At 43.8% G+C, this 144,179-nt stretch overlaps 1 long non-coding RNA gene and 1 pseudogene across 1 annotated transcript; one reads left to right on the top strand and one right to left on the bottom strand.

Annotated features, from left to right (window-relative positions):
* The first annotated feature begins 48,554 nt into the window (after window positions 1-48,554).
* LOC127666876 (uncharacterized) lies at window positions 48,555-50,615 on the top strand. Its single transcript, XR_007973732.1, has 3 exons — window positions 48,555-48,735; window positions 49,241-49,341; window positions 50,205-50,615. It is a non-coding gene; the product is annotated as an uncharacterized LOC127666876 (long non-coding RNA).
* A 3,061-nt stretch (window positions 50,616-53,676) lies between these two features.
* LOC127667095 (WD repeat-containing protein 75-like) lies at window positions 53,677-131,711 on the bottom strand (annotated as a pseudogene).
* Window positions 131,712-144,179: the final 12,468 nt, after the last annotated feature.

The following is a 144,179-nucleotide window of genomic DNA, read 5'->3' as shown; positions in this document are numbered from 1 at the left end:
GTTTCTAGAACCGGGCAAGATTTCCCTGCCACTGAGCAGGATTTAAGTCAAATTAGGCAGCTGCTGGTTACTATCGTGTGCTGGCTGGCTTTGTGTTAATTTGACACAAGCTCGAGTTATCAGAGAGGACAGAGCCTCAGTTGAGGAAATGCCTCTGTAAGATCCAGCTGTATGGCATTTTCTCAATTAGTGATTAATAGTGGGAGGGCCCAGCCCATTATGGGTGGTGCCTGGGTTGGTGGTCCTGGGTTCTATAAGAAAGCAGGCCAGTAAGCAGCGCCCCTCCATGGCCTCAGCATCAGCTTCTGCCTCCAGTTTCCTGGCCCGTGTAAGTTCCTGTCCTGACTTTCTTTGATGATGAACAGTGATGTGGAAGTGTAAACCAAATAAACCCTTTCTTCCCTAACTTGCTTTTTGGTTATGGTGTTTCATTATAGAAAAGAAAATCTGAAGACAAATGGGTACCAGTGTAGTGTGGGGTATTTCTGTGACAGACCTGACCACGTTTTGGAGAGGATGGGGAAAAGACTTTGGAACTTTGGTCTAGAAAAGCCATTGAGTGCTGAGAGCTCACTGGAATGTTCTGTAGGGGCATTCTTACCTCAAGATAAGAATGTTGAGAGCAGGGCAGAAGATGGAGGCCTGGCTAGTGGCTTTTCAGAGTGGAGCAAAGATGCTATTGGCCTTTTCTGTGAAGAACCTATGGTGTCAAATCAGCTGGGGCTGAAGAATCGGCTGTGATTAACAAGTTACCAGAACTACTAAATCGAAGCCATTGCTTTGCTGGGATACTCAGTGCTGGTTGGCTGGAGCTTAGAGTTTACTGGTGGTTAAGAAGAGTTCAGCATTGTTGATGTGAAGTCTTCTGGGAAGTGTTTCCTGAGAGCACACAAAAAGCTGTTTCAGAGCTAACCAAAGTTATACCTAACACTGCCAGCCAAACTTGGTTGTGTAAGAGTCACCCAGGTGGTGCTGGTTTTTAAGGCATGAAGTTATCATGGAAAGAAGCTCAGGCTTGAGGCTTTGAGAGGCTAGGAGAATGCATACCATGTATGTTCTTTTGTGACTGGGTCACCTCACTCAGGATATTTTCAAGTTCCATCCATTTGCCTAAGAATTTCATGAAGTCATTGTTTTTAATAGCTAAGGAGTACTCCATTGTGTAAATGTACCACATTTTCTGTATCCATTTCTCTGTAGAAGGACATCTGAGTTCTTTCCAGCTTTTGGCTATTATAAATAAGGTTGCTATGAACATAGTGGAGCATGTGTCCTTATTACATCTTCTGGGTATATTCCCAGGAGTAGTATAACTGGGTCCTCAGGTAGTGCTATGTGGATATTAGCCCAAAAGCTTATAATACCCAAGATATAATTCACAGACTACATGAAGCTCAATAAGAAGGAAGACCAAAGTGTGGATACTTTGATTTTTATTGGAAAATGGATCAAAATACCCATGGCTCACAGCCAACCAATAGAATGAACATAGTGTCCCCAATGGAGGAGCTAGAGAAAGGATCCAAGGAGCTGAAGAAGTTTGCAGCTCTGCAGAAGGAACAATAATATGTACCAACCAGTACCCCTAGAGCTCCTAGGGACTAACCCACTAACTAAAGAGTACACATGGAGGGACCCATGGCTCCAGCTACATATGTGGCAGAGGATGACCATTTCAGACATCAATGAGAGGAGAGGTCATTGGTGCTGTGAAGGCTCAATTCCCTAGAATAGGGGAATGCAAGTCAGGAAATTGGGGCGGGGTATGAGCAGGGGGAAAAGATGGGATAGGGGATTTTTGGAGGGGTAACATGGAAAGAGGATACCATTTGAAATGTAAATAAAGCAAATATCTAATTAAAAAAAAAAGAGAGGTTAGGAGAGGCCATTAGTGAAGGTGTAGCCTCAGTGGAAGTGAGGCTTGGTACCATGAAGAGATCCTGTTGGCAAAAGTGTAGCTCAGTTGCAGCAGAAGACACCAGCAGTTTTGGAAATGCCAGTACCATGAATGACCACAAAGTACAGCATCAGCAGTGGAGTGGAGCCAGCCGGAGCCCTGAAGACAAGCTGCGTGCTCCTGAGGGCAGAGCTGGGGAAGTGAGCCAAGCCCTTAGGAGGAGTCCAGATCGTGAGTTGATCCCAGACATTGGATGATTGGAGTTTGCTTTTGCTTTGCTTTGCTTGTGCCCTGAATTTTCTCTCTCAATGTATGAAAGTGTTTTACTGGAGCCCACAGTTGAGAGAGTTTAAATTTTAAAAGACTGTGGATTTTAAAAGAGATTGGCAATTTTAAAGGGACTGAAATTTTAATGTGTTTGAATTTGTAAAGACTGTGGGTCTTTTAAACTTTTGTTTTTAATGAGAGATCTTGGGGATGAATAAGAAAAGAAGGTTTGTGGCTTAAGAGGGATATATTTGTGTATTAAGTTGACAGGTGGTCAGTTGTACTGGCTGGTTTTGTGTCAACTTGACACAATCTAGAGTCATCAGAGACAAAGGAGCCTCAGTTGAGGAAATATCTCCATGATCCAGGTGTAAGGTATTTTCTCAGTTAGTGGTCAATGGCGGGAGAGCCCAGCCCATTGTGGGTTTGTACCATTCCTGGGCTGGTAATCCCGGGTTCTGTAAGAAAGCTGGGTGAGCGAGCCAGGGGAAGCAAGCCAGTAAGCAGCACTCCTCCATGGCCTCTGCATCGGCTCCTGCCTCCAGTTCCCTGCCGTGTGAGTTCCTGTTCGGACTTCTTTCAATGATGAAAAGCAATGTGGAAGTGTAAGCCTAATAAACCCTTTCCTCCACAACCTGCTTTTTGGTCATGGTGTTTTGTTGCTGTAATAGGAACCCTGAGTAAGACACACCAACACATGAGTGCCACTATTGTGCCTTTAGGGATATTTTTTGATGCTGGCCATTGTTGTGGTTCACAGGCAGAATGAAGGAAGGAACAGTGTCCAGGCTTGGGAGATGGACTGTGTGGCGGTACACTGTGGTTGGTGACATGCTGACATTTAAAGAGGAATTGCCCCCACTGAGCTGTAGGGGCTCAGAACTTGTTCTTGACTTCACGTTCTAGAGAGTGTGGCCCTGTTGCCAACAATTTTTAGCAAAACTCTAGCCCCACTGCTTAAACACATTGCTGTAATTCCACTCTCCATAAAGTGATCTTTAAATTGTATTTCGAGGCTGGGAAGTGCACATCAGTGACATGCTTAACTGTCTAGCCTCCGCTAAACAGGGATCTAGACCTATCTGTATGCAAATACAATGCTTCAAGTTCATTATTGTTATTAGGAAATGGAAATACAGGCAGAGCAGAAATCACACTGCATTTCCTTTTGCCTAGTCTGTGCTTTCATCAGTGGCGCCTCTGAAGGACTTTGTGCGTTTAGTAACCCATTACAATGAATGATTTTATATCCTAATGTAAAATTAAAGAAATTCAAGGATCTGCCTAGAAGATAACACTTGCTTAAACCCACACCAGTGCCTCTGCTGGCTAGTCTAGCTATGTTAGTGGAAGATTATTGGAAAAGAAAATGTTCAGGCTATGTGAACAATCTAACTTTCAGTGTTTTTATTCTTTCTGAGCAGGTACTGAGCAGAATTTCTTGCCTTTTGTATGATATACAAGGCACAAAGGCACCAGGAAAAACTACTCTTAGAGGTGAAACTCAATCAATGCCTTGTTTTAAAACTATCTCTTTTCTCTTTCCCCCTTTCCTCTCTGATGAGCATTCCTGGCTTCTGGCTTTTGTGTTTGTCTCAGCTTGGGGTTCTATTTCTGTGAAGAGATACCATGACCACAGCAACTCTTGTAAAGGAGCGTTTAGTTGGGGCTCCGTTACAGTTCAGAGCTTGAGTTCATTGTCGCCATGACAGCAAGTAAGCAGACATGGTGCTGGAGATGTAGCTGAGAGAGTTCTGCATCAAGATCAACAGGCAGCAGGAAGAGAGAGCGGCATTGGGTTTGACTTGAGAACTTGAAAGCTCAAAGCCTGCCCCTAGTGACTAACTTCTTCCTACAAGGCCACGCCTACTCAACAAGGTCACACCACCTAATAGTGCCACTCTCTGAGTCTATGGAGGCATTTTTTCCCCTTAGAGACAGTGTAGTCCTGGCAGTCCTGGAACTCACTCTGTAGACCAGGCTGGCCTCGAACTTGGAAATCTGCCTGCCTCTGCCCCCTAAGTGCTGGGATTAAAGGCGTGCGCCACCACTGCCTGGCAGCCATTTTCATTCAAACCATCACCGTGTCTATTAGTTTCTTTCCCACAGCCTCATCAGGCAGGATTTACTGTACCCACCAGGACATCCCCAGGCTGTGTGGCATCCTATGCAAATATTCTTTCATGTGGACTCTTGTCCATGTGTACAATTCAACTACAAAAGGTATTACCAAGGGAGTGAAGTGTGATATTTGGATCTCATCCTCATGGGTGTTCAAACTCAGAAAATACAGATATTTATTTAAAAATTTTATTATTTTATTTAAATAATATTTTATGTAATATTCACACACGCAGTGTGTGTATCAAATCCACCATCTATTCCTTCACCTCTCAGCCCTCCCATATGCCACCACTACTTTTCCCTCGCAATGTCCTGTTCTCTCTATTGCGTTCTCTCTAAAACTCTAGAGTCTAAACACATTGTGCTGCTTGTATGTAAGTGCATGGGTGCAGATCCATGCACTGGAGCATGAGTCGCCTCTTAAGACCCTCATCAAGAGGACACATCACTCTCTCAAACTGTCTTCCATTAAGAAAAAAATCCTTTCTCAGACCACGAGGTTTGTAAACAAGACCTGTCTGTCCCCTCAAAGCTGGAGTAAGCCTGTATTGCTGCCTTACTCCGACTTTTCTCCATCATGAGGTATATGTTGAAGCCCCCTCCTTTGTTGGAACCTGATTTGTCTCTGCCGCTCAATGCGTCTTACCGTCAGCTCTCAGAGCTGTTCTGTACAGACTTCTATGTTTGCAGAAATGGCACCAGTTCCAGGTACCAGCCTGTGGGAACTACTCCCATCAGACACTGCAGCATTGTGTGTTTAACTTTTCCAGTAGGTGGCAATAAACAGACTTGTTCCAGCTAAGGTCTGGCTTAAGCTATAGGAATGTCTTGGATAAAACATGCATGTCTTTAATAACTTTCAGGAAAGAATTATATGGGTTAGTGAGGTCTTGGACTGCCCCCGACCACCAGGAACTTAATGCTGTAGTGTCTGAGTTGTTCAGTTTGAGAGACACCACCATTTGTTCCTAAATGGCCTCATCTATTCTTTCAAAAGCGTTTTGAACACTGGCTACGTGATGATGCTCTGAGAAATTTGAGGGTCTCATAAAATAGTTTCACTCATATGAGAGGTTCTCTACTTAAAACGTCTGGAACTCTTCCCACCCTGCATGGCGTCCCAATCCCTTTGTATTTTTGCTCCAGGAAACAGTATGAAGAGGAAGTCCACTGTTATCTTCATGATGAGCACCAAGTCCCACTGATTCTCCCAGGAGCCACTGGGACTCCCTTAGCCCAGATCGGAAGGGATATATTTGTAGAGACTTAATGGCGGTTTCTCTGTAGCCAATGAGCCTTCTCTGCTGCTCAGTTTGGGGATTGGCCTGATAGAGAGTAGTCTTCAGTAGTGTGGTAGATGTAAGCAGTACTTGCCTTCAGATGGACCTGAGTTCAAGCTTCAGTGTGGTCCCTTATTAGCTAAGTGACCATTGTCTTCAACCTGACAGCTCAACATCCTGTTCTGTAGAGCACACCATCAGTTATGGCCACATTGGAATGAGGCGGAGAACATCTGCAGAGGGAGAGAGCCGTTGCTGACACACACACGGTACTTTGTGAGCCTTGCATCATGTCCAGGACTCTGTGGCTACTCAGGACACAGCCATGGTCTGGAAAGTAGGCTGACCCCATCTCTGTGAACTGTGTGATCCTCTGTCCAGTATGAACTTTTTTTGTGGACTGGTTTACTCATTTGTTACATGGGGACAACAGCCTCTTCCTCATGGGCATGTTGTGAGGATGACATTAAAGAATGAGATCTGCAGAATAGACACTCAGTGCAGGGGTCAAATGGTAGCCTCCAGAAAGATGTCAGTGCTCTCAGTGCTGGAACTTGAGAAGGTGGCCTTGTGTGGGAAAAGGGTCTTTGCAGCTATAACTAGGCTAACCACATTGAGATGATGCCATCTTGGATTTTTTCAGCTGAATTCTCACTCCAGGGAGGTATCCTTACAATGGAGGACAGAATATGTGCAGACAGCACAGACCTGGAGTGATGCAAACAGAAGGTGAGAAATGCCAGGACACCCAAATGCTTCAAGAGACAAGGGAAGAGACCTCAGAGCCTCTGGAGGGTCGCAGCCCTGCCTGGTGCTTGATCTAGGCTTTTAGTCTCAGGAACTGATAGAGAATGTGTATCCGCTCTTTACTTTTTTTTTTATTAATTATTGTATTCATTTACATCCCAAATGCTGCCCCTCCCCGTTCCTCCTTGCTGAGTTCTTCCCCCATTACCGCACCTTTGCTTCTGAGAGGGTGTCTCCCCAAGTATTTCCTCACCCTAGGGCATCAGAGCCACTGTTTGCTGTGGTTTGTTATCGTATTTGAGGGAACTGCTATGTTAGCTGTTATTGACATCATTTTTACTGTTACTGGGGCAGCATGTAGGTAGACATACTCATGAGGGGATAGAAAACTTAGGATAAAGGGGTAAGGTGCCCTAAATGGCCTGGGGTAGGTTGATAACATTTCTGTAAAGTTCAGTAAGCTAATTATTTTCTTTTCTTTTTGGTTTTTGAGATAGATTATATTATATAGCTCAGGCTGTCCTCAAACTCACAACATAGCAAGATAATCTTCCAGCCTCTATCTCCCACAGGCTGACATTATAGGCATTAGCCACCATACCTGGCTTGCTAATGAGTCTCTAACCATTTCACAGTTTTCTTCCACAAGAGACACCAGTGGGACAATGGATTTGGTCTGACTGGGAGGAGTCAGACTTTTGCCCTAGGTGGTTTTTACTGAGTGTGGCTATGAACTAGGTCAGTCCCAGAGTAACCTCTGTATGTCACTTTATGCCATGTAGTGTTTACAGAATGGAGACTGATTAGAACCCTCAGGTGGGGTGATTTTACATCCGTTGAGGCTCGAGCTAAAATGTGCAGACAGGTGTCTATTTCGCCTGACTTTCCCTCTTTTACTACTCTGGTGACTTTTGATTTTTAAATTTTCACAAATGTATCAGTCTGTGAGAGATTAGAAGTAAAGTCCTGGTCTTCACTCCCAGGTAGTTTGAGAAGATTTGAGATGGCTCATCCTCACAGGAGAAGGTTGCTATGGAAACAAGTTCAGCTCCTATGTTTCTCTTGTGAGCCTGCCCTCACCTGAACACTGGCCACATCAGTATCACACTCTGGGTTGTCCCAGTCTCTGCAATAGTGGGGCAAAGCAAACCACTCTGTAAGTTACTCACCACGTGGCATTTTCTTACAATCACATGAAGTAGATGAAGACACACAGCTCTGGGGGCCCCACAGGAAGATGGTTGAGGCTATGCTGGATCCCGAAGGCTGACCCAGGCATGGGGCACATGTGTGGAGCAATCCTGGTCTTGTGACTTCTCACTTTAGTCAAGGAGAAGGTGGACTGACCAGAGCTCCCTTCGGACCTGGAAGATGAATCACTGTAGTACAGTCACACAGAATGAAGTTGGACAGGTCCCTTTAATGGAAACTGGACACCTTTTCTATATGATCTTCTAATGTATGTGATTAGATTCTTGGGGCTTACCTATGGCTTATGAACCAAATAAAACCTTGTGTGTCAGGGTCTTGACTCTATAAAAGTTCACTTCTGGTCCAAGTAACAACTGCATACATTGGTAACTTAGGGGCCCAGGCTCCTTCCTCAGGGAAGGGGGTGCACCTATGCATTCTCACTTAGGCCATGGCGAGTGTGAGGAGGTGACTTCTTAACCCCATTATTTGTATTCCCACATGGCTGGAGAGAACCAGACCCCTTGCATTTCACTACTTTCACCAGAGCCATTGAGGGGCCACAGGGACTCAGTAATGGTGTCTATTTTATCAAGACCTAGTCTGCATCTGGGGTGAAGTTGGGGGCTTAGCGGTTTCTTAGGAGGAGGCCAGATTCTCTTAGGGAGAAGCTTCGATGCTCAGCTCAAAGACATATGTCTAGCACAGGCCAGGACAGAAGGGTTCTCATGGAGAGTGGGGTTTTAAGTCCAGGTATGAGCCCACAGTGACATTTCCCGGGAGTCAGGGCCAGCGAGGACTTGGTGCATCCAAGGGGCATACACAGGGATAGATATGAGGACAGGCTCATCTCCCCTGGAAGCTTAGGGGTGTGCTGGCAGTACTGTGGGGAGCACCCTCCCAGCGTGGAACCTAGCATCCAGAAGCCTGCTCTCCTATGACGACAGACACCAGTGGGCTCTTGCCCAGCTCTTGTGCCACTTGCTGAGAGTGTTTGGGGCCTTAAGGACAGTCCCCTTTGAGAGATACCTGACCCACTTTTCCAGTGAGGATAATGGACGCCCCAGCTGTGTCCCACACGGACCCTGAGAACGAGCCAGGATGATAGGTGGGGGTAGGAGCTCACTCGTGTCCTTCAGGGAAACTTCCTTTTTGTCTTGTCTCTTAGTCATCTTCTGCATCACAGACTTCAGAGGTCTCCACAGAGAGGGTCCCCCAGCTAGGGGATGCTGTGTTCTTCTTACCCATCCCCTCTACACTCAGTGTGGACAACTGCCAACAGATTCTCCCTCTCAACACCTCTGAATTTTCCCTCTCAACAGCACTATCACCCGCACATGAGTGTGGAAACTGAGGCATAGAATGACATAATCATCAAATTGGGGTAAGTTCCAGAGCGTTGCAGGGCCAGGAGTCTCCATTCTGGGTTATGTCTTCCTCTGGAATGGACTGCCTCTGCCCTTGGCCTTGCTGAGGCTTTCCAATGGTGCTCATTTATATCTTTATTTATATCACTATAATGACAGAGCCCCTCCTCCCACCCAGACACAGGCCAGAGGAAGCCAGGCCTGGAGTCTGTGTGAGCGGATTTCTGCTTGTCTTTTGCAGTGGTGGTAAGCAAATCCTCCTGCAAATAAATAGTTTGGTTCCCAGTGAAATTGCCTATGCTGGGATTTGTGCCTTTAGAAGAAACATGAATAATGACTGGGACAGAGCATTCTTTTATTCGAACCCAGATAACTTTAACTGCGATTGTAGCGATGTGGGAAAGGACCAGCTAAGTATATTCTCTAGGTCATAAATTCCTTTGCTCCCTAGTGTTCCAGCGTTATCTGAAGACTCTTGGCTGTGGACCCTCCTTTGACTTCCGTCTTCCTTATTCACTGAGCGCCTTTCTCCGATTTGACTTGCTCAGCAGTTGCGGCCGAGCAGCACGCAGGCTGGGACTGCCTCGCTTTACCTCCGTGGCCCGGTCTCTCTCAGCACGCTGGTCCCCTTATGTAACTCTGGTGCTTTCAGAGCCAACTTGGCCACAGCTGGGTTGAACAGAAAGTCCGTGGACAACAATTCCAGATGACAGGGCTCCAGCTGGCTCCCGGTTCAGCGCCTTTTAAACGGAGTACCTTGCACGGCTTTTACCCTAGCATGTCCTTTGGCTGTGTCTGCGGAATACTTCAAGCCGTACTATGATGATTTTAACAAAGGAACAGTGTGGCCAGATGCATTTAAACACAGCGAGTTTACTGGCTCTATCTGCTCTGGGCAAGGGAGTTTTGCCGTTGGGGCAGTGAGGCATGGTGGGACTGTAGGCTAGCCTCAGATCTCACGCTTAAAAGGCAGGGCATCTATGTGCCAGCTGGGGATGGCGACTGCTTTCTTCACATAACTAAACCTACCCTGGAAGTTTCGATTGAGCTTGAAGATACCCGAGGCTGCAGCCAAACCTGTGCGGAGGAATAAATAGAAGGCAGGCCCAGGGAAGACAGAGGACATGCAGAGCAGGGTAAAGAAAAAAAGAAACGCCATGATGGTAGGAGAAAGTCTGAATACATCATCATGACATCATAAAAGTGGCTACCAGCCTGAAGCAGAATGTGCATAAAGTTGAACATTCCGTAAAAGAATGCAGCTATATGCATACATTGGGATGCATTATAACTCAAGGTGAAACGTCTTCATGGCGAGATGGAAAGTTCATGCTGATGAGTGAAGCTGCGCCCAGGAGGTAGAGCAGGCTCCACATCGTGTCACCTCCTACCAGACAGGGAGCATGGCAGACTCGGAGGGGCTTGGACCTACGCCTTTCAGTGGGATGATTAGTGACCATGAACATATATCCACATCTTCATCCCTAGGATCTCCACATACAATCATATTTTGGGAAAAGGCTGTTGCAAATGTGACTAAGAATTCTGAGATTACCTAGGAGGGATTTCTCTGCCATTTCCAGGACCCCTGTAGGAGTGGATCCCAAGGAAAGTGGGTCCATGAAAGGGGAGTCCAGGCTATATGAAGATGGAAGTAGGGAGGAGGAGTAGCCACAAGCCAAAGAGTGCCAAGGAAGGCGGGCAGCCACCTAGAGCCAGAGAGGTCATAGGACAAATTCTTCCAGAGTCTCTCACGGGCACGCCCAACTTGTGAAGGATACCTATAAATGTGACCCACAATTAAATTGCAAAGTTACTAAAAAGTGTCTTTTTCCCCCTGCGATTTGTCTTTGTGGGCCAGCTGTGTGGTTCTTGAGATAGACTATTGCAGATGGCAATGGTAAGTCACGATGTTAAAGGGATGGACCAGCTTGAGAGCGTCTAGTCTGACTGACACGTTGGTTTGGATCTCTGGCCTCCAGCTTGGTAAGTGAAGAGCTGTCTGTTGATTTAAGTCACAGAGTTTGTGGTCATTTGTCATGGTAGGCAAGGCAAAGGAAACTTATAAGAAACTGACTTATGGGGGCTGGAGCAATGGCGCGACAGTTGAGAGCACTCACTGGTCTTCCAGAGGACGGAAGTTGGTTCTCAGCACTAACACCGAGCAGCTCCCTGTAGCTCCTGCTCCAGGGCACTTGAGCCCTCATCTGCCTTCCTCGGCTACCTGCGCATGCAGAGACACACGGAAAAACAGATTTTGCGAATGTCATCTCACAACTGGTGTAGTTTACTTTTTTTTTTTTTTTTTAAATATGTGAGTACACTGTCTTAGAGTTTTACTGCTGTGAGCATACACCATGACCAAGGTATCTCTTATAAGGACAAAATTCAATTGGGGCTGGCTTACAGAGTTCCGAGGTTCAGGCCATTATCATCAAGGCAGGAGCATGGCAGTGCCCAGGCAGGCATGGGGCTGGAGGAGCTGAGAGTTCCACCTCTTGTTCTGAAGGCAGCTAGGAGAAGACTGGCTTCCTGGGTGCTAGGATGAGGGTCTTAGCCCACACCCACAGTGATACACCTACTCTAACAAAAGCCACACCTACTCCAACAAGGCTACACTTCCTAATAGTGCCATTCCCTGGGCCAAGCATATTCAGCCCCCCACATTTATTTATTAAAAAAATTAACCATGCAAGCACTTGTCAGTGAAGACAATCCTGAGTGTTTTCAAGTCTTCGTTCTAACAGAGGCAAAACAAAACAAAACAAAACAAAACAAAACAAAACAAAACAAAAAGCAACCAATAGCAGGTAACAGAGCATCCCATTTACACTTAGAAATTAAAAAAAAAAACCTTCTAAATAATGAATGTCTTAGACTAAAAGTACGAGTCACACTATTTAAAACCAATGGACCATAGAAGGTTGACACAAAATTACAGGATAAGGTACTGATGGAGGAAAGAAGAGCTGGAAATACATTTATTAGAAAACAGAAGCTAGGAAAAGAAGTAAAGCTTTTAACTAGAAATCAGAGAAAAGAACAAAACAAGCCCAAAGAAAGTAGAATAAAGAGAAAAAAATTAAAGTAGAAATTAGTAAAATAGCCTGGAAGTCTAGGGGAATTAATAAACACTCTGAAATCATTAATACAATGGCCAAGTTTTTGGCAGCTATAATTGATAAAAATAAATATTTTGAGGAAACATGAAAAGGTCTGTAGATATGGATTTAATCAACCATTCAAAATTTATCAAAGAATTGAGTCAGTATCCATTTATCCATCTACTTATCCATTTATCATAAATCTATCTATCTATCTATCTATCTATCTATCTATCTATCTATCTATGCTGGGGATTCAACCCAGGCTGTGAGCATGCTTGTCACACACTGTACCATTGAGCTATACACCCAGCCCTAAGAGTTAAATATATTTTTTATTGTATGCTAGTAATAGCTGATACTGTTTCCTCAGATAACACACATGATCACAATTTGCCAAGGTCCAGAAACCTCAATAGCAGTAAGATAAATGAAAACAAGAGGCCAAGAACAAGAACCAGAGACACTAAACAGAGAGTGTTTAATGAGTACCAGAAGCTATCCAGGCCGATAACTCAGATATGGAGGAACTGTGTAGACTCCAGAAGACAGAAGGCTAACCAAGTCATTCATAAAACGAATGAAAACTCATTTCCCAAGCCAAACTGAGAAGCACGAGAAAATTCCAAAGCCTTCTCCAAAATGGTAAGGGAAACATTAATAGGTTGAATCCAATAGTTTCAGTGATAATGTGTTTTGAAGCAGTATAGTTGATTCAACAAGGAGTATCTATCTGTTTATCAACTACTCTACTTAATCAGATGGAGAGGCTACATGATTTTAATAGTAAATGTTGCCTTTCGAGTCCTTTCCCAGTGAGCATTCGTTCACAACAGAACCACCTAGAAAACTGAGGAAAAGGACATTCCTTGAATTGATAAATAGGAAAAACTATGGAATACATCAGAGCTAATTGTGCAACAAAATTAATGTCAAGTAAATTCTCTAAAATTATGTCATAAGTAAAATTCAATATCAGAAATAAGAATTGGAAAGGATTAAACACAATTATTATTTCCGTTGCTATAATCGTTCAGTTTGAAAAATTCAAAGTCTCATTGGCAAATGATTAGAATCAATAAGCTACTGTAGCAAGAGTGTGGAATGAGTCGACTGGGTAAAGATCAGGGATTTTTCTTCTGTTAGAAGAGAAGGTAGGAGCTGCAGCAGGAAGAACATTCTGGCTCCTAGCAGTAACAGAATCACTTGTTGGGTATCTGAAATAGACCTATGTCCGTCAAGCCAGAGACCTAGCCGCTTCCTCTGTGTTCTCCTGAAAGCCATCACATTAGGATGACTGCCCACTTCTCTAGAAGCACATGTTCCACCAGCATCCTCTGCAGCTACTGTGGGTCACGTTACAGAGGCTGTGAATATGGGAGAGCTCCTTCGAGAAGGCGTTTCTCAGCGGAGGTCAAGATGTGCCTCCAAGAAGGTGGCTCTGGCTCCTTTGTCTTCTTGTCAGGATAACAGACATTAGAAATTATTCTTATTGTCACATTGTTAAAACTCTGTGCAGAAGATGGTGGAAGACAAGACCAAGGATTCCCCATTCCTAGTGATTGCCTAAAACAAGTCATTGGCCCTGGATACTTTAGCTCAGACATCTTGTTGAGAGGCCAGAAAACAAACAAACAAACAAACAAACAAACAAACAAGCAAAAAAGGAGGGAGGAGAAGCCTTAGTCATTGAAGCCACTGATAATTAGTTTCTCTCACAAGTGAATATAACCCTGGAATAAGGAAAAAACTTCCAAAAAAGTGTGAAAACCAATGATAGCCACTCATGTCCCCAGTCCAGAGCATGGTGCCAAACGCTGCCAAGGGTGTGGAACAACAGAAACGCTTTTCCATTGCTGGTGGGAAGGTGAGTGGTTCAAACACCTGGGCAGAGGCAGTTGGCAGAGTCCTTGTCTTACCAGATGCCCACCAGCTTTGCTCCTTGGTGTTTACCCACTAGGTGAAAAATGTCGTGCCAGGGAAAAGTTAGTGATCCCAAAACACACGCAGGAGCCGATCTGATGCAACTCACATCAGGGTCTTCATGTAAACTAGCTCGTCCCCTGCCCCTCAACGCGCCTCCGTCATGCAGGATAGTTTTGGTGGTGGTGGAGCCCCGAATGTCTATCGGGGCAAGGCTTTATAGTAAGCAGCAAATAGGGAATACATGTGCAAGCATCTAATTGGAAACGTCCTGTGGCCTTTAACATGATCGGCTAGTACTGGGAGTCATGTCATAAACTTGACTTCTGCTCCCTTCTGCATTGGTGGTCGTTAGGCAGGAGATGGGCTTGTAGCCTGGGGGGTGCAGGTCTGTTGGGGGAATAATCTGGAGACATTGGTCTTGTCCAGGATGTTACCTGGAAACGTTGGATTTGTTGGGGATTAGCCTAGAGACTGGAGCTACGCTCAGGTTTTGTTGGGGGGCAACCTGGAAACTAATGCTAGTTAAGGTAGCCTGTTAGTCTTCCTGTGTTCAAACTTCGGTCAGGTTCTCTAAAATGGAGTCTGAATTTAAAAGTGTTGGCATCTCAAAACATGTCCACACAAAACCCTCATGAGTGAATATCTACATCAGCTTTAATTACTTTCATGACATCCTTCAGTGAGTGAATGGATAAACAAACTGTCGCACCCTCACATCTCTATTCAGTGTTAACACTGAGCTAGTCATAGAAAAGGAGATAATCGTAAATGTTTGCTACTTAGTGAAGGAAGCTGAACTTTCTGATCTTGCTCTGCATCGTATGGCTTCAGGCACATGAGGTGTCAAGTGATGTCGCACGGAGGGGGCCTGTGATCGTCAGAGGCTTCAGGAAGGAGGAGCCGTTCTGCTGGAATCCTTGCTTGCCCCTCCGCAAGCTGGGAAACCCCATCTGCCTTCCGTCCCCCAACCCAGCCATCATTGGGAAAACCGAACAATGGACTGGTGCCAAAGCCCAGTTGTGCAGTTCCGGCCGCAGTTGCAACACGCCTTTCTGACATGGCCAACTGCCCAATTGCCCACCCAGGGGTTTAGCTTTTGACCATACCTGGCCACAGTCCCAGCTCCGGGCTGACATGTCATCACCCTTACCTAACTAAGGTCTATAAAATCTCCCTCCCTTAGTCCAGGGCTGTGACTTCCCTGGCCTGGTCCCGCTGGTCCTGTTCTTCGGAACCTGTGAACTCGCGCGCGCGCGCGTGTGTGTGTGTGTGTGTGTGTGTGTGTGTGTGAGAGAGAGAGAGAGAGAGAGAGAGAGAGACCTAATAAGAGCGACAGCAGAACATGCAGCTCGTGGGGCTCTGAAGCTCTGATACTGTAGCAGTCGGTGCTTCTCATTACAGCTCTGTTCAGCCCACGGTGTGTGTGTAGACACCTGTACATAACTCCAGTGAGGATGTGGGCATGAGTGATGCTGACCAATGAGGACTCAGAGTCTGACAGATACTCCACCCTGGTGTGGAGTGCTGGGGATGGGCAGCCTGCGCATGGAAGGACAGGATGTGTGGGAAGTCTGGCCTCCCTCTCAGTTTGCTGTGAAACCTGGGGCGGGCGTCAGGATGGCTCAGTGGGTGAAGGACCCTGCCACTGAGCCTGACGGTGTTCGATTCCCAGGACCCCATGGCGGAAGGAGAGAACTGACTCCTGAAAGTTAAGTTGTCCTCTGATCTCAACTCTCTCTCTCTCTCTCTCTCTCTCTCTCTCTCACACACACACACACACACACACACTTATGCAAAATAAATAAGTAAAACTATAATGAGAGAACACTGACTGGAGAAAATTGGTAATGTTTCATTTTATTTGTTTTATATATGTGAGCACACTGTAGCTGTCTTCAGACACACCAGAAGAGGGCATCGGATCCCATTACAGACAGTAGTGAGCCACCATGTGGTTGCTGGGAATTGAACTCAGGTTCTCAGGTAGAGCAGTCAGTGCTCTTAACTGCTGAGCCATCTCTCCAGCAAAGCATAGATTTTAAAAGATTTATTTATTTATGATATGTAAGTACACGGTAGCTGTCTTCAGACACCAGAAGAGGCATCAGATCACAGTAATGTTTCACAGGACATAAAAGGTAAGGTGCATGGAGAAGCACGCTGTGTCTGCAGCTGGGAAGAGCCCCCTGCTACAAAGCTTTCATTTTCTCAGACTAAGAGTCAGCGCATTTCTGAGGAAAATCTCTTTGAAGTGATTCCTGGACATTGACAAATTACCTTCGGAATTCATATGAAAGAGGGGCATAAAATGGCTGGAACTGGAAAATATCATCCTAAGTGAGGTAACCCAATTACAAAAGAATACACATGGAATGCAGTCACTGATAAGTGGATATTAGCCCAGAAGCTCTGAATACTCAAGACACAATTAACATATCAAATGATTCCTAGAAAGGCTTGAGCCAGCATTGTAGGGGAGTACCAGGACAGAGAAATGGGAGGGGGTTGATTGGGGAATGGGTGGAGGGAAGAGGCTATGGGACTTATGGGGAGGGGGGAACCGGGAAAGGGGAAAGCATTTGGAATGTAAACAATGAATATAGAAAATTAAAAAAAAAATCATCAAAAAAAAAAAAAAGGAAAGAAAGAAAGAAAGAAAGGACTAGGGGCACAGAAGGAGGCGGAGCCTACCAGAACCCAGGAAAGGGTGATGGAGGTCTCAGGTTAGGATGAGCAGTGAGCTGACATGGCTCCACAGGGGAGAGCACCCCGCGTGACTGTGACTGTCTGTGGGTGAGTATTGGTGACAAGGGGGAAGGGCAGCCTGCGGGACGCAGCATGTTTCCTGACAACATCTAACTACAGAGGACATCATGGTCAGAGCCCTTCAACCACTGTGGACGCCACACCTGTCTGGGAGAGGTAGATTCCTCTCCTCTCTCTTTTTTTTTTTTTTGTTTTACTTAATTAAACAGAAAGGGTGATAAGTAGCAGGATTTTCCCTGTCCAATTACATTAGCGCAGGGGAGGCCTGTGATTGGACAGGGAAAGGAGGCAGAGCTAAGTGTTGGGAAGACAGAGAGGAGAATGGAGACCATCTTGGTGTTATCAAAAGGTTAGAAAAATTGGGTTAAAGCTTTATCATTATCAATTGGCTTTGAAATTAGTTATTGGCATCTTGTAAATTGTGATTTTATTGATACATAAATCTAATTGGTTAACTATTACGAGTCTTGATTCCACTGGGTAATTAGGTGTTGAGATGGCTGACCGTGGGGTGTGGGGGGTGTTGAGTGGCCCGGCGGGAGCCCTGTGGCCCCATAGGGCTAGAGAGTTGGCAGAGAGACTGCTCAAGTGAGATCATCCGGTGGGAGCCATGTTGCCCATCGGTTGCGGGCACTAGGGTGGGAATGTGCCGCACTGGTTTTTAATATTTCCCGCAACAGGTCTCACAGCCTTCCTTGCTCCCTATCCATGTTTTCAAAGGTGTTTCTCCCAATAAAAGCCTCCGTAATAAACCATAATCATCATACCTGGGAAGCTACTGCTCCCAGATTCTGGATAAACACAGGGGAGAAAAATCCCTTAAATTCAGTTCTCAAAGATGGAAACAAATTCTACAGGAATTAAAGACTTAAGCATGAGGCCAAATCTTTAATATCGCTTGGAAAGAAAGAGAACTCTTTCCACCCCGTGGGTCACGTTAATTTCAATTTCCCTGACTGCACACTCTCATTGGCCTCGAACAAGCTGTGTAAATGCAGGTGGAAGTGTGGAATCCTGGGGCGGCAGCCCTGCTCGCTCTGAGGCTCTGGAGAGAAGAAGGGCCGTGTGTCAGGCTTCTGGGACTTCTGTGAACCAGCATCACTCCCTGTCCTGAGGCCACATCTGTTTCATCACAGTCTCTGTCTCCTGCGGACTTCTCTGTGTGAGGCTAATATCCCCTGCCTTGCTTTGCTCCATCATAAGTCTGCTGTGGTGGTGCTAAGATCCATCAAGGGAATTCAGGATGATTATGTGCCAAGATCGTGAACTTTATCCCACTAACAGGGAACCCCCTTCTCTCTCTCATAATTGTACAAGACAACAGGCTCCATTGTGACATTTTTGTAAACATACTTAATAAGTTCCCATCACCCTCTCTTGTGTGCATATCCCTTCTCTTCATGGAGGGTTCTCAGGTCCCCACACAAAATCTAGGTTCTGTGAATTAAAAAACCATGTAAAAAAGATCCCCTTTCAGATCAAGAAACAGGTTCTAAAGATTCAAAGATGATTTCATATTTTGGCATTCATTACGAACTTATGGCAAGCAGATGAAGTCTTAAAGCGCAAAATATAAAAGTATTGGTAAATTTGGCTATGTAATAATTCAAACTATGGTGCAATGAAAACTATGATGCATGATCCAAGAACCAAATATATTGCTGGATGTTCAATGTTATTAAAGACTGACGTGAGGCAGGAGGATTGACGTGAGACAGAGGCTCCAAGTTTGCTGCCTCATGTCTGTAAATTAAAGGCAGACTCCCGTGGGAGTATTCGAAGTGGAAGAAGGCTTTAATGGGAATTAGTTTTAAAAAATAAGGTTGAGAGGAACACAAAAGAAGTTCCAGGGAGATGGAGAGGTTCCCAAGAGAGGAAAAGCCATTAAATCTCTTTTCATAGGGGTTTCTATAGGGTCATGGAGGACCCTGGACAAAGGCTGAGGTAATTTCTACTGAGACCGGTTAAACCTCTGGGATATCAAGGGTAGTCAATGGGGAGAGATGCACACGGTCTATGACTGTTCCCTGTCTCCTGTCCCCAGCAGGAAGCTGGGGTTCAGTTAGGGGTGACTGAAGTCTCTCTCTGCCCATCTGACTCTAGTTTTGATCTTGACCGTCAGCTAGCTGCTGGTCACATTCAGCCGCTGTTGCTACCTTCCAGTCGTGTTGCAGGCACCTCAAGGGAAGTCACTTATACCAAGGCCTTGGTGTATTCATTGTCATGATCTGCTTGTAGCTTAACCATGCAGAGTTTGAGCTCTCCCAGACACCACGATTCAGCTCAGTCTTTCTTGATTACCTCAAAGTTAGCTCCACGTCTAAGGGTGGGTGTGCTGGTCTCCTTGGCAGAAGCTTCTTGTTAGAAACCATCACAGCTTGAAGTTCAGTCTGCTATGATTGGCTGTGTTAGAAGCAAGAATATTTGAAAAGTTAATAGTGTCTGAAACATATGTCCCTCAAGAGCTTTGGATATGGGTAGAACATCTGGCTGCCATCTCTGGCTGAGAGACCTGGCCCTCCTCTTAGCAGTCTATCATGGTTATCTTGTACCCAACCCCTTCAGCCCACTTATTCATTTCCCCTGGTGTTCCAGACCTTGGCGTGTTAATATTCACCTTTACTTTTAGCCCTGGACTCTGTTCTCACTGTAATGTAATTGAGCAATTTGCACATTTCACCCTGGGTCCTGTTCCCTGACTGTCTACAGGGAGCAGATTCTGAAGCAATTCCATGCAAACATGGGTAGAAGAATGCTTATGGAAAGATGAAAATAAGAACCCTTCACCAATAATTAAATAGTGTTGTGTGAATTCATACACCAAAACACCACATAGCAGCCTAAGATGGCGATAGAGCTTATGACAATGGCATTGATGGTTTTGGGAATCTTGATGAATACAGAGGACAGGTTAAAGAATGACATATGAGGTCGCACTGCACTTGTGCAGTAAAGAGCACTTTGTTTCTTCAGCAGAAGACTAGGTATCCTAATTAGGGTCACACTGTTGCTGTGAGGAAACACTGTCACCAAATAACAACTTGGGGGAGGAAAGGGTTCATTCGGTTTACACTTCCATATCACTGTTCATCATTGAAGAAAGTCAGGACAGAAATTCAATTAGGAACTTAGAGGCAGGAGCTGAGGCAGAAGCCTTAGAGGGATGCTGCTCACTGGCTTGTTCTATGTGGCCTGCCCAGAGTGCTCTTTTATAGAACACAGGACTACCAGTTCAGGGATGGCACTACCTACAGTGGGCTGGGCTCTACCCTAACTATCATTAATTAAGAAAATGCCTTACAGACATGCCTATGGAGTTTTTTCCCCCTCAACTGATGTTCCCTTCTCTCAGATAACTTTAACTTGTGTTAAGTTGGCATAAAACTATCCGGCACACCAAGGTAACCATGAATTTCCTATGTAGTCCAGGATGTCCTAGAATTCAATATCTACCTGCCTCAATTCCCCCAAGTGCTGTCAGTACAGTTGTGTACCTGAAGTGGAAATTTCTGGTTCTGTCATGTGATGGAGACTCACATGGTATTTTGCTGAGGCAAGACCCGTGGAAGCATATGTGATGTTTGGAAAGACTATAAATAGGATTAAATGGACAGTGACTGTGCCCTTGCATAGCTAGCCAGGCAATGATTCATTGGTCTCAAGCCTTTCCTGATTTTTGTTTCATTGAAAGAGGCATAGCAGAGAACTTCTCCTGGCATTCCTATCTGGGTCTGGTCATTCCTGTCGATTCACGCCAATTCTGCAGGGGCCTGGCTATTTCTGCTGGATCCTGCCACCACTGCTGATAGGTGTTGGGTATCTTGACACTACTAAGCTAGACTGACACTGGAGATTGGAATTGCCCTAAAGAACCACTTCTAAACAGGTCCACATCCCCTTGCCCTATTTACCATCTTTTCTCCCCTATCTTTGGTTGGTGGGCTAGAAGGGACTTGAAGCCTTTGAGAACCCTTATTAAAGTAGCTTTTGAAAAAATCTAAGCCCACATGTACCACCACACCTGGCTAGCACTGGATAATTACATACTTGCTTGTAAAAGTATACAAAAGGTCTGCAGGGCTGTGTGCCAGTTTCTTTCAACCATTTCTGGGAAAACCAGGGGGAAAATGCCATGAGATTGCTCAGTTTTTTTTTTTTTTTAAGCAGGTAAATATTACTTTCTAGGGCTCGTTTTTTCCTGTGTAGTGTAGTCCTCTGTATCTGATCCTGGTTCTACACTGACACTCTTTTTCTGTCTTATTATGTCCCTGAGCTGTGGGAACTCTGGGGTCTGCAAGTCTTCCTGTGTTCTCTGAGTTACAGTGTGATATTCCTATCCTAGTGTTTTGGTGGTCCAAGTAGGATCCTCTGGAGAAAATAGCTAAATTACAACAGTAACAGAATCCTCCCTGCCAGGCGTCCCCTAGAAGCCCAGGGCGGGGTGGGGTGGTCAGGGCTCAGGTGCTGTTGGGAGGAAGGTACAACACTGAGTTCAGAAACTACTACTGCAGATCAGCTTCATACCTGGATCTCCCCTGCGCTGGTCACATGGGCTGCCCAGCAGGACAGTGGCTTGGGCTTGGTGGCTACCACAGGTTCCCTGTGATGGTTGTCAGTCTTCGTCACAAGGCCTTTCATACAGAGGAAGTATCTCTACTGACCTGCCGCCCCGTTCTTTGCCTCAGGCTTACCCTTCCAGGTGTGGATGTGTCTCTTATCTAGACACTGCTTAAATCTCCTCCTCAGATAGAGAATGCCCAACAGTCACTAGCTAGACTAAACTAATTTGAAGCCACATCATTCCCGGTCCTGTCTCATAATCACATGGTCATCTTCATGCCTGTCTAGATTCTACCCTCCCCTTTTGTGCTGAGTCAGAGTCTTAGCCCAGGCTGGCCTCTAGCTCTTGCTCAGCCTGCCTCCACCTCCCAAGTGCTAGGATTATAGATGTGTACCTCCATGCTGGTACTAGTCTATTGCTCTTGACAATAGCGGTCAAAGTGGGCTGGAAGACACAAATGACTTCATCGGAACTCGGTGATCATCACATATAAAGACTCTTTCCCAAATAAGATCCTGTTGGCAGAATGGGCATTAGGACTTTTTTTTTTCTTCTTTTGAGTATATGTATAGGGGGTATGAACACACATTCACAGCAGTGTCTTTAGAAGGAAGGTTACTTTTCTGGTTTTAGTGAATTGGACGGTCCATGTGCTCCGCCTGTTGGTTGTTGCTCTGCTAGCCTAGGGGCTCTGTGCCTCCCTTTCCTTTAGAGTGAATGACGGCTCCATTCTGAGTTACAGGCCAAGGGGTTTACTCCCAACTGCACAAGGACAATTCCAAATTAGGTTTGGAATACAGTGACATCGACTGCCAGCCCCATTCTCTGACACAGTGAGGTTCTACTGCTGCTGAGGACTTACGTACATGATGGAGGGTGGGGAGGACTCACTTGGTTTGAGTAAAGGTAAAAGATTCCTATTTCCTGATATGTGTGTATGTGCTTTGTGTGATTGAAGGAAGACTTACTTTGAGTAATATTAAAAGATTTCATTTTCTTTTATTTTCTTTTATTTTTTTTTCCAAGACAGGGTTTCTCTGTGTAGCTCTGGCTGTCCTGGAACTCACTCTGTAGACCAGGCTGACCTCAAACTCAGAAATCCACCTGCCTCTGCCTCCCAGAGTGTTGGGATTACAGGCGTGTGCTACCTCTGCCCGGCCATTTTTTTTTTTTTTAAGATTTCTATTTTCTTGTGTGTGTGTGTGTGTGTGTAGATGTAGCTGTCTGTTCACACACATGGACAGAATCTGTGTGACACAACTTTGGCTCTCATGCCTCAGGTGCCATGATCATACTCTTTTGAAGCAGGGTCACCCACTCCCTGAACCAAGGCCAGACTGCTTGGCCATTGAGCCCCCAAAGACCTGCCTGTTTTTGTCTGTCTACCTGCATCGGCCTCCCCTCGGATAGTGAATATTTGCTGCCACACGTGGTTTTTATTAAATGTGGGTTCTGGGAAATCAAACTGAGGTCCTCCTGCGTGTAAGGCAAGCACTTAACCAGCTGAGCTCTCACCGCAGGCCAGGATTCCTGTTGTTTACGAACTGCTGGGACCAGGCCCATGATACACAGCAGATTTGCTTCAAAAGGTAACTGTCAATTTATCTAACAGGGAGTTTTGAAAGTTTTTTAAAAATCACTCCAATCAGAGTGCAGCATTTGGGTATGTGTGGGGATGCGATTGGAGGTGAAAAAGTTATCCCTTTGACAGAACAAAGAGAAGATGGTAGATGAAGTGCGGCAGGCAAGCCCCCAGCAGAGCATTCTGCCCAGGCCTCAGCCTCCTTAATACCAGGAAAGCCCCAGGCAGCAGGTCCTTGTGGGCCCATTAGAGGGAAGGCAGACTACAGAAGACTGGAAAACTAAAATACATTTCATTTTGACAGCGCACCAGGGGCTTGAGAGTGTGCACCAGGCCTAGCTGTGGGCTGCAGGTGGAGCGTCTGGGTTGCCGCAGCAGCTGATCAATGAGGCTGGAGGTTCTGGCAGAGGGTGAAACGGGAGGCCGGTTAGGGAAACTGTTCTCCTGGCTTTTTCTGTGGTTTTCATGAGCCATTTTGTGATTTGCTCACTGTGGGAATGTGGTGCTGGTAAGACATGGTCCTCATCATCTAGAGAGTTAATTCATTTGAGTTTTAGGACTGATACACTTCAGGGCAGCACATAGGACCGAGGGCGCTACAGAATTGCTGACCCAGAGCATGGTCTGGGAAACTTCCCAAACCTGGGAGCATCTCCATAGGGTTTTAAGGAGAGTGGAGAGAGGCCGTGGGAGGGGAGGTCTCTCCAGATTCCAGTGGTGCTTTGAAGAGTAATGGACAGCAAGATGCCCAACATTTCCCACTGTGAGGTCTCTTGTTTGGGACAGCAAGGGCACACAATGAGAATTACTGTCTGTTTCGGGAACAGCCTACCTTTCTTTCCTGTATTAATTGAGATGCTTTTACTTTTAGAAGACAGATGGAGTGGGTCTATTTTCTTCCAAAAATATTTCTACAATAGTTGAATAGTTCTCTTTTAAAAGTTAAACCAATTTGGAACATGTGCTTTTTAAGTGAAAACAGAATGTATTAAAGGGTTGGCGTAACAGTAATAAGAAGTTTGCCTCGGCCGGCATGTCTCTGTGAGGTGGCAGACAGTGTCTGTGGTTCCTTGTTTCATGTCATAGTGTCATTTTGAAAGAATTTAATCTATACTTCCGCCTAACTGGGCAGATGAAACTCATGATTTGCCCCTGACCCCAAGGAGAGGACAAAACTCCAAATGAGATATCAGCACACAGTTCTTTCCGTGGCCCCTGCCCAGTGTTTCAGGTGACCACAGAACTGTTCACACCTCTCTGTGGTTGGGATCCACACTCGTTTGCATTTGAGACGTTGCCTGTGGAGCCATCAGGTAGTAGTTCTTCATTCTTTGGGATTGGCTTCTGTGGAAGCGAGGATGCTCTCCCGACTGCGTGGCCAGAAGGAACGAGGGGTAAGTGGGCAGCAAGCACACCAGTGACGTGCCACGTGCCACGTGCCGGTCCTCCGCTCCTGTGTAGGCAGGAGGACATGGCAAGTCCAGTCCAAGGCAGCGAGAGGACAGGAGTGGAGAGGGCAGGTGTGGTAGCCACTTGGTAGGAGGAGGGGCTTTGGTTCTTGGAGGATGTTGCCTGGAGGAGATTCCTACAGTGAGGGTTGATACAAAGGATGCGTCTTGAAGAGTGACAACTTCCTTGCAGCAGAGTCAAAGGCAGTGAGGGGATGAATTCTGGTGGACACCACAGGCTTCCTCTCAGCAATGGGGAGAATGCCTTGAACATGGAAGGGTGGCTGGCTGAGAGAGGGTCTGCTTCTCAGCAGAGATCAGAACACACAGGGGTCCTAGCCAATCCTTCTTCTTTCCTTCTGTGATATCCTTGGGCCGCAGACACTTTGGCAACCTCAGTTCTTTTATGCCCACAAGTAAGGAAGTAATTGACTTTCCTCCCTTCTCTCTTCTAGGGCTGACCTATTTGGCTGGTCTATTTTGTCTACAGCAGCTTAGCAGTCTTCGTGACTTAGAAAGGGATACTGAATGATGGTCTTTAAATTATTAATGATTTCAGCCTTTTGTAATTAAAATGCTCATTTTCTCCATGAATTTCAAGCATTCATATATCACAAATACAGATAGGATGTATTTTAATGAATAGCATTAAAACACTCAATTCCAAATAATTAGGTTATCTCCACATCTTAGCTGATAGTTCATATCTGAGTCATTCACTTATTTATCCATTCTCTCACTAAATAGTTTTTGCCCCCTACCATGGGTAAAGTATTAATATAGCTTTGCAGATGTAGCTTCAATAAACTCTAGTGAAACACATCTTGTATGCCTGGATAGCTCATAATTGGTTCGTCTAGACATTTCATGATAATTTTCAGATTTCAGCACCTGAAAACTACTCCAGTGGGAGGGACGACAGAGCCAAGGTTGTGGGCAGGAGGACAAAGGGGGCACCGAGTTGAGTTGTGTAATTAGGTAAGCTGGGTATTAAGTAGGCTGAGAGACTGAGGAGGAATGAGAGGAAAGGTGGCGGGCATTGTAGCGCTCATAGCACGACGCCCAGTTATGGCTTCCATCCAGCAAACTCTTCTATCAATATTTGAAGTCTGTGTTCTCTTTTCCCAGACTCTGAGTAAGCGGTTTTGGTCTGTGGAGTCCAGCAGAAGTGTCACCGTGTGACTTTTAAGGCCTTGCAATAGTGCTATGTACTTCTATAGTCTCTCATGATCCTTGGAAGTCATGGCCATGTTATGAGGAAGCCCTAGCGAGCCCAGGTGAAAGGTCTCAGACTGTTTGTGTGTAGCAGGTGTGGTCTCCTCACACTCCTCCAGGGATGTGCTGGCTAGTTTTATGTCAATTCGACACAATTTGATGCTCAAGTCATTTGGGAAGCAGAAACTTTAACTGAGAAAATGTCCCCCACCATATTGGCCTGTGAGCACGGCAATGGAATATTTTCTTGATGATGGATGTGGGGGCCCAGCCCACAGGATGATGGTTCTGGGTACTTTAAGAAAGCAGGTTGAGCAAGCCCTGGGAACAAGCCAGTTACCAGCAGCACTCCTCCATAACTGCTTCAGCTCCTGCCTTCAGGTTCCTACCCTGAGTTCATGTTCTGATTTCCTTGAGTGTGGCCTGAGAGTTGTGAGCTGAAATAAACCTTTTCCTTTCCAAGTTACTTTTGGTCATGGTGTTTATCACAGCCTCAGCCAGTAGTTGGCCAAGAACACCAGGATGTGAACAAAGATGCCTGAATGTGACTGAAATCATAAGCATTCTACAAGTCCATGGGAAGACATTCCAGACATCACAAATAAAAGGCAGCATCTGTTCCTCTCCAGGTACAGCCAGAGTCGTTGATCCTTAGAAGTAGAATGTAAAAGCGGTTCCCCCTCTCTACTTAATTCAGAGAAGTTTGAGACACTTTGACTTTTAGTTTATTTAAAGTGAGAATGGCTCTTCTTTTAAACCTGAAATGTGTAATATTTGTATTTTGTAATGATTCCCTTTGACCTAGAGTTTTCAGGGAAGAAGGATGGGCTGGGAGACTGTGATGGAGGATCTTGAGAGGCTGCGGGGGAGGGGGGGTTGGGATAACCCAATCCTAGGGATTAAGCAATCTTTTATATTAAAGATGACGCCCAAGGTCAGGCTGACAATCTCAAGTAATGAAGCTACCACCCAACCCACCAACCCTTGCCCTTGGCTATTTGTCTAAATCTTTTCTCATTGGGCATACAGTGTCTTTTCAAATGTGAGTTGGGATCTGTAGAATTTTTTTTTTTAACTAAAATATAATTATATCATCTCTTCTTTTTCTCTCTCCAGTCTTTCCCATTACCTGGTTTGCTTCCTTTCAAATGGCCTTTTGTTCTTTAATTATTATTGCTTTATATATAATATATATACATATATGTATATGTATATATACATACATATACACATGTGTGTGTGTGTGTATGTGTGTGTCTGTGTGTGAGTGACTAAATACCTAAATACCTAAGTCTTTTAAGTATATGTTTTAGGGCTGATGACTTGGTATTGGATAACACAGAGGGTGCTCATTCCTGGGAAGGCTATTTTTTTCCTCTCTCTCTCTCAGCAATTTTTCATGGTGGCTCTTTATCTAGGGATGGGTCTTGTGAAATTTCTCCCATTCCTGTTCACAGGCCAGTTGTTGTCATGCAGGTCTTTTCTAAGTAGCCATTTTGTTGGTATTTCACGGGCATAGGTTCTCTAGCATGGCTTCCCTATCATGTGTTTTCTTCCATTTGTGGAGGAAGCCTGCTCTCAGTAGCTGCCGTGACTGTTTGTGAAAATCTGAGAGACAATTAGGTGCTTATCCCCTGGTTAGGACTTCTGGCATCCTTTGCAAATGCCACATTGATTTTGGAGCTCTGGTTCCTGCTGCCCTGTGGTAGTTCTGTGATTATTTAGAGAAGACACAGGGATCACCACCCCCTACATCCACCCCTTGCCTCCCCAAGTTGATTTAATTTGCTGATTGGGGTTCCTCAGTCACAGAGGGTCTGTGACCCATGATGGTGCAGCAAAGACTCCTCCCCTTCCCCTTCCTCTGTTTGGCCTGCCAGGCTTCACAACTGTGGGATTTTCCCTGTGTTTGTTGGAAGCTGTGCAGTATTGCTGATCTTAGGAGGCATGGCTGGGTACAGGAGCCTGTGGCCCTGCAGAGTACCTGAGACTAGTTCAAAACAACAGTTCATAGAGTAGCATCTTAGACAGAGGCACCATGGCTGGCAGTGGGACCTTCTGCTTAGCTCTGCAGTAACTGCTGGTGGCTCCTGTTCCAGGGCCTCAGCCCAGCTAGGGAGCCCCTGACCTCTGGAACAACCACATGTACTCACATCCCTAATCATCTCCAGCACCCGTATCCCTTTATCCTCAGCACTCAGCCTGTGCATGGAGTAGAGAGCAGGGTGGGGGTGGGGGGGTTGTACAGAGAGCATCAGAGCCCTTTACATCTGGATGGGACCAACTGATAGAGGGCTAGTGTCTGCCCTACTCTCGCGGGGGTGTGGGGGGAAGACAATGGAATGCTCTAAGTGGGGCTTAATGGGCCATCTCAGTAGGAATATGGAAGACTTTGTTGTTGAAAGGTCTATGTTTTCACCTGAAGGCTGCTAGTAGAAGACTGGCTTCTAGGCAGCTAGGATGAGGGTTTTAAAGCCTACACCCACAGTGACACACTTCCTCCAACAAGGTCACACCTCCAAATAGTGCCACTTCCTGGGCCAAGCATGTTCAAACCACCACAAGAGCATAGGGGAGCCGGCTGAAGCTGCCCATGGGAATGACCTATTCACAAGCAAGCTCCTCACTGGCTTCTCTTTCTGCTTCCTATTCCTCATCTGTCTTGTTCTGAGATGGATAGGGATCGTGTAGGTACTGGCTGATCCACTGGCTCCATCTAGAGATAGCTCCTTCTTTTTCTCTTGTTCTGTGTTTGAGAGTTTTGGCTTTATTTTACTCTTCTTAGGATGCCTGGAGGCCGAAGGAGGAAGAAGGAGAGGATGAAGGGGAAGAGGAAGAGAAGAGAGATTTGAGAGAGGAAGGAGAAAGAAACAGGAGTGGAAGAAGGATGAGAGAAAGAGGAAGATAGAAGACGAGGAAGAAGGATTTATTCCTGGACTCTCTTGTCTCTAGATGATGTAATCTCCTTGGAGAGCGCATCATCCAGGCTCAGGCCAAAGTGTTTCTGTCCTCACCATCACAAACCTCCTCATCTTGTCTTTCCTGCTGCAAGCCAGATGCCTGATAATCTCTGAAGTGTTTTATATAGCAGCAGTGTGTGTGTGTGTGTGTGTGTGTGTGTGTGTGTCTGTGTGTATGTGTGTATGTGTGTGTGGCTGGCATTGCCTGAGATTGTTCAGTTAGTCACAGGGTCTGTTGGCAACATTTCCCTTCCCTTCCTAGCTCTTTCTGTTCTTCCCCTTCCTCTTTCTCCCCTCTCCACCATCTCCCTTCCCTGTCCCTTCTTTTCTTCCATCCACTGTAAAAGTAACATGTCTGCATGCCTATGTCTAGAAGCAGAAGACACCTATGTCTTGTCCCACTCTCTCATCAGTCTGGTTCATTTCTCCACACACTGCTGCCCTTAACAGTTTGTCTTCTTTAATCATCTGGCAGTTACCTCCACATCTCTAAACGATTGCTCTCACAGCTCTCTTGATTTATCAACACTAAACACCATCTATTGGCTTCCTGCTGGAACAGATGAGAATCTACCTTCACTCCTCCCACTTCCCCTTCTGAAAGCTGTACCACCTATTTAGTTCTACTTGTAATTGGGTAACTAAATAATGTATCCAAGCATCTAATTCCTGTTACATCAAACCCTCCCTCCTTCCCCACCCCCAGGATGTTTCATTACCTGGATTGGGAGGAAGGTTATAACTCTCTATCTCTAATGCTCTCCATGAAGCTGTGCCAAGTCCCTTCCTTCCCCTGAGATTTATAATGGACAAGCTACTGGCCATCAGCTCTTACAGACAGTTTGTGTGGCATTTTGGGTCTGTTGCATAAGGACACTCCTCTTTAGAGAGGGTGGCTTTCCAGACCAGCCTGATTTTGGAGAGTCCGGTGTGCACGGCTGCTGGGGAGGGATGGCCGGTGCCCACTCCTGCTGTGGCCTGCACACTGCTCTTTGCTTGTGTTATCCATAGAGCTGGAGTTTTCTTGTCCACTGTTCTTACTGTTAAAATGAAGACATTATTTCCCAATCTAGCCTGTGATGGTGAGAAAAGAAAGGACAGCTGGGATCAGGTCGGCCACGGTCTGTCTGACAGGACAGCACCAACGCACATCAGCATCCTCTGTGCAGCAGAGTTTGACAAATCTTGGTAGAAGGTCTCTGTGGAAGGTCTTGGGTTCCGTTCTTCCAGGAGGAGGATGCCGCAGTGGCTGCTTTTTGCACAATCTTTTCCAAACATCCTTAGATCAGAGGAAGACTTTGCCTTGACTCTGAGCCTCACTGAGAGGAAAGCTTGGCTTGTTTGTCTCAGCAGCTTGAGGCATCGTCCTTGTCAATAACACACATTCACCCAGGCATAGTTTTTTTTAAAAGAAAGAACACACAAAGAAAGAAACACACAAGAAAGAACACACAGAAAGAAAATTTTGCCATTCTCTGAGTTTATTTTCTTTCTTGCCACACAGAATGCTACAAATCTAGCAGTGAAAGGATAGAAAATAATACAGCCTAACTCTAATGACCCCAAGAAGTCAGAAGTTTAAAATGCTACCCAGAGAGTTCCCTCATCCATTCTAGGATGTGAAGACATAGTAAGAGGTGCCATCTGCCAACCGGGGAAGACCTCTTGCTGAACGCAAGATCTGTCTTGATCTTGGGCGTCTTGAACTCATCTAACTGTGAGAAATGCATCTTTGTCATCCAAGAACCTCCCAGTATTTGTTACTTAAGCTCACAAACAAACACTAAGACAAGCCCTAAACCCACAAAGCCAAGGTCATGGACCTGGGAAGCAGGTTTTTCTAGTGTGCTAACAGATATAGCCATGGTGGGGGCCTCTTTTACCTTTACCCTTGTTTTTGGTCCCGAATTCCTGCCTGTGAGATTGGTGGTGCGGTAGTCTGACCATTGGTGTGGTCCTTACATTTTGAGATAAGACTTTTCTCATTATCTCATAGATTGTCCCCTCTACCATCACTGTGGGCTTTCAGAAGACCATTCCTTTCATTTTTGGCAATGTGAATCACTTTTGGACTCTAGACAACTGTTATGGTTAGGTCATTCTACATGTGCTAGACCATTGTATCTTTTCCTTTATTGTTATGTAAGCAACATAAGAGGACAAGCCAGGCAAGGTAATAAAAACTAGTATGCCAAAGAGGATTGAGCAGAACTCATGTAAAGTTGGATGGAAGGACAGAATATTGCTGGTATTTTCACTCTGATATGGTGTGACCCGAATCTAACTACACGGAGATACAGAACATGCAACAGTGAGTATTCTGTTAAGAAACAAATTATATCCCCAGATTTGTTTCAACAGTGTCAGGCCCTAAGAGAAAAGGAAACTGTGGAGATGTTCTATGTGAAACGAGATCCCAGAGTCATGAAAACTAAAAACAACCTAAGCAAGCATTTTAGAGATGAGTTTAAAAATGTCTAAAAGACATTTTGGGGTCACCTGATAAAATAGAATATGGAGCTTGAATAAAAGGAGTTTCTAACCAAAATTTGCTTAAGTTGAAAAGATACCATGCCTGTCTTAGTTAGGGTTTTACTGCTGTGAACTAGATACCATGGCCAAGGCAACTCTTATAAGGACAACTTAGTTGGGGTTTGCTTACAGGTTCAGAGGGTCAGTCCATTATCATCAAGGCAGGAGCATGGCAGCATCCAGGCAGGCATGGTGCAGGAGGAGCTGAGGATTCTACATCTTGTTCTGAGGCAAAGAATGACTTCCAGGCAGCTAGAATGAGGGTCTTAAAGCCCACCCCACAGTGACACACTTCCTCCAACGAGGCCACACCTACCTCAACAAGGCTGCAACTCCTGATAGTGCCACTCCATGGGCCGAGCATATTCCAACCACGTCAATGGCTACTGACAACAATATCCTTAGGCGTGTTCTCTAAGGTGTGAGATAAAAGGGTTATTATGACAGTAGTCATCATTCTTGTGATTAATCAGAAGGAACAAGGAATGGAATAATGTATTAATACAGAATCAAGGCAAATGGCATGTAAGCATGTGAGTGGATGTTTTGATTTTTGTAGCTTTTTGTAAATTAGAATTATTTTAAAATAAAATGCTTAAAAAATGAGAGCAACATAAAAACACTGTGATGAACAACCCTACATTCATCTCAGGGCAATTGCTTTCCTTGACAGGAATTCTTTGCATTATTCTAAATGAAACTGCTCCATCTGAAGAGTGCCATGCTAAAGTGGTTTGGTTGGCACTGCCAAATTGCCAGGTGGCTTTGGCTCCAGATGTCCAGATAGAATGGTACTGAAAGAACTCTCTGGGCAACAGAGCCAGGAAGCTGGTTTGGGCATGGATCCCACCTCTTTACTGAATGCCAAGGACCAGCCTCAGCTTTGAGAGGGGTTCTGAGGAAGGGGTGTCTGGGAGCAGAGAAAAGAGTGACTTGAAATCAATTGTGGGGTACAAGCTGACAGCCTTGTGTTCAGCTAGAAGTAGCTTTACAAAGTTCTCCAGATAGTTCCTCTAGATAGCTCAGCTCTTGCAGACCAAAGCCCTGTCTTTTATTTACATATAAATTCAATCATTTACCCAGGTTCCCTTTAGATTATTTCGTGAATTAGTGTTTTATGACCTTAGCCCTTTAATTCTTAGAAAAAGACTGCAAGTACATTTCTTTTTCTCTAACATAGCAATGAATTCAGAGATCTGCCTGCCTTTGAAAGCACAGACAATGAGCTAGCTGGGTGGGATCTGGCTCTGAGATCACCATTCCTATCATGCCTGGATCTAAATTAGCTCTGTTCCAGGCTGACCTTGAACTCAGGAATCTGCCTGCCTTTGTAATCACAAAGGATAAACTTAGCTGGGTGGGATCTGCCCTGAGATTACCATTCCCAAAAACATTTTTTATCTCCTACCTCAATACCTTTCTAACCAGCTGGCTCATAGTGCAGCTGCCTTTCTTCCTTTAGGTCTGTGAAGCCTTTCATATAATTCATATTTCATCCTTATATTTTGCATAGCTGAGAAATTATATATTCTGTTCAAGCTCATTGTGTTTTCGTAGCTCTTTCCCATAGCCTTAAGGTCCCAGCATTTACCATTTTTGCTAAGGACATAGATACACCATTGCCTCTTTGGGATTCCTGCTACTTCTAAATTATCATCATGGAGTCATTAACCTTGGCAGGGAGACTATTTCCTGAAGAAGGAACATAAAATAAATTATGCATATTATTATACAAACAAGACTTATGCCTAGCAATGAACAACACTCATGGAGGCCCACACCCTGAGAGCTCTACTCCAGGGGCAGGAACTGTATCACACTGTCTCTTCTGTATGGCAGGACCTGGCAATTGACTGTAAAGGATGATTGTCAAGACAACTGGTCATAGAGCCACTGAAAGAATAGAAAATACAGCCTAACTCCAGCCTTCTAAGCAGCCCCAAACACTTCATATTCCAGAGCCCGCTCTTTGTGCTCTTTGTTAGAAACTAGGTAAAAGGTCACATTCCAGAGCCCGCCCTTTGTTTAGAGCTAGCAAAAAGGCCTTGAATAGGTGATCCTGGCCCCCATAAGGTAACAGGAAATGAGCTAAGCTTATCTTGCTTCTGTAAACTGCTTAAGCCATTACCCCTAACCAGGAATTCACGCAGCTATAGACATTCAAGAAAATAGGAAACTAATTGGTCCACTGAGCGCAGGCTCCGATAATTTAAACTGATTGGCCTAAAAACTATGGAGTGGTACAAATCGATTGGCTCGCATTTCGTGGTCTCTCCATGCTAAGAAATGATTGGTTTGTGATTCGCGGGCTTTGTTGTAAACTTATAAAAGCTGTCGCAGTTCTGCACTCTGGGGTCCAGAGTCCTCTAACCCTGCGTGGTGTATGGCTGTGGAACCCAGAATTCTGGAATAAAGAAATCCTCATGTTATTGCATCTAGACCGTTACTTGTGAGTGATTTGGGTGTCGCCTTCTGAGGCATGGGGTGCTGGGGCTCCCTCGGTTTTGGGGGGTCTTACACCACCTGGAGATAAACCTTTGGGAATGACATTAACCTACTGTTCAGATAAGGTTAATGGAGGTGGGAAGAACTAACTTCACCATGGGAGGCACTGTCAGGGAGGCTGGGGACCTGGACCGAGGGACAGAGAAGTGATCCAAGCACCAGCACCCACCCAATCTGCTTCCTTAGTGCAGATGTAATGTGATCAATGTATCAGCTCTGGCTGCCATAACGGACTGTACCACCAGTTCAGTTGGTTTTGTCAGCATATTTTATCACTGCAACAGGAAAAGTGATGAATACACCATCCCTAAATTCCCAGTGGCATTTGGTTGCTTTTCTCACGGCTGTGACACAATATCAGACAAGAACAGGAGAGATTCACTTTGACGGTCCATCATGTCAAAGAAACCATGTTGGCTCATCACATGTGTCTGCCGTCAGGAAGAGAGAGGTGATTGCTGGGCTCACTTCCTTTATCCCTTGTATTCATAACAGGCCCCAGTCTGTGGAATGACGTCACCTGTGGTGAGGGTGGGGCCTCTTGAATAGCTTTCAGCTCCTTCCTACTTATTCCTGTCTGCCTTATGTCCAACTTCTGGGTCCTGTTTTCTTCTTGTTCTCACGTGGACAATACATCTTGAGGCTCCTCCATTCATCCCCAGCCAGGCATTGCTTGACTATCGTCATCCCTTTGAGTCACTAGTGAAGACATTCTGATTCTGAGGAGCTGGAAGCTCCCAGCATACTGGTTTGTCCATATCCAGAGAGGAATCCTGGACTCCAGTGGGTGATAAACAAACAACCTTCTTTTTTTTTTTTTAAAGATTTATTTACTTTTATTTATATGAATACACTGTGGCTGTCTTCAGACACACCAGAAGAGGGTGTCAGACCTCATAACAGATGGTTGTGAGCCACCATGTGGTTGCTGGGATTTGAACTCAGGACCTTTGGAAGAGCAGTCAGTGCTCTTAACCACTGAGCCATCTCTCCAGCCCAAATGACCTTCTTTTATAGTTCAAATACAGCCCAATGCACACATCACAGTCCTCCATTCACTGCACTGGACTCACTGAACCCCTGCTAAGAGCAAGACTCCAGGGTTACAGTGGTGGGAGGAACTCTGTTTAGGGCTTTGCGGAACACAGAAGGAATTAAACTCAGGACAAACTCAGGAAAAATGAAAACCAGGAGCCAGTGTAAGACCCCGAAAAACCGAGGGCGCCCCAGCATCCCACACCTCGGAAGGCGACACCCAAATCACTCGCAAGAAATGGTCTCGATGCAATAGCATGAGGATTTCTTTATTCCAGAATTCTGGGTTCCACTGCCATACAACGTGCAGAGGTAGAGGACTGAGGACCCCGTGCAACAGAAGTCAGGGGTATTTAAAGGGGAAAAAAGTCACCAGACAAGGTTTGGAGGACACAATTCACAATGCAAGGGGTGGAGGACAAAACATGCACGGAATGGGGAAGTACAGAATGAGGAAGTAAGGAAGGTTAGAGATTATCTGGAGCTAACGTCCTTGGGGCTCTGTATAGTTAAACATAGGAACTAGAACAGGGTGGGCTATCTTTCTCAAGCTGAAAGCAGAAAAACAAGTTACTCTGTGCTGGGCTAGTTGTTTAGAGGTCTAAAAACATTGAGTTGGGGGGGGGGGGTCTCTCACCAGATCTTCTTGTCTGCATAGCACCATGTGGGAGGGGAACAGATGTTCATGCAAACACTGCGTCACATGGTAGGGCAGATGTTCATGCAAACACATGGGCAAGGGTAGGCTGTGCTCCAGAACTGCCCACAGGCAGCAAGATGCATGCAGTAGGTTCTCTTAAAACACAGTGGTTGAAGGAACGTTTGGGAGTTCCTGAGGCAGCCTGGGCTGGGTTGGCATAGCCAAAGCTTACACCATAAACCAGGCTGGAGGTCTGTGGATTGCACTTGTCTTTCTTCCTCAATGTGCTAATTCCATTAAAATGAGCGGAGCAGAATCAGCAGGTGGACAGAAGGCCTTCTGTTCTTGGAGCCCTGCATTTTATACTGAAATTTTGATTAACACCCCTGCGCATACCTACAGCTCCCCGGGCCATCTACTGCTTTGGCCAGAGGTCTTTAAGTGGCATGTCTGTACACAGACACACTCTGCTGCCGTCAGAATGCTCCGAGTGTCCTTTCATGCCGTTCAGGCTGGCTCTGTCCTGTGGGCATTGCTGTGTCCAAATATTTCTTTTCCAATTGAAAATCCCAGAGGCTCAAAATCATCAGAATGTAATGAAGCAGGTGAGGCTCTGACTTAATTTTCTCTCTGTAAACTTAACAAGCAGGCAAGGAAAGCAAGGGCTCAGGGGCTTCTGCAGGACAGAGACAGCAGCTGGTGGGTGGAGGTAGCCACTCCAGCAGGGACCACAGAGGGAAAGACAAGAGACAGACCAAGACGGCAAGGGGGACGCAGGAGCCATTTTGGGGTAGCTAAGGCATTAGCTTCAGAAACTACAGTCATCTTCCTTACTTTAAGTTTTCCTTCTATTTTTTTTTTTTTTTTAATTTAAATTGAGACATGTTTTCCTGTAGCACATGCTGGCCTTGAACTTGCTTGAACTTCTAATCCTGCCTCCACCCCTGAGTGCTGGGATAGCAACCCAGTTTATAAGAAGTTGCTGACCAACCCCACGGTTTCACGTATGCTGGACAAGCACCTTATCAACTGTGCTCTATTTCTGCTCTACATCTTGCTTTCTGCCCACTCCTTTCCCTCTCTGCTGGACCGAAGAAGAGTTCCCTTTCCTCCATCCCTTAGAGGACATGTCCATCTGCAGCCCAGAAGGCATCCTTGCTTAGAAATGCACTGTTTGCGTATATAATGAGTTAAGATGAGGTCTACTGGCCGGGTGGTGGACATGACCCAATGACTGGCATCCCCAGGAGCACTAACAGATGTGGTGATGAGGATAAAGGCCTGTGATGATGGTGGAGATGCTGTGACCCAGCCAAGGTCATACCACTGAAGCTATAGTGGAGGAGACAAGGGACAGTTTCCTTGAAGCCATAGGCCCTGCTATGGCTTTGCTGATGCCTGCACCTTGGGCCCCTGCCTTCCAGAAGTAGGAGAGGAAGATCTTTTGTTGTTTTAAGCTAACCAGTTTGGGTTCATTTATTACAATAACCTTAAAAGGGGGAAGCTATTTCAGGTCAACTTGAAAAGCAAAATGTGTTCCTTTTTTTTAAGGTGGCCTGCTGATTTGGCATGGACCATCTGTGCTTTCACTGTGATCTGTTTTGCTGAAATCATGTTGGTTTCGGGAGCGTAGCTCTGAGCTATGGCTTATTTCTGAGAGGCTGCAATTTAATTTGTTACTGAAACAGAGGCTGCATGGAGTTTTGTATTGCATGACAATAAAACTTCCCCAAAGACGGGAAGGCCTTCTCAGCATTGTGTATGCTGGGTTTCACACCTATGAGGGGTTCGGAATAGCGGACAGGGGGAAGGACCAGGAAGAAAAGAGGGCCATCAAAAGATGGGTTTAGAGGAGGGTGTGGCAGGCAAGCCAAGTAAGCTGAGCCCACTCAGACAACTGGTTGGCTGGGTGGGGTCATTCCATCCACAGATGTTAGCTGGGTGTGGTCATTTCATCCAGAGATTGCCCTACCAGGGGATCCATCCCATATACAGTCACCAAACCCAGATGCTATTGTGGATTCCAATAAGTGCTTGCTGACAGGAGCCTGATGTAGCTGTCCCCTGGGAGGCTGTGCTAGTGTCTGACAAATACAAAAGTGGATGCTCACAGCCAACCATTGGACTAAGCACAGGGTCCCCAGTGGAGGGGCTAGAGAAAGGACCCAAGGAGCTGAAGGGGTTTGCAGCCCCATAGGAGGAAAAACAATATCAACCAACCAGTACCTCTAGAGCTCCCAGGGACTAAAACATCAACCAAAGAGTACACATGGAGGGACCCATGGCTCCAGCTGCCTTGTGGGACTTCAATGAGAGGAGAGGCCCTTGGTCCTGAGAAGGCTCGATGTCCCAGTGTAGGGGAATGCCAGGACAGGGAAGGGGGAGTGGATGGGTTGGTGAGCAGGGGGAGGGCGATGGGATAGGGAGTTTTCGGAGGAAAACCAGAAAGGGGAAACATTTGAAATGTAAATAAAGAAAGTATCTAATGAAAAAGAATTATGACATTTGACCCGTTGAAAACAAACAAACAAACAGTGGCTTTATTAGTACCAGTTTGCAGTATAGCTCAGAAAAGGAAGTGCTTTCAGGGTGAGAGAAAAAGAAAACTGTCTGGACAGCCATTTTCCCAAATTCTTTGCTGTGACAAGACTACTGGCCCAAGAGGCTTCTGTCTGCAAGAGAGCCCCACCCTAGAGCAGTGGAGGACAGATGTCACCCAGAGTTTCCAGATTTCCCTGTCACTCTGGACTCAGCTTGTCACCAGGACCTCAGCTCCTTCCTCCCCGACTCCCTTCTTCTCCCTGTCTTCCTCTCCTTCTCTTTCTTCCTCCAAACAACTCAGGTCCTGTGCAGTTTCAAGTGTGCATGACTGGTGACAGAGCAAGCCCCTGGCAGGTTGGGGCAGGTTGGGGCAGGTTGGGGCCAGTCTGGGTCACCTTCCTTCTCTGAGCCTGTCATTCTCTTTGTTTCCTTGGCCCTTCTGGGAAGGGCTGGCCGTGCACCTTGAGGGCCTCTGTGGGAGGGAAGGGCGCTGATTTAGTTTCATTTCCTCTTTGAGGGGAAGGGTCCTTCATCCGTTAGCCACTCAGCAACGAGACAAGTAGTGGGGGCCGTGTGTGGGTGTGCTGTTTCGTAGAAATCCATTGCCGAGAAGCATTTGCTGCAAAGATGGGAACGTGGTCACTGGGCCTTGTCAAGGACCTGCTAAGATGATCTGATGCCCTCGAAACTTCATGTTCATTTACATTCCTAGCAATGCTGTTCCTTGTGATTTTTTTTTTTTTTTTTTTTTTTTTTTACTGCTTCAGACAGAAATGATCATTTTCCTTTACTTTTTTCATTTTAAAATTGTGTGTGTGTGTGTGTGTGCCAGTGAGTACAGGTGCCTTTGGAGGCCAGAAGAAAGCAGCAGATTCCTGGGGTTGGAGGCAGGTGTGAGCGGCCCTGCGTGCTGAGAGCTGAACTCTGCAAGAGCAGCAAGTGCTGTGAGTCTGGGAGCTGCCTCCCCAGCCCCAAGTGATCACCTCTCTAGTGGTGTTTGCAAGATCTATTTGCGAAATGTGTAAGTGCCTGTCTATTTATTTCCAAGATGTGTTCAACCCACGACAAAGGGAGTCTGTTTTCTTCCTCGTTCCCTCCAAACTATAGGCTTTTTCCGCTCTGGATTAACCTACTCTGGATATTTCATACAAATGGAATGAGATCTTTGGGTTGGGTTTCTTTCACTTAACATAATGTTTTAAAAACCCACCCATACTGCATTGCATATCAGTATGTCATTCTTTTTCATGGTTGCATTATATTCCATCATATAGATATACCACAGTATGTTTATCTGCTGATGGACATTTAGGCTGTCCCCATCTTTTGCCTATTGTGAATAATATTGACATGAATATTCATGCGTATATACATATGTGTACATATATACACATTTATATTAATATGTGTGTCATATACATATGCATGCATATATACATATTTATATTCATGTGTGTGTGCATGTATGCATTTGCTCAAATTCTAGTTTTCAATTCTTTGGGATGTATAGCTAAGTGTAGACTCATAGGTCATATGGTAATTTTGTGCTTAACTTTTTTGAAGACCTGCCAAGCTATTTTCCATAGCAGCTGTGCCATTTTCCATTCCCACTAACAGCGCACCAGGTGTACTTCTAAGGGGCCATTTGCTCTCGGGAGAGCTTCCTCCTCTGCATTCCTGCTGATAGGAAGAAAATAGAAAAACCAATTGCATGTTGGGAATGTCCTCAGCATTGACAATTTGCTTAGGTTTTTTTTTTTTTCTGCTTTCTATAAAATTGGCATAGGCATCTCCTCAACTTGTTACACTGCAGCTGAGTGTCCTGCCTTTTGTTACATTAGGGACTAGGCAGAAAAGGCCAGCTTTTGGGAAGGCTCATGGGGGAGAGTACCCATGGCCACTGATGAAGGCTCTGGTACTCTGATACTCTGTGGGAGGAGGGCTCAGACCCCATGAGTACTTCTAACCCATTTGCCAGATGCCAGTGTGTTGGGATGTTTTCATCTCTAGAGCTGTTTCAGGTTCAAAGTCGTAATCTTTATAGAGAACATCTTCACTCTAGCATCAGATGAGTGCTATGTGCAGTTGAGGCAGCCAGGTCCGTCGTAACGTGCTGCTCAGACATGTACAATGGCTGGCTTTTTACACCTTTGGGTGTGTCAGGATCCAAATGTCTTTAGGAGTTTCAGGCTCCAAACACAGAACACCACCGTGCTCTGGTTTCCACTGGATTCAGTTTGTCTAAGCAAGAGTTAAAGCAAAACCAAGGGGCCGCCCCTCATGTCAGTCACTTAGTACACACACGCAAATGGCTTGTTACACAAAGATTGCTGCTCATACCACACTTGCTGTGGGTGAGCAGAGCATTCCTGTGCTTAGGAGGAGTACTATCTAGTTATTGGTTTATAGATCTCAACCACCACAGGGAGTTTCATGAAACTGTGAGATGGTGGAGGCCCCGAGTTAGACTAATACATCAGAGCAAAGTGGAAAAGGTTCTTCTGGGCTCTGTGGTCTGTCATCTATGCTGCAGAGAATCTTTGAAATAGTGTAGGAGAAGCCCCCACCAATCTCTTTTCTTATTAGTGGAGGCAGAGGGAGAGGGAGAAGGGGAGGGAGAGGGAGAGGGAGAGGGAGAGGGAGAGGGAGAGGGAGAGGCAGGGGCAGGGGCAGGGGCAGGGGCAGGGGCAGGGGCAGAGGGAGAGGCAGAGGCAGAGGCAGAGGCAGAGGCAGAGGCAGAGGCAGAGGCAGAGGCAGAGGCAGAGGCAGAGGCAGAGGCAGAGGCAGAGGCAGAAAAAGACTGAGGATCTGTCAGCACCCTCCAACCCTGCTTCTATCAGACAAAACACAGTCTCATGACTGCAGCAGAGGAGGTCATGTACCTGTGAGTCCTGGAGACAGAAGCTCATTGGACAAATAGGTAGCCAATGGGAAGCCAATAACTGTCAAAAAGATACAGATAGACTGAAATCAAAACAGAAGAATCAGCAGCTTCCAACAGAACAAACCCTCCAGGGTGGATAGAGCAAATAATTCAATCACAAAGACATGAGGGTTAGATTACAGAGTCTGAAACACAATGCTTGGTGAAATAAAAAAAAGGGGTAATGTGTTACCCTCACCTCCTGATGTTCCCTCAGAGGATGGAGCAGAATGGACCATGGTAAGTGCTTTGTTGTTGTTGCTTTCCAGTGCTATAGTAGAAGACTCGATAAATAAACTAGGAGGTTTATTTAACCCACAGTTTGGGAGGTTGGAGGTTTAAGCTTGAGTGCCTGTCCATTTGGTCTTCCATGGCGAAGGCTCCACAGAAGTAGAGTGGACAATCCCATGGCAATCATTTATAACAATCTAATTCTTTTGGGAACTAACTCTATTAACTCAATGTACTGACTGTTTTGTGTCAACTTGACACAAGCTGGAGTTACCACAGAGAGAGGAGCCTCCCTTGAGGAAATGCCTCCATGAGATCCAGCTGTAAGGCATTTTCTCAATTAGTGATCAAGGGTGGGAGGGCTCATTGTGGGTGGTGCCATCCCTGGGCTGGTATTCTTGGGTTCTATAAGAAAGTAAGCTGAGCAAGCCAGGGGAAGCAAGCCAGTAAGTAACATCCCTCCATGGCCTCTGCATCAGCTCCTGACTATAGTTCTTGCCCTGTGTGAGTTCCTGTCTTGGCTTTCTTTGGTGATGAACAGCAATGTGGAAGTGTAAGCTCGATAAAGCCCTTCCTCCCCAACTTGCTTCTTGATCATGATGTTTTGTGCAGGAATAGAAACCCTGACTATGACACTCAAGAACTTCCCTACTCCCCAAAAGGGTATAGTTCAGGTGACCTAACAGAGTTCTACCATGCTCTGCCTCTTCAACATCCTATTGTGGCAGCTCGGTCTGCCACATTGAAGACTAAACTGTCAATGCTCAGATCTCCAGAGAATGTATTAAAATCCTTTCTAAACGACAGCAGCAATGGGGCAGTGTTTGCCAAGTGAATAAGTGAAGAAACTGTGCTGCCAGACCCCGTCAACTCATCGAAAGCAGCAGAGGAAGGCCAGTGTGAGCCAAGTCCAAACAAAGAGTGTTAGAAGTGCAGAACACTTTAAAAACAGGGAAACAAAACACAGGAACAATAAAAAACCAGCTAAGAGATGTAACAGAGAAGTTACCAGGTTGGACATCAGGACGTCTGGATAATATGCTACTTGTTCTTTCAAAATGACACATGCCTCAAAGAGCTGACTTAAACTGGTGGAGAACAGGCACTCACCGAGTGTTGGGGTAATTAGAAATGGAAACAATCTCGAGGGACAGCAAGTCCTACAGGGGAAATTCCCCAGGTATGTTAGAAGTGCCAGGTGACAATGGTAAATGTGACAAGCCATAAGCAGACAGAATGTGGTACTCACGGAGCCTCTGCTACAGGAGGGTTTGTAGCAGAAACTTGCCTTTAGCCTGTTGCTCAATTATACCAGCCCCGTGAAGCCCCAGATCCCAGTGTAGGCAGCTGAATTCCCTTCTGTGCTCTTTTGTAGAAGAGACCCCTCCCCCAGACGACCCCCGTCACTCTGAGACTAGCTGTTTCCATTCAGTGAGTGCCTCGGAGAATTCCACATCAGTGCATACTGACCTTCATCTTCCGTACTGCTGGCTAGGACATGCAGACATAGAGTAATACCGCAAAAATCTCAGAGGGAGAGGATTTCACAGTACAGCCATAGCAGAGCTCTTTGTCTAATGCAGGCATGAATTTCCAGGGCGCTCACAGGCATTTTCAGGCCTGTGAGAATGCAATTGATCCTCCTGTGCTAGGGAGTCACTAAAGGATGCACTCCAGCTCCACTGAGCACGTAATCAGCAAAGCTCACGCAAAATGTAGGCACTGGTCCACCTAGCTCAATCTCCCTCGGCCCTCCCATCCTTTCTGCCTTTGTCTGTCCATATGTCTGTCTGTCTCTCTAATCCCTATATTTCCTATTCTTTCTTTTCTTTAGAACCCTTATTCTTGAGTCTCAGATCCCTACAAAGACCTCTCAATTTATTATACAAAGCAATTCATTTGTTCCTCTCTGCTCCACCCTCGCTCAGCCCTGGTAAGTTGCTCCTACGTGGTCAGTCTGCTAACGCTCTCTCTGCATCCTCCAGAGCATGGCCACCCAGCATTGAGCATTACTTTGATCCAGGCACTCTGGTGAAGATTATTCAGTCAAGAGAAACTCTTCTCCGGGAAAACCCAATTTCCTCCTGTTTTCCTATCTTCAAATTTGTAAGTTTTTGAAAAACAACTCCTCATTTAGTGCTCTGTAGTTCACTTTGTCACACCCATCCTAACTTTTTGACTTGGGTGTTAATTAATTTCTCCCTATTCCTGCCTTCCCTCCTCTTTTTAACCAGTGCAGTGTGTTTCATGATGAACTGTGCTGAACCCTTTCCCATAGGTGCTTATGTGTAACTATGACTTAGTGTTTTCAGATAGCATACATTTCTGCTTATCCATTCTCTTTTATTCAAGGGGGTTTGTGTCACACCAACCCCAGTAGGATCTGTGTGACAAGTTTCATAGACTGAGGTGAAAACTTTAAAAGAAAGGGGCCTCTTGGAACTGGTTGTGAGGCTCTTGTCTAGAACAACATATTGAGCCATAGTTCTCAGACAATTCATCTATTTTGTTTTTCTTTCTTTCTTTTTTTAATTTATGGCATGTTTCTGGTAGCCTAGGCCAAGATCTTAAGTGAGAACAATAGGTAAGAAACCATCTCTTGGGATGGGGTCACTAACATGACATTATCTCTGGGGAAACCAACATTTTATTTTATAAATCATTTACAGAATTACATAATAGTATTATGATAGATAAAAACTTTCCCAACAATAAAATTTCCTATGGCTGCATGTTTGTCATTGGAGTTGGGCTTTGGTATATGGTAAAGAAAGCCTCAAATAAAAAGAATTAAAATAGTTTAAATGTATGCATTGAAGATTTATAAAAATCAGGCATTAGATGTTAAACAATAATTGACCATAAAGATTTATTAACCTGTTCTTAAAAATATGTCACTAGCTTTAGACGACTGTCCCACTAAATGTATCCTTTCAGAGATGTAACACTTAGATGATTTCTATTAATAATGATGTTACCTGCTCTGTTTGTGATTTAATAAATATGTCTTTTCACAGTTACAATGTTTAGATGATTTTTGTGCTTTGCTATTCCAAGGGATAATGATGATATTCATGATTGCTTCACTAAACACATCTTCTAAGAGTTATATTTGTTTTTTAATGTATAAAAACCCTCGTTTGAGAGCTACAAAATACACTCAGATTCAAACTGTCTCTTTGTGTTTGTCACCACTAAATCCTTACCCACCTAGCCTTTGAGGATCCTCATCCCAGGGACCCCCCTATACCTGACTGTGGTGGTCTGTGACAGGTTTGTGCATATTTCTTTTTTCCTTCTGGATGCAGTTGCCGTTTTGAATTTTGATTTGATTTTGAGTTCATGGCTTCACCGTATGAGAAGCACAGACGTTCCTGCACCTTCTTCCTCCCAAGAAGTTCTGTTTCTACCTGACAATGGACGGTTGTTATTGCACACTCATGGGCACTTGAGCTGAGGGGACTGGTTTTCATTCTAGGTTGTGGGTGTGTGAATATATGTGTACGTGCATTCTTATACACATAGGCGTCAGACCCTCCTTATTAATTATGCTGCTTAGGTAGTCTTTCTGGAGTTTATTTTTAGACCTATGCATAGAAGACAGAGAATTACACACACTAGAACTTTGTACCTTTATTGTGAAATTGTGCCCTTGAACTTCGTATCAAGTGTCTGTTTTCATATTTCTTTTATTTGAACTTTTCTGCAGTCTGCACTCCATCTTGAGTTGACTTTACAATCCCAGCCTTGCTTTCTCTCTTTTATTTTTGTAGTTGAGTAATATTTCCCAGGCTCCTGCATCTAAAAGTAATCACACACACACATACACACAAAGACCCACACAAACACACACACACACACACAAACAAACACACAGGCACAAATACACACACACACACACACACACACACACACACACACAGCAGCATACCATGATATGCCTCTAGAGGTCAAAAGGCAAACATGCAGGAGCTGTTTTTTCTTTTAACTGAGTGGATCCTGGGAATTGAACTCGGGTCATCAGGCTTGTTGACAAGTACTTTTGTGTCTGCTGAGCCATATCGCTGGCCCAGAGACAGCTCTTCCACAGAAGCAGATTGTATTTTCCTGAGTACACCACTGATGTTTCCCTGTCGCCCGTGGTGTCTAATGGAGAGCAAATTGAAGTGAGATGGTTTCTTTGTTCATAATTTCCCCTTTGAAGTCTAGAAACTTTACTATATTCAGTGTAGGAGGTGATCTTCCTATACCACCCACCCCCTGCTGTACAGAACACAGCTTCATCATAGACACTGTCTTGCCTTTCAAAGCTTTGTAAACGCTTCCCAAGGTATTTGCTCTGCTTTGGTGCTTGGGATTCCAGTGATGAACATGTTGGGTGGGGCTGATGTCTTCTGTCCACAAGTTTCCCTTTTGCACATTCCGTGCGCTTCTCAGGAGTTTCCAGGCTCATCTTGCTGTGTGGCCTGTTGTGATGGTTTGTATATGCTCGGCTCAGGGAGTGGCACAGTGTGTGTGTGTGTGTGCGCGTGCGTGCGTGCGTGCGTGTGTGTGTGTGTGTGTGTGTGTGTGTGTGTGTGTGTTCACTTTGTGCTTTCCTGTCCTCCCATGTGACCTGCACTTGGTTGCAGCTGCACTTACTGATCTTACACATTTGACCTACTGTATATTAAACTTGTCTCCAAATTTCACAGAAAGTGAAGTGTCTGTGATTTCCTATTTCTTATTGAACGTATAATTTCTAGGAGAAGGAAGAAGTGCGGCTTGCATGGACATGTTCACACCTGAAATAAATCTCTGCATTTTGAAATAATCTTCATAATTTCATTTGATGTTAACTCTTTAATCCTGCAGGCAATTACTGTTTATAATTATGATACATAAGCATACATATGTCTGTATGTATGTACATATATATTGCACAATATATGCACAATAAGATAGATATATTGTATAGTACTGTCAATGCAAAAAAAAAAACCATATTTCTACGGGAATAAGAGGGTTTATTTTGGAGCCATCTTGAGTAACATTGTTGACACATTGTCTTAACATTTTGTACAACACAGTCCAGGAACACATTTTTTTAATTACCTCAAATTCCCTGTTCCAACATTGAAGCAGTTTAATAGTTTACAAAGCCAAGAAAGTCACAAAGTCCGATTTAAAATGTAGTGGTGGGTATATCAGAGAGGAAGGGACGGGGAGCTGGGGGAAGCTTAGCTGTAGGCTTCTGATGCTATCTGGTGGCAGTCTTAGCTTTTGGGTTGGTGGAAACTAGTAATTTGCTATGGTAATGGATTTCAAAATGTCTTTATCAGTCACGGTGTATTCTGACACAGAGGTGGGGTAGGAATGGGTTTTCGGGGGCTAAGGTGAGCCTGAGATGTGGTGATGTGCCTCTGCTCCTGTAGCATTCCAACCCCTCACGTGACTGTAGTCTTAGTCAACCAGTCTTTGCACACACAGCTTCTTTCCAGGAATTTTTATTCGGATCACTATCTACATATCTACACACATGTATATATATATATTCTAGCTGTGTCAATATCTTTTGTTGAGTAGCCTCCATTCTGTTCACTCTGTTTAAATGGCCTGTTTATCATGTGCTGAAATTGTTTTTTTTTAAAGAGTATTTTATTATGATTATTCTTTCAAGTTATTTTGATACATTGTCGTAACATTGTGTACAAGATGCATTTTTTGTGTCTTCTTTTTCTGAACTTCTTTGCTGTTTTGTTTTGTTTTTGTTTTTGTTTTGTTTTTTTTTGCCATGATTTTGATTAAGTCTAGAAAGGTCCAGGTTGAGCCTAAAGAATGACATATAATGTGAAGAAATTCTCTATTTGTTGAGATTCAGAATTGTTTAAAAAGATTGAATGAGAATATCTATTGTTTGAGGTTCATACTGAATAAAACACAATTTGGGAAATCCCTCCATAGAATTATAGCAGCAAACACACTCGATGTTTGATAAAAACACTCCTGTCTTGTTAAACAAGTATTAGTTTTTGTTTGTCTAAATTCTCCTAAAAGTCAGAAAGAAGATTAAGTTTAGAGTCCTCTTGGTTTTCTCCCCTTGACCTGTCAGGATGGTTAGTCACCCTTGGAATTTAATCCTGTGCCAATCACCTGCGTATTCCCACTGTAATCTGTGTGCCTGGGGTCTGCCTCTACATAATAGAGTTCTAGATTTGAGGCAATGGTGTTTTTGCACCTACACTCCAGATGTGATTGACAAACCACTCAGAGTCTTATGCAGAACTGAGATAGAATGACCTTGACATCTGTGTGCTGCCTGGATGAGTGTGTCCAATCCCTGTTAGTAGACTGTGGCACTATTTTAAACCTTTCCAACCTGGGTGGATTCACGCGAAGCAGCAAACATGGTAAGTGTATCTACTGCTGAGACAGATAGCTGGACAGGTTAACCACAGAGATACCACAGAGAACTTGATATTCCACTGCTTCCCACCCACCAGACTTCCCCTTCCAAATGTCCCGGCTAGTCAACGGAATGCTTCTGATATATCTCGACAAGCAACCCCCAGTGTCACAGAGAGCAAATCACTTGTCACATAGACTCATGCATGCTATTTTTGATACCCAGTGGTTTTATAAAACGTTTTTCCTGCATCTGTAATTATAACAATTCCATTTTGGTACCTAGTGATGTGTGTTTGTATTCCCCCTCTTTTTCCTTGACCATTTTGGGGTTCGCTCATCTTATCTTTGTCAGCACTGGATTGATTCGCCTACCGATGCAGCGCTTTCCTGCTTGCTTGTGTGGGTGCCTTCAACGTGTTTACCTCTCGTTTCTATTTTGCTGTCATCGATGTTTTTCTAGCTTACAGAGTCCATTGCTGATTTCATTGATTTCTACTTTTTGTTTAGTACTAAAAACTCTCAAAGTTAGAAACTTCTCTCCAAGTACTTAACATTCGATTAGTACCGAGGCTGGGAAACCAAGGGTATGGGGGGCATCCGCTCTGTGGCTGTAAGAAGCCCCGTCAGAGCATGTTCTACCCACCTATCCATACACCACATACGTCTGCTTCCATGCTAGTGGGCGAGGCACACCGGGGGAGACGGAGGAGCCATCACGGCTGGTGAGCCTAGGTTTATTCCACAGGAAAGGCTTCGTGCCCACTATTGTAAAGCGTTGTGTAACTTCTGACACACAGCTTTGTTGTTTTTATTTTCTAAATCATCCGTGATCATTAATGCCCCCAACGTTATCCAGGAAATTGTTTTTAATTTCCTGTTTGGTTTTTCTTCTACGTAACTTTATTGACTTCTTCCTTTTATTGTATTTGGGCAGAAGCTGTGACCTATGCAGCTTCTGTTTTCATTTAGTTGTAAGAAGATGATCTACGCTGGCGTAAAATACGAACACTTTTTATAGCCGCCCCAAGGAGTATGTTGAGAAAGATACACATCCTCTATTGTAAAGTTAATTAATATTTGTTGACCTTATTTGTTGCACACTGGAGCTCTGTTTCCTTATTAGATTATTGCTTATATAACGACTGGAAATCTGCTATGGAACTATGCACATGATTTTTATTGGCATCATCTTATATTTCTTTTAGCTTTAGTTTGGGTTATTTTGATACTAAGCCAGTTACCCATGCCTTTCATGCAAATATGAGAGCGCTGATGTGAAAGGTCCGCGCTTCCGGGGCTTGCTCTCTTTCTCTCTGCTCTGGGGCTCCGTTCCCTGTCCTCGTGCAGATGAGCACTGACCAGAGCGAGCTGCTGCTCCAACGTCACTGTTTGTGGCGTCGGCCTTTCCGGTGGGTAACCTGCACTGGGCACGAGCAGCTGATCACAAATGGAGAACGACGCCTGCACAGTCCATTTGCACAAACCTGAATTGGACTTGCTCAACATGTAAGATTTGCTTGGCTGGTTTAGTCTTTGATATAAAACAGCAACAACCAAAACAAAGAAGAAGGAGAGGAAGAGAAGGCTTAGAAAGTGAAAGAGGAGGAGGTGGTGGAGGAAGAGGATGAAGAGGAGGAGGAGGAGGAGGAGGAAGAAGAGGTGGTAGAGGCAGAGGAGGAGGTGGTGGAGGAAGAGGGCGAAGAGGAGGAGGAGGGAGGGGAGGAGGAGGAGGAAGAGGTGGTAGAGGAAGAGGAGGAGGTGGTGGAGGAAGAGGATGAAGAGGAGGAGGAGAAGGAGGAGGAAGAAGAGGTGGTAGAGGAAGAGGGCGAAGAGGAGGAGGAGGGAGGGGAGGAGGAGGAGGAAGAGGTGGTAGAGGAAGAGGAGGAGGTGGTGGAGGAAGAGGATGAAGAGGAGGAGGAGAAGGAGGAGGAAGAAGAGGTGGTAGAGGAAGAGGGCAAAGAGGAGGAAGGGAGGGGAGGAGGAGTCTCTTACACCATGTTCCTTCCCACAGTCTCCCACAGGAGAATGTGTCTCTGTGTTCTCCACATCTAGAGCTCACTCAGTTGCCTTGGCTCAGGGTCCCTTCCTCCATCTTTAAAGCCAGCAGAGCAGGTAAGTCCTCCCTCTGCTCAGCCCTTTCACGGGCACATCTGCCTTTAATTTCTCTCTTTAGCCTCCTTTCCCTCATTTAGTTCCTTAAGATGACATCAGCACACCAAAAAGATTCATGTCTATTAACCTGTTATTTTTAGTCTAACTATTTTCTCTGTAACCCTAGTTCACCTTTGCCTGTGATATAACGGGTTCACAGGTACTTGGGAGAGCCCTGGTTTCTTCACACTGAATACCTCAGTCTGCCTTTACTTACTTCTCCTAACAATGATTTTTGCAATCAGCATATTTTTTCCAAATGAGAAAGATGTTATTTTATTATCTAGTAAAAAAAATCATGTGTATGGCATTTTGCATATATGTTTGTGCATTCTGTGTATGCCTGATACCTGTGTAAGCCAGAAACGGGTGGTGTATCCCCTGGGACTGGGGCTATGTGTGGAATTGGGGAGTCACACCACTGTCCTCTGCAAGAGCAGCCGGTGCCGTCAACTACGGAGCCGCATCTTCTAAACTCTTCTACTCCTTAAGGAACCGTGTCTCTTGCTTTCTGTTTGCTGTTTCTTTTAGTAAGTCCTTGTATATAAATTTAAGTGATGGGTGGAGCTCAGTGGTAGCACTTAACTAGCACACATGAGGGTCTTGAGTCCAGTTTATGGTAGTGGCCAAAAACCTTTGCTTGATTTTATTGCCTGATTTTATAATTTCTCACAAAGATTTCTAAATCACTTACTCTGTTTGTGACATTGGGGAATCTGTGGTTCAAAATGTCTGTTTTATCTTCAATTCCTTTTTAGGTATTTTTTTTTTTTTTGGATTGGATATTTTCTTTATTTACATTTCAAATGTTTTCTCCTTTCCAGGTCTCCCCTTTGGATACCCCCTATTCCACGCCCTCTCCCTGCCTCTATAATGCCCCCACCCACCCACCTACCCACCCACTCCCATTTCCCTACACTGGACACCCTCAGGGCCAAGGGCCTCACCTCCCACTGATGTCCAACAAGGCCATTCTCTGCCACAAATGGGTCACTCCATGTGTATTCTTTGGTTGGTGGTCCAGTCCCCAGGAGCTCTGGGGATATTTTAAACATAAAACTAATATTTTATGATATAGGAACTCTCACTTTGAATACTTTACTATTTATGAAAATATGCATCAGAAATTAAAAGACTTTTAACTTAGCTCATGAAGCATCCATTTTGCAAGAGAGGATCTGTTCTGGATTCTTTCCACTGAATATATCTCCATCTTTTTACTTACTGCTTTTTCTTGTTTGACATGGTATCAAGATAACATTTGTTTGTTGTTTCCAAAACCAAATGCACAGAAAGGGCCTTTAGCCCCACTTCTCTCCTCTCTTTATTTCATTCATTGGAGCAAGTCCTTCATACTCCTTATACAATCTTAAAACTCCCGGACTCCCCTTCTGACTTGGACATGCCGAGCTAAGGCCTTCGTTTTGTGCAATCAGTCCAGCAATGGACACCCACATCTCACTTACATGGAAAAGGATTCTCGCGGAGGAAATTGTGTCGAAGTGGTTGACTTGAAGTTAAAGAGGAGTCGTCCTTGAGTCCTGAGGCGCCGCCTTATCGGGTGAGCCCTAGAGATCAAGATTGATGGATCAGAATGCCAAAGCTGTAGAGCTACTCTCTGATTGGTCCTCTCTAGGGAGGTCACAAGTCAGGGAGCTGAGGATCTCATCCCTGAAAGTGCAGGTGTGTGAACTCTGCCGTCAGTCAGGGAGTTTGGGAGAACCTCATCTGGTGGACTCAGAGCCGAGTCATCTTGGTTTGGGCTGGTGTGATTTACGATGGAAGCCCAGAGGGTACAGCGCAGGTCTCCTTAGAAGGGCGCCTGCGGCTGCCGAAGCAAAGTCAGGGATGCTTTAGCCGCTAAGTTTTGTTATTTTTCTTGCGGTTTTGGAAAGTGGGTATGCTTTTGAGTTTCTAAATAATGTACTTGAGTCTTATGCACAGAATTATTAACTTCAGCTGTCACTGGTTTTGCCTCTTTGGTGACGGGTGAAACCGCCCTTACAGTGTATGAATTCCTCTACACGTCTGCCCAGTCAGGCTTCCAACGAAGGGCCGAGAGACCCCATAGGTCACAGAGTTTCTGGACCCTGGGTTGTGGGCTTTTGTGGTTCAATGAGCTCTTTCTTTTGTCTTTTACCAACTGGAAGAGAAAGCTGTTCTACTTTGTAAACCTGCAGATTGTGGAACTTCCGGTTTCTCTGAATGCCCAATTCTGCTATTCATCTTTGTTTGCGCCTGACTCAAACGCAGCCATTCGCAGATACCCACTGCTACCTACGTTCCGCTTTCCGGTTTCCTTCTGGGAGCCTGGAGTTCATTTGTTACACTTCTCTCCACGGTATCACAGGTTGGCAAATGCCTTAGCACTGCAGAGGAGGAACTCTGACCACCTGCCGCTCAGCCCTCAAGCCCAGCGACATGTTTGTATGCCACTGTGGTAGCACATCACCTGCTATGTCAATCTGCATTGCTCGGCTTCCCTGGAGAGCCACCAGACTGCCTGTGACTTACAGAGTGACAAAGGCTTATTTGTGTGGAGAGGACTGGCTGGCAGAGAAAGCAGTCCCTCTCTGGAAGAGCATGGCGGTTTCAGGTGATGACTGGAAAGGCTTGTGCTGGGAAATGTCACGTTACTTCCGCTCACATCTTTCTGGCCCAAGCAAGTCATCAAGCCAAGCTCAGCTCAGTGAATCGGCCCCCTTAGAATGCAGCGGGGCTTATCTACCCAGGAGACCACAGCCTGCCTCCCTGTCAGAGGAGGCTTCAGGTAGTGAGGTTTATAAGCTGCGAGGTCTGGCAATTTACTTTTCTACACGGAAAGGCGCTCATCTGTGCCTGATTCATTGAGCAGTTTAGGCACATGACTTTTTCATTTTAATTTTACTTAAAATTAAAAAAAAAATCTAACCTTGAGAATTTCATACATACATACAATGAAATATGATCACATTTACCTCCCATTTTCTCCCAACTCTTCCCATATCCTTCTCCAACGTTGTTCTCCCAATCTTTCTTATTTATTTATTTATTTATTTATTTATTTATTAAAATAGAGTTTATTCAGGGCACAGGGAGGGGGGTTAAGAGGGTAGTAGAGGCAGAGAAAGACAGAGAGAAGTAGAGGCCGGCCATGACCACATGGAGAGAGGGGGAAGGGAATGGGAAGGGAAGAGCCCAAGGTGGCAAGAGAGAAGCAAGCAGGAAACAGGAGTGAGAGCTATTTATTTATTTATTTATTTATTTATTTATTTACTTATTTAATGATAACCCACTAAATCCAGTTACTGTTGTCCTTATGTGCAGGAGTGACGAGCCATCTACCAGAGCACAAAACTTACCACATCTCAAAAAAGTAACTCCTCTGCCAGCAGCTCCTCAGAAAGGAGGTAGGGGTGGGGCGGGGCGGGGCTGGAGACCACCTCTTTTATCTGTCTGGCACATGGACTACTTTAGTCAATAGAGTATGAGCAGGTATGACCTGTGGCGTGCAGCATCACAGGCTCTTTGAAAGAGTTTCTGATATTCACACTCTTCCTACTGAGACAAACCTGGGCCATGCAATCGCTGCCTGGTGGCCCAACACTTGAGTGCTGCTTTTAAATACGCCATTTGCAACCTTCAACTCACAGTCTCAAGATGGGCCTTTTCTTAATCGGTATTTTGTTGGCTTTATCCATAACTGAAGCCAACAGGGCTGGGTATCCTGAGAGCTGCCACCCAGCCCAGCGTGGGCCACAGTCCCTGCAAGTATTCAAGTGCTTCAAGCTAGTGTTTAAGGCTAGTTGGTGAGCTTTGTGCCACTAGGTTCCCTCCTGCCTTAAATGGAAACCTTCTCCAGACACGCTTCTATTTTGGTAAAGTATAATCAGTAGGCAGGATGTACACGGTGAGATATGCTTTTGTCCTTGTGTGAGTGACTAAGTAGAAGGTATAGATTAGGTGATATAGATGCTTATCATATGACAGATTGGAGCCTAAAGAAATACTCAGAAAATCTTATTGTATATGGGAAAATCTATACTTGGTTGCCCTTGAGAAGGGATCTACTTTATTTAAAGTATAGTTTTTACTTATTTTTGAGAATTTTATACATGCATACATTGAAATATGAACCCGTGTACCCACATTTCTGTCCACCAATTCTCCTTATACTCCCTAATATATTCCCTTCTCAACTCCATGTCTTTTTTGGGGGATGTGTGGTTTTATTTATTTTTTTTTGAGCATAAAATAATATTAAAAGTTTTTGAGTTATTAACAGACAGTAAAAGTTAAGTGTAACATGTCTCTGTGTCATGGGCAGCCATGGCTCACCCACAGAGCCGCTCGCCAGCTACAGTCTACTTTTCTGACCTTTCTCAGCTCTTGACTGCTGATGTATAGCATCTTCTGACAGGTCTATGTTATTTGTTTCCTTGACTTTTTCAGTAAAATAATTTTCATCATCCGCATCGTCACTTCCTTCCCCCCCTCCATATCTACATCATCAGGAATTTCTTCAGCACTTAGTGAGTAGCAATGAGTTTGCAAACAGAGAGCACAGGAAGGAAGCTGAGGGCAGCCTGTGGGCTGGGGTGGGTAGAAGCTCGTTAATTGCAGGTATGTGCTCCCATTAAGGGGGTTGGGTTGTACCAATTCATTCTCTGAAGTTTCATTGAACTTTGCATCCTGCCATTGCCTGCATTTTCCCAGTGTAAAAGAAAATGGCGTCGTTGGCAAACTTTCTTCTGCTAGCAGCTGTCTGCTCATTGGTGGCTTAAAACTGGGATCTGTTCAGCCACTGGTGAGCTTCTGAGGTGAATGATTCTGGGACATCTCGTGGAACAAGCACTCCCCACTGGACTTCCTCCCTGGAGACATTCTTTTGATTATACAATGACCTTGACTCGCTAGGTTTAAATACAAATAGTTCTGAACCCACTGAAGACTGAGTCACTGCAGCAACTTGCTCTGAGTAAGGGTTGGACTCCATAACTCTAACATTTAATTTTGCACTCCATTGCATTGAACAACTGAGCAGATTCCAGCAGCAGAGAGTGCTATTCTTAGTAGTGTGGAGAAGATGTTTTGAGCACTTCAGTGTTCCAAAGCAAAGGTAGCTTATTTTCCCAGTTCATTGGCAAAATGTACATTTTAGTTTCCATGTTTCTGAATCCTATATTGTAACTATTTCCTCAAAACTAACTGCTAGTAAGAAGCCATCTTCAGAGAAACAACTGGTTGCTTGATACTTTCATAACTACTTACAAAGTTACAAGTCCAGTGAATACCCACATTTTGAAGTGGACCTCTCTGCTAGCTTGAGCAGTATGGATTTTTCATAGTTCTCTGCATTATTGAAACAGAGAGCTGGGGTGTGGTCATCACATGGCATGGTGATCTTTGTGTTAAGAGCAAACCCTATAGCTCCACAGTTTTGTTTGCAGCTCCAGCTCATTTTCATTTCCTTGCCTTTGTTCAGCTGTTGCCAACCAAGTACTAAAGCAGCAGAAGGCAGCCTTTGCTAGTTTAGTTTGGATTAGACTCTCATCATTGATGTACCCTTGCTGTGTGATACCTAGATTATATAACTGCTAGTCATCCTGGAGAGGATAAAACTGCATGTGACTAGGCATTCCTTTCAAAACTAAAGCTTGGGTTCTTAGGTTGACCATCAAACCAGTAGATAGACTCCCGTTTTTCACTAGGCCTTGCATTGCTGCAGATGCGTCAAGAGTTCGGTGAGTAACTGTTATCTTGTTATTGAGTGAGAAGTATAGAAAAATCTCCTGAAGGTGATATGGAGAGTGCTCAATGATAGATCCTATCTGAGAGAGAAACTCCTTATTCTCTGATCCATCTCAATACTCTATAAGACACACTCACGACCATCACTCCGCAGATTGATGCCTGTTCCTGTAAAAGCCAAATCCATAACCATGTCTGTGAACATCCCTCCAAAGGCAGAATGCTGCCCATGTGACCAGATGTGATGCAATTGTTCTTTGGGTGGCATGTTACACACGTGAACTTACTTTTTTTTTTTAATTCTTCTTGTTTTTTGTTGATAAAATTGCATGAGTTTTCTTTTTGAAAAAAAATAGATAAGCAAAAGTCTCAGACTGCAGCAACATGGCTTGGTGACTTGGGCAGTTTCACTGAAACCAACGGAAACACATCTGGTTCTTCTTTACCTATTGTAAGGAAGACAAAATCTTCGGCTTGGGCAGGAGGAGATATAGAGGAGTTTAGATCCAACAATGAAAGTCTTCATCAAAATGCCATCAAGATTGTTCCACAGCTTAACTATGCCACCAAGAAACACAAGTAGAGCTAAAGGTGGTTGTCGGGGTTAACGAGGATTCCAGTCACCAGATTTTTTTTTGCCCATGTATACACACTCTTCTGTGGCTGCGCTACAGACCTTAACAAAGTCTCCAGAGACACAGAACATTATATACCTTTCAAAATAGTTTGAGAGTTATATATTCAAGCATAAATGCTGTCAAGCCTATGAGGATATGGAAGATGGAGTCATTTGAAATCCACAGAGAACAAGGCTGTCTCGGAGCTCAGCTGGCTACCGCTGCAGGGAACCACATGGCACTCTCTTCTACCCTCTTCGCACAGACTCATGGGATGTGGTTGTAACACACGCTTACCAAGTCTGTGCTGAGTGTCTATCTGTACCGGCTCTGTTTAGGAGTGAGGGATACAGGCTGGAGGCAAACAGACACAAGACCTTATGGGTCTTATTGTGCAGTGGAAGGAGACTTTTCAGTACTGGGGTAGAGATGGTCAGATGACATCATCCCAGCAGGCAAGATCTTCCAAACCTAGGATGTAGCCATCATTTCACTGTCTTTTCCATTCCTCACGTTTTTCCTGTATTACTTTACAGAACAGTTACCCTACCCTGTACCTCTACCAGAGGGACACAGAGTCCCCAGAGTCGAAATCAGTGTGTGCTATTTTCCAACATTACATCTCTTGACAATTTCCTGGATGTATTGATCTTATGGGTTGTCTCCATAACAGTTGCGCCACTATTGCACAAGCAGGTGCATCTCGACAGTGGACATTTTAAAAATATAATCAAGTTGACAGTAAAAGTTAACATTCGCAGTTGGACAGGCCGAGCTCAGAGATTTGACTCTGGTTCACACACCTCATACTTCTCAGAGTCAGTGAGCTATCCCTGAGATATCCTTTCTGGAGGCTCAGCAAAAGTCCATGAGAATATTTGGAAGTGTGCGAAGGCACTTGGCCTGGGTTTCATACTAGTGTAGCAATTCTCTTGTAGTCTACCAAATATGTTCATGCACTGGGATCAGAGTTGGAGAATATTATCAACCTATTTGGCCAAGCGAAGCCTAGAGTACGAGTGACACACTGAGTCACTTGTGTATAAAGCACAGCCTCCCACTTAAGGCGGCTTAGAGAAGTGACTTCCTTGGTGGACACTGTGTGAAAAAAACCCCACCATGTAACCCATTTGCCTCAGATGTTTTAAAATTATGAATACAACCCCTGAGAGAATAGCAGTTCTCATTCAGCTCTCTCCTGGCGGTTGATGGCGGTGAGTACTTTCATAAATCCTTTAGAAAATAGATTCCATTTTTCAAGAAGCCTCAGCTGTCAGAATCTGATTTCCTGGTTGAATGAAATGGCCTTGTTATTTAAATCCTTTGGGTATAAATTTATTTTACATGAATTTACTCAAGAAATTGATTACAATTCCCTTCCCACCTTGTGTCGTGAGTTGTATAATTGGAAGTTTAGCGAGAAGAGATTGAAATAGCTTTAGTTGACTACCCTCCCCCCAAATTTCCAGACCAGGAGACTTTGGGCTTTCTTAGCTTTTATGTCTTCGGTCTTTAAAAAACATCAATGCCCATTGGGCCTTTCATCTGTTTGCTTTTTAGAAACAAACTCAAAGGGCCATGGCTGCTTGTCATTCTTGTCCCCACTGCAACTGACAGTGCCAAGGCTGGGGGAGAAATCTGAGACAATGCCTTCTTTCTGTCATACGCCATCCAAGATGAATCCTGTTTGTTTCTCATTGTGTCTCTGTCTGTCACTGATGGAGATATGGATAGACTCAAGTTTTGGTGTGATGGCAATGTTTCTCAGTCATTCAAAATCTGTCAGGATATTCATGTGGGAAGAACGTCCTAGGGGAATTGCTGCAAGACTTTGGCCCTAGAACACCTGGAACCGACAGGATGTCATCAGAGACGAGCACTCTGTTTATAAGTAAATAATGTAAGAGAAGCATTGGGAACATTTGACTTACAAGGGAAGATTAACCTCGTGAGGCATGGAACAGATTGGAGGGAGTGACTAGAAATAAGATACCTGTGATCCCCCTCCCCACCCCAAGGAACAGGGCTGAGGACCTGGGAGGTGATGATTGTTTGTGAAAGGGAGTAACAGTGTTGGTGGTTCTGTGTTGCCTGGGGATTGTGTATCACTGTACTAGCCATGGCCAACCAATTATTCCTGGGGCCACCTGTTGCTCCATGTCTGTTTCACAGGTTCTTTCTATTGCCACCGCTATTACACTAACACTTGCCATGAACAGACTGATTCGACGTGGAGCTGGTGGGGCAGGGGACACATCCTGCCAACTGCAGCTTGAGGTTTTCTTCTTGAATTCCTACTACTTATTCTCCTCTGCTCAGGATCCTTCCAGATACTGGCAGAGAGATGATTTTCTGGTTTTTATCTTTCCCCTGCGTTTAATGCTTGTCCTATTGCTCTGAACACGATCGTGTTCCTCTGCTGATAGGGACTGCTGCTTTTGGTTGCCTTGCATACACACCCGCATCTCTGCCAGCAAGAGGATGCCCACGAGCAGTGTTCTCTTTAGATATTCATGCAGTCAGTTTGGGTGAGTGGGAACTGGACAGATCTGGTCTTTGTGTGTGTGTGTGTGTCCTTGATGCCACTTAGCTTGTCTTTCTCTTTCTCAGGCATGCCCCAACCATTTTGTGGTGCTGGCAATAGAACCTAGAGCCATATGCATGTGGGGCAAGTCTTCTATTATGAAGTCACATTTCCAGCCTTCTTTTTTACTTAAAAAAATTTCACAGGGTCTCATTAATTTAATTTAGGAGACAGTTCGTTGGATGGATGAAGTCACAGACGGCCCTTATTTTGTTACCTCTTCAGCCTATAAAAATTAACATAAATGCTTTATACCTATGGCTTCACTCTGTGCAAACTTAGCTATAGGTCCTTCTGCTTCCCACAGCAAACCTGGATGGCGCGCCTCCATGGTGACGGTGGAAATGTGCAGCGGACCGTTTGTTGGCCTTTGGTGTATTTTTAGCTTCCTCATGGCTAGAGTGACTCTTCCATTCTTTGCCTTTTTTCTTGAAGAGAATCAGGGGCAGGAAGGAGCCCCAAAGTGAATGACTAGCTGGGGCAAGCTAATCAGAGAGGGTGCAGGTCAATGCTGGCTCTTTCTTTCTATTTATTTCCACCATGAAGTCATCTCTTCACACTGTAAACTCTGTGCAGAATTTCTCTGGAGTCTGAGCTTTTTGTCCTGTGAAGATTTCTATATGAAAAGTCATTGTCAATTTTGATTCTAGAAAAAAAATGGCCCTTCTCTAAATCATGTATTTCTCTTTGGTGTCATTTAATTCCAGGGTAGTATAGATGATATTTTAAAACTACATCTATGTTTGTTACTCATAAAATAAAAATATGTAGAAAAGTATTTTGTTTAAAAAAAAAACAGTGCTATAAGTTGTTCTCAAATCTCTGTGTTAGTTACATTTTCTGTTGTGCGATTTAAAATCCTTCCCAAAAACCACTTCGTGGAGAAAGGGGTTATCTTCGTTCAGAGTTGAAGGGTATAGTGAGCATGGCAGGGAAGAAATGGTGGCAGGAAAAAGGAGTGATGACTGTTGGTCCCTAGCCACTTTCCTCCTTTATGTGTAGTCTAGAGTGCAAGCCAAAGAACGCTGAATTCATCTTGTAGGGTGAGCCGTCCCACCTCAATTAACCTAATGTATATAACCTCTCACAAGCATGTGATGAACCTCTCACATACCTTGATGCTAAATACTATCAGGTTGGTAGTTAACATCAACTATGTCCTGACAGGTTGGTAGTCAACATCAACCATCGTGACCTGTGAGATTTTAGCTCTAGAACGGACTCCAGGTATCTTGAGAATCTGTCTTCTCATTCTCAGATTGAACAAACCGCGGGTCAGAGAGATAGAAGGCTGCTCCTTGCCTTACAGTGGGGATGAAGTCCTGATATACTTGTCTTAAGATCATAATGCATTTAACGTACCATCCGAGCTGGATGCCCCCAGTGTCACAGGGTGACTGGTAGTTGAGCCAGGCCCAGAACACAGGGTTATGGCTCTTTTTTTTGTTTTGTTTTTGTTTTTTTTTTTGGTGTTTTCTCTACATGAAATAGTGAATGACTCATTGTTATCTACCATTTTCAACTGTGTTTAAGCACACACAAGGAAAAAGGAAGGCTGCAGGGCTTCACTATTGGCCTTTACTACAGGTTTACCATTTAACCGAAGTATTTTTCTAATCATAAAAATGAGACACTGGTGTTCTTTCTAAGCAAGACTTTCAATGCTAAGTTCACTGCTAATATATAAACACTTGGCAAATATCCAATGTGAACAATTAATTTTAACAAAGCACATGAAGTTGGGAGGGAAAAATGAGGAATTGGGGGAGAGGTGTTCAGAGGGGGTGGGGTTGACCAAAACACACGATAAGCATATATAAAATTCTGACATGATAAAAAGTAATTAAAAGGTTTAACTTTAATCATTGAATGTTTTGTGAACAATTAATTATCATCATCATTATTATTTAAAAAGAGAATTGAGTATTCAAAGATAGTTTAAGAAAAGTCAGGTATTGTTACAGAGGGCCCAAAGTCAAGTTAGCACCCTTCCCTTTGATGCTGTTTGGAAAGTACCAGAAGGTGTGCAGAGCTGAGCTCTAGGCCCTGGATGGGATTGCTTCCAGGGAGTGGCAGCAGCACGCGTAACAGGCTGCATGTGCTTCAGTTGGTTTTGTTGAATTTTCAGAAATGAGAGTTTAATGAATTCCAGATGGGAAGACGATAGTTCTGCACTGCTTTACTATCTTTTCTGGACTGGTTACCATTCCGAGGTCAGCAGGTCTTTCTGATGATGCTGAGCTCACTGGTGTTGAAATGTGAAGGATTCTAGGCGGGTAGATAAACTTGAGCTACAGTCAGAATCCATCTTCAATGTGGAAGGCTTGGCTGCCTCTCCTTCCACTGACAAACACACATATCCAATGTTGTCATTCTTAGGTCTGGATGCAGCATTATGGGGACACTAGGAGAGGGGGCCTGATTTCAAGGAGGTTTTGGTATGTTGGTTCAACAAAATTAATGCACATGTCCCAGGAAAACTATCCCAAGTGATAATAGATGTTAATGACCAAGAGCAGCTGTGCAGATGTTATGAGAGAGGAGAGAGACCAGGCTGGCTTTGTGGTCTCCAGGAAGGTGGCAGCTGTGGTTCTCAGTTTGCAGGAAACCTATGTTAATGGTACTAATCGATGGTTGTCTTAGCCAGGGTTTCTATTCCTGCACAAACATCATGACCAAGAATCAAGTTGGGGAGGAAAGGGTTTATTCAGCTTACACTTCCACACAGCTGTTGATCACCAAAGGAAGTCAGGACCGGAACTCAAGCAGGTCAGGAAGCAGGAGCTGATGCAGAGGCTACGGAGGGATGTTATTTACTGGCTTGCTTCCCCTGACTTGCTCAGCTTGCTTTCTTATAGAACCCAGGACTACCAGCCCAGGGATGGCAGCACCCACAAGGGGCCCTCTCCCCTTGATCACTAATTGAGAAAATGTCTTAAAGCTGGATCTCATGGCGGCAACTGAAGCTCCTTTCTCTGCAATAACTCCAGCCTGTGTCAAGTTGACAGAGAACCAGCCAGGACAATGGTATTAGACATTCTATAGCACACAGAACAGTTTTACCCTAGACGAACCCCAGATGAGCAGTTTTCCTTAACATGGCAATTTCGTGAAGCTTGAGAAATCCTCATTCATGTTGAAGGATGAGAAAGGCTTCACTGAAGAGTCGAGATATCTCTTCCTCTTTACTCATGATTCTTAGTGCCCCTGCCTTACTAGAATCTGTTTTATCTTGAGATACAGTACAGAATTAGCGAAACTATTCCTGGGTCTATGGAGTTTATGGGCTAGAATAAAAACTAAACTTTTAGGAAAAAGCTGAAGTACAGTTATGATGATTGAGACCACAATACACTGCAGAGAGGCCCTGCCCAGCCAGAAGGCCAGGAGCATCTTCCTTAATGAAATGTATTTAAAACCCATCTCGAGAAGCCAGTAGGAGCTGGTCACGTGAGTACATCTGAACCACTATGTGAAAGGAGTTGGATGTGAAAGGTGTTGTTGGAGGCAAGAGCTTTTACTCAAGTCTGCCTGTGAGAGACAAGGGAATATTTAGGCAGTTCTGCATGTTGTCAAAGATGGTGAGATGAATCTACCATAGTAGACAACAGCTTGCATCTGGGAATGCCTGGGGGTGAGTTCATCCCAAAGACAATGGGAGGATACACAAGACTTTTCAAATGTTACAGGGCTGAATCGGCAGGATCTGATTTATGTTTAGGGAAGAGTGCTCAGGCTTCAGTGTGGAGACGAAGCAGGAGGAGAATCAGAGGGGCATATATGTCATCAATGTTGATGCGAGGTAGGATGGACAAGAGATGATGTTGCACCGCAGGACGGAGACAAGGGTGATAGCAAAAAGAGACAGAGTTGGGAGGTGCTCCAGGGACTTGGAAAGTGAGAAGGGGCATTATAGAATATTCATAATCATGCTTTCAAAAGTCGGGGACTGTGGTGTGCTATGTCCTGGGTGTGCTCTTTTGTGTGAATAACATGGAGTGCAGAATACACCAAGCTCAGTACTGGATATGCAGTTTGAGCTTCCCGAGAGACATTCCATTGGATATGTCAACTGGCATAGAGGGACCGGGGTTGGGGGATGATAATTTGGCAACTGCAGAGTGAATGATACTGTAGAGTAAAGCTTGAACAAAAGTCCCTCAGGGAATAGCAACAGTCAAGGGTGGGAGGGAGGCAAGGAGCTCTCAAGGAAGGAGCAGGAGTGGTGGAAACATAACCTGAGCGGTGCTTTCTTAGAACAGAAGAAAAAGTTATTTGCAGAATGAAGGGGTGGAAGGGCTGGAGAGATGACTCAGCATTAAGAGCCCTTGCTGAGGTTGTAGAAGACTAGAGTTTGGATCCTTGTACTGTAGAGGGTGGTTCTGATGCTAAGGTCCTGTTCCTCAATTGGTCATTGATCTATCAACAAAGATGTGAGGGGCCAGTTGCTGGGTGGAAGGAAATAGGTAGGACATCCAGGGTCCTGCATGCAAGCTAGCGGATGCAGGAGAAAGAAGAGGAGTTTGCACTATGCTTTGGAGAGACCAAAGGTGAGCAGCCATGTGAGATCTCGGGCAGAACAGCCATAGGCTGCTTCTCCAGGCAGGAGGGTAGGGTGTAGAGCAGGCACTGAAGGTAATTGATCAACTGAGGCTGAGGGCAGGTCGAGAGGTGCTGAGCTCAGAGTATTGGGAAGGGCTCGCTCACTGCAGGGGATTAGCAGTGCCTGGCAGTTGAGTCAATAAGGCAGGTTGAAATTGAACAATGTGTGTGTTTGTGTTCTTTTCTTTTAAAAGATTTATTTATTCATTTTAATGTATATGTAAGTACACTGTAGCTGTTTTCAGACACACCAGAAGAGGGCGCCAGATCTCTTTATGGATGGTTGTGAGCCACCATGTAGTTGCTGGGATTTGAACTCAAGACCTTCGGAGGAGCAGTCAGCGCTCTTAACCGCTGAGCCATTTCTCTAGCCCCGTGTTTGTGTTTTTCATCAGCAGGTCCAATATTCTCTGGACACGGGCTGGTAGTGAGGCCCATTTCCAGGGCTTAAAGTGGGGTAGCAAAAGCCTACCCACCACGTTGTACTTATGTCAAGCTGCTCACAAATACCTGTGCCTCCGGTTCTAGGGGATCTGAGGCCCTCTTTTGGCCTCTGCAGATACCCAAATGCATAAGTGCACTCCTGGTCTATGTCTCTCTGTGTGTGTCTCCTTGTCTTTCCCTCACATACACATAAGTAAAATCTTTTTTTAAAAAGTAGTTTAGTGCACTCCCTGCTGCTGCTGCTGTTGGCTGCTCAAGAGAGTAACTCAACATCTTTCATTGCTTGGAGTGATGGCTCATACCTGCTTTCCCAGCATGCAGTGAGGCCATGAGCTCAGGACCAGTTTGGACTGTATGGTGAGTTCCAGGACAGCTGCGGCTACAGAGTCATATCTGTTTCAAGAGAAAAAAAAAAAAAAACCAAACAAGTAAGTAAACAAGCAAACAACCTTCCATGCTTGAGTGGATATGGAGGTGTCTGCAGATGTCGAAGGAACAGTCCAAAATGGACTCTGTGGATGGAAACAAGGCTGACAGGTCCCAGAGACGAGGGCAGAGGACGCTCAGAGATTCAGCACTCCAGCAACACCAGACTGTGGTTCGATGAATCTACTGAACACCATGAGTAGAGCAGATGGGTTCAGCTCATCAACTTGCTGCTACAGATTGGCAAAGCGTTCTGGAAGATAGTGGAGCTGACGACTGCTCTGATGGACATATTTTCCAAGTAAAACTTTACTTAAAACATACAGTCTGCAGGGGGAAAGATGGATATTTGTTTATCACGTATCAATCATCCCATCCTTGGATACTGGGGGTCGTTTAGTTCAGTGTATGAAGAAGGCAGAGCTCAAGGTCATAATGTCAAGATCATTTAAAGGTGGCCTCAGTAAGGGTTTCTTAAAGCCATCCCTTTGAAATGCAGGTATTTATACCTGTAGCATAATTTGTAAGACTCCTGCAGAAAATTATTAGCTAAAGGGAGAAAAATTCTCTGAAAAGATGAAGCTTTCTAAACATTTTCGATAATGTATAAGTCTTACCTAGCAAGACACTTCCATTAGTACAAAAAATAATGGCCTTTTCCTCCAAGATGACTGTCACAAAGGAAAAATGTCGACAGTCAAATGATTTATTTCCCCATCTGTGTCTGAGTTTATTCATGGGGAGATTCACCTTGTGAACTGATAATTTTCTGGGCAAAGAAAAAGCAGCGGGTGTTTTTCTTTTAAGGAAATGCCCATTTTTTATTTTTTTACAGTGGGTTTCTTTAGGCTTAGAAAATCGTCTAGGTCTATGGCTTTGATATCAAGGGAGAGACTTCTTCCAATTGCTTTAACCTTTAAAAAAAGTGACCTGTAGGGATAAACGTTCCCATGCTGAGCAGCAAGGCTCTCCGCAGTGCCCAAAGTAATGTAGGCAGGACAGGAAGCTCATAGGGCTTGAAGTAGGTTAGGCAAAATGCAACTTCTTGGAATGAGGAAAGGAGCATTTGGAGGGAGGATAGGTTTAACAGCACATACTAGTCTATCACACACACACACACACACACACACACACATATGCTTAGAACATACAGTCTGGAGGAAAAAGAATATTTGAGGGCACGTGTTCATCAGCTATCATCCCATCCCTGGGTGTTGGGAAGAAGAAAGCACTACTTCAATATATATGTTCAATGTGTACGTATGCAAATATATATGTATATATCTAAAATGTATTATATAATATGCAAAATATGATATATACAAAATGTATATCACATGACCTATGATATATATGATATATGATATATATGATTTATATGCATACACAACACACACACACACACACAGACACACACACACACACATATTTCCTTTCCTGGAATATCTCAGGCCTGTGATTGTAGTTTGTGGAGGCGGAAGGGTTACATATTCTAAGCCAGTTTGTGCTATGGAGTGAGTTCAAGACTCATCTGGGTTACTTAGTGGGACTTTGAAACAAAGTAGAAAAGGGAAAGGAGTGGTGGGGATAGCTCATGATAAAGTGCTTGCCTGGCAGTGTGAGCCTCAACATTCAGTTCCCAGTGTTACAACAGTCCCCCACATATTCTCTCTCTCTCTCTCTCTCTCTCTCTCTCTCTCACACACACACACACACATAGACACAAAGACAAAGACACATTCAGAGACTCATACACACAATAAGACACAAACATACACACAGACACACACTCATCTATATCTATCTATATATATATATATATATACACACACACACAGAATACTTAGGTACACTCACACACTCACTGACACACTTATATACACATTCATACACATGCTTCAACACATCTACACACAACATACAAAATACATGTTTACATACATATACATGTATAAGTCTTATAACATATTGTAAAAACTACCAGAAGAAGAAAGAAGAAGGAGGAGGTGGAGAAGGAATAATAATAATAATAATAATTAATAATAATAATAAGATTCTGGCAGATTATTTTTCCTGTGTTGAGCCAAAACCAAAATGACAACAGAAAAATAAGTCACAAAGGCCAACATTTATGAAGACCACCAAGGGCAGGGCAGCATGGACAGTTATAGGACTGGGCCTTGAGAGGCAGAGATCAGCCATGGGGTCAGAGACAGAACAGAACTCACATGTAATTCGGATCTGGTGTTCTGTTGTGTCTCTGGTAGCCATGCTGCAGGCCCTCAGCTCATGTTCCAGTCTGCCTGCTTCTACTCACCAGAACAGCTGGGCACTGTGCAGAGGCTGAGCAGAACACTTCCTGTTTCCCATGAGCTCTTCGTCATAAGGTTATAGCAGACAGTGGCTAGCGCTTCTCCCGGCCCATTCCTTAGTGACACACAATCTCTGACATTTGGACTTGCATGAGATTTTCTGAAACACTTAATCATATTATCTTAGCCCCCACACAACCCGGCAAGTGGCTAGTTCTTTATTTCTCTCTCAGTACAGGTAAGTCCAACCACCTCCGTGTCTCACTGGCAAATCCTCTCTGATTCCCCTCTCAGAGACCCCCTATCAGCCCGGATGTCCTGCCTTCCATGCTTTGCCTTGTTATTGGCAGTCAGCTCTTTATTAAGGCAATCAACAGGTGAGAGAGGAAGAGTGTCTACAAACACTAAGGCAGGAGATAGTCCATAAGAAGGACAATACCAACACACAGCTCTCTGTTGGCAACAACTGACCACACAGAGACAGCTTCACACAGCGCACCCCAACACACAACTGACCACACAGAGATAGCTTCACACAGTGCACACCAACACACAACTGACCATACAAAGATAGCTTCACACAGTGCACACCAACACACAACTGACCACACAGAGATAGCTTCACACAGTGCACACCAACACACAACTGACCACACAAAGACAGCTTCACACAGCGCACCCCAACACACAACTGACCACACAGAGACAGCTTCACACAGCGCACCCCAACACACAACTGACCACACAGAGACAGCTTCATACAGCGTACCCCAACACACAACTGACCACACAGAGACAGCTTCACACAGCGCACCCCAACACACAACTGACCACACAGAGACAGCTTCACACAGCGCACCCCAACACACAACTGACCACACAGAGACAGCTTCACACAGCGCACCCCAACACACAACTGACCACACAGAGACAGCTTCACACAGCGCACCCCAACACACAACTGACCACACAGAGACAGCTTCACACAGTGCACCCCAACATACAACTGACCATACAGAAACAGCTTCACACAGCGCACCCCAACACACAGCTGACCACACAGAGACAGCTTCACACAGTGAACCCCCACACACATTTTTCTCACTGTGATGGTAACAGGTCTTGGCAGGCTCTTCACTATTGAGGGATCCCTCAGGAGACTTGATTTAATCAAACATCCCCAAAGATCAAGGATTCTTATCTTCCTACACTGATCTTCTTCCAAACTTAGGACTTAAAAATCTGAACTCAGAGACTTCAATCTGCTTCTAATGGGGATGATACTTAGTTTAGGGAATGGAAAGAGACTTTGGAGTTGGCTGTTCAATTCTTAGGAATAGCCAGGGAGATACAACTTCTTCTTTTTATTTATTTATTTATTTATTTATTTATTTATTTATTTATTTATTTTGGGGGGGTTTGGTTTTCTTGAGACAGGGTTTCTCTGTGTAACCCTGGCTGTCCTGGAACTCACTCTGTAGACCAGGCTGGCCTCAAACTCAGAAATCTGTCTGCCTCTGCCTCCCAAGTGCTGGGATTATAGGCATGCGCCACCACTGCCCAGCTGAGATACAGCTTCTTATAATGAAATCTTTCTTGTTCCACCCATCGCCTAGTGGATGCAAATCTTTATGCTGATGATTCGTTAGGGTGACTATTGCTGCCTTTCATGTATGTGATAACTACCAAAGGAGGGGCTTGCCCTGTATCTTCCCCTTAATGTGTGATGGGAACAGTGAAAGTGTCCTGTTTGTAAAAATGACCTATAACAGCTTGGTCACACCCATTTTCTCCTCTTCCTTCCTTCTTTCCTTCCTTCCTTCCTTCCTTCCTTCCTTCCTTCCTTCCTTCCTTCCTTCCTTCCTTCCTTTTTTCCTTTCTCCCTTCCTTCCCCCCTCGCTCTCTTTCATTCTTTTTCTTCTTTCATGTGTATGTGTGTGTATGTGTGTCCACATGTACGTGTTTGTGTTTAAGATTTGAGAAGCAGCTAAACGCATTTGAGTCAGGTAAAACTGGGCCCAATCCCTTGAGTCTCAGGTCCAGGGTGTGTGTAACAACAGCAACACCCAGGGCAGCTTTGACCACACCTGAGGCATTTATTTAAGAAGTACTCATTTGCCACAAGCCCTGCAGTGCTCACCAGCCCGACATCTGAGCTTGCGGATGTCCCCGCTGCACGTCTCTTGGGTGCTCCAACTGCCATGGAGCAGAAAGATCTGCAAAGCACATTTTTCTGCTGGATTTTCACGCTGCTCGTGGCTGGCTGAGCTCTCACCATCTTTATCTGAGTCTTACTTTGCGAAGTCCCATTCATCAATTTTTGAGTATCTAAGTTATTTGAGGCAGGCCATTCAAGGCAAATGCTGAAAGTAAAAGCAAAATCGAGGAGAACCTGGAGCCTCTGAGGGCTTTTCTTAACTTGTGGCCATTTTCTGCCTTTAAAAGCCCAGGCCTGGCTTTTTACTGAGGCTGTAGAGTAATCTAACAGAAAATGGAAGGTAACTACAGCCATACCTTTCAATATTTTATGCCATGCTCGCATATGCATTTTTCAAAGATCATTTCCTTGACATTTTCTGGGGGTATATTTCTTGGAGAATAAAATAAATATATTTGGTTGGTGCTCATACCAATTTATTTAGAGCTATAAATAAGATAGAGATGGCTCCTGTCATTTGTACCAGGAAATATAAGGATCAGAGGAATATGCTTGGAGGACAGGGCAGAGGATTAATCACACTGTTCAGATTATACGGAGGTTGGTTGAGGTGCTAAACCTTTTACTGATCCTCACAAGAATTTCTGTTAAGAACATACAGGAGTCATCCTATGGCCAAAGATTGCCCAGAGAGGAGATAACAGTGCTTCAGGCTACACAATTCATTAGGGGCAGCTGAGACACAGAATTGGATTTTTAAAACTTTTGAGTCCATGCAGGTCACACCACCTCTCCAACTGGGCATGTGGATTATCTGATATCGGGATCATTCCGTGTGCTTCCCCGAGGCCAAGAACGACCTGTGAGCTGTATGAAGTATAGCTGTTCCAATTGAAGGCTGAGATATGTATGTGAAACTCCCAGGAGAAATAGGAAAGGAACATTCTTCCTGCTGTATCTCAGCAATGATTCCATCCAGGCCCCAAGTCTACAGAATCACTGTGCTGCTGCTCAGGGATGGGATTGTAGAAATGGCTTCCCTCGGGGTGCGGCTGAGGAAGGAAGGAATCTGAAAGTGCAGATAATCAGTCATAAGCCCGCGTACAAGACTAGGCTAGCGAGGGCAGACCTCAGGAAGATGGTGGAAGCTCGACCAAGCCGCCTCAAAGCCTGGGTTGACTAGGGAAGGCTCTGGGAGGCAAATGGGTGGAGCAGAGGATGGAGGGTTAGAAGGTCGATGTCACTCAGTGGAGAAAGAGGGTGTCCATGGCAACAGGAGAGGAAGGGATAAGACACCGGGAAACATTTTTACGATAAGAAAATAATTTCCCTTTGATGGATAGCTGCATTCAAATAATGCAGTATATACATGCACACAATGGAGAACCACTCAGCCTGAATATGCAAGCTCTCCCATGTGATAGGTCATAGGTGAGCAGGACACGTCCCCCTAGTAGGTAAGTTCGACACAGGGAGATAAATGCTGTGCACTCTCACTGTGTGGAGTCTATGATCATCAACTGCACAGGAGAAAGTCTGGAGAGGCGGTGACCAGGGGTTGAGTGGGTGGGTGGAGGTTGGTCAAGTGGTATAAAGCTTTTCTTCTGGAGATCTAAGACGAAAACGTTACTGTGGTTATCATTACCATACTGTATGCTTTAAGTTTAACACACACACACACACACACACAGACATAAAGACACACATACTCACATACACACAGACATACACACAGACATAAACACACACACACATAGACACACATACTCACATATACACAGACATACACATAGACATAAACACACACATAGAGACACACACAGAGACACACACAGACAGACACAAACACACATACAGACAGACAAACACACAGACACACATATAGACACATACAGACACACAACACACACACACATACAGACACACACATACAGACACATATACGTAGACATACACAGACACACACACACATAGACACACACATGGACACACACACAGACACACACAGACACACATACATAGACACACAGACACACATAGATATACAGACAGACACACATACATGACATACAGACCGATACACATAGACATACAGACAGATACACACACATAGACACAAACTCACACACACAAACGCGCACAGACACATACATAGACACACACAGACACATATACACATAGACACACACAGACACACATATAGACACACACACACACCATTGTTACATTTTTACCATGTATACGATTTTATTTGTTGATTATACCATAATAACACCAGAAAAGGGGGTAAAGCCCATTATTACAGAGATAAAATGGGGCGGGGCAAGCTGATGGAGACCTGGGGGAGGAAGACTAGAGAGAGGGGTGGCTGAGCTTCAGACTCTGATCCCAGAGATTTCAGCCTTTAAAGCAACAGAAGGTAGGAGGTGGTTTTTGAAATAAATCAAATCAGATAGAAAAACGCCTCAGGGGAACACAGACTTTTAAAGAAGGCTTACAAATCCTTTCAGAAAGGGGAAGAATCCATCAGATAAATGCTTTGTAACTTTTAAATTAATTTATCTTACATTTTTGATGTCTCTTATTTCCTGAATTAGGCAGAACTGGATCCCTTTCCTTCTTCCCTCTGCCGAGGCAGGTCTGTCCTGCAGAACATGAGGTGTGGGGAGGAGAGGGAGAAGCAGACCGTAGGTAGAGATGAGAGCGAAGCTGCTGTATAATTTGAGTTTTGTATTAGAACCAAAAGCTAGCTTCTTATGTCTTCCTTTCAATGTTGTAGTGGCATACCCGGGTTTGCAGCCATTCCGGAAGCATGGGAGGCTTTTGTAGGAGCAGAAGAATCATCTGTCATCAACAAGAGACCAGAATCCCTTCAGTAAACCCTTTGCTTTAGGGAGTGTTGAAGCTGGTCAGCTGGGGCTGAGAAATTAGTAGTGACTAAGAGGAGAGCAGTGTCATTTAGGTGGACTCTTCTGGGCAGTGTTTCTTCAGGATCAGCACATAGAAAGGAGCTGTGACCCAGCGGCAGTAAAACTTGTACCCGGTGCTGGCAGCCAAACTTGGTAGTGTGAGAGTCTCCCAGGGGATACTGGTTTTGAAGGCGTGAAGGGTATTCATGTATTAGTCAGGGTTCTTTAAAGTAAGAACTTACAGAATGAGCTTTTATATATAGAAAGGGGATTTAATAAAGTCCCTTCTAGGCCAGCTAATCTAACAGCGGCTGCCTATGATGGTCTAAGAATCCAGTAATTATTCAGTCCATGAGGCTGGATGTCTCAGCTTGTTTTCAGTATACTCTGGAATCCCAAAGAGGACGTACCTAATGCCAGTGAAAGAACGGACTTGCTAGTGAGGTGTGCAGAAACAGGCAAAGAGGGGAATTTCCTTCTTCCACGTTCCAGCTGAAGGTGTGGCCCAAATTCGAGGTGAATCTTCTCACCTCAAAATATCTGGATTAAAAGTATGCCTTCTGGGGATGGAGAGATGGCTCAGAAGTTAAGATCACCCACTGCTCTCCCAGAGGTCCTGAGTTCAATTCCCAGCAACCACATGGTAGCTCACAACCATCTATAATGGGACCTGATGCCCTCTTCTGGGGTGTCTGAAGAGAGCAATGATGTACGCATATAAATAAAACAAATATATGTATATGTTTAATTTTGTCTTCCCACCTCAAAGATCCAAATTAAGCAAAAATCCCTCATGGGTTTGCACTACTGTTTTTGGGTCTTAGTTAATTCCAGATGTAGTCAGGAATGGCCATCACAAATGGGTCCTGGAGGGCCACTGAGGCCAGGAGAAGCCATTGGTGAAGTGCAGCCCAGTTGCAGCAGGCAATCCCAGGATTTTGGCAATGCTGTGACAATGGGGTTACCAGCAAGACAGCAGCAGCAGTGGAGTGGGACCAGCTGGAGCCTAGAATACAGGCATGTGCACATTCAGGGCAGAGCTGAAAAAGTAACCCAAGTTCGGTTTTGCTGTGTTCAGGTTGTGACTCTACCTGCCCTGGTGCTTCTCTCTTGAAATAAGGTAGCATTTGACTTAATTTTGATTTTACAGGAGCCCACAGCGTACAGGCTTTGAGCTTTTAAAAGAGATCTTCAATTTTTAAAAAAGACAGAATTATTTTAAAAGAACTTTAAATGCTGAATTTATAGACTGTGGGACTTTATGTTTGAGATTGTGATAACAGTAACAGACCGCCTTGAGGATACATGGGAAAGGAAAGGCTCAAATTGAGAAGTGACATGCTTGTGTGTCAGGTTGACAAGGGGTCAGCTGCGCTGCCTAGTTTTATGTCAACTTATACAAGCTAGCGTCACTGGAGAAGGAGGAGTTTCAGTGGGGGAAATGCCTTCATAAGATCAAGCTGTAGGCAGGCCTGTTAGGGACTTTCTTAATTAGTGATTGATGGGGGAGGGCCCAGCCCTTTGTGAGTGGTGCTAATCCTGGGCAGGTTGTCCTGGGCTCTATGAGAAGCAGACTGAGCAAGCCAGGAGGAGCAAGAGGGTAACCAGCATCTCTCCATGGCCTCTGCGCCAGCTCCTGCCTCCTGGTTCTTTGCCCTGCTTGTATTTCTGTCTTAATTTCTTTCTGCAGCTCCATCCGTTTGTCTAAGAATTTCATGAATTCATTGTTTTTAATTGCTGAATAGTATTCCATTGTGTAAATATACCACATTTTCTGTATCCATTTCTCCGTTGAGTGATATCTGGGTTCTTTCCAGCTTCTGGCAATTATAAATAGGGCTGCTATGAACATAGTGGAGCATGTGTCCTTATTACATGCTAAGGAATTCTTTGGGTATATGCCCAGGAGTGGTATAGCAGGGTCCTCCTGAAGTGTCATACCCAGTTTTCTGAGGAACCACCAGACTGATTTCCAAAGTGGTGGCACCATCTTGCAATCCCACCAGCAGTAGAGGAGTGTTCCTCTTTCTCCACATCCTCACCAACACTTGCTGTCTCCTGATTTTTTTGACCTTAGCCATTCTGACTGGTGTGAGGTGAAATCTCAGGGTTGTTTTGATTTGCATTTCCCTAATGATTAATGATGTTGAACATTTCTTAAGGTGTTTCTCAGCCCCCTGAAGTTCTTCATGTGAAAATTCTTTGTTTAGCTCCGTACCCCACTTTTTAATGGGGTTATTTGGAGCTGGAGAACATCATTCTAAGTGAGGTAACACAGTCTCAAAAGATCAATCATGGTATGCATTCACTGATAAGTGGATATTAGCCTAGAAACTTTGAATACCCAAGACATAATCCACATATTAAATGAGGTCCAAAAAGAATGGAGGAGTGACCCCTGGTTCTGGAAAGACTCAGTGCAGCAGTATAGGGGAATGCCAGCACAGGGAAGTGGGAAGGGGTAGATGGAGGAACAGGGGGAGGGAAGAAGGCTTATGGGACTTGCGGGGAGTGGGGACCCAGAAAAGGGGAAATCATTTGAAATGTAAATAAAAATATATCAATAAAGAAAGAAGAAGAAAATAGGAAATCAAAAAATAAAAATAAAAAAAATAAAATTTATTTTAATTAAAAAAAAATCTTCTGGGCAATGGCTAATTGCTCCAGATAGTACACTTCCTATACAATAGAGACAAGGCTAATATTATAAAATTAAGATATTTTCTCTTCTAATTTTACATATAGAAAATACACTTGTAACAATTAAAAAGATAGTGCCCTGGACCCCAGGCTGATTATGTAGACCAGGCTAGCTTTGAAATCTTGATCTTCCAGTGTTGTGGTTGTGGGTATAGGCCACAAGCTGCAGTTTAATGCATGTTTTTTCCCTGTCCTGAAATGTCAAAATAATAAGTCATATGTTAGAATGCCAGAAGCTACTCACATTAAAAGCTGTATTATAAGAGATAGGAAGACAGTTACACTTTTTGAGAACAATAAGGCATACATTTTATTGAACTTTGCAGTAAAATACTAGACTTCTTTCAAATGTAGTATAAATATGTTTCACTTAGCATTTATATCATGTTCTGTTTAATTTAGAGTTGTTTTTTAAAGACTAATTGCATGTGTGTTTGTCTATGTGTGGGGATTTATACATGAGTACAACTGCCCATGGAGGTCATAAGGGGGCATCAGAACTCCTGGAACTATAGTGACAACCAGCAGGGAGTCACCCCACTTGAACGCTGGGACCCAAATTCAATTCCTACTCAAGAGCAGTATGACATCAGCTGGTAAGCAATCTCTCTCTCTAGCACTCATATTTTCTATAATTTAAATAAGTTTCAAGAAATTATTCAAGTAACTATTACCATGACATACCTTTTGTGTGTATGTGTGTGTTGTACAAAGTGTTTCATTCAATCTTATAAATATATTGTTTACAAAATTTTTTTTTCCTTCTGCTATGGACCACAATGTGGAGGGTAAACCTGACAAACCCTTTCATCCCCAAGCTGCTTTCGATCATGGTGTTTCATCACAACAGTAGAAATCTTGACTAAGACAAATATATCAACTTATTATTTTCTTTTGAGGCCGATACTGGGGACCAAACCCGGGGACTTGTCAAGGCTGGGCAAGGGGCATACCAATGAACTGTGTCTTCAGACCTTGGGCTTTTGAATCAGAGACTTGCTATGGAGCCCAGACAGACAGGCCTAGGACTCACTCTCTATCTAAGCCTGGCTTTAAATTCCTCCTCCCGCTGCCTCCAGCTCTAAAGAGCCGGGGTTATCAGTATCCAGTACCCTGTCCCAGCTCTGGCAAACACAGTTTTTGAGGAACTTAGTTCATCCTCTAGAAGAGCCCTTGAGGTTTCTCACTGATCAGGCTGCCTTCGGGAGACCTGACCGTGGTGAGGAGCCAGTAGGAGTCTGGGGAGAGTCGCCTGGGTGCGTTAGCTGTAGCAGCCACCTTCCTGTACGCCCAGAACGGCACTCAGTCTCCTGCCCGCCCCCATGTTCTAACTTCGTACTTCAAGGCATTGTACCGAGGTTATTCCTTCTGCAGCTGCAGGATCAGTCACTCACTGAGCTTACAGGAGGCATTCCTTTTACAAAAAGTAGGACCTTGTTGGAACCGATGCTGCAATTAAAGCCTCTATTAACCCTTGACTCCAAGACAAGTTGGAGTCTTCCGAGACAAGATGCCTGCCAAACAGTTGTCAGAGAACATAAAGGTGGCACGTCTGCCGGTGGCTTTGAGGCGTCTGAAGGGGCTCTGACGGGCGTTGCCTTGATGCACGGCAGGCCTGCCAAGGCCGGTTATCTGCCTTGTGTTTTGATCTGAGTTCTTGCTTAGTTTCCTGCGGTGAATCTTTGTCTCTGCCAAGAGGATTAGCTCGTTCATTAATGTGTCACTGAAGTTTAAAAGCGTCCCTTACTGTTCCTCAGGTAATTATTGCAGACAGGTTGGGGAGCGTTGAGAACACTGAGATTTGGCAGAAGAAGATCTGAGAGGATCACCAACTAGAGACACATTTTCTACTTTTAACTAGCTGGGCACCTGGGTAACTGAGTTATGGCTGTGCAAACGTCTGCACTCTGCCTGGCTCTTGGCTCCCCTTCCCCCTTCCATAGGCTGCAGTTTGTTTCGCTGATTTCTGGCTGGGAGTCTCTGTGTAGCAGGTACTACTTCCTGTGAGCACCGAGAGGAGCATTCTTTTTTTTGTGACTTTTCTTTTTGAGAATGTGTGTGTGTGTGTGTGTGTGTGTATGTGTGTGTGTGCATGTGTGTGTATGTGTGTGTGTATGTGTGTGTTTTTTGTGTGTGTATGTGTGTATATGTTTGTGTGTATGTGTGTGTATATATATGTGTGTATGTGTGTGCATATGTGTGTGTATGTGTGTGTATGTATGTGTATGTATGTGTGTGTATGTGTGTGTATGTGTGTGTATATGTGTGTATGTGTGTGTATGTATGTGTGTGTATGTGTGTATGTGTGTGTATATGTGTGTATGTGTGTGTATGTGTGTGTATATGTGTGTATGTATGTGTGTGTATGTGTGTATGTATGTGTGTGTATGTGTGTGTATGTGTGTATGTATGTGTATGTATGTGTGTATGTGTGTGTATGCGTGTGTATGTGTGTGTATATGTGTGTATGTATGTGTGTGTATGTGTGTATGTATGTGTGTGTATGTGTGTGTATGTGTGTGTATGTGTGTATGTGTGTGTGTATGTGTATGTATATGTGTGTATGTGTGTGTATGTATGTGTGTATGTGTGTGTATATGTGTGTATGTGTGCGTATAAGTGTATGTGTGTGTATATGTGTGTGTATGTGTGTGTATGTGTGTGTATGTGTGTGTATGTGTGTGTATGTGTGAGCATGTGTGTGTATAAGTGTGTATGTGTGTGTATATGTGTGTGTATGTGTGTATGTGTGAGTATGTGTATATATATGTGTGTATATGTTTGTGTATATGTGTGTGTATATATGTGTGTGTATGTGTGTGCATATGTGTGTATGTGTGTGTATGTATGTGTGTGTATGTGTGTGTATGTGTGTGTATATGTGTGTATGTGTGTGTATGTATGTGTGTGTATGTGTGTATGTGTGTGTATATGTGTGTATGTGTGTGTATGTGTGTATGTGTGTGTATGTGTGTGTATGTGTGTGTATATGTGTGTATGTATGTGTGTGTATGTGTGTATGTGTGTATGTATGTGTGTGTATGTGTGTGTATGTGTGTATGTATGTGTGTGTATGTGTGTATGTGTGTGTATGTGTGTGTATGTGTGTATATGTGTGTATGTATGTGTGTGTATGTGTGTATGTATGTGTGTGTATGTGTGTGTATGTGTGTATGTATGTGTGTGTATGTGTGTATGTGTGTGTGTGTATGTGTGTATATGTGTGTATGTGTGTGCATGTATGTGTGTATGTGTGTGTATATGTGTGTATGTGTGCGTATAAGTGTGTATGTGTGTGTATATGTGTGTGTATGTGTGTATGTGTGTGTATGTGTGTGTATGTGTGTGTATGTGTGTGTATGTATGTATGTGTGAGTATGTGTGTGTATAAGTGTGTATGTGTGTGTATATGTGTGTGTGTATATGTGTGTATGTGTGTATGTGTGAGTATGTGTATATATATGTGTGTATATGTGTGTGTATGTGTGTATGTGTGTGTATGTGTGTGTGTATGTATGTGTGAGTATGTGTGTGTATGTGTGTGTATGTATGTGTGTGTGTGTTTGTGTGTAGCTTAGCAGTAGAGCATGTTCCTAGCATGCACAAAGGAAGTGGACTGGGTTGGATCTGCAGCACCATTGAGGATAAAAGAATCCCATCCCTTTGGTTACTTTAGGATACCATCTCCTTTGTGTGGTCTCTTTTTTGTTCACTTCTTGGAGGTAATGTCCCTCATACTGGGACATGAAAACTGTGTTCAATACTTTTATGTCAATTATGTCATCTGAGAGGAGGGAACCCTAATTAAGAAAATACCTTGATAGCATTGGGCTGTAGGCAAGCCCCAAGAGCATTTTCTTAGCTAATGAAATGCTTGCTGGGGGGAGGGAGGGCCCAGCTCATTGCGGGCGGGGCCATCATCCCTGGGCTGGTGTTGCTGGGTTCTATAAGGAAGCAGGATGACCAAGCCACCAGGAGCAAACCAGTAAGCAGCACCCCTCCACAGCCTCTGCATCAGCTCCTGCCCTACTTGAGCCTCTGCCCTGGCTTTCTTCACTGATGGACTCTAGGTCCCCATGATATCTAGTCTCAGATTCTTGGCCACCCAAGCAGTGTTGGCTGGGTTCCATCTCACGGAGCGGGCTCAAGTCAAATCAGTTATTGGTTGGTTACTCCCACAGGCTCTGTGCCACCATTGCCCTAGAGTATCTTACAGATAGTACACCATGGATAAAGGACCATGTGTGACTGGGTTGGTGTTTACATTTCTCCTTTGATAGGGTGGAAAGTACCTTCCTGTACAAAAGATCCTGGAATGTAGGAGTGAAGGCTCTAGGCAGGCACCAGCTTAAGACCTCCATGTTCAACGAGTTGTGTGGGTGTTATCTCTGTCAGTTTGTGGAGAGCAGCTTATAGTCTTGGCAACAGCCTGGTTGTTTGGGGATTTCTGTGGGGCCCCGTTGGCCAACAACTCAATTATACATAATCCAATACCAGCACCAGAAGTTTCTTTGGTGACTAGAGATGGCCAGTTGGGATTCTCTTCCCTCACTATTTGCTGATTTCATTTAGATCATTTTCATATATGTATACGTTTTAGGAGATTTCTGTTTTATTAGATTTCTATACTACTCCTCAAATGTTTCTTGATTTTAGCCATCTCTCTTTGCATTCCCTCCCATTATTCTTTTCTTCCTCTACTCTTCAGTTGGTCTTATATTTACTTGGGGGCTTGTTTACAGTTTCAGAGGTTAGCACATTATCCTCATGTGGGGAGCATGGCAGCATGTAGCCAGCCATAGTGCTGGAGAGGAGAGCTGGGAGAGGGTGAGAGGGAGGAAGAAGAGGAAGAGGGAGAGGGAGAGGGAGAGGGAGAGGGAGAGGGAGCGAGATAGCGCACATAAAACTTAAGGTCCACCCCCTCACCCCCACCCCCCCACCCCCCACCCCGCCAAGTCTTGTATGGTAATATAGTGTGACATGATTCCCGTCCTTGGAACAGAGCCAGCAGGGCATGGGCCTGCACAAGTGTTTTGGGACACAAGGCTTGTTTGTATAAAAAAATTATATGTTTTACTTTATGTTTCATTTTGGGGAAATATTCTCCCTGCCAAGGTTATTAGGGAATTTCCTTTCTGCCAAGGTTAATGACCCCATGATAATCAGAGATAGCATGAGTCTGGGAGGAAAGGGTGTGTCTAATGTCTCGGCAAAAGGGTAAGTGCTGTGATTTTCACGATAGTCCTTAAAAATGTGGGAAAGAACTCTGAAAACATAAGTTCAAGAAAGTACAATTTCTCAACTATGCAAAATGTAAGGATGCAATTTGAATTATATGAGGGGCTTTATGGACCTAAGAGAACAAAGGCAGCTGCACTATGAGCCAGTTGTCAGAAAAATATTGAGGAAAGAAATAAAGAGATTTGGGAGTAAAGATTGCAGGGCAAGATCCCACCCAACTAAGTTTATTGTTTGTGCTTACAAAGGCAGGCAGATTCCTGAGTTCAAGGTCAGTCTGGGACCAAGCAATTTTATGCCCAGGCCTGGGGATGATGAGAATGGTAATTTAGGACAGGATCCCACCCAGCTAAACTTTTTAATCTATGCTTACAAAGATATGTAGATCTCTGAATTCATTTGTAATGTTAAAAAATGTGCTTGCTGTCTTTTTCTAAGAATCAGGGGGCTGGGGTAATGGAATGCTGATTCATGGGATAATCAAAAGGGAACCTGGAACAAGCACTGAACTGATATATGAATAAAATACTGGGAGAGAGTCCCGGAGATACCATGGAAAAAACACACTGGAGCAAAGAAAGCCAGAAATACAACTATCTCAGGGATTTTTTTCTGGCATATAGCCAGATTAGTTTAGACTAATAAAGTAAATGAATACCACTCAGTTGTTGTGCCTTAAAGCTGCTAAATAAATACAGTAGTCTAGTCTCAATTATTTGGGAGCTAGCTGGATTAACGAAAAATTTCAACACTTCTAAAATTGCCACTAACAGAGGTAATGTCTATCCTTGATGTTAAATTGTGTTTCTTGGATGCAGCAGAATGATGGATCCTAGGTTCTAATCTGGTCTGTGTGTTTTTCTTGGGGATTTGAGAGCATTGATACTGAGAAATGTAACATAGCAGTTTGTTGATTCCTGTTATTTTATTGTTGTAGTGTGTGCGTTTTGATTTGTTGGTCTGAGATTATTTATTCCTTCTGTTTTCTTGGGTTTGATTATCTCGCCCTTGTTCAAGTTTTTCTCCTAGCATTTTCTCTAAGCTAGATTTGTAGATACATACTACTTAATTTTGGTTTTACCAGGTACTGTTTTTCTTTCTCCATTTATTGTGATTGAAGGTTTTGTTGGGGATAGTAGTCTGGGATGACTTCTGTGGTCTCTAGGAATCTGTAGAACATCTATTCAGGCCCTTCTGATTTATAGAGTCTCCCTTGAAAAGTCAGGTTTAATTTTAATAAGTTTGCATTTATATGTTATTTGGTCCTTTTTCTTTGTAGATTTTAATATTCTTTCTTTGTTCTGTACATTTTTAATTTTGATTATTATGTGCTCTGGGGAATCTCTTTTCTGGTCCAGTCTGTTTGTGTTTCTTATATCTTGATGGGCATCTTCTTCTTTATGTTTGGGAAATTTTATAATTTTGTTGAAAATATTTTCTGTGCCTTTGACCTGGGTTTCTTTTCCTTCCTCTATCTTTATTATTCTTAAATTCAGTCTTTCCACGGTGTCCCAGATTTACTGGATTCTTTTTAGATTTAATATTTTCTTTGACTGAAGTTTCTATTTCTTCTATCTTGTCTTTAGTGCCTGAGATTTTTTTCTTCTATCTCTTGTATTCACTTGGTAAGGCTTGACTCTAGAATTTTTTGTTTCTTTGACTTCCTTACATTTTTTTATTTCCAGTTTTTCTAAAGTTTGAATTTACTTTAGTAATTCTCTTTCTACTTTTATGTGTTGAACTGTTTCCTTCATTTCATTCCACTGTTTGCTCGTGTTTTCAAAGATTTTTAAAATGGATTTCCCCTGTAAGGTCTTTAAACATTCATAATTGCTATTCTGAAGTCCTTGTGCTGTGCTTCAGACATAGTGTACTTCCCAGGGTCTACTGTAGTAAGTTTGTGTAATTCTGATGGATAGCAATTTGTCTTGATTGCTATTGCTATTTTGCACTGGTGTTTAGGCACCTGGGTTTAGGGTGATTGTGATTCTGGGTGTTGATTTTAGGTCTTGTTTTTTGCTGAATGCATGTTCCTTTCCTTGGTTTCTGTTGCTATCTCTGGATTTTAGAAACATGTGGGAGCTGTGGTTTGCCTAGCTGGTAGTGCTTCTACGACCTAGGTATGACCACTAACGGTCCCAGAAAGAAGGTTCTTTTGTATATTGGGCACTGACACAAAAGAATTGGGATGGGCTAGAAGCAGGTACTAAAAAGATCTACAAAAATAGAAAAGCTGGATCTGTCATAAGGTTTAGCATCTTCTATAGGAGTGAGTCAGAGGGAAGAACAGGTCCCTGAAAGTGGTCTATTACAGAGCTGGGGATGAGACTGGGGACTTGGAACTGGAGGACAGAAAGGAGGGTGAACATCCTACCTAATTCCCGGGTTTGAGAAGGGGATGCTAGGTCCAACAAGAGGATCTATGGAGTTCTCTGATTCCTAGGCTGACCAGTGGATTCCAGGCAGAGAATACCTCTAGGTGTTGGTTGCTGAGATAGAGAGATGGTATGAGGGACAAAGGGTGAATTCTGAGAGATCTGTGGAGCCCCCTGATTCCCAGGCTGCTGTGGTCAAAAAGTTTGTGGATAGAGAGTGCCCCAGAATACTGTTAGATTAAACAAAGGCATGGATGAGGGACATAGGCTGAAGAAGAAGATCTGTGGGGTTCCCTGGAGTTGGCAGAGGAAGAACAGGCCGCTGCATTGGTATGCTACCAGGATGAGGGTGAGACTGGGGAACTGGAATATGGAGGAGAGGAGGGCGAGTGAAGATTATCTACCTGATTCCTCTAAATTCTATTTTATTGTCCTTTTAATACTTTATAACTTCCCAATGTCCTAGCCACATAGACCTGTTATTAGGCCACTTGCTGACTTGCTTATTGGTCCTTGAATTAGGTGTTCATCCTTGACCTTAAGAACTTTGACACTGTAGATTTAGGGTCTCCTGGTATGTTTCCTTCTAGATGTCTCTCTCTTTTATTTAATTTTTTAAATTTTTTTTTACTCGATATATCCTTTATTTACATTTCAAATGATTTCCCCTTTCCAGGATTCCCCCCTCCCCAAAAGTCCCATAAGCCCACTGTTCCCCAGTCAACCCCTTCCTGTTTCCCTGTCCTGGTATTCCCCTACACTGCTGCATTGAGCCATTCCAGACCAGGGGCCACTCCTTCCTTCCTTCTTGGGCATCATTTGATATGTGAATTGTTTCTTGGGTATTCTGAGCTTCTGGGATAATATTCACTTATCAGTGAGTGCATACCATATGTGTTCTTTTGTGATTGGGTCACCTTACTCAGGATGACACTCTCCAGTTCTACCCACTTCTCTTTTATAGACGCCATAACCTATTTGAATTTGCTTCTGGAGTCTGGTCTGAGGTTTTCCCAATGGAGAAATGTAAGAACATACTTTTGAGGTCCTTTCTGTCCTGATTTCCAGCTGTTTTAGCTACCAGAGAGCTTTCTGGATTTACTTGTTTCCCTTCTGAGCTACAGCTACACTTGGCCAGGCTAGTTTTCTTGGGGGGTGGGGGTGGGGGCTCAGATTTAGCTCTTTAGTTTGATGAACAGGAGTGCTTGTCCATTGTGAGATCTCCCTAGCTTTAGATACGGTCTATATGTTATTGAGACCAGGTTGGCCTCAATCTTACAGCAATGACTTTGTATCCACCTTTGGAATGCAGAGATGTAGGTAGGATCTACCATGTAAGAAGTGACTCCGGCTTGACAGAAGTGAGTGCTGTCAGGTGAACTGATGGATATACTTCTAAAACTATCCCTGGGCTGCAGGGCAATGAAAAGGAGCAACCCAGGGAATGAATTCTGCACTTGTGTGCAGCAGTGAAGAATTTTTCAAGGAGAAATTGTCTCTTTTTAGCTTAAGTGGAGAGGTATTTGCAATTGCAGGCAAGGAATGAGAGTTGAGGGGCACATTTCTGTTTGTGTAGAAGATTCCAGTCCTTCAGTTGTCTGCTGCGCTGCACTGAACCCTGATCATCGACAGTGCCTTAGTCACTCAACATCAGATTGCTCTTCACTTCAAGGCAGAGATTTGCCAGGCATAAGCAGATCCAGTGCCTGTCAGACTTCGCCCGACTTCTCTTCTGGCCATCTGAAATGGTTGTCATGCCACCACAGAAGAGTGACATCTGTGTTCTCCTGAGACTTTACTCCTATTCAAAATGTTCTGTGTCTTCTGGCACTTGTAATGCACAACTTAAATTTTTATTTAGTTCTTTGCTCTCCTGTGAAACGTGGAGGGTAATTGGCTAAGGACTATCTCCTCATTTACTTTTGGCAAATTAAGAATACCTCTGATGCAGCCTGAGGTGAGCGCAGAGGCTCACAGACGAGTTAATAAGCTTCCCTCATCATCTGTGTTCTTCCTGCTGTTCTGATTGTACGGCTGGTGGTGCCGGCGTTGGCAGGAGAAAGAAATATGATGTTCAGCTAATGGCTTGAGAAGGGGAGGGAAGGACTTGGGGTCACTTGTGGCATATCCTATTTTTGAGCTGAGCCAAAGAAGATTAATGCTGTCACTTGCTTGATTAGCATTGCCACTTGCCTGGCTCTCGACTTCCAAATGTATTAATTCCAAGAGAGCAGCTTGCATTAGAGCCGTCTTGTTCATGGTGCCAACTAACCTTGTAAAATCTCCTGGCAGTGGGCTGATTGAAAGCTGGGGCTGAGACCCTGAACTGCTCTGCTTGTCTTCTGTTTGCTCTTATGACACAGGCTTTCACAACAATACCCAATTTTTTTAAGTCCAAGTTGTAAAGTAATTGGTGCTTTTGTGTCTCAACTTAAAGCCTGTTTTAGCAGACTTCTACAGCAAGCATCTTGAATCTGTTCCAATGTGTACATTCATTTATTCATGCGACTGTTAGGAAATTTCTTGTTAAGATAACTTTGCTAAGCATATCCTTGTGATGTGAATCATAATGCATGTTTTTGAATGTCCAATGGGTTAACTCACTTGGCTCAGTTCTCTAGTTTGGGTATTCGGCAGATTAATTATGGCTTTTCCAGGGACAGTGGAAATGGTAGACATCTACTTGCCAATACGTGGAAAATAGGTCTATTCCTTGGTAGATCCATTATTCTTGGAATTGGCAGACCTGTACACTTGGTAAGCACAATGGTCTTTGAAATTTGGCATGCAAATTGGAAAAAAGTATAATAATGTTTAATGAATAGTGGAGCATCTCTTGATACATCTCACTGACTTTTCCCTTAGAAAGAACAAGCAAGCTCTGTACTTCATGCTTGTACTGAGAGTCACCAGCTATCACTTAAACAGTCCTATATAGTGTATAGGAAAATTGTTCCGTTACTGTTTCAATGTGTGAGCTTGGATTATTGGTGAGGATAAGTACATTTCCTGCATCTGTTCATCAGCATTTTACTGTTTCTGTCTGGAACTGCCTAGTGCAGCCGTTTCCATTTTCTTTGCTTGCTTTTTCTTCCTCAACACAATGAAATAATATCGATGTTTAAAAAAACCATACTTGCCTTTGAAAGTTGCAATGATATCGACATAGTTCTTTTCTTTCCCACATGGAGTTCAAGATACTTATTTGACTCTGGTGTGAAGATGAGACTTTAAGGTTCATGTTTTACCATTAGACATGTGGGGTTTTGTTTGCAATACCATGTTCCTTTTTCTTTGTCTTGGGAGGCTTTCTCAGTCATCCACTTTCTTAATTTTCTTCTTACTTGACTATATTTAAATGCCTCCAGTATTTCCTACCCAAATAACCCTTCTCTGGCCTTTTAGCCCTGGGTAGGCCTGGGCATGGTTTTCTTTTGACAAACCTTAGGCAGCCATCCCTCAAGGATCCAACCCTTCATTTCATGGTTCTGCATTGACATCATGGGGGCTGATGTGGGAGCCCATGCATACAGAGACACACCGGTCCCTGCAACTATCTGGTGAATGTCAACTGAGGAGTTCCACATCATAAGCCTTGCATGAAGTGCTAGGGGCATGTTCCTGAGGAATCCCCAGATTCTCAGATGCCACACTTAGGGTGGAAAGATGCACTCAGAACAGAGGAGTATATCAGAAGTATACAGAGGGCAAAAGTCAGGGAAGAGCACTGTGGCTTTCTGTGTAGTAGTAGGGAAGGTCACTCTGGGATGACTAGACCAGATGCTGATGAGGGAGTCAGTCCTGTGGACTCCTAGGAAAAGGGTGTCTCAGATTCAAGAATAGCAGGGGATCAAGGCTATGAGAAGACAGATACTGAAACAGACAGAAGGGAATAAGGAAGGAGAAACAGAATAGAGCAATTCAACACATGCTGCTCCAGGAAACCAGATCAAGAGTCCTGTTAACCACTGGGAGGTCTGGTCTTTGCTCTGACTGGAATAAGAGTCCATGGATATTAGGAAACAGGATCTGGATCCTACATTGTTTTTTTTATGGAAGCACCTTCTGTGCTGAGGGCAGATTGTTGAGGAAGGGAAGAACACAAGTAGAAACAGGGTGAACAATTAGGAGTCTACTGTATGAGTCCTAACATAGGCTTAGACGGCTGATTGTTACTAAGGAGAATGGGGGCAGGTGGTGGGATTCTGGTTGTGCTCAGAGTATCTGATGTTGGTCGTACGTGTTGCGTATCTTCACTGGTTAGAGCAGCTGCCACTGAGTGGTGGAGGCATGATAAAGATGTCCCAGTTTTGACTAAGCACTCCTCTTTCCTGATTCTTAGCACTTTGACCAGTTATTTCATTATTTCCATTAATCATTGCCCACCCCAAAAAGAAATCTGTCTGATCAAGGTTGAAAGTGGCACAAATCTGTGGGTTTAAACATAAACATTTAGAAGTCAGTTTTGACAGCATGACCATTTAGCCAAGGAATAGTAGATTCCCTCCTAGCGCTGGCTTTTGACTGGGTATACAGTATCAGCTATGAATTCTCTAGAGTAGGCTTTATATATAATCAGAAAGTGATTAGTTACCCTCATAACAACGATGCCACTGTGCACCAGTGGGCACATCTTGCCTCCTAAGTTGGTATTGGAGCATGCAATGTTCAGTTCTGGGGAAGACCACTGAGGTATTTTCTCCCCCAGGAATACACATAGCACCTTCTGACACCATGAAAGCTACCCAGCAAGGAGGGTTTTCAGTCCCTTTGGGAGTGACTTCTCTACCACCTATAACCAATGTATATTATTCAGTGAAGCCCCAGAGGCCTCCAAAACAACACATGCTACTTCTATTGTTCTTTGTTTTCCACAAGTAGATGGTAAAATCCCATTTCCTCCTTTCTCTTGATGCACATCACCTTCTCTGACAATCTACCATGACATCTTTTAACAAGTGCCAGGAATTCAGTTCTCTGTTTTTATCCAGAGGCAAGGCTGTCTGAGTTCTTGAGTTCTTCTGGAGGGCTGTATAAGAGGCAGACCTAATTGTTTCCATCATATCAAGTTATACTTTCTAGTCCCAGTTCCAGTCTTAGGGTCTGTGGGCCATAGCAATACCAACACCTTTTCTGCCTTCCCAGGATAGCTTGGGATTAAAAAAAAAAAAGACTATTAGTTAAATCCACATATCTTTTAATTTTGTTCATTTGTGTGTGTGTGTGTGTGTGTGTGTGCATGCTCACATGGGTGTACATGCATGTAGAGGCTCAAGGTTGATATGAGGAATCAAAGGATCATTTTTCCATCATATTGAGATAGGATCTCAGTCATGTCTAGAGCTTGCTGAAATAGCTCTGGGAATCCTGTTTCTGTCATTCCAGGCGGGAATGACAGATTAATGCCACACCTACCTGGCATTTTTATATACATTCTGGGAATCTGAGCTTCTGTACTCTTGTGTGTGTGTGTGTGTGTGTGTGTGTGTGTGAAATGCTTTAATCTCCCCAGTCCCACGCCATCTTTTTTAAATCCTATGAACTACAAAATCACCCCATAAAAGTTTTCCAGCCTGACTTGGTTCAGTGTGGGTTGTCTGCAAATTTCCCTTTTAAATTGGTTTAAACATTCAATTTCCATACACCCATCTTATCCTTTTGTGGTCCTAAGAATTAACAGTTATACACCAAATAGATAAAGTATGAGAAAGGACCTAAACATAGTGATTACCATGGAACATCCTAGTAAAGACAAAGGCAGCTACTTGAGCTACTTTATCTTGCCTGGACATAGAAAAGAACTGTTTGGCTTGGGGAGGAAAAGGTTGTGCTAGAAAACCTTGTGTCTTGGATAGGACAAATGCTTTCTCATGTTCAAAAGAAGAAAATAGTGTGTTAAATCAGAGCTAACATCGATGCACAGACTCAAGTGCTAACTTCATCGTCTGACTGACCGTTGGTGGCCGTTCACTGGTATTCGCCTGTGACGGTCCTCAGGAGATCATCTATGGGAGGTCGCCTATCCAAGCCACCATTCAACTCGTTCTTAACCCAATAGATACAAACAACAAGTTGTTTTCCTGATATCTTTATTAATGACTTTTAACAACTAACTGTGCCCTGACACATAGAATCAAGAGCTTTAAAATGTGTTAAGCTGCTTCCCCTCAGTGTATCATCAAGTACTGTGATGTTAAAGAAGAGTTTGTAATTCGGGGATAATATAAAATTTCAACCAACATTACTAATCATATTGTCTGTATTGTTACAGCATTAATAGATCACTCAATCAATAACATTTCTGGATGTGAACATTTTCTATAGGATTATTGGATTGGAGTTTTCTCTATTAGTTCTACCATTTTTTTTTTTTGCTTTGTCTATTTTAGACTGATTTTCTGAGTTACATATAATTTTTTTAAAGATTTATTTATTTATTATATGTAAGTACACTGTATCTGTCTTCAGACACTCCAGAAGAGGGAGTCAATATCATTATGGATGGTTATGGACCACCATGTTGTTGCTGGGATTTGAACTCAGGACCTTCAGAAGAGCAGTCAGTGCTCTTAACCACTGAGCCATTCCCGTCCATACATACAAGTTTCAAATCATCCTTTTTTTCTTGGTAAATTAAAACCATTATTTTATTTGAATGCTATGTTTAGAGATGCTTTATGGCCTATGTTTTGTAGATCTAATATATAAATATATTTATTGCATTTGTATCTATATGCATGTCTCTGTAGTATACATTTATCTATTATTTATGTGTCCTATCATTTATGTATGAATCTATCATATATTATCTTTCTCTTTGTTGTCTATTTGTCTTCTGCTATTTTTTATTTACATATTTGTTGCAGTAATTTCTTACCCCAATAATCCTGTATAAAAACACACAACTCAGTAGTTATATTTATAAGCTATATGCCTATATTGGGTGGCTCTGTCACTGTAGTAAGTTACCCCCAGCTATGAGGAGCTCCCTGGCTACCTGCGGCTTCTCCAGGCTGTGCGGCTCTGCCCCATCTTCCTTCCCCTCCTCTTCCTCCATTCTCCTCTCTCTCCTCTTCCCTCTCCAAGACCTCCAGTCCCACCTTTCCCTTCCACTGCCCAATAATTGGCTCTAGTCTTTATTTGACCAATCAGAATGGGAAGAAGGTTCAGCGAGATTCCTGAGTACATGATCTATTCCTGTTATGGGCAGTCCCTCTTGAGGAAGCGAATTAGCATCAAACTACAAACAGCACCAGGGCAACCCACAACACAATTTCTATACACCCATCTTTCCATACACCATGACATTTACATATCATCTTACTATCTATTATCTGCCTACCTACTTAGTATCTATTATCTGTCTGTCTGCCTGCCGGTCCATCTGTCTGTCCATCCATCCATCTACCTATCTTCTGTCTTTTGGCCTAGAAAAATTCCAGTATCTTTCTTCAAGTTATAATTTTATTTTTTCTTTTATATATTGTATTTGATTGTTCTGGTATCCTTTTATTTTTCTTGAACATTTTTGTAAACTATATGCAATTGGCCGCCTTACTGAGTCAGACCACTTCTGTTTAAGTTGGAAGTTTCATTTACAATATTGTGACATCCATGTGGACTAATTTCCACCACATACATCTGCTCTTGTTATTCCCTCCTTTCTCATCCCAATTATCTTCGTAACGACTGGTTTAGAAGTCTTGTACTGTTTGTCTTTATTCTTTCAGTATCTGCTCTTGAAAATTTTACTTGCAAAATACTAAAACTAATTGTGATAGCTAAGGTTTGCTGCCAATCTTAGTAGACACACCCGAAAAGAGGGGCTTCATTGAAGAGTTTCCTCTGTAAGACTGGTTTGTGTGCATGCTTGTGGGGGCTTTCTTGCTTGCTAGTTGATGCAGGAGGCCCAGCCCACTGTGACTTAACCATTGTTAACCAGGCGGGCCTGAGCTGTATCATAATGGATAAATGGATTTAAACCAGGATGTAATCTGTAAGCAGTATTCCTCCAAGGTTTCAGCTTCCAGTCCTACCTTGAGTCCCTGCCTCGAGGTTCCTGCTTCAGTTACTGCCCTGACTTCCCTCAGTGATGCCCTGTGGTGTGGAAGTATAAGTCAAAGAAGCCCTTTCCCTCCCTACTTGTGCTTAGTTAATGTTTTATAACTGCAACAGAAAACAAACAAGATGACATTGATCATCTAGTTTTCTTGGTTTTCCTTAGAAAAATCATTACATTCTAGGCTTTCAATAATATGCTTAAGGGGTATTTCATGCTTTGTCCAATATCTTTAGTTGTTTCAGTAGGAATGATGGCCAATATATCAAGTCTCTGGTATAGCTCAAAATGGAAATTCTGAGTGGGTCTTACTTCTATTTAAGATATAATTTTCATTATTCCAAATGCAGTTTAGAAAGACAGTTAGAGACTGCAGACAATTAAAAATAAGAAAATAAAAATACCTTCTCATCCTTACATCACTTTCAAAGCTTAAAGTTTTACATTATTCCTGTAAGAGAAAAAGAGAGGTAAATAGGTAGGTAGGTAGGGAGGGATGGAGAGAGGGAGGGAGGGGAGGAGAGAAGAGAAGACAAAGGAGATGGAGGAGAGAGAGCCTAGCTTTTAAAAGCTGCAAGAAGATGCTATTATCTATGCCAGCTATTCAGGAGCTGTCCTGGCATTAATGCCATCATTTTCCTGTTTGATTTTTCTAACACTCATTCCTAGTTCTAGATTTTCTGCCCAACCCCCAAAGGCCTAGTTTACTTGGCTTGCTTAAGTTAAGCCCCAGGCCTCACTATACATAACCACAGAGCTGTGGCTATGGAGTCAGTACTTCCTGGGCAAGGCTGCCTCCACTGAATTATAGAGAAACTCAGGCCATGTTGTCTGCAAGGTGCATCCCTCTCTGAAGCTGTCAGATTTATTCCTTGTGATATTATTTAGCTTGATCCCTTCTCCTTCCTGTATCTTCTAAATCAGAAGTTGCTTCTATAAGATGAGTAGTTGCAAATCACATATTTCTCACTAGAAGACTTGGGGACATGACGTATGCTGAATTGGAACACAAATATCTTGATGACATCATTAGTGAATTTGACCAGTAGGTTGCAATAACCATAGCCTAATGGCACACTTATTGATTTGTTCTTGATATTAGAAGATAATCTGCATGGTGCAACTCTGGCATTATATGCTATCCAGTTCCCATCCGCTGTGTATCTGAGAGCTTGTTTTTGTGTGCTCTGGATGGCTTTGCCCGTGTAGTGGTTTCTAAAGGATTCAGAGAAGGACAGCTTCCTAATTCTGTGATCCTCTCTCACTATTATCTTCTGGCATTCTTGTGTAAATTTGATCTTTCCTCATCAACTGATGACTGATTTTTCTGGAACACTCCACTGGCAAGACTTGGCTGAAGCTAAATGCTTTCATTGCAGTTTCTAATTTCAAAGTAATCCGTGGCAAATAGTTGACAGGAAGTTTCCCTCCATTCCTCATTCTAAAATATTATAATGAGCTAGTGTATTTTCACTGCTTTGATCCACTATAATAAACATTATTATTGGTTGTTCAAAAGCTTAGATAGTGAGGCCTTGGCTGCCCAGTGCTCAAAATCAGAAGATCTGCATCCTAGCAACTCCAAGGTATTTTTTTCACTATATGGCATACTATTTTTTGTATCACCAAAGAAATACTTATGTGAAAATTGTCTTTGATTACTAAATAAATCTTAATTTTAGATATCTTAGTGTTTCAAAAGGGCTAATGTTGGATTTAGTGCAATAACATATTACAAACTCTGGAACATATACTAATACTTTCAACTTAATTTGTTAGTAGTTTGTTTGTATTATTTCTTTCATTTTAATTATCATATATCTTTCACATTGCTTTGAAAATATTGATTCCATTGACTGAAATTCCCAGAAATAAAAAGAGTCACCACTACAGTAAGCATCCTAAGAGCCTGATCAACTGATTAGAACCTCAATGACCGTGGCAAGGTTGCAGTGCTGTTAGTCAGGAGAAATTCTCTTGGGTTATCTCAGTCCCCAAATCACCACTTTTCCCACCTGTGCATATGACATAAAGTTCTTGTGACTGCTAGGCTAGGAAAATGCTTTTGAAGTGTATCAAGAGATTTCTAGCTTCTATTGACCTCACAGCTAAGAATGTTATCAGGTAGCATCTGAGGCCTGTTGGAGGTTGGTTCTGATATGCTGTGTGTCCAAGCGCCAAAGGTCTTTGTCCCTTATTGGTTTTGATCGATCATTGAAGATGCTAATGACTGATGGCTGGGCGTGGGACGGTACCCTTAGAGTTGTGCGGGTGAGGATGAAGAGAAGAGGAGAATCGTCATGACTTGGGGAGGACAGATCAGACACAGTAGCGGCAGGAGATAAAGCCAACCAGCCATGTGAGATTTAGGGTGAGTAGCTCCTGGCCATTTCCCTGATTGGGTCTGGGGTAACAGGGGAAGGAAGAAGGTTTAGGAGTGCCCGGTCTTTGAAGTAGCCAAGGCATTTAAAAAATAAGCTAGTGTGCGCCTGCGATCCACCAATCCACTGGGAACACAAAACGGTGTAGCACAAACTTACTGCTACCGAGGTCAACAGTAGCATTTCCTCCACTTTACTGTAACCCACTTAAGTGACATTTCCAACAACTTGAAAGTGCCCTGATGTATGACTTCCTTTGTTCTGTCGCTATAAAAACTCGTTAAAATTGTTAACTTTATTGGATGCAGAATATGGAGTAACCTACCTCTGTTCCTGGGCCCTGTTCACTCGTTTTTGCCTCTACAATATACTTTGTGTTCTTTCATATTGACAGTTCCAGCATCTTTTTGTGTATGTGTGTGTGACTCTCCTGTGAAAATTCTGTAATTTTATAAAGTTTATTAAAATTTAAATTTAACGAATAACTTGATACTTCAAGGCACAGAAATTTGTTTAAGTCTAAGGTCGGATCAGCATCCCTGGAGCACGCGGGTGGGTCAGTTGGGCTGCACAGCGCCCCCTCGAGGCTCTCAGGGAGAAGACATGTCTTGCTCTTTGCAGCAAGCTTTTGGTGTCTGCCTATTGGTCAGCTCTTCTTCTTACTCAGCTCAGCCGCCCTCTGCCTGGCCTGGCCTTGGCTCCTTTTATCTCCAGGTTCACCACATTCATGGGGGTATTGCGGGCTCCAGAAGCCCGTGGCTCATGTCCCTTTAAGCTCATATGCCCCTTCCCCTCTTCTTTCTTTCCAGAACTTTCCATTTCCTTCCAAGCCTCTCTGTCCATACTCAAGGATGAAAGTTCCCCATTCTTTCCTTTAGCCTCCGCCTTACTAAGACAGGGACACTTGTGCAGGTATTAGGGCTCAAAATGAGAGGCCCTCTGAGACTGGGTCTCATACCAGGGCTGTGGGTAGTTGGCTCACCCGTGTGGCTAATGGGTGCTGCTTCTTTTGTGGTGAAGAAAGGCAGTTCTGACTGGTTTTAGCAACTACAGAATGAAGAGCCTCGGATTTGTGTTTCATCCCGGATGCAGTTCGTCCCTCTCGGTTTCAGTTAGTGGATGATGAGGAAGAATAAACAGGTAGAAGAACTGTTAAGAAGTAGAGGTGAAGGTCGGGTGTCCATGGTAGTTAGCTAATTAACGGCGTGGATCTTGGAAAGAGTAATACAGCTCTCGGAAGACTCTGGATTGTGCTCTGCAAGAGTGAGTTATGAAAGAGTGAGGCTAGCCCCTCCATCTCGTTGGCTTATCATCGTATCACGTGACTCTCCACTCGCGTACCTACCTGGCAGTGTCTCTACCAAAAGATCACCATCAGAAGCTAGATAGTTGGGGCATCTGATATTCAACTGTCAGCCTTTAAACCCGAATTAAATATACTTCTTTTTATATTATATAGACACAAGTATTCTGTTATAGCAACAGGAAGCAGACCACATGCAAGCGTATCTTTTTATATATTCTATGTCTGTATGCCCCTGTTTTTCTACTTAATGTCTCTTGGAAAAATAGCAAAACTGAACCCATTGAGGAAAAAAAATGTCCTTTCATGCTGGAAAGGCCAGAATGTTCCTGGAGATGATAAGTGGTTCCCCAAGGGAGTTTCTTTTATCTGGAAAACTCAAATGGAGCAAAGCAGTGATCACGAACTTACATCTCTGGGCAGTCATGATTTTGTAACCCACAAGACTTCTTTACATTATAGTATTTCTCTCGTGTGGAATGAACTCTGCTTTCTTGAGAGCGCTGGCAACCGCGGGTAGCCGGAATTGTTTTTGTGTCTTTGTTGGCTTTTTATATTGGTTCAACAAATCTACGTCTTTCTGGGGATATTTAATAGAATTCAGAGTATTTTTTCTCCATCTCTTCTCGATTATGTGACTTGGAAATACAAGGATTAAAAGGATGGAATAATTTGTTATGGGATCTCAGGATGTTTCTGTGATGTGTTTGAAATTACACTGTTACTGACTTTAAATATTAATTCCATTTCCTGCAATAATGAGCTGGAGAATCCAAGTAATTCTGAAGCACATGGGTGAGAAACTATGTTCTCCAGAAGAGAAAATAGAAGGCGAAATAGCCACCCTGCCAGTGTGCATCCGTTACATCGTTCAGATTGCTTCAGGCTGTTTAACACCAGATTCTAGGGCGTGTTTTGACCAAGTGTTGTAGCTTTGAAGACATGATGAGTGATTAATGTTGTATTTAGTGGGATTGTTTCTGAGAAACGAGTCAGAATTCTTGGATATTGCAGTGTGCTTTCACTGTTTCAACACTCTGGAGAAACAACTGTGGAACAAGGTTTGGCATCAAAAATCAAAACTCTATAATAGTTTATTTGATTGGAATTATCAAATCTGTAGCTACGCATGACAGTGACATGCTTGACTTAAAATAGGCATTCAGGGGTCTTGGTCACATAAGTCATATGTAGAAGATACTACCTCACAGCAGAACTGGTTTTCTGGTAGGTATACTCTTTCCACCCTCTCTGCCATGATGTTCCCCACACCTTGGGCATATAGATTGTGTTGTAGGTGTGTCAATTAAGATTGGACACCTAATGGTCAGTTGTCTCTATTTTGATCAGTAGATTTCTGTGACATTTTCCCCTCTGGTACAAAAGTAAGCTTCTTGATGAGGGGTGAGAGCAACACTTCTCTGTGAGTGTAGGGATAAATGTTTAGAATGCAGCTAGAGATTAAAATGGATAAAGAGACTGAGATTAGTAGCCTTTCCTCCAGGATCCATGATGTCAGCAGCCCTGGGTAGTTGGCTAGGTGTACAGTATAAGGCATGAATTCCTTCCCATTGAGTAGGACTTAAGACTGATTAATCAACTTTTGGTTGTCTCCAAGGTGTGCCACTACTGCACTGTTGGGGATACCTTGTCACGCTGGCCATCACTGTAGTTCATAGGCTTTACAGATGGGCAGGACTCATAATGACTGCTTACATTTTTGTTAATATTTTAATAGATTTTTATCTTATAAGTATTATTGCTTTGCCTGCATGCATGTATGTGTGTATGCCACATTCATTCCTGGTACCCGAGGAAGTCAGCAGAGGGCACTGGATTCCCCGAAACTAGAGGTGTGCACCATTGTGAGCTACCATGTGGGTGTTGGGAACTCAGCATGACTTATCCCTAAGAACGAGGAATGTCCTTAACTGCTGAGCTAGCTAGTCAGCCCCTTATAACATGAACTTTATGTGTGGGGTTTGGAAATGAAGGTTAGAAGGTTATATAATTAAAATAGAAGACAGCAGCGCCACAAATAAACACAGTTTATAAGTTCATATTATGCTATAGACAAAACACATATTGGCCATTTATGTGTCATTTCTACTCTTTGAGCTTAAGAAGTGGCTTTGTTTCAACATGATAATGTGCTTGGGCACATAGTAATCGCATTTAGAATAACAGTCTTTCTTATAACTGTTATTTTGCTGCTTTAGAAAAAAAATGATTATTTAGTCAATAGAAACTCAGCAAGTGCCTAACCTGTGTCCAGAGTTAGAAACCTTCATTCCTGTTACCTTGTTTTGGAGATGGAAAATGTACTCTTGGGAACTTGCAGGTGGGGTGGAGTGAGGCTCGGTGTGACTGCACAGCAGGTGTGAAGCCGGGGATTCTGGCCCCCACCCTTATGATGAGAATAAGCAGGCAGGCAGACACGAAAGCAACTCAAAATGAAATGGCTCTACGGCTCTGATCAAAGACCCCAAATCCTTCATTTACACAATGGGAATGTTGTCCTAGGCTGAGGGCTTCAGCACTGTTACCTGTTCTGGTCACCACATCCAGTTGCTTCTGTAAATTTGTCATCTTTGGAAAGACCGGTAACCATCCCACAGTGGTGAGAGGGCTGCAGCAACTGGAGTAGATCGCCACCCTGTGTTCAACTGCAGCTTGGAAGGGACTGCGTCTCTCCATTAGCAGTCTATTGTAGTGTCTTCAGAGCTATCCGAGGGCTTGCTCTCCAGCTTACTATAGTTTGGGGAGATGGTGGAAGCTTCAGTATGTGGGACTAGTTGGAGGAGGTAGGTAATTGAGGGCATCCTTTTGAAAGGGCACCGAGATACTAGACCCTCCCTTTTCTTCTCTGCTTCTTGACTGCCTTACCTTTCTGTACAGCTCTGCCATGATGTAGAACCTCTTCACATGTCTAAAGCAACTGGGTCAGGCGCGCGTGTATTTTGACCAGGGTCTCACTATATAGATGAGGCTAGCCTTGGATTCAACCTGTTGGATATTTTGTTGTAATAACACATGTGCTCAGTCAAAATTTTCCTGTTCCCCCTTCATTTGGATATTCTATATGAATTTCTATCCCTAAAAGAATTCATGGTAATTCAGGTATCACTTTATGTTGATGATTTTCATAGATGTGGGTCACATTATATACCGTAGATCCAAGGTTCAGAAAGTTCCAGAACAGGTTCTTAAAAGGAGGAAAGGTGAAGCAGGCCTGGCAGGCAGAGAGATATTCGACACATGCTTTTAGAAAGGAATTCACCTGAACAGCATTTTGGGCTAATGTTTTGCCACATTAGTGTAAGTGATGTGCTATGAATGGAATGTGTCTCTTCCATGACCCAATTTACATGCCAAAGTTCTGACTCCCAATAGGATGGGACTTCAGAAAGTTATAAGCTGTGTGACCCCATAAGTTGTCTCTGTGTTACATTAAGATATAGCAAACCAGGAAGAGAGCCCTCTCTAAGGATCAGATGTGCTGGCACTGATTCTGTTCTGGACTTCTTATATGCAGAGCTGTGAGAAACATTTGTTGCTTCAGTCTGTAGTCTACAACATTTCGTCATAGCAATGTCTTGGTCACGGCTCTGTTGCTGTGATGCCAAGACATCATGACCAGGCCAGTGATATGGGCAAGCATTTAGTTGAGGACTTAACTTACAGTTTCAGAGGGTCAGCCAATGACCATCACGTCAGGAAGCAGGTAGGCATGGGTCTGGAACAATAGTTGAGAGATCACATCTGGTTCACAGACTGTAGGCAGAGAGAGACTGGCCTGTTATGAGTTTCTGAAACCTCAAAGCCCACACCCAGTGGCACGCCTCCTCTGACGAGGCCAAACCTTCGTCTCATCCTTCCCAAACAGTTCCACTAACAGGTGACTACGCATTCAAATACGAGCCCCTGGGGCCAATCTCATCCAATCCCCTACAGGCAGGCAGCCTGATGGTGACTGATGCACACTACAATGCCAGGCCATATCAGACAGGAAAAGATGTGACACGCATGCTCCCCTGCATTGCTGCTGCCACAGCCTGAGCATCTTAACAGCTTACACTCAGGGAATCCTGTAGTGCTGCTGGGTATGCTGCCTGACTTCCTGTCCTGACTGCAAGAGTGAGCGAAGGGAATATGGGGGCCTTGCCCAAACACTGGGCTCTCCGTGTCCATACCTGCCCAGGCAGATTCTAGGAGGAGTCCACAGCACTTTAGTCAAGTCCCCAGGAGACTCAGAAGGACAGGAACGTTCAGGCGCCATTGGCTTCTCTGTAGATCCCTTCCTCCATGTTGCAGCCTGATGTGCTCCTGCCCAGCCTTCAGGACTCATCATTTTGGTGAAATCTTACTTTCGTCTTTAGAGGGTTCTCACTGGGAATAAAATCTGTTGATACATTGACCTTGGGCTCCTGTTAGTGTGGGTATATATATATATGTCACTTGAGAGAAATATCTTAGGACTTGGTGTTTATTAAGGATCTGCACTCATTGCTAATACTTCCAATTCTGCCCCTTAACAAACCCTGCATGATAGGGTCACATGCTAGGTATGCGTGTGTGGCAGATGTTACCCCTGTAGTATGTCACCTTGTGTGTTTGTCTGTGTATGTGTGTGTGTGTATGTGTGTGTGTGTGTGTGTGTGTGTGTGTGTGAGAGAGAGAGAGAGAGAGAGAGAGAGAGAGAGAGAGGTCATAGTCTGCGTGTGTTCAGTGACACGGAAGGACATTCAGGCTCACTCCAGGGAATTCTAGGGTACCCAGGGAGCTTGGAGTCTGGGAATCCTGCACTTAGACTGCTTTGTGGATCCCAAGGGCCCTTGGAAAAGGGGATCAGGAAAGAAGTTGGAAATTTGTGTGAGGATTGATTAGAAGTAATGCAGTCTTGGGATGCATGTGCCAAGCCAAAGAGCCTTGAAAGTCAGATGGAGGATTTTTTGACAAGATGGAAGGCTATAATTCATCAGCACCATTAAGCCCTATCAGTTCTTACCTCAGCCAGTCACCTGAAAAGTGTTAGCACAAATTCTCTTGAGGACGAATCTACCTGAAATTAACTTGGGTGCTGACACATACATCTGCCCTGCCTCTCTGGCTCTGTGCTAAAGATGAAGGTCAGTGTTGGACGTGTAGGCCCGTTAGGGCCATGCCTCCACCAAACAGCTCCATGCTATGGGACTTGCCTTGGAAGGGCTGTGTGATTAGGGTTTTCTCTTGCATCCAAAGAGCACAAGGGAACCAACTCAAGACGGAGCCTGAAATCAATGCAAGCAGCACAACTCCCCAGACCTCTCTCCTGTTATCGTATCCCTACTTGCACAAAGATGGGAGAAGGAGACATTTCCTCATGAGCTCCCACAGTAGGCCACATGCCACAGAGGCTCTCAGGCCATCTGGCCTTTGGCTGCCATTTTATTTAATGGGAGTTCTGGGACCCTGTGAGTTTGCCTGGTAAGCAGGAGAGTGAAAATAGCATTCAATTTTAGGCGTGATCAGGGGCATTTCTTCTAAGCAGACTTAGAGGCATTTTGCAAGCATATTATTTGCCACTCAAATCACATATGATCTGGAGGTGATCTGAAATAGAAGTGTCTGTGTTTGAGATAGAAAGTGATCTATACCCAGAGTTACAGGGCTCCAAGGGGAACTTAAAGTGGGTGTTAGTGTCTTAGTTTTCGTTTGCCAGTCACTTTGGCAGGAGTGTATTAAATTGCAAATTGGATATATTTGGTTGAAATTGGCTGTTATCCAATTAACATATTCATTTTTAATAGTGGGACCTGAGGTTATGGAAAAGCAATAGGTCAGAAATATGCATTCGTGTTTCATCTGGGCCCTGTCTCGTGCTTTCAGAGGTCAGCACAGGACATTATCAGCACACTTGGTTGGCACCCTTCAGCTCACCTCTGTGGACTTCCCACAGGGAGACACCATGGGCTTTGCTCTTTTCATTGTCTTGAGAACTTCCACCATCCCCAGGGTGGAGGGTTTTGTGCTGGCTGACCTTCTGATTAACCAGGGGAGGCATAAATGTAGGGGTTATCGATTGGCTTTGACTTTCCAGAAATAAGACAAAGGTGCTTTCTGCTGATGGCTAAAACTAATTACAACCCGGGACAGCTGGGCTTTCAGCATCTTAAAACAATGCCCTCAGGTCTCCCAGCAAATAAAGAGAGCTGTGAAGCAAAGGGAGAATAAAGTGGGGCTGAGGGGAGGACATGCTCTTCTTTGTGGTCTTGCAGCTGGGACCTCTCTTACAAAGGCTGATGCAGTGTCACGGCTGTGTCCCTTCAGATGTGGAGCATGTGTGGTGGCTATGCTCTTCCCTGTGCCTACTGTGAAGTGGGACTTGGTGTCCCCAAGAACCCCCAGGCCTTTGTGGTCTGACCATGTATTTGATAAAAGAGCTACCTGGCTTCTGACTTTCTGAGGAGGTGAGAGAAAATTCACCTTTCTGGCTGCACAGAAGAGTTGGAAGCAAAGCCCCTTTGGACATGCTTGCATCCTTCTTTGCCACCCACTCCCAACGTACCCTCTACAGTTTTCTTGTCTTCTGCCTCCGTGTTGGCTGGTAGGCTGTGTGCTCACTCAGCAGAGTAGGAGCTGGGAGCTGCCATCTGTTCAGTCCCTCGCTGGCCGGTGAACTAGCTCATCTCCTCATTTGGCTTCGTGCACATTCTGAGCCCTCCTCCCCCTCTCACCACTCCACTGGCTGAGTTTTATGCCCAACAGCCTTATGCTCTTTGAAACAGCCATAAATGTTTTGTGAAAACTCTCCTGATGGTTCGAGTGGGAATGATCCTCATAGGCTCACATGTTTGAATATTTGGTCTCCAGTTGGTGGAACTGTTTGGGAAGGATTAGGAGGCGTGGCCTTGCTGGAGGAGGTGTATCCCTGGGGAGGGGGTGGGCTTTGAGGTTTCAAAAACCCATGCGGGGCCCATTCTTTCCTTTTCTCTGTCTCAGGCTTATGGGTCAGATGTAAGCTTTGAGCTACTGCTCTAGTGCCATGCTTGCCTGCCTGCTGCAGGCTTCCCCATTGTGTTGGTCATGGACTTACCCTCTGATACTGTAAGCAAGCCCCCAGTTAAATGCTTTCTGTTATGAGTTACCTTGGCTATGGTGTGTCTTCACAGCAGTAAAAGTTAAGACAGCTCCTGATGCCTCACTAAGTTGCTTCAGAGTAGGAGGAACCTGAAGATACCGTGAGAACTGCCTAGGTTCTCAGGGAGCTACAGGTTTCCTCAGCCTTTCCAGAGCTGCTGCTCTCATCTCACCCCAGATAAAAGTCCTTCTACCTGTGCTGGGGTCCCAGGTTTGACTTGGACCTTGAGTGTTTTTCTGGAACCCCAGTTTTGCTATGACAAGATACCATTTAATACAGGTATGATGGTTGGATTCAATGTCAACTCACCATAAGTTAGAATCACCTGAGTGGGGCACATCACCTGAAGAGCCTTGATTGATACAGGAAGACCCCACCCCAACTGTGGGGAGCACCTTCAGGTAGCAGCTCAGATTCTAAGGGAGATGAGTAGAAGGAAGTTGACCTCATCTTTTGATAGCTTGACCTCCCTCTTGTCACCCAAGCTGGTTTACCCTGTAGTTGCTGACTCTGATAATTCCCAATAGTCCCTATAGCAGCATCTCCAAGCTTTCATTGTAGATAGGGGCCAATAGCTCTCTAGGAACTTTCTGGGCACGCAGTGTCAGGTTGGGACTACTGAGGCACTCTACTTTGCTGACTGAGTAACTGCGAATCCCTAGTGAGAGACATTTATTGTGGGACTACTCTGTTAAGGTACCTAGCCTCAAGAACCAAGTACTGAGTTCTCAAGATCTCAGGGGTGATTTGGCTATCATTATTACTTTAATGTTCTCTTAATAAGTTTTACACATATATTCAGCATATATATATATATACATATACATATGTATATATATATGTGTGTGTGTGTCACACACACACACACACACACACACACACACACACACACACACCCCTTTGATTCTGCCTCTCTGAAGAACATGACTAAAATAGTATGTTTCCTGAGATTGATTAGTACTTTGCTTTGCACTTGGATGGCAATTCTAGATTCTTACATGTCCCTCTAGTACTTGTAGTTTTGCTAATAATTACTCCAACTCTCGATTATTACTGATTTCTCCTTCAGATCTCCTAATATTGCCTTCTGCAGATAGATCATGCATGGAAGTAGAACAATATGGCTCACACAAAGAGAAGTCCCATCTGGGTCCCAAGAACCTGTAAATAGGTTACATGGAAAACAAGACTTAAAGTCACAGATGGAATTCAAGTTGCCAACGAGCAGATGGAGGCATTAGCCAGATGGGCTCAGACTTACCCAAGTGTTACCACCATCAGTGACTGTGTTATCACAGTCGTATGGAGATCAGAGTACTGCCATGTGGACCCAACAAATCATTTATTCCTGGCTTTGAAGATGGAATCAGGTGCGGTTAGTGGGATACTGCTCATTGATGCTGTTGCTCCAGCCATAAGGACTTGTGATTATAGGCTCAAACCCATTACAGTAGTGGGGATAGAGGGGTGGAGATCGCTGTAAGAATATGGTCCAGTTGCTATGACTAGTATGGGCACTGCTTGATTGATGGCTAACTATGGAGCACTGACTAGGGAGCACAGTTGACATAGCACTTTGCTACATAGCCCAGGCTGGCTTTGAATTTGAGGCAGTTCTCCTGCTTTGGCTTCTTGAAGTGCTAGAATTATGGATATGAGCCATCATGCCTTCATGTTATTTTAACTGAAGGATATGTTAAAGCTCTGCCCTGGCCCGAGGAATGTGCTCACCAGGGAAAGTGACCCTTGCAAGAATGGAGCTAGTCAGGTGATCCGAAGCCAGTGACGGGCTGGCACGAGCAGGAGGATGACATGGGGCTGAGCACAGGGCCTGTGTGTACAGGTTGAGGACGCTTTGTCCCTCAGCAACCGGGAACATCTCTCTTCCGTGTCTAGAAAGTCATTTGTAATACTCTGTGAAGTCCAGACGTGAGAGAGCATAAGGTCATGAGGTCACTGTGGAGGCTCTGAGGGACTAGTAGGTAATAGGAAAGTGGTGGAGGTCAGATCTGTGGGGTCATTGTGTAGAGCTAATCATAAAGGTCAAGATGGTAGAAATGGGAAGTGAGAGAGGAAGGCATCTACAGGGGGTTAGATGCCTGCAGGATGGCATGCCTGTTGGTACCCAGGGCTATGGGCATTGTCATGAACAGGATGGGTTAACATGACATCAACTTATTATCACATGGTTCTGGGGGCCAGAAGTCTGAATGTCAATGTCAGCAGAATTCATTCGTTTGTTTGTTTGTTTGTTTGTTTGTTTTGTTTGTGTGGCCTGCAGGAGAATTCATTCTGTGCTCTTTCCTGTTTTGTATCTGGTAGCTTTGGTTGTCAGTATCCTTTGATTTAGAGACCAATCTTTCTAGTCTCTTCCTCTATTTCCACATGGCCTCCACTCCTGGGTATGTCTGACTTTCAGATCTCCCTCTGACTGCCTCTAAAAGGACCTGCCCAGATTTAGAGCCTATCCTAAATTCAGGATGATCACATTTTTACATCCTTCATTTAATTATATTTCAAAGATGTAATTTCAAGCCATGCCACAGTCTGATGTTCCAGCTGGTCATGTTATTAGAGGGAAGAGTGCCATTGGTCACAATCTTGTTTATACATTATCTGAAGAGGCAGACTGTTATAGAGTCCTGAGTGTAGTTTCAGGTATGTGGACTCTGGAGTGTCTGTGCAAAACATACACAGAGATGCCTGAAGGTACGTGAACTGGGAGCAGAGGAGAGGGACTTAGCATCACTGCTAGATATCTGGCAGTTAGGTATGAATTCTACCACTCAAGGACACCATGTACAATAAAGAAGTTAGAGGGACAATGGTAGACTCTTAAGAAATGTTAGTAAGAAGACAGAGAAGATGCAACATCCATTGACATTAAGGAGTGAACACTCATGAGGATGGGCGGAAAACCATGATCCGGTCCTATTACTGATACAAAGACAAATGCTTCAAGGAGAACAGGGGTCAAGTGCACTAGGAAGGCTAAGACAACTGCTGAGTTCCAAAGAGCCTTAGCAGCTGTGTCTATGTGGACATGAACTACAAACAAAACACCACGTCATCTCCTCTTATCTGGCTGAGCGCATGCTCATGTTTTCAGTGGCAATTGATAACAATGCACAAGATCGTGTTTATAATGAGGAGTGACTTGGCTGTATGTGGGATGCTCTGAATTCCGGGTGTAGCACTTGAATTTCATGATAATTTCTCTAATTGGATAGGGCAATACCCAAATGGTTCTAATTTCCCCTTACAAACTTCTGTCTGCTCTAATGCTCCCAATTATCCCAATTATAAGGCTGTTTGAGGGTGAAAAGTAGCTAGAAATAAAATCATAGTAAATTAGCTTGGAACAACAAGCAGTTAAAATGGGCAGAAAAATGGGGACATAATTTTGTGTCACTGTCTGAGGGATACAGCGACGGCTTATGGGCGGAGTGCTTGCTGTAAAGGCACAACGACCTGAGTTTGGGTCTGAAGCATCCGAGTGAAAGCTGGGTCCAGGTGCGTGGCTGTCATCCCCATGTTGAGGGGCAGAGGCAGCGGGATCCCTAGGCTTGCTAGCCACCTGACTGGCAAGATTGGGGCTCTTGGTTCAGTGAGAAATTTCTTCCCAAAAAATAAGGTACAGAAGCGATTGAGGAAGACAACCTTGATATTAACCTCTGGCTTGTATACATTATGCATACAAGAGAGTGGGTGTGCATACATACAAATGCATGTGTGTGTGTGTGTATGTGTGTGAAGTGTGTGAGTGTGTATTGTCTCAGAGAAATGATTTAGCACCACTTATCTGAGAGTGATGGTTGTTTCTTACAAGTGTCCAAGGCAGTGGCCTGGCGTGTTCTGGGCTGATTTGTCATGGTTTGGTCTTCCAATCCTAAACTGGCTGCATCTCAAGTGCTTTTTTTTTTTTTTTTTTTTTTTTTTTTGTTTTGTTTTGTTTTGTTTTGTTTTGTTTTGTTTTGTTTTTTGAGACAGGGTTTCTCTGTGTAGTCCTGGCTGTCCTGGAACTCACTCTGTAGACCAGGCTGGCCTTGAACTCAGAAATCTACCTCCCTCTGCCTCCCAAGTGCTGGGATTACAGGCATGTGGCATCACCGCCCGGCTATCTCAAGTGCTTTTTAAGTCCAGCTCCTGAAAGTTATGCTCTCATAATATGATTGGCCATCTCACTTGTTTGCGCAATTCTGGAAGAAACAAAAAAATCCTGCTCATTGTGAAAGGTGGATCCTTATGTCATAGGCCTGTTTTCCCTTGACACCTGGGTGTGATTAGTCTGAAATTTAAATGAGGATACTGAATGTTTTCATTAGGATAGATAGTTATTACTGGGGCTGGAAATAACCCCAACATAATACAGGGTGGGTGGATACTTTCACTTGTGGACTAGGATGATGAACACTATGTTTTATTTTTAAAGATGGCATCCATCTCACTATGTTGCCAAGGGTGAGTTGTCTTGAACTCTTGGGTTCAAGTGGTCCTGATCCTGAGTATGGAAGACTGTAAGTTCATACTGCCATGCCTTGTTTTGACCATCTTGAGTGTACAATCCAGAACACATGGACTTCTAGGTGTCTACCACAAAGGAAGAGAGACTGGGGCTTGTTCCCATTTCTCATTGACTGCAAACCAGCCTCACAATGGTCTCACCTCTGCAGTGGCTTAGGTGTGCAGTCTTCTCATCCTCTCTCTCTCTCTCTCTCTCTGAGAGAGATACAGATAGAAAGAGATAGAGATAGAGAGGATAGAGTATGTGTGTGAGAGAGAGAGAAAGAAGAGGAAGAGGAGAAAAAGGAGGAGAAGGAGAAGGAGAAGGAGGAGGAGGAGAAGAAGAAGAGGAGGAGGAGAAGGAGGAGGAGAAGGAGGAGGAGGAGAAGGAGGAGGAGAAGAGGAGAAGGAGGAGAAGGAGGAGGGAGAAGAAGGAGGAGAAGAAGAAGAGGAGGAGGAGAAGGAGGAGGAGGAGAAGGAGGAGGAGAAGAGGAGGAGAAGGAGGAGGAAAAGGAGGAGGAGGAGAAGGAGGAAGAGGAGGAAGAGGTGGAGAAGAAGAAGAGGAGGAGGAGGAAGAGGAGGAGGAGGAGAAGGAAGAGGAGGAGGAGGAGGAGGAGGAGGAGGAGGAGAGAAGCCTACAGTGGTGGCATGAGTTCTTGTGTCTATCAAGGACTAGCATAGTGAACACTGGCGACCTGCATCCTTCTGCCTCAGGTCATTTTTAACTTTTCCTGGGTGCTCCTGTTTTGGGCAACTCTTCCTGAAATCTACCTCCAACCCTGTCCATAGTTTTCCAGAGAAGCTTTTTTTCCCAAGGAACTAGATAGTTTTGGATGTGTAAGTAAATGCACCACTCAAGAGTTTTGAAACATCAAACTAGTTCATTCTACCTTCTTTCACAGGTTTTGACTATTTGCTAGTTCTTTTTTTTTTTTTCTTTTTATTATTTTTTTTTATTTGATATAATTTATTTACATTTCAAATGATTTCCCCTTTTCTAGCCCCCCCCCCACTCCCCGAAAGTCCCGTAAGCCCCCTTCTCTTCCCCTGTCCTCCCTCCCACCCCTTCCCAGTTCCCCGTTCTGGTTTTGCCAAATACTGTTTCACTGAGTCTTTCCAGAACCAGGGACCACTCCTGCTTTCTTCTTGTATCTCATTTGATGTGTGGATTATTTGCTAGTTCTAAGCTGTGACTCCAGAAAAAAAAAAACCCAAACCAAAACAACAACACCAGCACCAAAAACCTATGTGAATTGTTCTTTTATAAACTGTCTTGAATGAGTTAGTTTGCACAGCTTCTCTTTTTCTAGAATCGACAGGAAATGGAGTCACCTTTATTCTTGCCCCTGGAATTGCTACTGTTCTACATGCTCAGGTGTCGGTTGTTCCTTGAGTTCCACCACCCAGGGTCCTTGGCCAGATCCTTGGGATCTAGGGGAGTCTCAGGTTCAGCTTTTGCCATGGGAGCCCTACCTCAGTCAGAGAATCTCCCAAGCCAGGAGGCTGCTGTTGTCCCTCCACTGTGACAAGGAGCCAGAGGGGCTTCCTAGGTGGCGCTCCTAGTGGGGTGAGTAGGAGTCTATCAGCCCAGGCCATGTTCAAGGCATGGCCTGAGTGCTGCAGATAAAACAAGGTTAGAAATCTGCCGGCATCGGGAGTCTGTGATTAACAGGGCTGAAAGCAGAGATTTCACTCTGTAATCCATGATCCACACTAACAACACAGGGCCAGCCTTGCCCCACTGTCTGGCATTAAGGACATCTCAGACATAGATTTAATATTACTAAGCATTTTTAATTAGATTCTCCAACTAGTACCTGATAGATATACTAATTAAAAAGATTAAGAAAACCCATTAGCAGTGAATCACTACACACTTCTTCAGGAGGGGCTGTCTTAGAAGGCTTCAGCAGAGAACATGGGGTGAAGAACACAATTTCCTTGTGTTGAAATGTTGGTTTACTGATGATGACATCCTTCTGTGGTCTGTATCAGAAATGTGTGTGAGATGGTGCTGTGTGCTTGTGGTTCTTCATTGTATGATTTGCCAGCTTTATTTACATTGAAACATAGCCCCCCAGGTTTTACTTGGTTCCTCGTGGCAATAGACCAGAAGTTGAGAGTAAGTGCGGAACAATGATGGGGAGAGGAGCAAAGCCAGTTGGGGGTGGGAACAGCCAGACACCGACGTCAAAAAAGGTAAGTGAAGATCTTTTGAATGTTTTCACAAAGTATACATGCAACATATACCACATGCTATCTTCCATATAAATATATAAATACAGTATTTTTTTTACTAATTGTTAAAAATAATTTATTTTGTTACCTCCATAGAAATACAAACTATAATGACTGTTTTTTTAACATATAAAAAATTCAAACTGGAAGAACTACTTCATAATTGTTAACCCACTGTTACTTTTAAGTTAAGGAACGTTTAGCAAATATTTCTCCCTTAAGCAAACTACTAGAAAAAAAGGTTAAAATTGTTTAGCCTCATAAACATAATTTAATGGAGAAAGACTCTTGGATAACTTCAAGAAATTCTTAGATTAATCATCACTTCTAATCTTGTGAGAAAATACTATGCATTATTACATACAATGAGCTTTGTATTTCTTAGTTTGACAGTTTATCTTCTTTTTTATTTACTTTTAAATTTTATTCGATATATTTTTTATTTACATTTCAAATGATTTCCCCCTTTCTGGTTCCCCACTCCCCGAAAGTCACATAAGCCCCCTTCCCTCCCTCTGTTCTCCCACCCATCCCTTCCCACTTCCCTGTTCTGGTTTTGTCTTATACTGCTACACTGGGTCTTTCCAGAACTAAATACAGTATTTTTAACACTTAATTTTTTATGATTTAAAATTTTATTTGTTTTATTGATACATATTTATTAATATGTATTTGTTAATACATTTATGCATGTGTCTGTGAGTGGTTTGTGCACTTGAGTACAGATGTCCATGGAGGTCAGAAGAGGGTATCAAAAACATCCCTTGGACCTGGAGTTGCAGGGGCCTCTGGGCTTCCTGATGTGGGTGCTGGTAATTACACTCAGTCCTGTATTCTGCAAGAGCAGTGCATGCTCTTTGCTTGTTGGCCCCACATATACAGTAGTAGAAGATTTTAAGAAGATTTTCTGTCTTCATCTCAGCCTCTCAAGGACTTTTGTCATTGCTGGCATTATTCAGGTTTGTTGACAGATAAACAGCAGATTGTTGAGGTCATTTGGCAGTTCCTGCCCAAGGCCTACTATGGAATGCTCTGGAACAGAGCCCAGAACCCAGTTCTCCAGGCTGCTTCCTTGGCTGTCATTAAGTTCTTTCTTATCATTATCCTCTTGATTTCCTGATTAACAGCAAATAATGTTTTTTTTCTTCCACGCCCTTTGTTCTTCAGGAGATTTAGAGTGAGCTGCCTGCTCTGATGGAGACGCTGGGTTCCTGAAACATTTTCACAATCAGGAGCAGGGCCTTTTAGACCGAAGATGCTCATAGGTGAATGGGCTCACATCACTTACAAGGGAATCTCCAAGCCTTTCTGCCATGATCCTGTGACATTGGCACATCATATGGTAGCCCCACATCTGTGTCCTCAAGTGTGAAACTGGAACATTAAACTTAACCATCATCACAAAGGTTCTCAGCATCCATGTTCCTTTTTCAGTAAAGACGGTTCCAGGGACTTGTCTGAGACTCTCACAGCCGCTAAAAGCCACCAACAACCTCAGAACAGAAAGTCCAGGCTCTTCAGAACTTTCTCTGTTGCTGAATAGTGGAATTCGATTTCTGTATGAGACACCATTTTCATTGTTTATTCAAAACACAATTCAAATCAATATTTGTCAGAAACAAAGGGCAGCATGTGAAAAGTGATTTTCTAAAAGGCCCCAGACTATTAGTGCCAGCCTGACTCAGGCTATATTTAGAAGACTTGTGGGCTCCATTTGCCACAATGACATCTCCCTCTATCGTGTGGTGACCTTCATATTTATAGCAGATATGCTCTTATATTTTTGTCTTAGATGTAGCATACATTAAACCACTTGTTTCTGGAGAAGTACCCTGAGTACATCACTGGGAAGTAACTGTGAGTACAGTGTATCTGGAATCTTCAGTGACTTGAGGGAGTATGTGTATGTGTATATATATGATCTATGTGTTTATTATATGTACATATGTATACACATATGTATGTACACATAAGTGTATATATACAATATGCATATGTATGTATGTGTGCGCTCGTGTGTGTGTGTGTGTGTGTGTGTGTGTGGTGTGTGTGTGTGCACACATGTGTGTGTGCACGCATGTGTGTGTGGTGTGTGTGGGGTGTGTGTGTGCACACGTGTGTGTGGTGTGTGTGTATGTGTGTGTGCTCGTGTGTGTGTGTGTGTGTGTGTGTGTGGTGTGGTGTGTGTGTATGCATGCATGTGTGTGTGTATGTAGGGTGGAAATAGAGAGTGATGGCTAGAGGTGGGAGAAGAGCTCAGCAGGCATTGCAGGCACTTGAGTGTGTAAGAGGAGCACCACTGGAGACATACATTGGACTCTAGAAACTTTGTGTGGTTTTGTGCACAAAGATAGAGTAATTTGGAACCTTTAAGTGTGTAATAGACTCTGATAAAGCCCAATTTTACTTCATCTAACATGAGCAAACAGACTCAGAGTCAAGGTCTCAGGAGAGCTGAAGTTGGAGGTCTGCACCCACTCAGCCACCTCTTCTCCGCAGGTGAAGTCAGGGAGAAGGGTCTACTTACCGTTGACCTCAGCCCCATTTCTGTTTCTGATTCTGAGACTTGGAGGCTTTGGGATTTCCTGTCCAAAGATCCTTCCGCAGTCAGTGTAAGGCATCTTCCTTAGGTCATCCTCTGCAGGGCACTGTCCCTGGAGTGCTCCATCCTAGGCCCTAGCGCTGCTGTTGGACTGTGTATAGAAGGGATCAGAGGAGGGGGAAAGGGTGTCCACACCAGTGCGCATAAGCAGCTCCCAGAAAGTGTCGTCGAATCTGACCCTCCTGCTCACTTAAAGCCACATTTGACAAAGTAATTGAATAGAAGCTGATTAACCCATATGTCTGTTTGCTTGAGACATGACAACACACAGGCCTGCATGCTTCTATTGCCCTAAAAATTATGGAAGTGGGCATGATATTTAAACTACTCGAAAAGATAAACCGTTGTCACATTATCCCTTGTGCTTTACAACACATATTTGTGTGTAAATAATTGATGTGCCCCTCACATACTACCAGCAACTCACAGATTCTGAAAGAATTGTGTGTAAGTGCCTTTAGCCGGCCTATATATCGCCATCCGGACTTGGAATATGGCAGATTGGGTTGGGTCTCCTCCAGCAGTGCTTGCTCTCCTCCTGCTGCATTATGAAGGTGTTCTGGATAGAGGACCTTGTAGCAGACACACTCCTGTATTCAACTCTCCTTAGTCCCCACGCGATTCCGTTTCACTATCAGTTCTGGACCTCAAAAGTGTTCCTGATTTTTGTGGTAAAAGGAAAGGAGTAGAGAAAACATTTGGCACCATTGATAACTCAGAATATATTTAAAATATCCAAATGCTATGTGGATTTAGAGACCTAGTAATAAGTTGTGGGACTCGGGAGTTTTCCCTGGTTGCTTTAAACTTTTTAATTATCATGGTGACATTTTGAGTTTTTAATGAGAACTATGAGTGCTGAGATATAGAAGGATGGGCGTGGGCAATCCACAGACAGGGTGGAATCTTAGACATTCTCACTTCTTTGCATAGTGTGCTTGGCTGTCTCCTTAGTGAGAAGAAGGTGGGTCATGTGTCCGTCACACACCCTAGTGAACCACTCTGTTGACTCTGGACATGTTCCAGTGTCTTTTCTAGTCACTAGTTGTTTCTAGCTCTTGGACACCAAATGACAACCTTAACACTGAAAATAAATCACAGGAACCAGGAATTAACTGACCCCACCCCAGTAACTTGTAATTCACTCATAATTTAAACATCTTCTCTTGGAAGTGTCCCCTCACCTCCATACAGACCAAGATGCCTAATAAGATTTTAAGCCAAAAAGAAAAAAATTAAACTTGTCCTGGGAGAGATTTTCGTGCTAACAAAATCAGATTTTCTCCATATTGTTATGGTAACTAAGTTACATTTCCTTTAAAATATTCCACATTTAGAGTTCTTTTCTTTCATTAGTCCAAGCCTTGTACCATAGACTGCCCCAGATCCCAAGCAATTGTGATAAATGAAGAGCTTATTGTAATCTATTTTGATACACTTGATGTTTCAATACGCGTTGAGGGGGTCTCGGCACAGAAATGAGTTCCCTGTTTTATGGGAACATACTTCCTGCCAACAAATTTTTGCCAAGAAATTAATCGTATGTCAAGAAATATTATTGGGTGAATGAGAAAACATGACACGCTATCCTTTGGGAACGTACCTCGGCAATGCTCCCCCACAACACTTGAAACCAAACCAGACTATTATTAGAACAGTTGATTGATTCCACAGCATTCGTCTTAGGAACTCCAGTGGAAAACGCATCTTCTTTGTGAAGATGTAGCGATTGCGGGTAAGTGGTTCACTGTAATCATCATCCTACCACCGAAGCCCCTTTCAGGGACCACATTGTACAATGACAGGAGTTCATCTTACATTCCCAGATTGTCCTTCCCAGGTCTCATGGCCCCCATGCAAAGGAATGTCCTATAAATTGTCTTGAGTGCTGGGGGAATGAAGAAGGGGCATGGATTGAAGGGGAAAGGAAATTCTTTTGGGAAAGTTTAAAATAAATTAAGTCTATCTGATGACTAAAGGAAGACAGCTATACTTCAAGAGGATGGGAGATGTTCTGTAGAAATCACTTTATGATGATTAAGCAGTATGCTGTAATTTCTTTCCTAAATTGAATGGGCTACAGTGAAAAATGGTCCTTGGCCCACCCTGAATAATAACTTCTCTCTGAAGACCTCTACTGTGAACTGAGGATTTTAAATTAGATGAAGAAATAACAATGCATGAAGTTGCTTAGCAACTGTTATATATCTGTTAGTAATAGAGACTCCAAAATGAATGAGATTAGGGTCACTTTCGAGGATAAATAAACTAATTACTGGAGACAAAATTAAATGAGTCTCTAAAATGCTAAACCTGGGCCAGCATCTTCTCTTCATGTATTTTTCAAGGAGAGACATTATTATGATTGTGAGGGCTCATAACTTAGGTCGCAGTTCTTTGCTCCTCAGGTGGCCAGGAGTCAGTCTGGTGGGTAGGCTGATCCTATGACTGGATATCAAGTAGAAGAGTACTGTGGCCTTCTGTGGTCATTTTCATGGATGTAGGTTGCCTGGCATGAGCAGAGGTGATGGGGTCTACTCACTTGCAGGAGTTGAACAGAAAAAGATGTCCCCAGAATGTTGTCCCCAAATGAGCTCTGTTTAGCTAGGGGTAAAAAGCTTGGGAGAAACCCAAGCTCTTTGTACTAAGGCCTTTTGACAGAGCACACAACAGGATCATTTTAGGCATGTTGTGGAATCTTAGATTCAATGCCATCAAAGGCCACATGTGACAGTGTTAGCAATGCTAGTTTCCTATTCATACCTAGCAGAGGGATCTGAAAAATATGGTGAGTCAACACTTTATTTTACCAACAATGATTTCTACCAACTTCTGTGGTCATGCAAATCCTTCAGTTCAGAGATAAGACCTCTGGTTGGTAGACTTCCACAAGGGTCCTGAGAGGACAACTAGCTTTTGGAGTCAGATCTGTGACTGGGGCGTCAAAGACACAATGAGCCACTTACCAATTCTGAGATGCCATTACTTATATAACAATATGTGTTTCTGCATCTATCTATCTATCTATCTATCTATCTATCTATCTATCTACCTACCTACCTACCATTTATCTATTTAATATTATTTATGCAACACTAAGGCACTGAAGTCAGGGTCTTTCTCCTGGGCACCACTGTTTTATACTTCATAAAGGATGAGAGAGGAAGCTGCCAATGAACAGTTCCAGTGGCTTTAGAACCTTGGTGTAAAAGTGCCCATAGGAAGAACTATTTCATTTTTTCTCTTTTGTTAAACCAGAGGTTGAGCACATTTATAGATTCAGAAGGAAAAATACAAGTGAAAAAGTGTTTGTTTTCCTAAAAACAAGTCTAACAAAAAGACTTTATCAATCATTTTTTAAAAAAGTATTTGTATGTGTGTGTGTGTGTGTGTGCACGTGCGCGCACATGTGTGCGTGTATGTGTGTCTACTGAAGGCCAGAACTGGAGGTTATAGGCAGTTTAGAGCCACTTAGCGTGGGTGGTCGGAGCTGAACTCAGGACCTCTAGAAGAGCATTTTGTGTTCTTAACTGCTGAGCCATCTCAATCCTTTCATGAGTGTTCCTTGGGCCATGGGGACACTGATGACATCCCATTTCTTAAAAACCAAACGCACTTTGCTGAACTCCTGAGTGAAAGCCCATCAGCAGTGACAGTGAGTATGGGGGTGGGGATGGGGGTCAGAAGTGGTTTCAGAAAAAGTAATAAAAATCACAAAAAGCATTAACTGTGGTAGTGCTTGTCTATGTAGAATGATAAATACAAATATTACAAAACACCTGGAACATGAAAAGTTAATTTTGCAATAATATACTACCTATACATATGTTTAAATACTGAAAAACACCACAGCTACTTCCATTGTTTCTCTTGACTGTGGTATTTCCATCTTTTTAGGCTGTATGTGCTGTGAGTGCCCTGGATTATTGAACTATGTAACTGTTGTTAAGCAGCTCTTACACTGCATATATTGACTTTTGGTTCAATATGAAGAGACATCCTGTCACTGAACACCTGAGTGTCCCACTGCCTTCCTGTATTAATTCTCTACTTTGCAGCTGTTTCGTCAGATGCTTACAGATTCCATCAGGATACGATGCTGCCATTACATGGAGAAATCTCACGCATTGGAATACGTAGGCATTGTATACTGAGATGTTTGTAGTCTTCATCGTTTGACTTCTTAAAAGGAAACTCTAATACATTCTATTTAGAGTTACTTTCATAAAAAGTATGAGTTATGCTTTTTCTTGGGTCCATGTTAAACAGTGTATGTATAATTGTACCCCTCTGAATATGGGGAGCAGTTTGCACAGACTAGCTGTTTCGCATGTGTCCAACCTCCCTTTACCTTCATAATCTCATATCTGAGGCGCCAGAAGAAAATACATCTGTCCAGACACCATCACAGAGTGCTGTGGACTTGCTGCTCAAACATAGTTGTTTTCTCACAGTGATAGGGACTTAAAACTTTGAGGTGAAATTGCCAGCATGTCTGTTTCTCCTGAGGGTTCTCTTCTTGGCTTGTAGATGGCTATCCTATGTCTGTATCCTCAGAGGGTTTCTATCCTGTGTGCATGTGCATCCTGGTATCTCTTCCTCTGAGAAAGACACTGGTGGTGTTGAACTACGGTGCCACCTTACGATGTTACCCTCAGTGGCCTCCTGTTGTGGTTTAGATATGGTGTGCATGCGTCCTTCCAGGTGTATAAGCTGGAAGCTTGGGCTGTGTGTGGCAGTGGTGGGTGATGGTGGTGGAGCACTGAAGGGTGAAGGCTAGGACAAGGTAATTAGGTCACCGGAGCAATCTTCCCTGGAAGGCATTGATAGAGTCCATGAGGGACCTCAGTTAGCTTCCCTGAGAATGCACTCTAAAATGAGCAAGCACAGCCCCTGAACCCTCCTGGCTTCTTGGCTTGTCGTGTGAACTCTTGCTTTGGCATGCCACACATTACTTCTATGATATCATCTGCCATACTGTGGCCTAGAAGCTCTTTCCAGAGCCGAAGAAATGCCAACAGCATGCCTGAGTGCTCTAGAACCATGACATAAACAAACCGCTTTTCTCTATAAAGTATACAGTCTCAGGTAATTAGTTTGTGGTAACTGGAAGTAAAGGAATGCATATCCCCTACATAGGACTGCAACCTATGTGTGTTAGGGAGCACAGTTCACAACAGGACCGTATGCACTGTTGAGTAATATCTGACCTCTGTCCATGACATTGGTGTCATGGTTCTATGTGTGAAGTGTACATTGGGCGGTAGAGGAATCTTCTGATGGTGTTAACAATTGCTCAGCCTTGACTGAGGTATAAAAAGCTCATTTTCCTACTAAACAAACTGCCAGCTTCTCTTCCTCAGGACCCCCAAATCCTTGTTGTGTTTGTCACTGCCACACAGTGTGAGAGGGAGGAAGATGAAATAATTTGAAATTAAAACCCTATTCACTAATATTCCTTAAGTTTTGTTTTTGAGCTTTTACTTAGGCCACTCTAGTGAAAGCAGCACTCAGGGCCTCCCTCAGCAGGGTCCTGTGCAAACTTTAACTGGCATCAAAGCTAAAGGTTATTTCTTTCGTGGAAAATTCATCCCTGAGAACTAATTGTGTTGGCAGTTGGGGGAATGTCTCAGGACACATCTAAGTCATCATTTCTAACTCACTCATTGTTTTTTAAAACCCAGCATCTAAATCTTAAGGAGGATTCTATGTAGTAGGATTTTCCTATTTTTTTCACATCTACCTTGAAGGTATTTCAATCATCTTTTAAATTTTTGAGATCACCATAGTTTCTTATTCGGATGCAAGAAGTAACATAGGCTGGTAACATCTGTAATATCTGCTACCTGGTTTCTTCTCCTGGGGCCATTCTTTCAGAGTCTCCCTGTACTTCTTCCCCTATTTCCTGTGTGAGTGTGTGTGTGTGTGTGTGTGTATCTTTGTTTAGTGGGAGGAATCAGAAATCAGGGTCTTCTGCCATTTGGGACCACGAAGCTGCCATCATCGTTGAAATCCAGTGCGAGCTCACCAGGAACCAAGTTCGTTGGCATCTCACCTGGAAAGCTTTGCAGCCTGCAGAATGGTGCTCATTTCTGCTACTAGTTACTCACATGGTGGGGCAACTATGTGCTTGTTTGTGGGGGAGAACTCACTGTGCAGCCTGGCTGCTCTGAGCTGGCAGTGATCAGACTTGCCTCTCATTCGCAGAGATCCACCTGATTCTGTCTCCCACGTGCTGGGATTAAAGAGACACACCCCCACACTGGACAACATATGTTTCAGTAGCAGCTGGAAAGGATTAAGATCAAGGCAGTTTCTCAGTTATTCATGATTTGTGCCTTATTGGCTTTCTAGACTTGCAGTTTTCATTTGTTAAGTCAGAAGACAGTAAAATCACAAAGACATTGAACATGGTTAAAAGGGAGGCGTTTGTACACAATCAGAGAGAAAGAAGGGGTGGGAGAGGGAGGGAAGGAGGGAGGGAAGCAAGGAGGGAGGGAGAGAGAGAGAGAGAGAGAGAGAGAGAGAGAGAGAGAGAGAGAGAGAGAGAGAGAGAGAGAGAGAGAGAATGGATATGAATATTCTGAATTTGTGGCGAAGGACCAGTCTGTGCCAAAACCACAGAGAACCCAGGAGCCAGAATGATCAATAACTAGTCCTTTGTACACCTGCATGGAGGAGTGTGGACCCACCAAGGAGATTCTCTGTGGCCATGACATCCCTGGGAAACTGCCCACCATGGTCTCCAAGCAACCAAACAAACAGGTCTGTCATTGAAGGGACTTTGGGTGTCCGGTGGAGTTCTACAACCCCTGTTACTCCCTCCCCCAACCCCTAGTGTCTCATAATTAGAAATGACTTGAAGACCCACTTTAGGACTTGCTTTACTCTCCAGGGTGCGCTGTAGAAGAGTTGGCATCAGTTGTCCCAGAAGTCTGCGGTTCCTGCTGTGTGAGAGCCCTGGCAGCTTCTCATCAGCGACTCACGGCTCTGCTGTTTTGTGAGTTTGTTTTCATCTGCAAGTTGACTCTCACCCTCCCTCCACATATGTGGCATATTTATTTGGGGGCTTCAAGCTAATATTCAATTTCTTCAAAGAAAACATTAAGGAATCTCGCTTTCCTTAAAACTATCTGTACCCTGTGTATAAATCTTATTGTTCTTTTCATAAATCAGCCGAATCTTTCCCATTCAGCTCAAGGTGCTTTTATTGCTGTTGCAGTTGATCAGGCGAGTCTACCTCGAATAATCAGCCACGTTTACAACTTGTTTAATTAAATTCTTTCAAACATTTTTACTGCATTTATAAGTATAATATATTTGATTTCTCCTTTGTAGTTAATGCAATAAATTAAACTTATGAATACTGTAAATCTCAAGTGCTCCTAAACCTCACAATGCTATGTGAAGCCAAGCCAATGTGTGTGAAACCTCCCAGCTTAAAAATCTCAAGTCAAAAATAAATCACACCTTTTAATGGCATCTCAGCGCTAAGCTGTTGGTCCTGGTAGGCCAAATCGCCTCCAAGCATTTAAATCCCCAGCATGCACAGCTTGTTCTCCACTGGTAACATTTGGACACCGCACTGCTGTGTGCTCTCTGTTGAATTTCTGCAAACTGTTTCTTTTGGGTGGATGACAACCGCTCTCCAGGTTGTATAGAAAGTAGATTGCAAACAGGCTGCACCCTCCATCTGGATGCTTACTAGCAAACTCATCTGATCAAACATCTGAGCTCAGTGTAGTTCCCAGACTCCATCTATTATTATTATTATTATTAAATCTTTTTTATAGTCCAGTTGTTATCCCCCTCTGAGTCCACCCTCTGATAGTTCCTCATCCCATTTCTTGTCCCCCGTCTCCAAGAGGATGTCCCTACTTCTACCCCACCAGACCTCCCCACTCCCTGGGCCTCAAATGTCTCCAGGGTTAGGAATGTCTTCTTTCACTGAGGCCAGACCTGGCAGTCCTCTGCTGTATGTATCCGGGGCCTCATATCAGCTGGTGTATGCTGCCTGGTTGGTGCCTGGCCTCCATTTTTAAAGAAACTAATTGGGTAAAATAGAAAAACAAAAATTATATAATTTATTGGATGCTGCATGGTGATTGGAGTTATGTATGCCTTTCAGAATAGCCAAGTAGGGATCATTAGCATTTATACTACCTCAGATCTTTATTATTCTTCAAGTGTTCTCTGTCAGGTAAAGAACCAACCACCCTGTACAGAAGGTCACAGGATGTAGACATGGCTGAATCTACAGGTTAATTTTCTCTCAATTTGATAGCTGTTTATGGGGCTCTTGAGACATCAAGTGTTTTTCCTGGTTCTTTATCTTGTCATGAAGCCTAGGGATTGTGACTCTGGCATTTACTTACTCACATAATGTAGGTGCTATGAAACTCTTAGGCAAATGGTGGAACTAGAAAATATCATCCTGTGTGCGGTAACCCAATCACAAAAGAACGCATATGTTATGCACTCACTGAGAAGTGGATATTAGCCCAGAAGCTCGGAATATCTAAGATACAATTCACAGACCACATGAAGCTCAAGAAGAAGGAAGACCAAAGAGTGGGTGCTTTGGTTCTTCTGAGAAGGGAAACAAAATACTCACAGGAGCAAATATGTAGATAAAGTGTGGAGCAGAGACTGAAGGAAAGGCAATCAAGAGACTGTCCGTCTGGGGATTCATCCCATATACAGTTACCAAACCTCAGCACTATTGTGGATGCCAAGAAATGCTTGCTGAAAGGAGCCTGATATGGCTGTCTCCTGAGAGGCTCTGCCAGAGCCTTACAGATACAGAGGTGGATGCTTGCAGCCAACCATTGGACTGAGACCGGGGTCCCCAATGGAGGCGTTAGATAAAGGACTGAAGGAGCTGGCAATCTCATAAGAAGAACAACAATGTCAACCAACCAGATCCCTAAGAGCTCCCAGGGACTAAGTCATCAACTAAAGGGTACATGTGGCTCCAGCTGTATATATAGCAGATGATTGCCTAGTCAGGCACCAATGGGAGGAGAGGTCTTTGGTCCTATGAAGGCTTGATAGATGCTACAGAGTAGGGGAATTGAGGGAGGGGAGGTGCAAGTGGGGAGAACACCCTCATAGAAGCAGGGGGAGGGAGGATGAGACAGGGGGTTTCTGGGAGGGGGGAAACTGGGAAAGGGGATAATATTTGAAACGTAAATAAAGAAAGCATCCGATAGAAAAAAGAAAAAAAAAAGATTTACCTAGCATGATTTTCTCAATGTATTATCATTTTAAAGTTGGCATGTAATAATTATACCATATATCAGGTATAGTGTGATATTTAATTCATGTATCTGATGTACACTGATAAGTGAAGAGTACTATCATGTCTATCTCTTTATATTTTGTGCTTTTGAGCTAGGTAGTCATAAGATACACGACAGGTTACTATGCAGTGCTGTTGCTACCTCTGCCTTGGGCCACCAGATCTTCCTCCCCTCATCTGTGATTTGATACCAGTCATCCAATTGCCCTGTATAGAAATCCTTATCTGACCTTTACTAGATCAGTTATCGTAACTTTTGGTGCTGATGGTGATTAGAGGGCTAGACCTCTTACTGTAGTCATCTGTGATGTGTGGCTTGCTGACCACTGAATCTGAATGAGCATTCTTGATATGGCAAACATGGAACCCAAGCTAGCAGAATACTGCCTGGTGTTTGCTAAAACATTTTAAAACTGGTTGCATACATCCTTACATCTTCAGAGAGTTAAATGCTACTCATTGAAAAAGTACCTTTGTTATTCCAGGTTCATAAGACTCTCCCCCTAGTCAGGAAGATGTTATTTCTCTTGAAGAGAATTTTGTATGGGATCCAGGCATGGTCACTGTCTTAGTTAAGGTTTCCATTGCCGTGAAGAGACACCATGACCAAGGCAACTCTTCTAAAGGAAAACATTTAATTGGGGTTGGCTTACAGTTTCAGATGTTCAATCCATTATCATCATGGCAGGCAGCATGGCAGCATCCAGGCAGACATGGTGCTGGTGAAGCAGCTGAGAGTTCTAGATCTTGATCCAAAGGTAGACAGAAGGAGACTCTCTACTGCAGACATCCTTACTGCACAGAGCCTGAGTATAGGAAGAGACCTCAAGGCCTGCCCACACAGTGACACACTTTACCCAAGAAAGCCACACCTATTCCAACAAGGCCATACCTTCTAATGGTGTCACTTCTCATGTGCCAAGCATATCCAAACCACCACAGTCACCCAGGTCTTTTGCATTTGATAAGTGTGTGCTGGGTCTTTAACGGTTATCTTTGGTTATCCAGATACTTCTGGTATTCTTGAACCTATTCATTACTACTTAAGTTACTGCTCAGTGATAATATTAAATATGAATTGAACTGCCTATGCACTCAAGCCACCTGCCATCCCCCCACATCACTGGTGTTTCTTTCTTTAGTTCTTACGAGTCATTTTGCATTAGTTGATTGATCATAGAATGATTGTATCAAGTCTGTAGTGGGTCGGTTTTCTCTCCTTTTTTGCCATTTTACATTTTATTTCAATTATACAATATTAATCTAAATCAAATGTTTATTTTTCAGACCATACCTGTTATAAAATATAAAAACACGACAAACACCAGAGATACCCAGAGAGAAAAATAGACCCAAAGGCAGATGAATGGAGTCATTGTGTGACCAGGGTATATTAGTCAGTTTATCATTGCTGAGAAAAACAATATGAAGGTGGCAAGGTTTATCTGCCTCATGGTTCAGTGCACAGTAGCTGGCTCTAGGTTTGTGTTTGTGTTTTTTTAGCCTGTGGTGACATCATGGTGCAAGGACATTGGGGAGAAGAGTTACTCAACCTATAGCAGCAGGGCACTGACCAAAAGAAGGGGCGGGAGCCAAGGTATCTGGAGGGCTATGTTCCCAGTGACCTTCCTTTAATGAGGTTCTGCCCCTTAGTTTTTCTGCCTCTCGACAAGGCCATGGCATGAACTTATCAGTGGATTAATACATTGACTTTGTCAAAACTTCAAGACTCCATCACTTTTTGAAAGCCCCACCTGAAAAACCCACTGCACTGGGGACCAGGCCTTCATAACATGGGTATTTTGGAAGCATTTTATATCCAACCACAATGTCCTTTCTCAGTCCCCCAATACTCATGTCTATCTTACAATTTAAAAAAAAATGCATTTACTTCAGTTCTAGGAATCCCCAAGGTTTAAACAGTTCTAGCATTCTTCAAAATCAAATTTCATACTCTCCTATGAGACACAAGGCAGACTACAGCTGTGTGAGCCTCTGTAAAATAAAAAAAAGTGTTCTCATACATAATAGCCCAAAGTATTGCCATTCCAAAGGCAAGAACCAGACATGGAAAGGAAGGTTCAGACCAAACCAAGACCATGAGGAGGGCAGATATTGCATCCTGTACCCTCTTCTGTTTCTGGGGCATGTGGTAGAGCAATAGGAGGTCTAAGAGGCTGCAGAAGCTCTGGGCAGACCATAGACTATACATCTTCTGGTTCTTCCTCCCTCCCATTAATGCTATCAAATGCTAGCAATACATTAATTGATTGATTAGGTCAGAGATAGTTCTACGGATCCCGAACAAGGTCTTTGGGATATAAAACAAAAACCAAAACCCAAAACAAACCTCTGTAGGATATAAACCTCTGTAGGATATAAACATCAACATGATGATTTACATTTAACCTTCTCCCCTGTGTGCCCCTATCAATACTGAATTCATAGGAAGGAAAGTCAGGTAGGCCTGGCAATGCTCTGTGGTCAAGATCTGGTGGATCTTAGGGTTGGGAGCCCTAGGGGAGGTATAATTTCCCCAAAGAATGGTGTGAGGTAGACACAACAGACATCCATCAAGCATGATAATTGAGGAGGGGCTGATATGGTGTTCCCAGGCACCGTCCCACATGTTGCCAACTATTCTCTGTATGTGCCTTTGCATTTGGAAGGTGTGAGCCATTCTCTGGGCTTGGTTTTTATGTAGAAAATCTTTGAACACTGGTTGGATGTTGTTTTCAACCTTTCCAATTTCCTGGCACTGGAACAGATTTTCCTTGAAGGGGAGCATCATTGAATTGTCACTGACACCTCTTCAAAGGCCCTTTGTTGCTCTTGATGTAGAACTTCTAAGAGTCCTGGCCCACATCCCTGGTGCTACGGTCCTGTCCATCTGGTGTTGATTTTGTGAAAGAATTAGATTCTATTTTGAACGGTGTGTGATATAACTGGAGCTGCTGAGAAATGTTTATATGCAGGATAGGGTGAAAGAAAGAAGATATAAAAGAAAAAAGCTAGTGGAAAGGTTTGAATAAGAATGGTACTCTGAAGCTTAAGTATTTGAGTGTTTATCCCCAGTTGATGAACTGTTTAAGAAAGATTAGGTAGAGTGCCCCTGTTTGAGGAGGTGCGTTACCAGGGATGGGCATTAAGGTTTCAAAAGCCCAATATCCAATATATACAAAGAACTCAAGAAGTTAGACTCCAGAGAGCCAAATAACCCTATTAAAAATGGGATACAGCGCTAAACAAAGAATTTTCACCTGAGGAATATCGAATGGCTGAGAAGCACCTAAAGAAATGTTCAACATCCTTAGTTATCAGGGAAATGCAAATCAAAACAACCCTGAGATTTCACCTCACACCAGTCAGAATGGCTAAGATAAGAAACTCAGGAAACAGCAGGTGCTAGCGGGGATGTGGAGAAAGAGGAACACTCCTCCACTGCTGGTGGGAATGCAAGCCTGTACAACTACTTTGGAAATCAGTCTGGTGGTTCCTCAAAAAACTGGGCATGACACTTCTGGAGGACCCTGCTATACCACGTCTGGGCATATACCCAGAGGATTCCCTGGCATGCAATAAGGACACATGTTCCACTATGCTCATAGCAGCCTTATTTATAATAGCCAGAAGCTGGAAAGAACCCAGATGTCCCTCAAGGGGGAATGGATACAGAAAATGTGGTATATTTACACAATGGAGTACTACTCAGCTATTAAAAACAATGAATTCATGAAATTCCCAGGCAAATGGATGGAACTGGAAAATATCATCCTAAGTGGGGTAACCCAATCACAAAAGAACACACATGGTATGCACTCACTGATAAGTGGATATTAACCCAGAAGCTCAGAATACCCAAGACACAATTCACACATCAAATGATGCCCAAGAAAAAGGAAGGAGAGGCCTCTTGTCCTGGAAAGGCTTGATGCAGAAGTGTAGGAGAATACCAGGAAAGGGAAGTGGGAGGGGTTTGATTGGGGGACAGGGGGAGGGAAGAGGGCTTATGGGACTTTTGGGGAGGGGGGAATCAGGAAAGAGGAAATAATTTGAAATGTAAATAAAGAAAATATCTAATAAAAATCACCATTCTAGGCTAAATTTTTATATCATGCTTAATTCTTGTTTTTTTATTTTTATTATATTCAACACAATATATTTTATACCAATCATAAAAATGATGGACATGTTATTAAATGACCATAAACAAAATCCTTTTGTTCATTTAAAAAGAAAAGGTTTCAAAAGCTCATGCCAGGCCCACCCTTTTTCTCTCTGTCCCCATCTTGCTGATTGGATACGAGCTCTCTGCTCCCGTGACATGACTCCCACCTGACAGCCACCATGCCTCCCAGCTGAGGATCATGGCAAACCCTCTAAAGCTGTGAGCCAGCCCACAGTTTAATGCTTTCTTTTATCAGGTGCCTTGGTTCAAAGACTGCCAAAATGCCAGCTTTTGCCTGGAAGAGGAAACAAAAGTTAGAATAAATCTGGGGGGGAGATACAAAAGAGAGATTTCGGGCCACCAGGCTTGGGATGTCCAGCGCCCACTGCGACTCTTGTCCCACGTAGGCCTAGCCTCCCTGCTTCTCGGTTACTCTGCAGTGTTTTAGTTTTCACCCATATCTAATGTTTTGTTTGCTGTCTTTTGTACAACCTTGATAACATGGAGTATCATTTTAAAATCGTGTCATTTGGGGGAACTCATGTGGCAGGCTTAGCTTTTGATAGACATGTTTTATTGAATGTTTGGACTAATCCTGTAACTTCCATCTTTATGAGATAATGAAACTTATTTCTACAGGACAAAGGGGCATTTAGAAGTTACCTTTGCCCTGTTTGATGCCCTGTTTTAGCTAGTTACCCGGCTGGAGGGACTGGCTGGTAAAGGACAGTGTGGGTAATCTGGCTGCCAGGTTGGGATCTCAGCCACACCCTTTACTCCAGTTCTACACTCATTCTCTGCCTTTGATTTCTTTTTTTCATCTTTAAAATGACTGTAGGATCCATCCCAATAGGATCCAAGAGACAATTAAAGAGTTAATACACAGAAAGTTCTTAAAATGGTCCATGGTACCCGATGGCCATGCTTAAAGGGTTGCTCGTTATCGTTATGTGTCTATGCGTGATGCACAGCAAGACCTTCCCAGAGATTCAAGGCAGTGGGTTTTCAGTGGGATTTTTGAGGCAGGACATTTCACTCTGGGGCTTCTGTTGACAAGTGTGGAGTTGGGAGGCAAGTGCGATATTCTGTTAGAGCTGTCAGTCAGGATGAACAAGAACCCACAGGCATATTTCTGTGTACTATCTGAGCCTAACATTTCATCTTCCAGAAAGGAATAGGTTTGAGCCATAGGGGTTGCTATCAAGGTCACCTTACCTAGACAGACTTATCACCCAGAATTCCTCTGTGTGTACTGGTCAGACAGGATTGGCCTTCTACAAGCAAATGAGGGGAACACAGGTGGAGAACCAGAATGTCTAGAAGCGAGTCACTGAGAGAAGCACAGGGTATTTAAGCAGATGCCAATGACAGCTCAATGGTGCCCACCTTCCAGGCAACATCTGCAACAGCTCAGTGCAAATTGCATGGGAAAAGACCCCACCATACTGTAAGGCCAATGAACTAATGTGGACAGAGACAGGATTTCAACCCCAGTTTACTGGGGATGATTGACAGGCATGTGGTCCTGGGAGGTAGCAAGACCAGGAATTTAGATCAGGATTGGGTCACATATACAGGTCAGGACAAGAATAACTTCATCCAAACAGGAATGTGCTGGGTTTATCTTAAATTATTTCACATTTTGGTTCTAGAGTCCCAGTGAATAGCTCTACAAGCCCTGTAATAGTTTTTGTTCTATTTATTATATATGTGGGAACCTCTGTGAGAGAAACTGTACAGTGTTATTCACAGGTAATCATGTGGTCACTACCCATGATGACTACTGTCATGCCAAGCCAAATCCACACAGACAGGAATTTACAATTTTCTTTGTGCTCCAGACCCATTTGGATAAATATTAAGGTCCAGGTCCACAAACTCTTTCTACATATAATGTTTTTCAAAAATTAGCATAAAACATATAGGGTTATTCCGGAAAAATTCTGTTAAAATATTACTAAATATAATTTAAGCTTGTGAGTTCACTGTATGACTCTTCATTACAATATTAAACAGGAAGCTCTAATGGCAGGGTAGTGATGACAGTCACATCTGGAGACAGCTCAACAACCTCAATGTGGTATGAAAATTATCTGTGACAGCTCTTGGTGACAGAGTCTCTGGTACTAGCAGGGTTTGTTGCCTGTTTATACTCGACAAAAGCAATAGATTTCAGTTAAAGGTTGGTGAAAGTGAAGATAGAATGTCCCTTCTCACTTCAGTTTGTGGGTCCCATAAATTCATGCCTGTAAATCCTGTCTGTGGTCTATCTCAAGGCAGATGCACAGCGAGAAGTTGTGAACTTGCAAGAATCAGAGACTAGAGAAGTGCAAATCAGAGCCTAGTTTTTTAAAATTTGTTAGAGAGAAGGATTCATAGAGTGTAGAAATTATAATATTTCTTTCAAAAGGGGAAAACGGTCTTGATAAAGGCATCTTCTTTGGAATGGGGATGTTGGGAAACCACTTGACATCTCTGTGCCTACTAGATAAGTGGGGCTTGGTAGGGCTTGTTTTGGGGTTTGGATTTCTCTGAGATGCTTGCAGGCAAGGGTGTGAATTTCCAGGGACAGCACTGACTTGTCACCCACAATGCAATGGGCCATTGGGATGATTTAATGTGGCTCTTGGCAGCACAGCTAAGATTTATGAGGATAATCACCTCAGTGGTACGAATGATAAGTTATCACGTTTATTATTTGCATATAGAAAGGTCCCCTGCAGATTCAATGGCTTCTCACAATTCAGCCTGATGCTTGAGAAGGTGAACAGTTTCTGGATTTAATTAGAGAGTACTAGAGAGGTAAATTTATAAGGTTCAGAACATCAACAGTAGGTCATGTACTCAAGCTAACGAAAAAGGAAGGAGGGCATTTGTTCTCCCAGATGGATAAATATGATGGTTGCCAAGGCTCGTGAGTGGGACAGTGGTCATGTTCCAGCATGTGCACCTATGGCTGTGGTCGCTGGAAGAATTTTATAGACAGTACATTGCATTTTCAGTGGGACCCACACTCATGAGGAGAATTCATGCAAAGGCTGTGAGTCTCTGCATATCTTCTCAATAATACACAGATATATTGTATTCCCAATATATTCCAAAAGGGTCCTTGAAAATGTTAGGGACATTACTCTTAGAGTAGGATATGCAATTGCTTCTATAGAAATGCTATTTCAAATTTATTCTCAGCAAATTTCAAGAAACATTAACCTGTTCAGCCACTGATATAGCACATCCCAGAAGTGTGGCTTTTATGACGCCCTGTACTCAGCTTTAGAGCGTGACTTTATTTTCTCCTCTTTCCCATTTCTTTCCCAATAAGTCCTTGTTATAAAGACACTGCGATCTCACTATTTAAGCTCCACTCCAGTAATATTTGTGAGCTTATGTTCGCAGATAAGCTTGAATTTGTAGGTGGTAACCGGCTATAAAGGATTTTTAGGCTGCGGTAGTTTCTAGGGAGAACTGCTGTGTTTAAATTTGACTTCCAATTCGATAAAACAAGAGAAGAAACATAACAAAGGCTTTTTCACTCATCTTTTGAAAACATAAGATGATGAGGTAATTTGTTGAGGAGGAACAGTCGTTCTGGAGCAGGTTTTTATGATGTTTTACACACACTTGCATGTATAAATGCCCACCCCCCCACCCCCCACACACACACGTGTGCGCACACACTGGCTCTTTGGACCAGTTACGTGTAGCAGTTTGACAGAATCAGGTGTGATACCTGTCTTCTGCAGTGAGAGTGCCTTGCTTGGGACTGTGCTGGGACAAGCACCAAGTGTCAGAGGCTGGGACCAGTGGTAAAGGGGCTTGGACCAAAGCTCCAGGTTCTAACCACAGCAGTTCTTCTGGGAGCTGCCAGTAAGGAGTCAGAATAGTCACAAAGAATCTTCTCTCTTTATCCTTTGTCCATTTAAAATTGATTTTTTTGTCTTTTAACAAAGATATGTTTATCAGTATTGCATCTGATGGGCTGCATGCTGACATTTTTATACAGTGCATTTTGCTCATTTTTCCCCCCATTGCCCCCCCCCCCCCTTGCTGGCCTCTTTTCTCCCTCTAACATAGTTTTCCTCTACTGTTATATCATCTTTATTTTAAATACAGATCCCATTTATAGGTGGAGAGTGCTATGTTTGCCTTCCTTGCATCTTTCTGCTCCCAGTAGTCCCACACTTACTTTCATGGAGTGCATGCATGCGCACACATGCACAGGTGCACACACGAGTGTGCACACGTACATCTGCATCTGAGGAAAACCACGTGGTGCTTGTCCCTCTGAGTCTGGCTCACGTTGCTCAGTGTGCTAATCTCTCCTTCGATCCATTTCCTTACAAGTGACGTGACTTCACTCCTTTCTACGGTAGAGTCGTGCTCCATTGTGTATGCACATGCCACATTTTCTTTATCCATTCATCTGTTGATGGGCATCTAGGCTGGTTCGCTCCCTTGAGTGGTGTGAGCAGCGCAATTATACTCCCCCACAGTGGCACAGCCTCTGTGTGTTGTGTTTCTAGCCTCTGAACCAGGGTTCCAGTCGCCACACTTTATTCCCAGCTCCTTTGATCTCCTGCAGACTTTGGTTGCAGCCAGCCTGAGGTTTGGCGAGGTGACTTCTCACAACTGCTTTGGCTTATGCTTCCCAGAGTATTAGTGACAGCGAATACTTTTCAGGCACTTGTCTGTCACACGTGTGTTGGTGGGATGTTTATTCATGTCTTTTGTCTATTTTTAAAATTGTTTTGCTTTTGCTGTTTTGATTGATGGTGATAGATGCTTTTGCTGTTCCACATTTAAAGTATCTTGTTGCTCAGAGAAAATGTACGACTTGTCAGGAGGAAGTGGAGACGCTCTCTAGACACATGCTGTGCTAAGGAAGAGAACCTGGCAAGGGTCAGGAAGAGTTTCACACAGCACCATGTGAACTGACACCGTGCCTTGAATGACCTGCCCTTTGTAGTCCCTTTCCCTCATTCTCCACATAGCTCTTTTCTGCGGAGCAAGGCTCAGATCCTGGCACTTAACTTGATTTCCTGAGATACAGTGAAGTCTAGAGAAAGCAGAATGTGAGGGCCTTTAGGCCCTTTCCTTGTTGCCCATCTGTTCGTCAAGGATCCAGAGAAGGGCTCATTAGAAGCTCTCTTCACGGAGGCCTTTTCGATGAGGAACAAACACAGAAGCAGGTTAATTAAAAGCAGATCTTGCTCAACAAAGGTAATTGTTCCTTTGATTATAATTACCGATCTTGTGGCAAGAGTAGAATGAGAGGAGGGACCTTAATTTAGGCGGCAGCTTGACGTGATGACACTCCATTGTGCTTCCCAGAGGCAGGGGATCAGAAGTGCAAGTGAAATTCTGTTACAGACCGTTCGTCTGCTTAGGGATATCCAGGGTCCTCTGGTCCAGGAAGGCACAGGTCCGGCTGCGATGACAGACAGAACAAACAACGCACACACAGAGGCGGTTTGAACTGAATGTATTTTGGAACTATAAGGCAAGGATTTTTATACAGGAAGAGTTAGTATTACCATTTCAAAAGATGTAGCCAGTGAGGCAGGTACAATTATCATAACCATTTGGTACAAGGAAATGTAACATCAATCAGGAACAAAGTTTCTCAAGTAACAGATACAGAGGATCAATTTACAGATGCCATCAAACTTCCTGATTAGAATACAGAGTCACTCATACTTTACAGTAAACCTTCAAAGAGTTTGAAGTTTCTTATACCACCTGGGTCTTAACAAGTTCTTGTGAGAAATCCTTATCTAACATTTAGCCTTCTATCTTGTGAAACAAAACTTCCTGAGTAAATCAATGCTTTCAGTACCAGAGTGCCCGAGCCATCCTCATATACATACGCACAGCCATAAAAACCTGCATGTAGTTGGAAGGTAGTAATTATGTAAACAACTATGAGGCAAGGCACTGAAATTCTAAAACGGGGGTTGGTGGTCAGTGAGTTGACTTCAAAGACCGCATTATCAGCCAGGCCTTAGGAATCCCGGTGAAGAGAGAAAAAGAGGAAGTCAAGGCAAACTGCTACTTGGGAACTAAGGGCTCATTTTAAATAGCCAGAAAGTAAGAGAGAATAGTAAATTGCCAGGTGAGATTATCAGCTTCCACAGCTTCCAGAGAGCTCCGTTATTCCCAGGAGGCATTTCTTTTCCGCCTCTGTCTGTAAAATATCATTTTTACAGACATCACTGGGCCACCGCAGCAAAATTCCGTCCTCCAAAGGTGAGTTCGTTCTTAGAGAAGGACAAGCAATGGCGGCCTCTTGGTGAGGAAGGAGATGCATGAGTGGCAGGGGTGTTCGAGGTGGAGATTCCGACCATTCCACTCACTGGCTTTACTAACCAAGCTCACAACTGCTCTGCCATCTGACTGAGGGCTTGGTGGGCACACAGTCCATTGTGTTGACCTTGGATTCTTGACTGAAATACTAGACTTTCAAGCATTTGTTGGAAGTGTGAAGAAAAGGGCTGTGATGGCACAGTTAGGCTGAGGTCACGGTCAGGAGCACTTGTTAGGTCCATGCAGAACTGGAGCACACACAGTGAGAGTTTTTCATCTTTCTGATGCAGCCCTCATCTCCTGAGGAAGAGCGGCTGTCCTTGGTTACAGCCGAGGCTTCGCTGCGGTCCTCTCCTCTGCTTTCCTCTCGCACTCTGTGCACTCAGAAACAAACACAGGATGGCACGGCACAGGCTCTAGCTTAACACGGAGAGCGCCAGAGCCTGTAGTCCTGTTTCTGGAAAGTCAACTTCTTGCAAGGCCATGGGTCTTCAAAACAACTGTGTTCTCACGACTCGCAGTCATAAGGATGTCCTCCCAAAGTCTGAAGCTAGCGAAAAGCCCCAGGACAGGGGAAGCACCTTCTCTGTTATCAACTGGAGTCTCCATTTGAAGGGGTTCAGTTTCTCTTTTCTTTTCTTTTCTTTTTTCCTTTCATTTCCTTTCCTTTTCTTTTCTCTTCTTTAATTTTCCTTCCTTCCTTCCTTTCTCTTCCTTCCTTTCTTCTTTCTTTCTTTCTTTCTTTCTTTCTTTCTTTCTTTCTTTCTTTCTTTCTTTCTTTCTTTCTTTCTTCCTTCCTTCCTTCCTTCCTTCCTTCCTTCCTTCCTTTCTTTTTTCTTTCTTTCTTTCTTTCTTTCTTTCTTTCTTTCTTTCTTTCTTTCTTTCTTTCTTTCTTTCTTTCTTTCTTTCTTTCTTTCTTTCTTTCTTTCTTTCTTTTCTGACTTTTTGTTGGTTCTATGTGAGTTTCATATCATGCACCCCAGAATCCCTCACCCTGTCTTCTCAATCTGCCCTTCACCCTTGCAACCCCCACCAAATAAAATTCACACAAACATAAACAAAGCATAGAAAACACCTCATTTTGAAAGTTGCAGTGTGTCCTACGGGGTACCCCTCTTTCCACACATCTTCATTTGCAAATGCTCATTGTAAGGAGTCATTGGGCTGGTTCAAGATTTGTAGCTTCTGTGACACCATCATTATTGGATCTTCACTGGGACTCCTTCCGATTATCCTGTTGTTTCCCTGTGTCATGGAGATCCTGCAGCTCGGGAACAGCCGCCAGCCCTTTCACCTGCTCCAACAGTTCACAGATAATGCTGGTTTGTGGGTGGGTTAACTCAGAGCAGGATCTGGGCGTTGGTGGTAGCTGAACTGGAAAGCCTGCCTGCACTTCCTTCTTTGCACCACCAGGGGGAGCTCTCCAGCACTGCTTGGGCCAAGTCCTGCATAGCTGAGATCAGCAGGAGGCAGGGTCAGTTTGCCAGCTCTCATGCCCTTGCGGCCAGCTCACCTGCACCCACATCTCCAGAGCCAGCTCCACTGTACCGCCTAGTCAAGGTGTGGGGCCCACTCTCCCAAGTGCTACAGCCTGCAAAAGGCTGAGCCGCTTTCTTGTTTGCACACCTTGGGGCTGGCTCACCTCCGCCTTCACCATCAGGGTCAGCTCCACTATGCTGCCCAGGCGAGGTAAAGGTCCCAGCTCTCCTCAGTGCTGCTACCAGTGAGAGATGGGCCCATCTCTCCAGAGTACCTCTGGTGAGGGGTGGGGCTAGTTCTGCGCAGCCCCTAGACATCTATGTGGTCGCAGGTGGCTGCTCAGACTAGGGCTAGCCCAATGGTTTCTAGTGGTAATACGAACCATGGACATCAGCACCGTCCCCTGCCACTGCATGTCCATGGGACCTGGACATGGCCCTAAGCGGCAGCATGGGCTGGGACTTGGCCATGGCTTCGGGTGGTGGTGGGGCTGGCTACTCACCACAGGTTGTTCCTCTCCACCCTTGAGCCTTTAGTTCCTTCTCTCCATAATGCTCAAACGGTTCGTTCTGCTTCTCACCTCTCTTCCTCTCCCACGAGTCTACGTCACACCTGCACGTTGTAGCAGCAGCTGTCGGGCCTCGGCAATTGCCACTTTCTGGCAGCAAGCGATTCTCTGGGTGTCTACAGCCTGCCCATGTGGCATGGCGGTAGGTCGGTCTGTGGACGTCTTGCCCCTTCTGCGCTGGGTGCTGTGGAGGCAGGCACCCTCTCTGCATGTCTACGGCCTGCTGGAGCTGTCCGTCAGCAGGCAAGGCTCTGTGCAGCTCTGTCTGAGTACTCTGCCCCGTGTGGCATGGCGGTCCTCAGGTCTCCGGATGTCCCCCTGATTTCACTGTGACCTACACTACCTTAAGCACAGCTCTGGGATACTGTGATGACCTTGTCACTGACCTCAGCACAGCACTCAGAGATCCACTGAAGGCAAGTCAGGGCGGTCATCTTTTTTTTTTTTTTTCTTAAGACGACCCAAACATTATGTAGTTGGGAAAACCATCATTAAAGGGGAAGTTCGTCTGTCATCAGTAAATGGTTAATATAAGAGAAATGCAGATGGCATGGATTACATGTACTATTAACAGAGAAGATATTTTCACTATGGAGGCAAACTTTTATTCAGAGGAAGGTAGAAAAACAACAACAAACCCACAAACAAAGCCTTAGATACGGTGACTCATGACCCTCCGAAGGGCTATATCACACTAACACACACATCCTGTCTGTGCTGTGCCAGACATTTCATGGAAAGAGGGGATTGTGAGATGTTTAAAAGGTAGGGGAGGCAAGGGGATGAAAAAAAAAGTTGAGAAACGCATTTAAATTCATATTGTTCAGTGAGATTCAGGTCTGGGGAAGAGCTCGGTGGTAGAGCTGCTAGCCTATGTGAGTTCTGGAGTTCAGTGTTACGTGTCGGGGGTTGGATGTGTGAGTTTGGCACATTATGTCCTTGGCATGTCTCTCAGCATTCAGAATTTCCTCCTTCCCACCAGACCCCCTGAGAGGCAGATCATCTGCCTATCCTGGACACTATGTCTAACATTAAAGGATTTCAAATATAAGTGAGATCTTGCAACATTTTATCATTTATTCTTTGGGTATTAGTTACTTCAACATGATGTCAGAGCCACATTGCCTGACCTAACCCAAAATCTAAACAAAATCATATGACGTGATATGTTAGTAATAATAAAGCCAGGTGAGATTAGGATGCTATTTCAAAAACAAACATGGTCAGGATGATTTTTCTTCTTCTGTTTCTCACATGCAAGGAGTGTTTTATTTTCCTTTGTTGGAAGTGAGATGGATGCTTCTGTCCTTTCTGTTTGCTTGGTGATATTTGTTTAGCAAAGGAAATTATGGTCTGCCCCAGTCAACTAATTCTCAGAATGGCCTTTGTCAAGGATATAGAAGTGTTCTCTTTCTAAAACCTCAGCCTGGAGAGACTGTTAGAGATGGGGTGCTGGCGCTGCAGCTACTTAGGGTAAGAAGCAGATTTTCTTTTTCAAATTGCTTCAAGGGCACAGGTGAAGTTTCATTATCAAAGGGACGGGTTTTATCCAGGATAGTTTTGAGTAATCTAAACAAGTCTTTAGTGGACATCAGTGGTATTTCCACAGTAGTAAGTAGCATTCATTACCAATTTAGGTCAGTTTTTCAGAAAAGGTAAGATACTCAGCAGATTTTAATAATGAGGCTCAGTATGAGTTATTAACCCAGCTTACTGTGTACTGTGTCAGCAACAAAGTTACAGCTTTCTCTGGTTCAGAGTCAGAGATAAGACACCTCACTGGAGTTCTCTTTAGCCAGGACGACTGTCCGATGTCTCTCATTGGCTCCCACCATCAGCAGACACCTGGACTCATTTGTGCTGGGATCTGAATGAAGTTAAATGTCATGGTCCTAGTAACTAGAAATTGATGCTAGCCACCTAAGGACATAAAAAGACACACAGAACTCAAAAGTACATTTACTCTTATCAGATTCATCAGTTGAGGTATTGACCCAACACAGACAAAAGTTCATGGTTAAGGAGAAAGAATGCTGTCTGAAGTTAAAGAACAGTGACCCACATTCTGCGTCTGTAAGTGGCGGTAACTGATTAGGGCCAGAATCCACTCGGGTGTGGCTGTGAGCATGCCTAGCATACCGGGCAGTTCTTAGGCTTCATAGAAAGAAGGAAATTGTTCAGAAATTATACAAAAGCCCATGGTGGTCCCGGTACAGTGGCTCCTGTACCGCGGGGACCCACAGTGTTCTGCTGGGGACAGCTGGTGGGATATAGCACATTTTGCACACAAACAGCTTAACTGAATGCATACACATTTCTCTTCTAGTTTCTCTTGCCTCTAAATTGTTAACACACTATCCACTTAGACATATGAGTACATTTTAAAAATTGATTTAAATCATTATCCAATCATGAAAAAATCATCAAAGTTGTAAAAACTTTGAGGCTCAGGAAGACAGCTCAGTGGTTCAACAGCTTATTGTACAAGCAAGAGGACCAACTGTTGTTTACATTTCCAGAACCCATGTCAATATCCAGTGGACACGGTGACTTGCCTGCAATTCCAGCTCTGGCAGGTGGAAACGGGGGATTCCCAGACCTGGTTATTGTGACCAGCCCTAGAGGTGAGCCCTGGGTTTGACTGAGAGACTCTGCTTCAAAGAATAAGGCAGAAGAGAGATTGAGCAAGATTTCCAACATCAACCTCAGACCTACCCTCGCACTTGTGCACACATGCAAATGGGGAAACACATGCATACACGCTGCATGCATACCTGTGAAAGAAAAAGAAAAGTGATTTTGACTTTGCAAACCTATTGAAACCACTTGAAACAAAAGGACTGAGAAGCTGTAAGACTAAACTAAAGCACATGCAGAGTTACAGTATGCTGTGCAATGGAATATCCATCAAGTAATGTCCTAAAACTTGTCAAGAGTAATGAGACCTTCCTCCTTTTGGGATAAATTGGGGCCATGCCAGTTTCCCTAACCTAATCCAAGAAGGAAAGTAACCTTTGTAAACTGGCTAAACAAATCTATTTTGTATGTCACATCTCGGTATCCCTTCTTTAGTCTTTGATTTTGACATGATCCATGTAATTCTGCCTCTCTGTCGAAGGGATAAGACCACAGTGGAAGGCTGCAGGCGTTTGCTGCAGGGATTTGGGGTGGGGGAGGATAGTAGGGATGGAAATGACATGTCCAGACACGCCCAGCTGCTGTGGGCTTGATACTTCTCCACATCCAGCTTGCAAGCAAGTTGTGATGCATAATGCATACATATATAGACAAAGCAAGCCATGCAGCGACTCCAGGGTAGACATTAATAAATGTGATTTACTTGAACTTTCTTCTCAAATAGCTATAAATGAAGACTACCTTAATCGACTGGCTACCTGCCCTGAGAGTCCTTGCTCATGGCTCTAACTCAGCTGAGTACCACAGGGGACTGGAGCTGCCACAGCATGGAAGGCACTGGTTGGGGTTAATGAACCTGGGAGAGAATACTGCTCCCTTGGCCATTATGGCCCAGGTGTGATGGGGGATGCTGGAGACAGGAGTCTAGAAACTGAGCCCTAAGTGGCTGTGTGTGATTAGATATTGGGTTAGAAATGAATTACTTAGTTCCTTCATATTTCATTGTCTCAGACTAAAGAGAACTGTACTGGCTGGTTTTGTGTGTCAACTTGACACAGGCTGGAGTTATCACAGAGAAAGGAGCTTCAGTTAGGGAAGTGCTTCCATGAAATCCAGCTGTGGGGCATTTTCTCAACTAGTGATCAAGGCGGGGAGGGCCCCTTGTGGGCAGAGCCATCCCTGGGCTGGTATTCTTGGGTTCTATAAGAGAGCAGGCTGAGCAAGCCAGGGGAAGCAAGCCAGTAAGTAACATCCCTCCATGGCCTCTGCATCAGCTCCTGCTTCCTGACCTACTTGAGTTCCAGTCCTGACTTCCTTTAGTGATGAATTGCAACGTGGAAGTATAAGCTCAATAAACCCTTTCCTCCCCAACTTACTTCTTGGTTGTGATGTTTGTGCAGGAATAGAAACCCTGACTAAGACAAGAACTAAATGCATTTACCCTTATTCTCCCTTTGCCACTGACCTTGTCCAAGCAGCCTGAAAGAATGGCCTTCATTGTGTGGAGAATGTGCCAGTAAGATAAGAAGGTATACAGTGCCTACTGATAGTTATCTTACCTCTTCGGGTGGAAGAGTAGCACAGGATAGCTGTTGGGTTATGAGTCGGTAGAGTGAAGTGGAGTGGCTTAGGGGAAGGCGATCCTTGGTATCTAGGATGACTCAGCTTCCCAGAAGTGCCCCCTTTCAGATCATTTCTTAGTTCTTCAACACCGAGATCAGACCTGTAACCTTAACAACAGTTGACCCTTATACACCCTGTTTTTAACTTTTAAAAAGTTTTATGCACAAGTATCATATCTCTACATCATTTCTAGCCCTCCATTTCCTCTTCCCAGTTTTCTCAAGTCTTTCTGCATCTGACCCACCAAGATATCCCAATAGTGTAATAATAATGGTGCTTATACCTTGGGTGATGGTGGTGGTGGTGGTGGTGGTGGTAGTGGTGGTGATGATGATGGTTGGTGGTGATGTGGGTTGGTGGTGATGGGGGTTGGTGGTGATGGGGGTTGGTGGTGATGATGGTTGGTGGTGATGATGGTTGGTGGTGATGGGGGTTGGTGGTGATGGGGGTTGGTGGTGATAACCAAGTCATTGGAGATAATGCCTGCCTAATAGGTGTAATCCGTGTCTGCCACCATAAACCTAAGCAGCTACTGATGGCTGAAGCCCAGAGGAGAAGCTGCTACTGCTGGTTTCATAAATCACTGGGGTTTTTAACCATGTTCTAAATATTTGTCCTTATACTGTTTGCATTCTTTCTGCTGCCCCATGTGTTTGTGGGAATTCACACACTTGTTTCATTATGTAATATTTTAGATATATTCTACTGAGCAAGAATTATTCTCATAGACAATTAACTTATTTTTAATCTTTCTATACTGTTTGTAATAATTCACATCCTAATGTGTCTGGATTTATGAAATACTCCATCTTTATAGACTTGGTTTTTTGGAAGGGGAATCTTTATTTTGCAGATCTCCTAATGAAGCCCCTTTAAAAGAATAAGAATGAAAAGAAAAAAAAAACCCAAACTTTCTTCTACTATAATTGAATTTCTCCAACATTTTAAACCATCATTATGTGGAATTGAACACTATAAAAGTTTTTGAATTTTAGCTATGCTGCAGTTAAACCAATAGACTAAAACCTAGTTTGAATTATAGCCATGAAACTTCATTATTCTCGAAATAATTCCAGCACAAATGGCATAAAAAGATGATTTTTAAATTTAGCTCACCCCCATTCCCCAGCAGATAATTCTCATGAAGTCTCACGGAAGTCCAAACTGATGTGCAGTGAAAAAAAAAAAAGCACGGGACTGAATCTCTTATTACTTTGCCCAACCTGGTGTTGATTAAAATGTCTAACCTCAGGCTTTCTGGCAGCCTTTGGGCCTGCGTTTTGGCTCTAGTCCTGGTTGTCAGTATAGCTGATATACTAGGCTTAAGTTTTTCCTATCACTCCCTTCGTCCTTCTTCACAACTTTATAACTGTGCAGAGAAAGCCAGTTTCTCTTAAGTATCTTGTTCACCTTCTGCATTCACAGAGATCTAGGAGTGAATTTATTTATTTATTTATTCATTTATTTAGTGGTATGAGGATGGAATCCTTTCCCATGCTAGGCAATCGCTGTATCAATAAGATAGCATCCTCTTTTTTTAAAGGTTAAATTTATTTTAAGTTTAAAAAAAAGTGTGTGTGTGTGTGTGTGCATGTGTGTGTGTGTGTGTGTGTGTTTGTGTACATGTGTACAGGTCAGAGGTAACTCAAGAAGTCAGTTCTCTCCCACCTTATATGTTCTGGTGATCAAACTAGGGTTACTGGTCTTGGAAGCTGGCACCTTTATGCTCTGGGCCATTTTGCTGACCATGGTAACTTTCAGTTTTTTGAATCAGGATTTTCCTCCAAACTGTCTTATGTAGACCAGGATAGCTTTAGAGCTGCAAGGATGCCCCTGTTTCTGCTTCTCGGGATTAAAGGCATGCAGTCACATATCTGGCTCTCACTAGGGTCTCACTAGGAAACCTGGGTTGGCCTAGAGCTCATTTGTAGTCTAGGTAGGCTATAGCCTTGTGGATCACAGGCCTGTGTCACTAGGTCCTGGTGAGGTTTAATAATTATTTAAATAGAGAATATACTTGCAACATGTGTTCTAAAGCTGCCCACATAAAGAGAGACTATTTGACCTGAGGATAGACTGAAGAAACATCAGGAGAAAAGTACCTTCTGCTTCAAAGTGGGAGGAGCATCAGGTCAGTATTCTATCCTTCATTTGTTGGAAGTTCTCAATCTCACAATAGCCTGTTTTGTGTAGTTTGTACTTAGTGTTGAACAAATCTGGGTAGATACCTAACTCTATGGGTGCCCACGATAAAAATTCATCTTACTGGTTACCTTTTAGCACTTGGACCAGGAAAACATAATTTGTGCATATGTGTGTGTGTGTGTGTGTGTGTGTGTGTGTGTGTGTGTGTTTGTGTCTTTGTGTTTGTGTCTCTGTGTTTGTGTATTGGTATGTGTACATGTTCATATGCATGTATACATGTGCATGTGGAGGTCATAGGTCAATAAATGTGGGTGTCTTTCTCAATAACCCCATCAACCCCCTTCTATTTTTTGAGACAGGATTGAACCCAGGTATTGCTGATTTGGCATTGCTGACTGACCACTGAGTTCAAAGAACCTGTTTGTCTCTGTCCTCTCCGTGCAGGGCTTAGAAATGCATGTACTATGCTTGGCTTTTATGTGGGCTGTGCAGGGTCTGAATTCAGGCTTGCACATCAAGCACACTGCCAGTGGAGCCATCACTCCAGCCCATGAAAACCCAGTTCTAGGTGATGATAATGCCACCTTCATGTCAATCATCCTTAGTAAAGTCTTCCTGCAGTCCTTATTAACTCGGGGTTTTAAACTAAGATTCTGAGGATAATAGGCTCAGTACAGTTATGGTGTATGGAAGAGAAGCCCTTTTCTTTGCTTGAGTTTCTAGAGGGCTCTTTGTTCTACTTCCCATGAGCTGATGGGGCCCTCACCCAGGGAGGGCTATCATCTTGGGTTGGAGCTGGACAGCCTCTGTCCTGCTTGCACCTGTGGTTGTGACCAAATTTCAACAGTTTAGTTCATATCTGGAACATTCTTTGACTGTATCCTATCATCGACCTACGGGATGTTCAAACAGATGACAAGACATTCTTTCCAAATATATCAGTGAAGTTGTTTTTTTGTAGGAATTAGCATTTAAATCAGCAATCAAGTAAATAAAATGTGACCTTACATATATGGGTGGGTCTCATACAGATACAAAGGAGCTGGGTAGAATAAAAGGTAGGGCTGTGGGACATTTCTCCAACACAGTCTTCTGAGTCAATTCCTGTAGTAAGTCATCCATCCATCCATCCATCCATCCATCCATCCATCCATCCACCCATCCATCCATCCATCCATCCATCCACCCATCCATCCATCCATCCATCTATCTATCCATCCTTCCATCTGTTCCTCCATCTGCCCATCCATCCATCTATCCATCCACTGACCCATCAACTTGTCAATCCATCTATCTATCCATCCATCCATCTATCCATCCACCCACCCATCAACCCATCCATCCATCTGTCCTTCCATTTGTTCATCCATCTGCCCACCCATCTATCTATCCATCAACCTACCCATCAACTTGTCAATCCATCTATCTATCCATCCATCCATCTATCCATCTACCCACCCATCAACCCATCCATCCACCCATCTATCCATCCATCCATCCATCCATCCATCCATCCATCCATCCATCTATCCATCTGTTCATCTGTCCATCCATACATCTGTTCTTACATCTGCCCATCTACCCATCTGTCCATCCATTCATCATCTGCCCATCCAACCATCCATCCATCTATCCATCCATCTGTTCATCTGTCCATCCATCCATTCATCTGTCCTTCCATCCATCTGTTCTTCCATCCATATCTCCTTCCATCTGTCCATCCATCCATCCATCCATCCATCCATCCATATCTCCTTCCATCTGTCCATCCATCCATCCATCCATCCATCCATCCATCCAAATCCATCCAATTTTTAATGTTTTTCTGAAGAATCTTCTGAAGGTTCATGATACTTTTGTTCTTATATAATGATGTCCTGTTTAGCTTTCTCTCTCTTTTTTCCATCCTCTTCTCCTCCCTCACTCTTTCCCTCTCTCTGACCCTCTATACTTCTTCCTTTATCTCCCATTCTTCCCTTCCCCTGCCTTCTCCTCTCCTCTCTTCTCCTCTCCTCTCCTCCCTCTTCCTTCTGACTCTCTGTCAGAAGGTCTTTGTCTTGACCAAGCCAGGGTTGTGGCTCAGGGGTTTGGTTCTTCTTCACCTCCACCCTCTTCTACCATAATGTTTGTCCTGAAAAGCCACTGAAGCAACACTTATTGAATTGACAGTCATATTTGATTTACCATACTTTACTTTATGCTGTTCCTAAAGACAAATCAAACTTTTTTTTAAATAAAAAGAAGAACAGCTGTTCTACCTTCTTATGACTCCACACTGAGTGACTAAACTAATTATTTACATAAGGAAATGTGGCAGCTATCTCATTAGCAGTGATGTTGGGAGAAAGCAGCTGCCACATAACCTAGGAGCCATGGTTCCTGCATAGGATGGGCCTACTTCTTCCCTCAGGAGGTAACTGCAGAGGTGACCAGAAGTGTGCAGGAATGTAACAGGCCACTGCTAACTAACACATCATGTACTCTAATCCCATTCATTTCTTTACCCATCCATGTCTGCCCTCCACCCTTGCAACCTCCGCAAACAAAACAAAACAAAACAAAACAAAACAAAACAAAACAAAACTCAAAAGACAAAGCTCCAACAAACATCCCACGGCTGAAGCTGTTATTTACCACATAGTATGTCATTTGCTTTACTTGCAAATGTTCATTGTAATGAGTCATTGGTATTGTTTAGGGTCTCTGGCTTTTCCTACACTGTCAACACTGGATCCCCACTGTGTCTCCTCTTGGATATCCTGTTGTTGCTCTGTACCATGGAGTTCCTTCAACTTTGGTTCTGGATGACAGGTCCTTCCATGTGCTTTAGCAGTTTGTAGTGGGGTAGCTATTGGGACGGGTCAGCTCAAAGCTGTGGATCTGGGCCTGGGTGACAGCTGAGTTGGTCAGTCTGCCAGCTTTCCTGTGCCTGTGGAACCAGGGTCAGCTCTTCCAATTTTCTCAGTCGAGGGGCGGGGCCAGATCACCTGCCCACGGCAGCTGGCAAGGGACAGGACCCTGATCTCCCAAGCTCATACATTGGTGTCAGCTCTCCTGCACCCAGGCCACCAGGGTCAGCTCTCCAGCAGCCCCCCTGAGTTTAGGCTGTTATGTGGATAAAACTTCATGGGTGTAACTTCTGACATTACTGGGAGACACAATCTCACAGTCAACTCCTGGATCCTCTGGCTCTTACAGTCTTTCCACTCTCTCTACCACAATATTCCTGAGCTTTAGACACAGGAATTGTGCCGTAGGTAGATCTTTTGGGGCACAGGGATCCATAACTCTGCATTTTGGTTGGTAGTGATTTTATGTAATGGTTTCAATTTGTTCAAAAGCCATTATCTTTCTAAACAAATTTAAACCTTTAGGCATGTATATTGCACGTTTAATGTGGTTCCCCTTATTCCCTTCTACCCCCTTTTCTTACCCTCCCACTTGTCCCCTTTGACTCCTTAATTCCTTAGGCAGTTTTACTTCTATTTTATGTCATATATACATATTCATTTTTATGTGTCTATATAAAATTTAGGAATCATAAATAAAAGATATTTGTCTTTTTGTGACCCGCCTAATTCGCATAGTGTGACTATGTGCAGTTGTAGCCACCTCTCTGCAAGCAATATCACTTTCTTCTTTGTAGGAGGAACTTAGCCAAGCAGGCTCAGCCACAGTGCTGGTGTGTGCACTGCTGTCACTTCTTCCTTAAACCAACACAGAATCAGCCAGCATAGCTAGAGACCGCTGACACTGGATCGGTGATGGAGCAGGCCAATGAGAAAGAGACTATGCCACATCTGGCTACTTGAGAGCCAATGAGATGCTGGGTGTGGGGTATAAAGGTTTGCCCAGTTCCTGCAATAAGCAAGTTTGCTTTCACTACTTGCCTGTAGTGAAAGCGGCCTCCGGGGGGTCTGTGTCATTGACTCTGCACCTACTTACCCCATCCACAAGGGTCACAGCAACAGTTCTTCTTATGACTGACGGGAATTCTGATATGCACATATATAGCACATTGTTCCTATCCAGCCTCTATTGACCTACGTTGGTCCCATAACTTTGCTACTGTGGCCAGTGTCGTGATGAGCGTGTGACGTGCTGGATTAGAGCCAGACCGTTGGCTTAGTGTGCCACAATGGCAAGCTGAGACACCGGATTTGGTGGCTTTTAGTGGAGCCTACATCTTCTCTCCCAAGGAGGTTGAACTAGTTTGCAGTTAAGGAGTCTATTTTGTCCTCATTTGCATTTATTGTTAAATTGCTTTTTTGATAACTCCCATTCTGACTTGGGTAAGACGAAACCTCAATGTAGTTTTGATTTGCATTTTTTCTGATCCTAGTGAGGTCGAACATATATATTTGTACTTCATGTTTTGAGAACTGTCAGTTTGCATACTTAGCCTATTGATTTATTGCATTGATTTCTTAGTTTTATTTTCTGTATATGTTGTTTTTCTAGACATGAGTCCTCTGTTAGATAAGTGGGTAGCAAATATCCTCTCCTATTGTTCAAACTGTTTTTTATTTGATTACTGTTTCTTTTGTTTTGTAGAACCCCCTTAATTTCCTGAGGTTAGAGTTGACAGCTGTTGGCCTTATTTCCCCGGACACTGTAGTCCTATTGAGAGAGTCCTTGTCTATGTGTCTGAAAGGGCTTCCCGAGTTTTTCCTTCTCCAACATTTCAGAGTTTTAGATCTCCTCCATCTAGTTGTAGTTGATTTTTACAGAGTGAGGGATTTGGTTTCTTGTGCATGTGCATGTTCAGTTTCCTTGGCACTACTTGTTGAAGAGCAAAAGCTCTCCTTAAAAACAAACAAGATACACTCACTCGTCTCCCTCCTTAGTTTCTTTATTAGAATATGTTTTAGCTACAACTCCCTCACAGAAATTCAACTCACGTTTATTTGATGTGTGTTTCTTGTGTCACAGGAGCCGAGGGTTGTCCGAGAAGAGCATAGATTTGAGGTGTGCATGCCATGAAGCCAGCATACGTCCTCTCGTCAGTCCCCCCTCTCCTCAGGCAGAGCCTACAGGTGGTAGCAAAGATGGCCCCCAGCACAGCTGTGTGCTCGACTCCCTGTTGATGAGCTTCTCAGAAGGCTCTAAATCCCCTTGGGCCTGTGTCTTCTTTCCAGTGATTTGAAGCAAGCCTCTATAGGTGGAGGGAAGTTCCTGTTTCATGTGGTTGTGATGCAGGTAATAGCTATGGCAATGGGCATGGGGAAGGGTGTTCAGGGTGTTCTTTGTTAATGGGATGTGCTACGTGCCTGTCCTTTGTGCCTTTTTGCGTTTTGAGGCAGGAGGACGAGGGCACCTAGGTGGCGCCTCTGCATGTGTATGTACAGGAGACATATTTTACGATGTAACCAAAACCTAGTGCCTTGTGCTCAGGTTTGAAGTGGAAGAACCGTATTTAGGAATGCAAATGTATGCAGAAGAGCATGCCCGGCTGAAGGTCAGGGTTTAGGTCTACTGGCTAATATGTCTATATGTTCCCACAAAGTGGGAAGCAGCAGGAGGCTTTGCAGTATCACATACCTCATAGCTGAATGCTATTTTGAGCTTTCCTTTTATTGAGAAATAGATACTCTTCCAATGCATTACATAAAGAAGGAAAATTGATTGTCAACAAACTTGTGGTTTGGATGTTATTCTTCAGAATAAATTGCACGGAGAAAATGGTGTTTATGAGGGTGTTGATATATTTTTAATAGGGACTCTTCATCCCTGGTACAGGAGATTACAAATGCTTCCAAGGGAAAAATGTTTTAACAGGTTTATCATATAAGCACTTTCTTCTGGGTTTTGTAAATTGAGTTTCTTTGGTGCCAGGAAAATCTGATAGCATTTCCTAAACAAGAAACATACAACGTGCTCCCCATCACGGAGATTTTAAACTGTGTACTCTGCCATCATTTTTAATTACTTGGAGAAACCATGCACAAGGAAAAAGAAAAAGAAAAACAGCCTGACTCAGTTAATGGGGCTCTTAGGAAAAAAACCCATAAATTTTCAGTATTTTTAATTCTTCACTTAGAGTTTTGACCTGGCCATGAAGCAGTCTGCATTGACAGAGCACATCTGATTCTTTCCCTGGTCCTACCCAGTGGACTTCAGAGCAGCTGCAGATGGTAGTCATGGGGTGGGGGTGGGGATTTACAAAGTCTATGTAGCTCTGTCCTAGGGAAGTTAGGTTCTCCTCTGGTGGGGTGTGGAGAAGGCTGTGGTTTCTTGGCCACAGTCTTTTCTATCAGTTCCAGGACAGTGGGAG

The sequence above is a fragment of the Apodemus sylvaticus genome, chromosome 16 (genome assembly GCF_947179515.1).
Source record: "Apodemus sylvaticus chromosome 16, mApoSyl1.1, whole genome shotgun sequence".
Classification (NCBI taxonomy): Eukaryota; Metazoa; Chordata; class Mammalia; order Rodentia; family Muridae; genus Apodemus; species Apodemus sylvaticus.
This window is presented reverse-complemented; position numbering and strand designations above follow the sequence as displayed.